At 40.5% G+C, this 144,179-nt stretch overlaps 4 protein-coding genes across 11 annotated transcripts; 1 reads left to right on the top strand and 3 right to left on the bottom strand.

Moving 5' to 3' along the window:
- The first annotated feature begins 9,716 nt into the window (after nt 1–9,716).
- On the top strand, nt 9,717–17,343 carry LOC127545315 (uncharacterized). 5 transcript variants are annotated; one of them, XR_007949635.1, is made up of 6 exons: nt 9,717–9,946; nt 11,681–11,940; nt 12,313–12,373; nt 12,849–12,991; nt 13,214–16,452; nt 16,549–17,343. XR_007949635.1 is itself a non-coding variant. In XM_051972503.1 (3 exons), exons 1-3 carry the CDS (start codon nt 11,682–11,684, stop codon nt 13,060–13,062), a joined length of 534 nt encoding a protein of 177 aa, XP_051828463.1. In that variant the 5' UTR covers nt 10,739–11,681; the 3' UTR covers nt 13,063–13,207. The 5 variants fall into 5 exon arrangements, 1 of the variants encoding a protein (XP_051828463.1); XR_007949634.1 differs by lacking the exon at nt 9,717–9,946 and adding an exon at nt 9,986–10,718; XR_007949636.1 differs by lacking the exon at nt 9,717–9,946 and adding an exon at nt 10,753–10,894.
- An 87-nt stretch (nt 17,344–17,430) lies between these two features.
- LOC127545321 (zinc finger protein 628-like) lies at nt 17,431–21,839 on the bottom strand. The gene is made up of 5 exons (XM_051972514.1): nt 19,169–21,839; nt 18,744–18,875; nt 18,468–18,622; nt 18,144–18,309; nt 17,431–17,665 (listed from the first exon to the last, which is right to left on the bottom strand). The coding sequence occupies exons 1-5, from the start codon at nt 19,224–19,226 to the stop codon at nt 17,460–17,462; spliced, it is 717 nt and encodes a 238-aa protein (XP_051828474.1). The 5' UTR covers nt 19,227–21,839; the 3' UTR covers nt 17,431–17,459.
- Nucleotides 21,840–22,423: 584 nt separating this feature from the next.
- Nucleotides 22,424–88,643, bottom strand: EVI5L (ecotropic viral integration site 5 like). Of its 4 annotated transcripts, none has more exons than XM_051972498.1 (22): nt 88,528–88,643; nt 82,454–82,585; nt 80,508–80,760; nt 79,734–79,923; nt 63,446–63,670; nt 63,197–63,271; nt 62,332–62,457; nt 60,258–60,401; nt 59,836–59,925; nt 58,087–58,184; nt 57,911–57,971; nt 50,161–50,214; nt 48,677–48,709; nt 46,367–46,507; nt 33,785–33,913; nt 29,209–29,349; nt 27,780–27,935; nt 27,393–27,539; nt 27,116–27,211; nt 26,919–27,014; nt 25,921–26,002; nt 25,314–25,433 (listed from the first exon to the last, which is right to left on the bottom strand). In XM_051972498.1, the coding sequence occupies exons 3-22, from the start codon at nt 80,675–80,677 to the stop codon at nt 25,402–25,404; spliced, it is 2,286 nt and encodes a 761-aa protein (XP_051828458.1). In that variant the 5' UTR covers nt 80,678–80,760; nt 82,454–82,585; nt 88,528–88,643; the 3' UTR covers nt 25,314–25,401. The 4 variants fall into 4 exon arrangements, with proteins under 4 accessions (XP_051828455.1, XP_051828456.1, XP_051828458.1 ...); XM_051972497.1 differs by having other exon boundaries at nt 25,326–25,433; nt 25,921–26,021; XM_051972495.1 differs by lacking the exon at nt 25,921–26,002 and having other exon boundaries at nt 22,424–25,433.
- Nucleotides 88,644–100,381: 11,738 nt separating this feature from the next.
- CLEC4G (C-type lectin domain family 4 member G) lies at nt 100,382–106,321 on the bottom strand. The gene is made up of 9 exons (XM_051972506.1): nt 105,756–106,321; nt 105,327–105,434; nt 104,958–105,011; nt 104,779–104,841; nt 104,543–104,647; nt 104,137–104,226; nt 103,527–103,675; nt 103,026–103,141; nt 100,382–100,591 (listed from the first exon to the last, which is right to left on the bottom strand). The coding sequence occupies exons 1-9, from the start codon at nt 105,895–105,897 to the stop codon at nt 100,453–100,455; spliced, it is 966 nt and encodes a 321-aa protein (XP_051828466.1). The 5' UTR covers nt 105,898–106,321; the 3' UTR covers nt 100,382–100,452.
- Nucleotides 106,322–144,179: the final 37,858 nt, after the last annotated feature.

Raw genomic sequence — 144,179 nt, forward strand, 5'->3', positions numbered from 1 at the left:
CACTGGAAAAGGTGGGGGAAGGGTTCAAAGGGAAGCTCTCCAGGGATTGGAACCTGAACAAAGACTTTAGCTGGAGCTCTCCTGTCTTGCAACTATCTTTTCTTTACCTTGTTCTGCTAAAACTCTATCTGTCTGTCTGTCTGTCTATCTATCTATCTATTTATCTATATATTTAGCTGGTAGAACTGAAAGCTAACAAAGAGCTCATCTAGGGGAAGTCAGTTTAGGTAGGTGAATTGAGTATATGTCAACCTTTAGGGTCCTTACCTCCCCTGGGGCACCCTGACTTACAAGTTAGTTTCTCTCTTCTTCTAGATTCTTGCACTTTATCATTTCTGCCTCTTTCCTTCCTCTCTTCCCCCCATTAAAAAATAAAGCAGGGTTAGCTAGGTGGCACAGTGGAAAGAGCACCAGCTCTGAAGTAAGGACCTGAGTTCAAATTTGGTCTCAGATACTTAACACTTCTCACCTGTGTGACCTTGGGCAAGTCACTTAACCCCAATTGCCCCAACAGCAACAAAAATAAATAAATAAAAAGAATAAGAAAATGGGAGACACTCTAAGTCCATGTTAATTTGAGACACTCCCCTATTCTCATCTGATGTTGCCACCCCTCTAGTGCAAGCCCTCATCTCCTCGAGCCTTGGTTATTGCAATAGCCTATTCAGGGGTCTGCCCGCTTCAAGTTTCTCCCATTCCGATCTGTTTTCCATTCAGCCACTAATGTGGTTTTCCCAAAACTTAGGTTTAATTATGTCCCTTCCTTACTCAATAAACCCTAGTGGCTTCCTATTACCTCTAGAAGCAAAGACAAATTGTTTGGCATTCAAATCCCTTCGTGATCTGCCTCCTCCTACCCTTCTAGGTTTTTTATATCTTAGTTCCACAACACATTCACTTTGATCCACTGATACTGGCATCCTGGCTACTCCACAAACAAGACACTCCATTTCTAGGCTCCAACTACTGACTTCATGGCTTTCTTTATGTTCTAATTTAAATCCTTTCCTTTATTGAAAGTCTTTTCTTCTTAACTTTTCTTTTTAATCTTTTCCTCTTAATTCCAGTGCTTTTTCTCTGTTAATTATTAATATTAATATATTATCCTGTATATAACTTACTTTATATATGTTTTCATGTTTTCTCTCCCAATATATATAAGCTCCAAGTACAATCTTTTGCCTTTCTTTGTATCTCCAGCACTTAACACATTGCTTGCACATATTAGACACTTAATTATTGCTTATTTTTAAAAACATGTTTATTATGTATCCAAGTTTTTAATCGTTTTTTTTTAATTTTTGAGTTCTAAATTCTCTTCCTTTTTTCCTTTCTTCCTCATTGAGAAAGCAAGCAATTTGGTATAGATTATACAAAGGCAGTGATGCAAAACATATTTCATATTAGTCATATTGTGGGAAAAAACAGACTAAATCCTCTCCCTCAAACAAGAAAGATAAACATTTTTTGAAGTATGATTTAATCTGCATTGAGATACCATCATTCTTTCTCTGAAAGTAGCTAGGATTTTTCATCGTGAATCATTTGGAATTATCTTAGGTCATTGCTTTATTGAGAATAGCTAAGTCATTTATTATTGATTATTGTACACTTTTGCTGTTACTGTGTACAGTGTGCTCCTGGTTCTGCTCATTTCACTTTGCATTAGTTCTGTTCTCTTCATTTCTTAGAGTATAATAATATTCCATGATAATCTCCAAGCAAAGAGAAATAGTTTTATTTCCTCTTATTATTCTTGCTTATTCTAATCCCTTCCATCTTTTTTCCTCTTGTTGATATAGCTAACACTTCCACTACAATATCGAATAATAATGGTGATAATGAGCATCTTTGCTTTTCCATGCTTTTCTTGAGAAGACATCTAGCTTATCTTCACTACATCAGATAATACTACTTATCATTTTAAGGAAAGCTACATTAGTTTTATGCTTTCTAGTGTTTTTTAATAGAAATGAGTGTTATATTTTATGAAAAGCTTTTTCTGCATCTATTAAGATAATCATATGGTTTTTGTTGTTTTTCTTGTTAACATCACCAATTTTCCTAATATTGCACGAGTCCTGCATACTTGATATAAATCTCACCTGGTCATAATGTAGCTTTTTGATGTATTGCCATAATCTCCTTGATAACGTTTTATTTTAAATCTGTGCAGCAATATTCATTAGGGAAATTGGTCTATAGTTCTCTTTCTCTGTTTTTGCTATTCCTAATTTGGTTATCAGCATCATGTTTGTGTCATAAAAGGAATTTGGTGGGATTCTTTCTTTGCATATTTTGTTGGCTTCTAATGCTATTTTTTCTTTTTGCTTATTTCTCTACCATATGAATCATATTTATGCTCAGTGTTAAAAGAGGATCCCAGAATTATTTAATCAAACACCTACCTAGCACAGTGGATAAAGTCAATACTCTATCCTGAGTTAGTTGAGTCAGGAAAACCTGAGTAGAAGTCCCACTTCAGATACTTATTAGGTGGGCAAGTCACTTAACATTTCTGTGCCTCCATTTCTTCAACTATAAGATGGGGATTGTTCCCCTCTTCATAGGTTGTTAAAAAGATCAAATGAGATAATATCTGTTAGAGCACTTAACCACAATGCCAACAAATAGATCCCTACTCCCCGCTCCTAGCCCCAGGGAGAAGTTCTCTCTATAACATCCTCTTTACATGGTGACCCAGCTCCACATGAAGACCTACAGGTTTGGAGGCTTCTGAGATATCCTGTTCTATTTCAGAAGAGTTAGAAGTTTGAGTTAATCTTATCTTTATAGTATATTTAAAAATCTGTGATAAAGAGAAACTGAGGCACAAAGTTCAGAGCATGATCAATTTATTAGCAAGGCTAACAATTGCTAATGAGAGGATCCAAGGCTCTTTGGGAACCAAAGATACATCAGATGTAATCAGAGCCACTCTTTTATACAGTTGAAAAGGTAGTTGTATTCAAAATAGTATAGTAATACAAGAAAAACTAAGACTGTGAATGGTCTGACACAACAATAAAGACTATCTATGTTTGGCTTGATCAGAGAGGGGTTTCCATAACCCTTCCATAAACATCCTTTGGAAAGTCTTATAGTGGGCAAACATCTTATAACCAGTTTGACTCATCTTTCCTAGTGGTCAGGAAATTCATAGATTTAAGTTAAGGGAGTTCAAATTCTCTTGAAGGGGTCAATCAGCACATAGTGGATTGATTATTAGTGCATAATAAATACAGTAAGCCTTACTAAAATAATAAAAAAATAAAGTGGGGTATCAATTTTCTATTTCTCATTTGCATTTCCACATCAACCACTCTAATGCAGGCCTCATTTCCTCTCCCCTGGTCTTTTGGAGGCAATAAGCCTCTCTACCTATGGGTGCTCCTTCTTCAGTTCTTCCTGCCCAGGCTGCAGAGTTCTCTTTTCAAAGCCCACTTTCCTTACTCTTTACCAGATAGAATCCTTATATGAATAGGGGAGGAATTCATGATCAAACGAAGGATAGAAAGGATCATAGGAACTGAAAGGGACAATAATTATAACATAAAATTTGAAAACTTTTTTGCACAACAAAATCAATGCATCTGAAATTAAAAGGATAAGCAGGTAACTGGAAAAACATTTGCAGTACTCTGATGAAGGCTTCATTTAAAAAATATTTATTTTTAATTTATGAAATAAAACAAGCATTTCCATAACATGGTAGAATAAAAAAAAGGATGATTGTGCATGAAATTGCAAATCTATTATGCACAATCAAATAGATAATAAAATTGCCATATAACTTTCTTTTTTTTTTCTTCACTCTCATTGCCATGGTTATCATCACACATACATACACACACACACACACACACACACACACACATACACATATATGTATGTGCACATGCTCATGTCAATGTAAAATAATTCCATATATTCTTTTCTTCTCTAGATGCAGATAGAATCTTCCTTCCAACTCTTTTTTAAAAAGCTAATTTGGATATATATAATAGTCAAAATGATTTAGTCTTTCAAAACTGTTCTTAAAAATAAATTGCTATTACTGTAGACAGTGTTCTCTTGGTTCTGCTCATTTGGCTCTTCATTATTTCATGCAAGTTTATTCATGGTTTTCTAAAATCAATGAATTCATCATTTCTTATAACACATTAGTATTCTATCACGATCATATCACACAGTTTGTTCAGCTATTTCCCAATTGTCAGTCATCCCTGAAATTTTCAGTACTTTGTTATCACAAAGAGAGCTGCTATATTTTTAAACATATAGGTTCTTTTCTTTTCTTAAATCATATTTGGAAATATACCTATTAGTGATATTTTTGTCAAATACATGTAAATAAAAATTTGTAATGTTCATTAAAAATTTTTTTGAGTTCCAAAATTTTTCCCTTTCCCTTCCTCACCCTCCCAGAAGAAAAGCAGTTTGAAAAAGATTATACATGTGTAGTCTTGCAAAAACATTTTCACATTAGAAAGGTCTTGTTTTCAATGTATATGTGTATACACATACATATGCGCCCATATGGAACTAATTCAAAGTTGTAAGAATAAAACTCAAGTCCGCAAGGTGCTTATTAAGCAACTATTAAATGCCAGGCACTGTGCCAAGTGCTAGAGACAAAAAAAATACCCCCCCAAAAGCCTCTGCTTTTAAGGAATTCACATGAGGGATATAATGAAATGATTGAAGAACAACAACAAAAAACTATGTACAAAGAAAATATATGCAGGACAAATTGGAGATAATCACATTAAATGAGAATCAAGAAATGTTTTTGGTAGAAGATGGGATTTTAGCTGACGCTTGAAGGAAGTCATATAGTCCAAGAATTGAAAGAGAAAGAGAGCATCCAGGCAAGGGGGATAGCCAGTGTTAATGCTTAGAGTACAAAGATCAACTGCCTTGCTCTAGGGACAAGTGTAGCTGGATTATAGTGTACGTGATAAAAAGTAAGGTTTAAGAAGATTGTAAAAGTAGAAAGATGTAAAGGTCTCCATGTTATGAAGACTTTGAACGCTAAAATTTCATATTTGATTCTTGAGGTGACAGGGGGTCACCAGCATATACTGAATAGAGACATAATGTGTCCAGACTTGTGTTTTAGGAAGATTCTGGGTTGTTGGAGGGTGGAGAGTGGTGTCCTTGATATTAGCAAGAAAATTAGGAAGAGGGGAGGGGGAGGTCATGCAAAGAAAGATATTAGGTTCTGTTTTTAAAATATTTAGTTTTTGAAGTCTATGGAAGATTCAATTCAAGATGCCCAATAGGCTTTTGGAGACGAGAAGTTGGACATCAGGAGAGAGGTTAGAGTTAGAGCTCCAAGAAGATCTGGAAATCATCAGGATAGAGATGACAGTCAAATCCATGGAAACTGATGAGAGTGCTAAGTGAACTAGTGAGAGGAAAGAAAATAGTCTAGGACAAGGATCTGCAATACATCGATAGTTAATGGACATGACCTAGATGAAGATCCCAGCAAAAGAGCCTGAGAAAGGTCAGTCAGTCAGCAAATAGAAAATAGCCAATCTAAGCAAGTTATGTTCTAGAGTCATGAAAACTGGAAAATATATTGGAATTTATGGAAATAAGAACACAAGCCAAACTATTTTAAATAAGGATGGGATTAAATTATTCCTTTGTCTAAAAGTCCTGGAAAGCACCAGAGGAGGAAAAGCCCAGTATGGCAAAAATGATTAAATATCTCAGGATGAGATAGCAGAGCTCAAATGTTGAGCATCCTATGACTGAATCAGCTCCACCACTATTTCATTCGTGTGTACCTGGTGAGCTAATGTGTCTAGAATGCCACCCAGTGGCTTATACACAAATACACTTTGAGTAGCTACCTTCAGCAACTAGATCAAAGAATTAAATATATAGAGTTGGAAGGGACCTCAGAGTTCTACCAGTCTAATTCTCACCCTTCATTTTTCAGATGAAGAAACTAAACCTCAGAGATGCAATTTGGCCATTATCACTCAGGTTGTAAATGGGAAAGTTAAAATTTGAATCCGGGTCTTCTTGCTGCAAAGTCATTATGTTTTCCCTTACTCTACCATGCTAGCACTCTGAAATCTGGTCTTCTCTATGCCAAAAGGAAACAAGGAATTTCAGTAATTAGGCTGGAAAGGTAGGTGGGATCCAAGTAATGGCATCTTAAGTGCTAAACTGAAGACTTTTTGTTTTATTCTACAGGCAATTGGCAGCCATTGAAAACTTTTGAGCAGGGAGTGAGTTAATCAGATATATTTAGGAACATAAATTTGTTTGATTTATGGAAGCTGTATTAGAAAAGGAAAGGGTGGAAACGGAGACTCGAGAGAATCCAATTGAGTGGTATTTAGAATCTGAACTAGAATAGAAATTGTATAAGTGGAGAAGAGAGGATGGAGATTAGAGATACTGTGCAGCTGAGAAGACTTGATAGTTGATTGGAAGTGGAAGAATGATAAAGGAGTCAAGGATGAATGGGTGACCAGAAAATCATTGCTATTTTCTTTTTAAATTTTTTTATTTAATTTTTAAATATTCATTTTTACAATTTTGAGTTCCCAGTTCTCTCCCTTCTTCCAATCCCTTTCCCATTCAATGAGAAGGCAAACAGTATGATATTATCCATATCATTTTTCAAATATGTATTATAATCTCCCAACTCTGAAGAGAAGTTTCCGGTACTCTATCATTAAAATCTTGTTCCCATTTTTCAAAGTCCATCTTCAATTGCATTTCCTCCATGAAGCCTTCTTTTATGATCCCAGGTATAAGTGAGCACCTTCTTCTGTAAATTCCCATTGTTTTCTGTTTACCACACTTTGTTAGGTGTGCCCTATAAGACAGTTCCAGAATTGCGCTCTGCTTCATGATTCAGATGTGTTAGGAAATGTGATTTCTGATTGCCTTAGAGATCTCAAAGACTAACTCTGCAGAAGGCAGACATTAAGAATGAGTCAGAGACAGATCAGGAGAGGTAAGGCAAACACTTTTCAAATTAAGGACTGGCAATTATTCTTGGAGGCAGATATGTGGGGGGAAAGTCAGCCTCTCACTCCCAAAATCTGCACTTTCAACCCTAGAACCTGCTGAGTGCACTTCCTTGAGTCAGATCAGTCTCTTCTTCATTCATTGAGCTGAGGTGTTCTATCTTGCTTCCAGCTGGTATTCCTTTTCCATCATGCATTCGTCAGTTTATTCAAATATGAATAACTTCACTGACTTTTGCTTAATGTTTTGCTTAGACAAATGGGTGTATTCAAGCTACTATTCATGATGATATTTTACATAACCAGAATTTAGTAGGGATGAGGGAGATAGGCTTGCTAAATTAAATTATTACCTTCCTTTTTTTTGAAGTGCAAAATGGATAATTTTTATTACAGTGAATTTATTTTATAAAGCTTTTTATTTTCAAAATACATGCATAGTTTTCAACATTCACCCTTGTAAAACCTTGTGTTCCAAAATTTTTTCTCCCTCTCTTCCCTCCATTCCCTTCCTTAGACAACAAGCAATCCAATATATGTTAGACATGTGCAATTCTTCTATACCTATTACAATTATCTTGTTGCATAAAAAAATCAGATCAAAAAGGAAAAAAAAAGAGAAGGAAAACAAAATGCAAGCAAACAACAACAACAAAAAAGTGAAAATATTATGTTCTGGTCCACACTCAGTTCCCACAGTCCTCTCTGTATGCAAATAGCTCTCTCCATCACAAGATCATTGGAACTAGCCTGAATCACCTCGCTGTTAAAAAGAGCCACATCTATTAGAACAGATCATTGTGTAATATTGCTGTTGCTATGTACAACATTCTCCTGGTTCTTCTTTTTTTATTATATAATAATTTCATTTGTTCCCCCCCAAAATAAAACAATTCATAGCAGCCTATTAAGGAGTGAGTTGTTTTTTTCTTAACCGTACCAATACTGAATTTGATCATTCCATACTATCTTTTTTTTAAAAAAAAAAAACTTTTTATTGATAGAACCCATGCCAGGGTAATTTTTTACATTATCCCTTGCACTCACTTCTGTTCCGATTTTTCCCCTCCCTCCCTCTACCCCCTCCCCCAGATGGCAAGCAGTCCTATATATGTTAAATATGTCGCAGCATATCCTAGATACAATATATGTGTGCAGAACCTAACAGTTCTCTTGTTGCACAGGGAGAATTGGATTCAGAAGGTAGAAATAACCCGGGAAGAAAAACAAAAATGCAAGCAGTTTATATTCATTTCCCAGTGTTCTTTCTTTGGGTGTAGCTGCTTCTGTCCATCATTGATCAGTTGGAACTGAGTCAGGTCTCTTTGTCAAAGAAATCCACTTCCATCAGAATAGATCCTTATACAGTATCGTTGTTGAGGTATATAATGATCTCTTTGTTCTGCTCATTTCACTTAGCACGTTCTCCTGGTTCTACTCACTTCACTTAGCATCAGTTCTCTCCAAGCCGCTCTGAAATCATCATGCTGATCATTTCTTATAGAAAATAATATTCAATAACATTCATTTTTAATAACTTATTCAGCCTTTCTCTAACTGGTGGGCATCCACTCAGTTTCCAGTTCCTTGCCACTACAAAAAGGGCTGCTACAAACATTTTTGCACATAGGGTCCCTTTCCCTCCTTTATGGTCTCTTTGGGATAAAGACTTAGTAGAGATATTGCTGAATCAAAAAAAAAAAAAAAAAAGCAGAGTTTGATAGCCCTTTAGACACAGTTCTAAATTGCTCTCCAGCCTGTTTGAATCAGTTCACAACTCTATCAGCAATGTATTAGTGTCCCAGTTTTCCCACATCCCCTCCAACATTCATTCTTACCTTTTCCTGTCATCTTAGCCAATCCAAGAGATGTGTAGTGGTACCTAAGATTTGTCTTAATTTGCATTTCTCTGATCAATAGTGATTTAGCGCATTTTTTCACATGGCTAGAAATGGCTTTAATTTCTTCATCTGAAAATTGTTTATATCCTTCGGCCATTTATCAATTGGAGAATGGCTTGAATTCTTATAAATATGAGTCAATTCTCTATAGATTTCAGAAATGAGGCCTTTATTAGAACCCTTAGATGTATTCCCTTTCTTTTAAGAGCAATTAAGGAAAATGTCCTTTATTTTGAACGTTGTACTCCTAGACTTACATATATATGATGTGTGATATGTCCTTATAATTCTTGCTCAATCCTCTTCTTGAAGATGAACAAGAGAAGAAACAAGAGCCCAGTTTTGTTCATTTTATTCCTAACAAAGGTGAAAATATAGTGTCTTTTGTAGGTCAGTCCCCTGATCAGATGTCTTTTATGTATGACTTTTATACATCGGATAACATACATTCACAAATCTTGCATTCATATTTCTCTTATGGCCCTTTTTTATATAGTTCTGAAAGAACTAAGTTTATAGAGACATTTCGAATTAGAAGGGATTTTAGAGAGCCTTAGTCCTTCTATTTTGAAGATGTGGAAACTGAGAGCTGAAGTGTCTTGCCAGTTCACAGAGTTAAATTGTAACATGCGCAAATTCAACACGCTTTCAACTCCACGGTGGTCTCCCTCTCTCAATCTCCCCTTCTCTTTTACAAAAAATCATGTCTTCTCCCTCCCTCTCTATTCGCTCCCTCTTCCTCCCCCCCCTACCCCTCTCCCCATGTCCCTTCCTCTCTTAGGGGCAGGGCCCTCCTTTGTCTTTTTAGAAGGTGGAGTCTTGGTGAGGAAGGCCCTGGATCTTAGGTCCCTCAAGGAGTCTGGGCAGGACTAAACATCTCATTACCCAGCTCCGGGTGGAGATACAGATTCGAGAGTCCAAATGTGGAGGGATACTCAGCATGAGGATTGGTCTGCCCACAGGAAAATAGACCAATGGAATACTAGTTCCACCCCCAACCTGTCCAGAGCCCAGCCTGTCAGTTTCTTAGAGCACTGGAGAGGCCAGGTAGGTTGAAGTGAGGGGAAGGGGTAGCATGGGGCTGGGGGGATAGGAGGACTTGGGTGGGGTGGGGTGATAGTATATAGGATTGATTAGGGCGGGAGGGGGGTGAAATCGAAGGTGAGGAGGCCATTTGAGGGGCACCGGAAATCCTCCTTCCTCCCACTCCCCATATGCTCCTTCTGGACTCCTGGAGGCAGTTGTCATGGAAACAGCCCCTTAAAAAAAGATCCCCCAGAGATTCATCCCCCCTCCCCCGTCTTTGCTTTTGCTTCTCTTCTCCTGTCCCTTTCTCTCCTCTTTCATCCCGTCTCCCTTCTGCCTGTCTCTCTGGTACTCTGCGTTTTCTCCCCGTTTGTCTGCCTCTCAGCTCTAGCTTATCTTATTCTTTCTTCCGAATTCCTCTCGCCTTCACCATTCATCCCTCTTTCCTTCTGTCACCTCCTCTCTCTTCCATCTTTAATTATTTTTATCCCCCCACCATTTTCCTTTGGCTTGTCTCTACGCCCCCTTCTCCATCTCTTCCTCAGTCTCCTCCGCGTTAACCCGGGGCTACTGGCCCTACCCACTCCTGCGTCGTCCCCTCGCTAGCGGGCCAAGGCTGGGGCAGGGGGCGGGGTGGGGCGGGGCTCTCCTGTGGTCTCCTCGCCCCCAGCCCCCTCCCCTTCCTTGATCTCCTCCCTCTTCTCCCTAATCCCCTCGGTTCGTCGTCCAGGCCCTACTGCCGGGTCAGGCCCTCCCACGGGGACCCAGGTGTTCCAGCTGCTCCAGGCTGAAGGTGACTGAGAGATGGGCTTGGGGGGGGGGGGGGCGCCGAGCGAGCGAAGCAGGTGGAGAGGGAGGGGTTGAGAGGCGGGGACTTCGGCGGTCGCGCTGGGCTCTTTGTCTCCATTAACTCCTTCATGGCAGCCCCCCTTCATCCCTTCCTTCAGCCAGCAGGTGTCTGGAATCAAGGTGTGTGTTTGGGGTGTGTGTGGAAGGACAATAGACAGATACTTCCCTTGTCCCCCTCCCCCCCCCTCACACCCAGACTCAGTCGTCATCACTGGAGCTGAAGACAGGACCAAGGCTGCTCCCCCTTCCCTAAACTCTCCATCTGTTTGAATTTCCAGGAGTTCCTGATCTCTTGCCCCTTCCTCAGGCCTAGCTGGAAACTCGGTTTCCGTAATCTTCTCAGGGGTTGGATGTGTGGAGGCTGAACACTGAGACAGAAATAGCATTTGTACTGGGGAGGGAAAGCCTTTTCTATCCCTCACATACTAATTGAGGAGGGGGAGGAGGAATAGGGATCTCTAGTTTGTGAGTGGGATTGGAGAAGGATGTGACTGGGTCTCTGGAAACACTGGGTGGCTGGGGACAGGGTGCCTGGATCCTGGGTGGTGTGGCCAGGATTCTCCTGGCACTTCAGGGGGTTGGTAGGCAAGATGGTGCTAATCTCTCTCTAAGCTGTGGGGGGGAGTGGAGGGGGAGGGGTCCCATCTGCCATCTAATTCCCTCAGAACCTGCTGGGTGTCAAGAGGCTGGTTGCTATAGGACACACACAGGAGAGCTGGGAAACGCCTACAGTGTCCCCAGCTGGTGGGGGAGGCAGGTATCTTAAGAGAATACAAAAGAAGTGTGAGGATCGTGGGGGGCTGAAAATGAGGAACTGGACAGTTGGGTGCTGGAAAAGGCAAGTGGGAGGAGGTGCTGGTAGGTCTGCAAGGCAGGCTGGGATGTGTCATTCTCTATCTGTTGCAGGATGAATACTGGAGCTAAAGCTAAAACTGGGGGAAGGGCCCCCCCAGCTGCCCGCCTGCCCAGCTCCACAGTGCCAGGGTCTCTCGGGACTCCTAAAAGATCAGGGGCAGTGCCGCCACGAGTCGCTGCTGAACCCAGAGCTGTGGTGAAGAGGCCTTCCGGGGAGCCCACGGGACGAGTGGCGCCTGTCCCCAAAGTGGCCACAGCCCTATCTGGGCCCCCAAGAACCAGCAAGACAGGCCACAGTGTTTCTAGCACAGGTACAGGGGCCCCAGATCTTGTTTCTTGGTTCCCAGCCCCAAGGCCCACGACCTTAAACCTGCCCCTTGCTTCTTTTGCTCCTTCTCTCTGACATTGACCTTGAACTCTACTCTCAGCTCCTGCTTCTACTCGATAGTCCCTCCCTCTTCTGTTCCTTCATTTTTCTTCTCTAAATGTCAGAGATAGTAAAGGGAGAGGAATTTGGGGCAACAGATTGGCTGGCTCAAGCTTCCTGAGGTGCCCTCCAAGGCCCCTGTCCTAGAGGATGGCCTCCCTGATTCACTTCCTGTCCCCCTCTAAAAGTATGTTTAAGGTGTTATGGGAGGACAGAGGAGATCAGGATTGAATTGACCTGAAGCTTCTCCCTGTAGTGCCCAGGCAGCCTTTGGTGAGGAAAGCAGAACCAGCTCCAGGTGCTGGCCAAGCTTCCAGGTATGACTTCCCCAAGAATGTCCCTCCTCAGGTGGGTATGACCCATTTCCAGATGGATCCTCTCTAGATATGACTGAGCACTAGACATAATACTTAGATGTGATCCTTTCTCTGGTGATTTCCCTCCATGACCTTTCCCCAGGTAAGACCAGCTGGCCCCTTCTTTGGTATTTCTTCTCTCTGGGCTGATCCCTTCTCCAGAGATGGCACCCACTCTCTTTATATGACCCCTCTTCCAAACCCGTCCCATTTTATATATGGACCCTTTCCCTTCCCCAGATATGCTGGGTCCCCAGGTCGGTCTCTTTCAGGCTCCTAGGCCCTTCCAGGTATAGCTCTTCTGAGGGGTGAGCATGTCACAGGAAACATTTATTTTACAACCTTAGATGCAAATGGATACAACACATCAGCTTGTGTTCAGGGAAGGGGGCTTGCCCTAGAAAACTATGACCTAGGCTTTCTTCTCTCGTCTAAGACCAGGGCCTGAGAGCTCCAGAGTGTCCACGCCAGCCAAGCAAGTCCGTTCTGCCCCGGTGGCATCTGGAGCTAAGTCTAAGACACCCCTAGCTTCCACCTCCACAGGACGGAACATTGTGGCCCCAGCAGAAGCCAGGAGAGGTAAGAGGATGGGGGATAGCAATGGTGTGGAGTCAGAGGATGGCGACCTGTCAGCAGTGAAGAGAACTTAGGGAAAGGATCTATGGGGAAAGGGCACCAGGGAAGGAGCCCTCCTCCTCCCCGCCCCCCCCAGCCCATTCTAATTTGCCACTAGGTGCAGGTAAAGGGCAGGAGAGGAAAGGCACTCTCCCGGAAGTCTTTACTCTCTCCCATTTCTTCCAGATACCATTCGACCAGCTCAGGGAACACAAAGCTCAAGGGCTGGGCTCCCTGGGTCACGGTTGGTTGGAACCTCAGAACCCGAGCCAGGCTCTCCGCGAACTCCCCTCAAATCCAGGGCCAAGCCCTCACCCCTGCCCAAAGCCACAGCCCCCAGAAGAACGCTCAGGAGCCCTGGGGACCCTGTCTCCAGCCCAGCCTCTGCAGCCAGGAGGAAGTCCAGTGAAGGTTCTTCCGGGCTTCCTTCTCGCCTCCCTGGACCCACTCGTCGCCTGGACAGCGCCTCTGCTGCCTCCTGGGCCCAGCCCTCTCTTCAGGCCCCGCCCCCGACCTGCCCAGTCCTCAGATCCAAGGGTCCTTCCTTTTCCTCCACATCCCCATCTAGGAGAAAAGACCAGCAGGCTTCACCCCTAGCCACACCCCCTATACAAGCTCCTCCCCTTTCATTGCCCACTCCCCCTCTACAAAACGATTCTCCGCCCACATCTCCCCAGCATGCCCCACCCTCCTCTTTAGTCACACCCACAAAACATGCCCCGCCCCCTCTAACCACATCTTCTAAACAAGCTCTTCCTTCTCTCTTGGACACATCCCCTCTACAAGTCAATTCCTCTCTGTCAATATCTCCCCAGGCGGTCCCACCCTCTCCCTTAGCGACACCCGCTAAACAAGCCCCTCCCTCTCCCTTGCCTATTCCCCCTCCTCAAGTCAATTCCTCTCTGTCCACATCTCCCCAGCAGATCTCCCCCTCTCCCATAGCCACATCCACTACACAAGCCCCTCCCTCTCCCTTAGCCACACCCACTAAACAAGCCCCTCCCTCTCCCTTGCCTATACCCCCTCCTCAAGTCAATTCCTCTCTGTCCACATCTCCCCAGCAGATCTCCCCCTCTCCCATAGCCATATCCACTACACAAGCCCCTCCCTCTCCCTAGCCACACCCACTAAACAAGCCCCTCCCTCTCCCTTGCCTATACCCCCTCCTCAAGTCAATTCCTCTCTGTCCACATCTCCCCAGCAGATCTCCCCCTCTCCCATAGCCATATCCACTACACAAGCCCCTCCCTCTCCCTTAGCCACACCCACTAAACAAGCCCCTCCCTCTCCCTTGCCTATACCCCCTCCTCAAGTCAATTCCTCTCTGTCCACATCTCCCCAGCAGATCTCCCCCTCTCCCATAGCCACATCCACTACACAAGCCCCTCCCTCTCCCTTAGCCACACCCACTAAACAAGCCCCTCCCTCTCCCTTGCCTATACCCCCTCCTCAAGTCAATTCCTCTCTGTCCACATCTCAGGAGGTCTCTCCCTCTTCTTTAGCCACACTCGTTAAAGAAGACCCTCCTCCCTTAGCCACACCCACTAAGCATGCTCCTCCCTCTCCCTTAGCCACACCTCCACAAATCAATTCTGTGTCCTCATCTTCCCAAAAGGCCCTACCCTCTCCCTTAGCCACATCCTCCATACAAGCTCCTCCACTTTCCTTGGCTACACCCTTTCTACAAACGAATTCTCTTTCCACATCTCTCCAGCAGGTCCCATCTTCTCCTTTAGCCACATCCACTAAACAAGCCCCTCCTTCTCCCTTAGCCACACCTGCACAAACCAATTCTCTTTCCACATCTCCAGAGCAAATTGCATCCTCTCCTTTAGCCACATCCACTCAAGCTCCACCCTCTCCCTTAGCCACACCCCCTAAACAATCTCCTCCCTCTCCCTTGTCCACACCCCCTCTACAAACTAATTCTCCGTTCACATCTCCTCAGCAGACCCCACCCTCTCCCTTAGCCACACCCTCTAAACAAGCTCCTCCCTCTCCCTTGTCTACACCCCCTCTACAAACCAATTTTCCGTTCACATCTCCTCAGCAGGCCCCACCCTCTCCCTTAGCCACACCCCCTAAACAAGCTCTTCCCTCTCCTTTGGCCACACCCCTTCTACAAGCGAATTCCGCTCTGTCTACATCTCCCCAGCAAGATTCACCCTTTCCTCTAGCCATCAGTTCTTCCTCAGCCACATCACTTCCTCAGGCTCCTCCCTCTCTGACCACAGCCCCTCAAAAGGCCCCACCTTCTCCTTCCTTAGCCACATGCTCCCTTCAGACCTCAACCTCTCCAGCTATACTTCCTCCACAGGCTGCCCCCTCTTCTCTGGCCACCTCTATCCAGGCTGCTCTCACTCCTACCAATTCCACTCTGCAGAACTCGCTCTCTCCTTTAGTCACACCCTCAGAGCAAAGAGCTGACTCTCTACTGGCCACGCCTCTTATTCAGGCTCCACCCTCTCCCTTGTCCCCACCCATTCCCCCTCGGGCCACACCTCAGGATCCATCCTTGTCATTAGCTACGCCTCCTCACCAGGTCCTTGCCCCTTCTCAAAAACTCTCCATTTTAGCCACACCTTCTCTACAAACCCCTCCCATTCCTTCAGATCCACCTTCTCACTTGTTCTCAACCTCTCCTCCCTTGGGTCCTCTTCAGTCCTCTCCTTTTCCTTTGGCCTCCCCCCCTCCTCAAGCTCCTCCCTTCTCTCCAGCCTCCCCCCCTCTGCAGGACCTTCCCTCTCCCATAGCCACACACTCTCAACAAGCTCCATCCTTTCACTTGGTTCCGCCCTCCCCGCCCTTGGCCATCCCACCTCTTCAGACCCCTCCCTTGCACCTGGCCACGCCTTCTCAGGTGCCATCTTGGGACACACGCCCTTTGCAGCCTCTCTCTGTTCCTCTGGTCTTGCCTCCCCCTCCCTCTCCTCTAACCACGCCTCCTCTTCAGACCCCTCCCTCTCCCCTGGCCACGCCCCTTGGACAGGCCCTTCCCTCTCCCCAACACATACTTTTGGTGCAAACTCCTCCCTCTCTCCTGCCCATACCTCTTGTGCCGCCCTCATCCTCTTCGCTGGTCACCGCCCCTCTGCCGGCCCAGCCCCACCTGCAGAATCCGCCTCCTGGGGAATTGTCCCTTCCCGAGTCTGTCCTGTCTTTGGGAGCCTTGGGTGGGGAGCTGTCCAGAAGCCCTTCCAGTACTCTGAGTGGCCCAGACCTTGCTGGACACAGCAGTAGCGCCACAAGTACGCCCGAGGAACTTCGAGCCTATGACAGCGGCCCTGAGATAGGGGCCCCAGCTTCGCCCCCACCCGATCCTGAGCTTGAACTTGCTGCCTGCCATCCTGCTGCCTGGAGCCGGCCAGGGGCCCCAACCAGGAGCCCCTGTACCACCACCCCTCGACTTACCCATGGGGTCCCAGGTAACCCCAACCAGGGGGCAGAAGGACAGGGGCTGGAGGAAGAGGGCAGCTCTTTGAAGAAGGGATAGGTCTCAATCTTGTTCTTCCCTCCCTTAGGTGAACCACTGCCCTGGTCTCCTTTGGCAGGGCCCCCTGATGGTCTATCCACAATCTATGAGGCAGAAGCTCCAGAAACAGCATTTGGACCCCCACACAGAGACGTACAAGATCAGGGGGAAGAGGAAGACCAGACAGTGGAGAAGATGCCTTCAGCCCCTCGAGGTCCCAAGCCAGCTAGAGTGGGTGAGCTGCAGCTGGGAGCATTGCAGGCCAGCGTAGTACAGCAGCTGCTGAGCCGGACGCTGCTGCTGGCTGCAGAGGGACCAGGGGGAGCCAGGCAGGGACCTGGGGGTGGCCGCCCAGCTCTAAGTGATGCCGAGCTGGGCCGGTGGGCAGAACTGCTCTCACCTCTGGATGAGTCCCGGGCGAGCATCACGTCTGTCACTAGCTTCTCCCCAGATGATGTTGCCTCGCCACAGGGAGACTGGACTGTAGTGGAGGTGGAGACTTTCCACTGAGATGCCCTTGTCCCATCCATCCAAAGGACCATTGTGCCCTCTGAACTGAAGGCCCCAGCCTGATACCTGCCTCTTGCCTGTTTTCCCACCCGCAGTTCTGTAGCAGGGGGAATTAGGCAAAGGGATAGTCGTGATGATGTTCTAGCTTCCTAACATCCTTCCATCTGAGTCCTGGAAGGTCTTGGCCTGACCAGCTTCTTGATTCCCATGTATTGTATGTATGTATGTTGTAGATTGCCATTGCTGGTTTGCTCCTGTGACCTCTAGCTTCTGTGGGTGGCGTGCCTGTGTGTTTTCTAAGGCCTTTTTAGTTTGTAATAAAGATGAGACAGTGGGGTTGTAGTTGCTGTTTTAGGGGATTGGGCAGTCCAAAACTTTTGGATCTGGGGACTGCCTCCAAGTCCTGCAATTTCTTCTGCTGATTTTGGTGAACAGGTGGAGAACAAGGCTTTAGGGACAGTTTTCTCCCTTCTCCCTGGGGCTCAGGACCCCCAGGGAAGTGCCCGGTGGCTCTTTGGGGCAGGATTCCTGCAGGGGTGGGCACTTTGGCCTCCCAGGCAACGGCCGGCTCACCCCATGCTGCCGACAGTGAGTGAGCAGGTTGGAGCTCTGGCTGAAGGATTTTCCACATACTCCACAGTGATGGGGCTTTTCTCCTGTGGAAAGGTAGCCCCGAGCTTGGTGTAAATGGGGGAGCTGGGCAAGGATCATATGGAGGGGCATGGGGTTGAGGAAGGGGGACTATAGAGGCATGGTGGTGAAAACCAGTTGTCAAAACTGGGGAGTTATGGACGTATATTAATGGGGAATCTAGTGGGGAGATGTAGAATTCAGATGGCTAGTCGGTAGGGAAAATGAAGACAATGGAGAGTAATGAAGGGGCTGGAGGAGCCATGAGGATGAATAGGAGGCCTGGCCGAAATATCTCTGGGGAGAGATGAGACTGACAATGAGCTGGGCTCCCTTCCAACTTCCCTCCTGGAGGGGAAGGGCTATTGCCGGGTAGGAGGGGATGGGGGCGGGCAGACCTCCTGCCGTTTTCCCCAGACCCCTCGGTGGCGGGTCCTGCAGCCGGGCTGCTCACTCCCAGCCCCTCCCCCCAGCCCTTTTCCTCCTCCTCTTCCCGGGCCGCACCGGTGTGGGTGAACGTGTGCTTCTTCATGTCGGATTTCTGGTGGAAGCGCTTGGTGCAGAAGGGGCAGGGATGGGGCCGCGTGCCCGAATGGATAAGCAGGTGTGTGGACAGAGTGGAGGAGCGCCGGAAGCTCTTCCCGCACACGCCGCAGGGGAACAGTCTCTCCTGGGGGCAGGACGGGAGCCGTGGAAGGAGGGACCAGGCTGGGCTTCCTCCATACCGTCCCATCCCACCCTAGAGGCAGAACATGGGGCTGGGGCAGCAGCCAAGTAGCTTCTGGCCCTTCGCCCCACCCCCACCCCCCCTAAGTCCTCCTGGGTTACCTTGAATTGATGAGGGTGCTGTGCTGTGGGTGGTGGCAGCGGTAGCTGTGGCTGCAGGTTTGGGGCAGTAACTGCTGTCGGGGGCGGGGGCTGGGGCTGAGGCTGGGGCTGGGGGCAGTGGCCATCCCAGGAGAGGCCAGCTGGCCCCTGGAGCCCTGGGGTTAGGTCAAATGAATCCAATCACTATGAGGTTCCTAGAAGGTGACCCCTCACAAACTGAGGCCTGAGCCCATAGGCCTCCAACTTCCACTTCCCCTAGCCCAGGAGAGCTCTTACCAAAGAGGTCAGCCTCTGCCTGCGCAGAGGACCCCAGAGAGGAGCCGGCTTCAGGGTTGGGGGACAGGGGCCTCTCAGCCCATGGGCCTCCAAGCCTCCCCACAGAGAGGGCTGGGTTCCCTGGAGTAAAGCCTATACAAAAAGAACTCATTCTTTGAGAACTGTGAGAAAACCAGATATTCTATTCCCTGACTCTGCTGATGTAAGGTGTCCTGGTTCCTGTCACCCCCACCCCAACCCTTGCCCCAAACACATCCAAGATTCTTAAATTTAATTTGAATTGGCCATTTCTCCTGTTCTCACTTTCTCAGCTCCATGGCCTTTCCCTCTCTCCACAACTTGGGCACCCTAGTACCCAGATCTTCCATGAGAGCCCTGCAGAATTCTGGAGCTGGGGATCTTCAGAAAGGACAGGCCATACTTACCAATCACCTTTTTTCTTCCAGAGGTTCTTCTGCTTCTTACTAGGAAGGATCGAGGCATCTCAGGGCTACCTCACCGGAGGTGGGAGGTAGAAGAAAGCAGACTAAGATCGATACCTCAACCCCCTTGAGTCCTCCCACTCTGGAGGTTTTAGTTTAGATCAGCCTGGATTCTTCGGTAGCTATCATTCAGATGTGCCTTGGAGGATGGGAACTAATGAAAGTGGAGCAACAGGGTGCCTAGGGTCATTCCATCTTCTTCCTCCTCCCCAACCCCAACATACTGGCTCCAGCTTACTCTGAGGTTCTAAAAGGAAAGTGGCTATCTTGGGGACCTGCCCCTCCCCATATTCCTCACACACACAACTACTACCACCATTGAACACACTAATTGAGCTCCTGCAAACTGATTTCCTTCCCAGAAGGAATGGCGATCCAGGTATCTCCCTCATCAGAACTGAGCAGGAGCCAAGGCAGCCCCTCTTCTCCCTGCTCCTGCCATACCATCCTCTGTTCTTGGGCCTCAGGGAATATGGGTTAACCCTAAGCCCCCACAAAAAGAAAGGACAGATACTCAACCCAAAGGTCCTGGTCACCTCATCTACACCCATGCATGTCCCCCCTTACCTGCCACACTTTATAGCTAATCTTACCTCCACATCAAAGCCTAGCTTCTAGCCTCATCTCCACAAAGTCTGTCCTGACCATTCCAACCCAGCCACAGGCTCAGACCTTCCTTTTCTCTACACTCTTTGGAATCTGCTATAAGAATCCCAGAACCTCAGAGCTAGCAGAGATGTCAGAGGCCAACTAGTCCAACCCGTACATGAGCACAAACTTATTCTACAACTTCCCTTACAAGCCGTCATCCAATCTCTAACAAGAGGCAGCCCATTCCTCTTTCAGAGCGTTCTTTGCAGCTTTCACTCCAGTTCTGCCCTCTAACGGCAAATTCTGACATCTTCAGTGTTTGTCACCACCACCATGGTCATTTCCCTTTGTGGTTTCTGTAGTCCCATTTCACCCACCAATTAATTCTCTGTGTAGATTAATAGATTTGTGCACAGCCTTCTTAATATACAAACTGCAGCACCACCACCCCCATGTTCTTTTTGGACAAGATATGCTTATCCATGGATGACCAGCTCCCTAAGTTTCGATGATACCTATGAGGTTGTGCTTGTTGCTAAAATCTGTTGCCGTCTCTTGCTAAGAGATAATTTTGACCTCATTCTCAATCTTTTTTCCTTTTAGAAAGCATTATATGGCATAGTGGGGAGGAGGGAAACTCGATTTAGAGCCTAGAGAACCTATGCTTTTTCTGCTTCCGTGTGACTGAGCAAGTCACTTTACTTCTTAGGGCCCTAATGTTTTCATCAGTTGAATGAGGGCATTGAGATGGTTTCTAGTATTGCTTCCAAATTTAAAAGCCTATTACAAACTCCATATATCTTTTTATGGTTTGTATACAGGCATTTCTTCTCACATTTCCTCTCACATTTGTTTAAAAACTTTGTTGCTCAGGTTACTGAGCCCCTCATCACAGCTGTATCCCCAGTCCTGTGAGATGCCCTAATCACAAGTCCATACTAAGTCTTGGAAGGCTTCCAGTACAGTCTTCTGTGGAGGACTTGAGGAAAGACATGGATAAGAATTATACAAGATGGTGAGGAGGGTTCTCATCAGATCCACTGACATAGACTTATGTCATAGACTCAGTGTGGGACTGGGAAAGACCCAGATTTGAAGTCTTGACTCGAGATTACCTATGAACTTTGCCAAGTCATTTCACCTGAGCCTTAATTTCCTATCTAGAAAGTGGGGATAACATCAATACTTTCTATTTCACAAGATTGGTTGGGAGATTCAATGATAATGTGTGTATATACACACACATATGTAATATTTTGTATATTTTTAACATTCTACAAGAATATTGCTATTTCTTTTCAGAAGTCTGAACCTACTAACAGATGAATTACCCATGCCCCTAAATCTTGTTTCCTGTCCAGGACATCAGATTTATTAGGGACACTTAACTTTCAGCTTTCATCTGAAGGGTTCATTCATTCCTATACAAATTAGAGGTGGATTCTTACTCCCTTACCTCTTATCTGGCCTATTGCTCCAGTCTTCTAAAATAGTCTCTTTCCTATCTCTCCCCTCGGTATTTCATCTACTGGATCCCTCTCCCTAAAGTCTAGCTCTTGCCATATCACTCACCTTTAAAGCCTGCAGTATCTCGCTATCCCCAGAGGAAAAATATGAGGTCCTCTGTGATGTTCCACATTTGCCTTTCTAGCCTTATCTCACATTGCTCTTCATGACTCTAGTCACATCCATCACTCTACTTCCACCCCATCACCCAAGATAGCATAAGATTCTTACCTGCTGCCTTTGGTTTTGCAATTTCCTTCCCACCTCTCCAATTAAAATTCCACTCCTCTTCCCAAACTACTTGGTCTTACCTCTTCCTGGAATTTCCCCTGTCCATTCTACCCTTGGTGGGCTCAACTCTACAAACTTCCTCTGCTTATTTTTCCACGTGTCTTCTCCACTCAGTTAAATTGTCTGGAAGCTACTTCAGGAGAGAAAGGGAGCCTTATACTCCCCTCTTCTCCCGAGACATCATGTTTAGTGACTGATGATGACACCTACTCACATACACCCTCCTTACCCCACCCACACATCCTCCTTCACACCCACCCACACAGAGCACTAACATAGACATCTCCCTATCGCACACATCCCTCCAAAACCATCATCACTGATCTACCTCAGCCTCCAAAGGATCTGGTTTCACAAACCCTCTGTTCATTCTTGCCAATCTCATCCCTTCCCAGTCCTTTTAAACCAGAATTTAAAGCTACAATGAAAGCTCCATATAGTAATCCAGCAACGGGATTAGGATGAAGTGAAGAAAAGCTTTTCTTAGTTTGGATGCCAATCCTTCCACATTGTGTCCAATTCTCAGGATGTTTTTTCTTTTTCTAAAAACTCCTCCCTCCACAGCCATATTCTGCCTGAAAGAGAATTCCCTAGTATTTCAGGGAAATGAAAGCAACCCTCAGTTTCTCTTGCTCCCTTCATGCTATCTGTTGTTAAATCAAAGACTGAGGAAGGGAAAGAACCCCAAGCTTCTTGTTTTAAGCCATGAAGCTCAGACCTTTCTGGTCAGTCTTTATCTCACTTTGCTTAGGTTAGTCTCTTCCAACAAACTCCACCAACCTCCCCCACTCCCAACATCCTGCCCACCAATTCTAAGACCGTGTAAATATGCTTTATTATTTGTCTTTCCAACCTTGTGTGGAGACACATGGGTTTGTACAGGCAGTGTGAGGATGGTGGTGGGCAGAGGGGGAGGTGGAGGCCATACACTTACACCTGACAAGACACTTCAGAGCAGGCCAGATACCTGCAGAGTACCAATCACCCTCAACTACTTCTGGTCTCAGCACAGGGGACAGAGCCAGAGGGAAGGGATGTTGTGTATGTGTGAGAGAAAAGGGGTGGAGTCAAGAGAGTGGGAAACCTGCCCCACAGGGGCTTTCCTATGAATTAAGTATAGATCAGACTATTTGCTTCTGATATCAGCTAAGGGGCAGGGGCAATAGGGTCAGGATCAGGAGATAGCTTTGGGAGCACCAATGTGGTGGGCTGCCCTGGAGCCATAAGCTCTCAGTGATTGGGGGAGGACCAGAGTAACAAGGTGTGAGGAGAGAGTTGGGGCAAATCCTCCTGTAAGGACAAAGAGTAACACTTAGGGTATAGTATGTGTTTGAGGGGAGCATGCCCCCAGAGCAGCTTAAGTAGACACTTCATGGATTTTGGCACCTAAGTTCCCAAACTCAGCAAGCAGAGCCCAAAGGGGAGGAATCGGGATGAAATGGAAGACCAGAAGTCTTATTCTTCAATGAATATGGCACTTCATCCTCCCATGGCCACAGGCACGAATTCTACAAGCAGGTTCCTAGGGCAGGGCCTACCAAGGAAACATTGCCACTCCTCTTTGCCCAAATTCTTTCCCCTCCTAGGTGGCTTCTGCGAAGTTGGTGAACCCTCTTGGAGTGAATATGGGGGATCTAGAGGGGCACAGATGTATGCTGAATACTGATACTGCACTCCAGGGAGAGACAAACAGGATAAGACACTCGAGTGAAAATCCTCCCTCCCCCTCAGCCTTTCCGTCTGGGGTCTGGTCACCATCTGGCTGTGAGGAAGCCCGGCAGCACCTTTAATGTTGGCAAAGAAAAGAAACACCAGGAAAATCTTAGAAAGCAAAGTGCTAAGTGTAGGGGAAGACTGCTCCGTGGGGGGAATGAGCAGGCTCTGGATGGTGAGGGAGCTCCAGGGTCTGGGACTAGGATGGTCCGAAGGTGCTCTTCGCTACCTCTAGCAGTGGCTAAAGCAGTTCCTCTCTCAGCTTGGGAGCCACATGAGGATTCCTCCTTTCCACCCGTGGCCCAAAGAAACTCTCCTCAGCCCTCCGGACACAGCAGCTTACTTATCTGGGACTGGTGACAGGTGGGTGGGCGAGATGCTGATTAGCAGATGCTTCTAAACATTTCCTTAGATATTTGCTCCCCAGACTGGGATGACTTTGGTTTTAGCAGAAAAAGGGCCTGTTCCTCCAGGGGCACTGACCCAGGTACTGGCTTGGCTGATGGCAAGAAGGGAGTGGTGGAGAAACAATATGGTCAGAAAATGGAATTGGCACAGGGAGGAAGAGGCAGCTGCTAATGGAAGGCGCAGCGTCCAAACTGACAAGGGACCTGCCCTAACCTGGTCTCCTATTCCAAGGCCAATCTCCCCCCCCCCTCATTCCCTTCCCCCCTCCCCCTCACCTCAGGAGCTACAAGGGAATGGTCTGGGAAGGAAGGAGCTAGGAGTGGAGAGCTTGGACATGCCAGGGCCAAGGAGCTCCAGAGGGAAGATACCACAAAAGGCCTGGCAAACAGAGGAAGTTGGGGGGCTTGTACATTCTGTATCTTCAAGGATGTGAGCCAGCCTCTTGTGTCAGCCTGACAGGAGGAGGAGGCCATAGCTCAGGGGCAGCTGGTGGTCTTTTACATCACAGAAAAGAGAATCCTGTTCTTGCTTTGACACTAGGCCATGGCCCTGGGAGTCCTATGGCCATGACCCATCTGCCAAGACCTGGTCTCTCTTTTTTTTTTTTTCTCAGGAGGCAATCTTTTGCTCTTGATTCTTTTGTCAGGTTTGCTAATGGCTGAATCTCACCCTCTCCCCAATTCCCCCCACCAACCCCCAAACATGGAGGTGCAGAACTGGCAGGCGGGGACTTGGTTAATCTGAAGCACCTCTCCAAGGATGGGGTGGGAGAGGAAAGTCTATGTGTCCTTAGCTCTCAAGTCCCTGGAGAAGACAGACTAGTCCTGGGAATGGAGGCGGAGAAGAGAGCAGTTGCCACAGAGGCCAGTCCTGATCATTGGTCCTCTACGCCCCTCCTTGCCCCAGTGCCTGTGCTGCTCTCTTGGGAGGGAACGGCAGTGCTTTCTGGTCCTGGGCAGTCGGGGATGGGGGAGGAGAACAAAACAACCCTTTTGTAGATAAATAAATAACACTGGGAACAATCAGAAACTCAGAGACCACCGAAGTGTTCCAAGGCGGAGGGGAGCTTGTGACTCCCAGAGTCTCCCAGTCCCTGCCTTAGAAAGCCCCTGAAAGGAAGGAGGATGGTGGGAGATGGGAAGGGAGCCACAGAATGGAGCTGAGTTTAAATACAGTGAATCACAGGTGCCCCTGGAAGAGGGCAGTGTAGACAACACTCAAGGTAGATGTTCTGATGCACTCTGTGGAGGGGCAGGCACACCCGGATGTGCCCCACTCCCTCTCGTCCTGGTAGGGAGGGGACAGCCCCTCCAGGAAGAACGCTGAATGGAGGTTGGGAAGAGCCTGCCCTCCTACCCCCCAAACATGAGAGGTCTGGGCCCCAGATGGGGCGGGCCAAGGAGACAGTCATTCCTCAGTTACCCAGGTTCTGGCCATAGGAAGGGGCCAGCTCATCAGCTTCGCTGTCCGTGCTGCCCTCACTGTCCTTGGCGGGGCGGTCTAGTCGGCGGAAGAACCGGGCATCTCGGGGGGAGAGAGGATACAGGGCGTCCTGCAGAGCTGCCCCCACTCCCACCCCCACCCCCAGGAGCTCCTCATCGGAGGAGGGCAGAGAGTCCTCATCCAAATGACGAACCAAATGGAGGCTGTCGAATGCCAAGGGGTCCTCAAATGGGGGCGGGCCCTTCAGTAGCCGAACCTGGGAGATGGGGGAGAGGGAGATGAGATTGAGAAGGCGGTAGACAGGAGGGATCCAAACCCATATTAGCGGGGAAGATAAGCTGTGGCCAGGATGAGATGGGAGATAAAGGGGATGCTAAAGAGGACCAAGGGGGATGAGATGGAGGAAACAAAGGAGATGAACAAGGGATTGGGAAGGGAAACAGAAAAGGGAGTGAGCAAGACCTCCTGTGTGGCACAGGGCCACCAAGAGAGGAGAGATGGCTCTTGGGTGGAGAACACAGAGCAGGAGGAAGTAGTGGGCCACTGTGGGCCCCCCGCCCCCTCAGCAAGAAGGCTGTTACTGGATTTGAAGGGAAAACGAGGGGCCAGACTGGGGAAGGAGTAATGGGGATCAGGCAGAGGGCTGGTAAGGTTCCGAGGAAAAGGTCTTCCACCTTAGCCCAGCCCTGATTCACCCAGACACCAGAGCCTGAGGGGGGCGGCTCTGGGGGAGGGGCAGTTACCCTGGGCTCTGATACGGAGGGGTGGCCTGTGGGAGCCTACAAGTCCCAGCATGCAGTGCGTCGCCTCGGTCCAGCTGCCAGCCTGCCCAGGGTGAGAGACTCTGCTTGGATCAAGACAAGAGTTATGGGGCAGGGAGCTCCGGCCCTGATGTGGGGCCCATGAGAGGGCCTGAGACACCAAGCACAGCCGGGGAGCCCATACTTGGGAGTCCTGCTTCCTCGACTTCCCTCCTTTCTCCCTGTGGGCCTGGACCCTCTAACTCGGACAGCTGGCACCTCTCCCTGCTCTTTAGGCACTAATTTTGGCAGGACCAGGGGCTCTGTAGGAGGCCAGCTCGTAGAACAGGGATCTAGAGAGAGAACAGTTGGGAGATGTTTCCTTCTCTGTCTCGCTCTGCAGTTGTAGGCCCAATCCTGTGTCTGCTCTAAAGACAGTAGGAAACTCCTGAAACAACAGCAATAAATGATGGAAGATGACTCCTTTAAGCTTTCCAAAGAGCTTTCACCTCCATTATCTCAGGTGATCCTCATACTACTTCTGGACAGCAGGGATTTTTACTCCATTTTACAGATTAGGAAAACTAAGGTAAGAAAAGAGGAAGGGCATATATACCCGTGGTCATCAGCTGAGACCACAACTCCAGTCTCGTGCCTATTAGGCCATGGCTCCTGGGCTGGCTGTTCTCTATGTGAGTCCTGCCATGTGCCCCCAGGTAGCTAGAGCATGTGTCAGGAAGGCTCATCTCAGGGATGGTCTGATGTTCTCCGGTGGGCTACAATGGCACTCTGCTCCTTTCTTAGCACAGCACTGGGGAAATTTGCCAGGCAGTCCAGGGCCCTGGGAATCTCTTCTCTGGGCACACTAGCTCATGCCCTGGCATAAAGGTGGAAGGTCTGCCAGCGTGCCCAAAGAGGGAACGGATGATTTTCCTTCTTGGAATGCCAGCTGGCTGAGGAGCGACTAAAGAAGTCACAGCCTGGCCCAGCCTAGGACTCACCTCGGCCTTGAGTTCGTCAATCTGATCCTTGAGCTCACGGATGTACTGGGAGGAGTCGGAGTGGTTGAGCTGTCCCTGGATCATACCTTCTTCTCTCTGTAAGGCAAAAACATGCCCCCTCCCAGGTCACCGAGGAGAGGAACATGGGGACGAAGACTTGCCTCCCACCAAGCTCTCCTCGTGGGTGGCGACCTCACCTGAATCTCCAGCTCTGCGATCCGCTGCCTCATCTCTGCCACAGCAGCCATGCTGTCTGCCTCCCTGAGCCTTACTGCCATCACCTCCTCCTTGCTCTGGAGGGGCAAAAGCAGCAGGAAAGCACAGGGAGCTGACTCGGGGGAGGGAAAGAGGAAGGAAGAGAGGGAGAGGGGCGGGATGGGGGCCCGGCAGCCCGAGCTGGACAGCAAGCCCTGGAAGATGGGGAAAGGCTGCAGAGCACAGCTTGGAGGTGGGGGCTAGAGGGTGGGGGCCCACCTTACACTCAGCCTCAGCATGCTTGCGTTTGCTCTCACTCAGTTGGGTCTGCAGGCCTTTGTTCTGAGCCACCAGGTAATGGAGCTTTTCCTGCAGGCCCGCACTCTCTGCTTCTACACGGTTCAGCAAGTTTCGATGGATCTGGTCCTAGGGGGAGGGAAGTCACCAGCAAGTGACTAAGGGCTCAGGCAGTGCAGGGGGAGCTTAGAGCCAGACAACGAGGTGACCTCTGGCCTGTAACTGACAAGGTACGGGGCTGGCACAGCCCAGTGGGGTTCATGAGGTGAGGCAGACGGATGGCCTAAGCTTGGTAGTGGGGCAGAGGAGGGCGCAGGCCAGGGAAGACGGGGTCCTTGCCCATTCCTCATCGTGGGGAGGCCCTCTGACCTGTGTCTCCAGCTCCACCACTCGCTGCCGCAGCTCCCTCCCTTCAGCCAGAGCATGGGCCTCTCGCAGCCGGACGGTCATCAGTTCATCCTGTAGGTCACTAAGGGCCAGCTTCCGGGGAGACTCCTTCCATCTCCCTCCCCGGGAGAGGTGGGCCTATCCAGGAGCGAGGAAAGGGTTTTAGAGCCAGAAGAGACCTCCAAAGGGAAGATCAGCCTCCTGGAATCTCCAGTCATCTTTTTGAGTGTGAAATGGCTCTTAATCAGCATCTTTCAAATAAGACCAGAGTCCCATCTCAGAGTCTTCTCCCTGCCCTGGGACTGTGGTCCCAGGGAGATACAAACACTTGGGAAGGCATGATAGAGGGGGCTGAACCTGAAGGTCCTCCCTACAGGAGCTCTCAGCCCAAAGAGCTGACAAGAGAGTTAGTACAAAGCCCAGGGCACACTTTAAATAACTATATAAGTGTGAGTTATTTTGTCTGCTCCAGTCCTCAAGAATCTCATCAGTGAGGGGGCTTGCTCCTCCAGGTCACACTTTGCTACACAGCTTTATGATACTGAAGAGCTGAATTGCATCCAGAGGAGGCTGCTAAAAGGATGGCTGGCCTGGAGATGATGCCATTGTTGGATCAGTTGAAGGAATTGAGATGCTGACTTGGAGAAGAGAAGACATACAGGAGACACAATAGTGATCTGCAGTTATCTAAGGGGATGTCACCAGGGAAGAGGAATTAAATGTATTCTCCTTTATCCTAGAGGACGGATAGCAATGGAAGGAAGATGATGTAAGGAAAAACTTTCTAACAGAGTTGTCTACAAGTGAAAGGGTTGCTTGTCTTGTTACTCAGTTTTACTTTTTCATCCAGCAAACACTTAGTAAATGTCCACTATGGACAAGGTGCTGTCTGAGATTTTAGGAGTTTAAAGATAAAAACAAAATTATCCCTGCTCCCAAGAAGCAGGCATCCTGTGAGGGTGAATGGGCTTCCCATCCCAAGAATCCTTAGCTTGGAAGATGGCTGATTACTTGGAGGGGTTAGAGTTTCACAGTGTACAAGGGATTCCTGTTCATGCAAGGACTGGCAAGATGACCACTGCGGTTCTGTGGTTCAACAGACACACAATCTGCAGCCAGGTCTCCCCCCCAACTTTTTCTCTAACTAGTTAGATCCTTCAAGGGACTGCTCAGATGGCACAGTCTTCAAGAAGCCTTCATCCTCCAGAATAGCACTGGAAGAAGACTAATAGAGCATGCAAGCCTTGTTAGCCTCAAGAAAACCAAAGTTCAAGAGAGGAAATGGTTTTGCCCACAACACAAGGAAGTGACAGAGACAGCACTTGAAGTCTTGGTTTTAAACTGCCAGTCCAGGACTGTGCAGTGCATCAAAGAGTGAAAGGGAAAGCCCTCCAGGGAAGCCTGGATTCACCTGCCAGCTGTCTGTGAGCTCCTGAACCTGCAATTTCAGCTCCCGAAGGGAGGCCACAGCCTCACTCTCCCGAAGTTTTAGGCCTTTCAGTTCTTCCTGTAGCCGGGCCACATTGTTCTCATCAGGAAGTGAGTTGTTCCTCTAGGAAGAGCAGAAGAGGGAAGAGTGTGTGAAGGGAATCAAGCTTCTGTCCTCTTGCCCTCCCATTCCCTCCCTTTTGTTCTTCCATATCTTGCTCGGGGCCCTGGGGCCTGAAGAGAGCAGTAGGTGATTTTATCCAGCAGGATCTAGCAGTTCCCTTGTCCACACTACCAGACTTGGCCTCTCAAAGAGTTGTTTGACCTGTCTTCTTCACTGCCAGGACCATACCTTCCCTAATCCCAGCTAAAGCAAGAACCCATTGGTCCTTGTTTTCTAGAGGAAACAAATAGTATTCCTGACTTCCATTCTTCACTCTTATAGCTAGGCTGGTGAATGGAGCCCTAGGACCTCTAGACTTCTGGGAAAGTCTGGCTTCCTAGAGCAAAACTACTGAAGAACTAGGAGGAGATCCCCTTTGTGACTCAAAACTTCCACTTTCCAGGCTTTCAGACTCCAGTCCAAGTTACTGTGATGAAAGATTGAAAAATGAAGTCAGATACATGAAGGGAAGGAGACAGAAGGAGGCAGTGAGGGAGATATGATGTCATAAAGAGGGAGGTAGAAAAAGAAGACCACATCTCTCCTACCTTGTAACCTTGTAACTAGAAAGATGCTAGTCTGTGGGCTTATCCCACTGTTGGCAACCCTCTGGATCTGATACCTAACCCTTCCCCTCAGCCCCTCCCAAATACTTAGAAGATGCAGGGATCATAAACTCCTCTAGCTTCTAGAGAAGTCATATTGTCCCTCCAAGTATAAGAGTCTCTACACAACTTGGATCAATGAAACTCTTCCGAGCTCCCCTGAAAAGTAGGCTCTTCAATTAGGTGGAGCCACAACCAATATTATTTACACAGTGCTTTACAGTGTATAGATCTGACCATGTTTTCTCTATTCAGTCAGCTTCAGTGGCTCTATGCAGCACCTCTAGATTCAATCAAAAATTCAGTTTGTATTTACAACTCCTTCATAATCTGATCCCTTCCTACCTTTCTGGTCTTTTTATGCCCTACTTCCATCCATGTGCCCTATAAACTAGTCACACTGGGGCTTCATTTTTGCTCTTCAAGCAAGACACTCCCTCTATCTCCTCTAAACATTTTCTCCAGTTGGGCCCCACGCCTGAATTCTCTTCCTCCTCATCTCTGCTTGGTGACTTACTTGAAGTTCCAGCTACAATCCCATCCTCTACAAGAAACTTTCCCAATCCCCTTAATGCTATTACCTTCTCTCTTTTGATTATCTTCCAATTTATCCTGCCTGTATCTTCTATGTACAAAGTTGTTAGTGCATTGTTTCCCCACCATTAGACTGAGCTCCTTGAGGGCAACCTTTGCATTCTCAATTCTTAGGAGATGCTAAATAAGTGCCTGTTGACAAAGTGCTTTTCCTACAATAACTTCATGAGGCATTTCAGTGGTGGAAGCAAAAGGTTTAGGAAGGCCTCAACATGCCCAAGGTTATAAGCAAGTGATTGAATAAGACTTAGAAAGATCTCCTCACTTCAGTATCAAATCTCTTTCCATTACCCTAGACAGCAAGAGTTTCCTCCAGAAACAGGAAATTCTTATGTTCAACTTAAATCTTCTACTTTGCAAATTACAAATCAAATCCTTTTTTCCCTGTCCAGACCTTAATAACAGTGGGGAACAGCTAGTCTCTACCCTTTTGTCAGAAGCCATCTCTGGGTGCAGGGAACCCTAAAGCATTAATAAATTACTAAGTAATAAGTACTAAATAATAAATTACTTTTTATTGACTCTCAAATACTCTCTGACAAACTGGGGTCCCTCAATATGCCTCACATTCAGAAAGGCCTACATCTGGACACAGCACCTATCAGTCTGATTGAAACTGAGAATCATACATCAGATCACTGCACGAATGGCTGTGGGCAGGACTCCAAAAACACTATTTTTAGAGTCCTAAGAGAAGGGCCCCAGCTTTTGATAAGGGTGGGGAATAGGATAGGGGGAGGTAGGATATCTCTAAGCTTTTCCTTCCAAATGAACAGGGCACCTCTTAAGGGCTTTTTAGTCTCTACTAGGGTTGGAGATCAAAGGCAATGATCTAAGCAAACAGGGACTGATTTAACATAGAGGCTGTCTAAAGATGAACTGATCTCTGAAATCTCCATTTTGTAGAGTGGAGTCAATATGAAACTAGCTGGGGTAGGAGCCACAAATTCTGGCTCCTTACTTCTTTGCTGTCTGTGCTAAATAGGAAAACATCTCTAATGAGATGCTCTTAGAAGCTGGGGCTGGAGTACAGAATTTTTGAAGTTGGCCCTACTGTTGTAAATACTACTCAAACTAGGCAGAGCAGGGTCAACTTTTGTGACCCACATTGCCCTTTGCCTTCTTGAATGGCTGGCATATTCCAAACAGTGGTTACCATATTCTCTTGGATTACTGAAGGCAAACAAGACACTCTCAGAGGGTGTGTTCCCTGCAAAGTTCTTTTCTATCTGAATGGAAACCCTGAAATGAAAGCTGTGCCAAATCTGCTGCACAATTCTCAGGAAGTAAGTGTACAGAAAGAAAAGTAGTCTTAGAGCCCAATCTGGCCCATTATAAAAATGATAATGATCAAACTGACATTTATATAGCATTTTAAGGTATTTAGAGTACTTGGCACACATAGAGTCTCAATACTCTTGTGAGGAAAGTCTTAGAGGGATTATTATCCTTATTACACCTTTGAAGCAAGTAAGGTAACCTGCATAGTCATCTGGTGAGTGTCAGAGTGGTATCTGAACCCAGAACTGATGACAAGACCAGCACTTGCTTTGATCCATCACAGGGCAATTTCTAAGAGAGCTCTGTCTCCTTAGTTGGAAGCGAGTGCCTCTCTGACCTATCCCCACAGCAGGATTACTGTCCTGCAGTCAGAGGATGCCCAGGGACACCCCAGGTGTCTCTCCTCTCTCCATGTTGTGGACACAGAGAGTGACCGTAGTTCTGAGGCTGGCTTTGAGGTGGGACTCATAAGCACTGGCCTTATTTTGATGTTCCCGTGGACATACACATGTGATTTCTGTGTCCACAAGTTTCTGTGTATGTATGTATATAGGTAGTTGGGATAGGGGAGAAGAAGGGAAGGAAAATGTGTCACTCGCCTCTCTCCCAAGCCAAGCTAACTTCCCAGCAGTAATGCAGAACACTTTTAAAAACTCTTTTTGTACAACTATCTAGAGATGAGGCTTGTGTAGGAACCAGGACTTTACTTTTCCTTAGCTTTCTCTTTAAAATACTTTCAGTGATTTACAAGATCAGAGTGATAAAATCTTAAGCAGCAAAATTCTTTGATTCTGTGTGTAATAGGGCTGAGTTTGGATGGATAGATTATGTAGCTTTCTTTAAGTCCTTGCTAGAGTCTCTCCTTCTGCAAGAAGCTCTTTCTAATTCTTTTTAATCTTGATGGCTTCCTTCTGAGACCAGCCTAACTTATCCCGTATATATCTTGTTTGATCATAGTTGTTGGGATGCCATCTCCCCTAACTGACTAGGAATTTCCTGAGATCAGGGAATGTCTTGCTTTTTTTGAATCTCCAAAATTTAACATAGAGCCTAAAATATAGTAGGTGTTTCATAAGTGCTTGTTGAATGACTGATGACAAGTGCTTGGAGATCTTCAGATAACTTTGTGGAAGACAGTCCCAATGCCTTATAGACTGTTCCTGTGAGCTGGTAATATGGTTCTTTAACCACCATAAATCCTTTGGTCTCTAGGCCTGAAGGCAAAATTAGACATTTGGTTTCTGGGTCATGTGCCCCGATTCTTCCACTTTAGGACTGAAAATAAGATCCAGGTATCTAGCCTTTCTCTCTTGAGCCCCCACCTCAGAGTTGGAACTAGGACCTGGGCACCAGCCTTCCATCCAGAGCCCATCTCCCCAGTTCTGGGCATAGGATGGGGATTCAGACATCTGTTTTCTCTCATCTGTTCCAACTCCCTGCCTCAGGTCTGAGAAAAGGACCCAGCTATCTGACCTCTCCATCTTCATACCCGGAAGCTCTGACTCCTGGCCCTTTCCTTTATTCTCCCTCATTACTTGGGTAGTGGTTCTCAGGGCTCTCAAGTGGCCCCTCTTCTTGCACTTAGATGCAGGAAGGAAATGGTGGGGGAGAGGCACATGGAAATGTTGGTAGGAGAGCTCTGAGCTCATGTCTTTGAAGGTACCACAGACAACACCTTTACCAAGGTTTGCACAATGGGGACTGACCGCAGGGGAGAGGAAAGCCAGAATGATAAACAAGGTGGTGGTGATTGGGGAAGCACAATATAGGAATATCCAGAGGTTCACTCTGAAGCCACAGAAGCTTATTATTTGGGTAGGCGAGTTTCTATCTTATTCCATCCTATTCCATCTCCTCCCCAGACTGACATTTTTGTTTGCTAGTTCCAAGGCGCCCTTCTTCCTCAGAGGCCCCACCTTCTCCATGTCCAGGACTTTGTCCTGCATCTCTCGGAGGGCACTCAGGGTCTCTGTTTCACGCATTCGAGATTGCTCCAGTTCTGTCTCTAGATGGGTCACAAACTCTTCTGTTAGGCGAGGATTATCCTGCAGGAGACAAAGGACAAAGATATAAACCTGATGCAAGGTGCATTCCTAGAGGTGTGGGGAGGTGAGGGAGACAAAGAGTTCTGCTGTTCTCTGCCTTGGTCAGCCCATATCTGCAGTTCTAGGTTCAATTCTGGGTATCACTTTTTTTTTTAAGGTAACACAAGATTTAGTAACTTCTTCATTAAAGGATTGGAGCATTTGAAACATGATATTTCAGAGAGCAATGGAGCTAGGGTTACAGCCAAGAATCAACTACCCAGCAAAACTATAATCATTCATAGGAAAACTGGACTTTCAATGAAATAGAGGATTTTCTTTTTTTCTTTTTTTAATTGTGATTATAGCTTTTTATTGACAAAATATATGCATGGGTAATTTTTCAACATTGACCCTTGCAAACACTTCTGTTCCAACTTTTCCCCTCTTTCCCTCCACCCCCTCCCCTTGATGGCAGGCAGCCTGGTTATCACTTTTAAGGAGAGATACAAACAAATAAGAGTATGTAGAAAGACTGTTGGCCAAAATAATGAGGATATTGAATACTGGGCCATATGAAGAGCGGTTAAAAAAAACTGGGGATAGCCAGCCTGGAGGAGATAAGGTTTAGGAAAGGACATGAGAGCTGTCTTCAAATACATGAAGGGTGATCACAAGGAAGAACAGAATTTGTTCCTCTTGACCCCAAAAGGCAGGAGTAGGAGCAATAGGCAGAAGATGCAGACTGGGAACTTTTTGGCTTAAGAGAAAATTTCCTAATGCTTAAGGCTACCTTGAAGCTGCCTTGGGAGCTTTCTTTGAGTGAGCATCAAATGGAAGCTGATTTATTTCTTGTAAGGACTAGTGCTCAAGTACATATAGGCTGTTCCCTAAAGTCCCTTCCATGTCGGAGGTCTTCAGGATTCCAGTTTTCAATCACGTCTCCTTTCAAAGTCACTAGGCTGTCCCTAGAACCAGTTAGTCTGCCTTGAAACACAGTTTTGATCATGCAATGCTAGTAATAACTTTGCTTTTCTCTTTTTTTTCCCCACAAATGGTAGTTTTATTTAGAGGAAGAGATTACAGACAAAATGGTGGGATAAAACAGACACCAGGAATGGTAAATATGAAACAGAATTGGGAGAGCATAAAAAGGATTTTATGGAAAGGATAAGTTTCTTAGAGAAAGGAAACATCCCATGAGGTTGGGGCATGCCCTTAATTGGCAGGCTAAATCCTGAAAGGGATTTAGTACCCTAAAAGTGACTATAACTTTTCAACTCATGCTGCTACCTTCTGTAGTCAGTTTCATCATCGTCTTTTCCAGAGACTAAAAGGGGAAAATGAAGCATATGGTGGGACGTACAGAATTATCATCACCTGTTAACTATACTTAATTGATTAATCACTCAGTAGACATTTATTAATCATTTGTGTGCTTAGCAGGAACTGTGCTAAACATTGGAGGAATAAGAAGAGACAATTCAATTCTTGCTCTCAGGAAGCTTATAATCTAAACGGGGAGATGACTGTGTGTATATGCACATACACACACAGACATACAAATTTATATAAAACAAACTTATATAAGATAAATAGCAAATGATTAATAAGAGGGAAAAAACTGGAACTGAGAGATTACAGGAGGTTTCCTGTATAAGGTGGGATTTTACTTGGGACTTAAACCAATTAATGGGCAGTTATGAATAGAAGTGTCAAATATAACAACCCACAACTTGGGCATTATCTCTGAACTCCCAGCCATCAAACACTGTCATAAAAAAAGAGCACTGAGGCTTTGGGAGCAAGGATTCTTGGGTTCTCATTCTGGCTACACCCCAAACAGATTGTGATCTCGGTAAAATAATTACCACTCGGAGTTTCAGTCTCAACTGTAAAATAAGATGTTAGACTAAATGCTTTCTTCCAGTTCTAACAGTCTGGGTTTGCTGAAGTCTTACCCTGAGAAACAGGGCCTGGGGATGGGCAAGGCCTAAGAAAAGCATCTGGGGTGAATGCATCTGGTCTCTATTTGGATATCTTTGGTGGTTACACATGCCAAAAGGTCCTCATTCCAACGTTCAAAAGCCCTTCATCATTTGGTCCAACATACTTGTCTAGCCTCATTTCATACCACTTTCTTTCCTTTCCCAACCAAATGGAACAAGCCTTCATTTGCCATTGTTCTCCTTCCTTTTACACTCTGTGTTTTTGCTCCCACTATTTCCCATGCCTAGAATTCTCCCTCTTCTCCTCACATCTACGTTTTTCCTTCCTTCCTTCAAGGTTCAATTCAGATAATATTTTCTCTATGAAACCTTTCCTGATCTTCCAATTAAAAGTCATCTTTCTCTCTTTAAATTTTTCATTGCATTTTTCCTGGACTTCTCCTTTGCATTTCTCTCTCTCTCTCTTGTATCAGGGTGATTTTTATATTTGCCTCCTGGAAGAAAGGCTGTATACCATCTATCTTTGAATTCTGAGGGATGAGCACAACAATATAAGAAAATAAGAGCACCTGATCTGGTAAAATCTGTTTATGTCGAGCCCTGCATTCAGCATTTAGATATGTGCTTATTGGGGCATGGGCATCTCTTGTTCACCAGTTAGTCCATGACATGACAAAGAAAAAAGTGTACATAGCATTAAACATTTTAATCTACGGTGAGGCTCAGTTCCCCAAATTCAGAGAATAGTTCTTCAACAACAGTGAATAAAGGGAGTGAACAGAGGACGGAAGTTAAGACTGTTAAGGTTTGTGGCCCTAGCTAAGCACTCTATATCCAACCAAGTATGAGATCTACTTAAATAAACAACTGTTTTCTAAATATGGTCTTGGGATCAAAAGTGACCTGTAAGGATCCAGGTGAGGCCTTGTGATATCATAGTTATTCTCAACATTTCCTTCTCTCCTCTCCTCCCCCTACTTCAACTCTTTTATCCAGATTCTTGATTCCTGAAGTCCCAAATAGAATGGTCTGGAGGAGAAATCTATCACATGAGATAGAGGTCCTCTATGGAAAATATGAGGGGAAATACCACATATTTGTGATATTTGTGGTATTGTGGTATCTGTGGAGGGATTAGCAAGCTGTATTTGTGAAAAGAATACCCACACTAAGTTGACTACACATCTTTTAAAGTATTTTATTAGGAAAAGGAAAGTGGTATAGAGGACAGAGCTCTGGGTCTGGAGTCATAAAGATATGAATTCAAACTTAACCTCAGGCATTTATTAGCCATGAGACCCAGGGGCAAGTCATCTAATGCCACTGCCTCAGTTTCCTTAATAAAAGCACTTACCTCTCAGGGTTGTTGAAGATCTTATGAGATCATATTTGTCAACTTTAAAGTGCTATAGAAAATGCTGGCTATTATTATAATTATTGCTATTGGTACAATTATTATTAAAACTGGGAAAGAAGCTGGGTTTTGAGTCACTACTATCTTGGCTTAGATTTAAAAAATAAAACTTTTCACTAAACAAGAAAAGTTAAATCCTTTACCTTTCAAGAAAAGAGAGAAATTGTGCTTTCTAGAGAAACATGGATAATGGTGGAAAATGAAGTCTCTTTTGACATAGAGATGAGGCTTTGCTCTCAGTGAGTATGTAGTAAGTCAGTACTCTGGAAAAAGAAGAATGATTTTTCAAGGATATAACCAGGAAAAACACTCAAAGTAAGTTTCCAATAGGACGGGAAATAGAGCAGAAACATTTCTCAGCAGAGAAACTGAAATGTTAAAAGAGTTTCTATATGTCAGAATTATGACCCAGTTTTTTGTGATCTTAATCATTACAAAATTCAAACTCTGAACAATGAGAAATGATTCCATCTCTTAGGCTTTTTTTCATGTTGACAACTATTATAAAAGGAAATTCAATATGTGAAAAGTATCTGAATGACAAATCAACAGACAGAAAAAGCCATTGATTAAAAATTCCTTTAAAAAGGAATGTTTTACGTTTATGGTTTTACTTTTAAGTGTTAAGGAAGCCTCTTTGAGGCAGGGGAAGAAAGACCAGCCAGTAAATGCAGCTCCTGTTCACTGGTCAAAAAGTTTCTCCAAGCACTGGCAGGTGCTGGAATTTGGAATCTGGAATCAAAGGACTCCTGATGGTCCAATGAAATGAGAGTTGAAGATAAGGAGATGATTAGAGGATGATTAGAGGATGAAGGGGAAGATAATCAAGTATTTATTCGTTTTCCCTGCCCTCTTCCATTTTCCTAGGCAAGACTACCCCTCAGGGAGAATAAAAATATATTTAACTATTCATACCAATGCTTCAGATGAAGTGAAATCTGGAAAAGACTTTAGCTTAAAAAGGCCAAGATCCTCCACTGCATCCAGGGCCACTCTAGTCATCTTGATTTATATCTGGCCACTAGATCCTGATAGCTCCAGAGGAAAGTGTAAGGTAACTCTGTGCAAATTCCTTCCTCAAATCCAACTCATTTGCAAGTCATGACATCACCTTCCCGAATAATGGTCCTCTTTAAGAACAAGGACAAACCATAACACTATCAATATTTGTATATTTGGAGGAGGAAATGGCAAATCACACCAGTTACCAAGAAAACTCCAAATGGGATCATGATGAGTTAGACACTATCAGACACTACTGAAGAATAACAATTACAAAAAACCTATAAATCTGGACCATTTCATTGTCCAGAGTAGACAGGCCTAGGTGGTATATCACATTAGAGGTTTCTGAGAAAATGGGATAGCATGAGGGTACCAGGCAACTTTTGGAAGACTAGGGCACTGAAAGGGGATGGGGGACAAAGTCTAAAGGCAGAATAAACCTAAGTGGTAATGAAGACAACCTAACAACACACTTTTATTTATGAGGGACAACCTGATAAAGCAGATAAAAAATTCTCCATCCACAACTTAATAACTATGAGACTACAGGCAAATCAGAAATCAGCTTGATTTTCTCTTATATAAAAGGAGGAATAACAATACCTACTATAGGGTGCAGCGAGAATCAAATGATCACACACACACACACACACACACACACACACACACACACACACACATTTTCTCTCTCTCTCTCCCTTTCTCTCATTCTCCTCCCTTTCTCTCTTTCTCCTACTATCCCTATCCTCTTTATCTTTTTTCTGTTTCTCCTTTTTGAAATTTCCCTCAGTTATTAGTTCCAATGATCTCCCTTTAAAATCTAATTTAATCTTTTTCCTCACATCTTCTGCTGCCTTAAATGATCTTAGAGGTCCATCTAGTGTCCCCCATTTCCCCAATTGTACTGATGAAGAATTTGAGACCCAAATAGATTCAAGTGAATTGTCTTGAGCCCTTTGTGTTTCCCATCTCCTACCAATCTCTATTTCCTGGCCGAATCATCCTTGTTCCTTTAGCCTTTACTTACAAACATTCTTTTTTAGATGTTTTGTCTGGCCAGTGTACAGAGCAGCCCTCAGGCCTTTCCTGCTTATACTGGACCCTGATTCATGCTAAGTACTATAGAATGGAAGACAACAGGGTGCTCCTTACCTGCTAAATTTTTACTGCAGGGGGAAAAAAAAAAGCTAACAGATTTCTCCAACAGGGTGTCCTGTTAGCTCCAGAGTGAAGGCAGACATAACCACAAAATGGAGTGGGGGCAGGGTGGGGTGGGGATGGAGCAGCCGTTGCACTGCTGCTTCTGCAGCTGTTGACAGTTGATCAGATAAGAAATAAGTCTGAGGCTGGGGACCAGGACAGATGCTTCCCTGTGCCTATGGGGGACTCCAAGAAAGTTCCCTGAACTGAACAGGTTATAGTGGTGATGACTACTTTTCTTCCTAGGAGGCAGAGGCCCTGGACTCACCACAGATATCCTGTTTAAAAGACCCTACTTTTAATCTCAGTGGCTACTAAGGACAGAGGAGCCAAGAACACAAAGATTGGACTCATAACTTTAGTTAGCCTGGCCTAGTTGACCTAGATGATCTCTGACACACCTTTCAACTCGGATTCTAAAATTCTAGCCCTCTATGATTATGCATCTCCCAGAACCCTAATTTTGTCCACCTCTCTGACCTAGCTGCCTCCATTTAAATCTCTTCACAACTCTGCCTCTTCCTATCTTAATAGTCTTATCTTTTACTCCTTTCCATGCATTCCCGAAACAGCCACAAAGACCTTCTTATACTCCTTAACATGACGGTATCTCCCAACTCCAAGCCTTCTCCTGGAACATTCTACACCATCCTCTCTACCTCAGGGCTTCCCTGGCTTCTTTTAAAACTCACTTCAAATGTTACTTTCTGCTGAAGGCCTTGGCTGATCCTCCCACCCTACCCCCTCCCTTCTACAAGTAATTTCCCTCTGAGATTACCTTTTGTCTATTCTGTATGTACTGAGTGCATACATGGTTGTTTAATTTTGTCTGTCCCATTAGAATGCAAGTTCCTTGCATTTTGGCCTTTCTTTGTATCTCCAGTGCTTAACATATTATCTGGCACATAGTAATTGCTTAATAAATGTTTGATGACTGATTATTATCCATGCCTATTCCTCAAGGATCTTGCATCTGGGGAGGACCATATATTTCTGTTCTGTCTCGAGCCTTTGCATATAGTGGCAAAGCATGCAGATCCATGCTCAGGTCTCACTTTATCCAAAGGCATGGCCATGAAGAGTCCTAAAATGATGTTCCTGGCCTGATGGGGAGAAAAGCTGGAACTGACTTTGTCTCCAACCAGGAGAATATTTCATTTGCTCTTGCTCATAAAGAACCAAAGAATGGGTCATTCTCTTTCCTAAGGCCAAAGATCCTGGGGTGCAAACCCTGGGGAAATGCATCTTCTCTCTAGTGAAAGCCATCAGTATCCTACCAGGCAAGCTCAGCTCTTCTCTATGCTCCCTAGGAGAAGGTCATACTCAAATCACATCAAATCAAATAGCAAATGAAATAACATGTAAGGCACTTGAGAAACCTTAAAGTGCTATTATCAGCTATCATTAACTATTATTAACTATTATTATGTAGCTGCTCCTTAGGAAAGGGGACTTAGAAACTAAAGTTTCAGTCCCTTCTCTTTTTCTGTCTTTCTTCATCTCTGTCTCTGTCACTCTCACATCCACATCCACACATACAGACCCACACAGACACAGACACACATACACATAGAGTGGGGTCCTCAATATTTAGATGAGCTGGGGTGGATCTCTTATATCTCCGATGGTGGAACTCGTCTATATTTGCTAATCTTTTGTATATCTTCTCCATGTGCTCCAATAAATTCTCTACCAGGGATTCACCTAACAACTTGGGGGAGGAAGCGTCCTCTTTTGAATCTCTTGCCATTTCATGGATAATAGTCATTATAGGATGATTTCAAACTGGAAGGGACTTCAGAAATTATATAGTCCAACCTCTCCATTTGAGATTAGGAAAGGAAGGTCCTGCTCTATTTAAGGAAGTTGCTCGAGGTCACATAAGCATTAAGTGGAAGAGCTGAGACTTCTGAATTCAAACTCAGTACTCTTTCCACCGTATCACTGTTGCCATATGCCTCGTCTCTTCCTTTTCTAGTCACACATCTCTCGGCTGTAATCTATTAGCCTGTTTTGCCTATGCAAAACATTATTAGTACATCATTAGTAATATTTTAGCCTACTTATCTCCACTATGTACCATTTTATTGCCATTGGGTGATCCTCAACTTCAATTCTTTGGAGACCATGGAGTACCATGATTCACAGCCCTATAGTAGCAGCAGAGTGAATAAAAACATTACAACGATGGGCTTTTGTTTCAGGGAGAAGCTTTGAACCATTATAAACACTGTATATTTTTCCAAAGGCATTCCAGATTGCTCCCCTCCTGTCGTCCAAATCTGGACCATTTATGGTTCGTCCACAGAATTTGTCCAAGACAAACGTATCGATGGGCAAGTTCTATGGATTGTTCTCATAGCTTTATATCACAGCCTGAACCATGGGCAAACTTCACCTACTTGAGTTTTTCCTGTATAGATATGGATCGAGCTGAACACTCAAGTGACTGTGGCTGTCACTGAGGAGGCTCCTAAATATTTGGGGATTTAATGAAATTAAAACAGTGTCATCTGCAACAAGAACATCTGGAGATTCTAATCAAATATAATGAACTGCTTTTCCAAATGAACTCTGTGCTGGCTTTTGATAATGATTTCAAACACATTGGTGATTATGTTGCCTTATTTCATCTATCATTTGACATTAATCATCAGAAGTTTGAACAGAGTTATATACCCCCTTACATCTTTTAAGGAAGCTTGAATTAATTTGACATGCATGGGAGTTACATTGTTGGAGTGGAACCTTTGAGGTAGCATTTTGTTGTACCAAATCAAACACTACATTTTTTCAATTGTCAATTCTTGGTCATTTTCACTGTGTGTGTATGTGGGCACATTTGCTCAGTGACCACTTAGTTATAAAGATGAAGCCTAGAAAATATCATTGGTGAAAGTCAAACTGCTCCCTTCTCAACTCTTCAAGAATTCTCTCAATGCTTTTGTAGATTTTTCTCCTATAGTTTTGTAGAACTGGTAACACAAGTAGAGTTAACCACTATTTTCTCAGATGCCTTTTTTTGAGATAATATTCAATATTCTTTCCAATATTCTTATATCTGTCCTTTTAGATAACTTGGGGATCAGGCTCTCAACACCTTCCAAACTGTGTTACCTTCTGCAGATATCCTTTGTACACAACTCCAGTCTAGCTGTTCTTTCTGCCTTTGTTTCTGGTGTCATTTCTGTTTCCTATGTAGTAATTCAAGTAATTTAGAGACTGAGATATAAGTAGGTCAAGTATAGTTTTACTACCATTAAAAAAGACTTAATGATAAAAATCTTAACAGATTTTCCCCCATTTTCCCATTCATTTTCTTCTTTTAAATTTCATTTAAATGTTTTCAGTATGATTGATTTCATTCAACTTTTTACCAAGCTTTCTGAAAACATGCCTTTCTTTTCACAGCATCTTCTTGTTTTGTGAAACAATATTACTCAATTATTTCATCATCTTCCTCTGTATGAATTTAAGAATGAGGTTAGATTTTTAATCAGCCATTGTTCTGAGGCATAACCTTTCTTTGTTTGGCAAAAATATTAAGGTTTGCTGGCGGAAGAAGCTTCTGGGAGGGAATTTGAGGGAACCTTTTGCTACTCTTACTACTGTAGTAACTGATTTATATCAGTTAAACTTCTTAAGGAAATAGTGACAGCCAGTGTTGATGTCTGTTCTTTAATTTACTTTTCATTTTTCCACATCAACAGCCCATTTAACAAAGTCAGATTAGACTTGGCTCAATTATGTAATTTCTTCTTTTTTTTTTTTTTTTTATTTCTTCTAACATGATGCTGATTTTGACCTGCTCGCTAACAAATTAATGGTCTGGCTGTACACACAGCTGACATGGAAATGGCTCCCACTTGTTTTTTTCTGTCTGTTAAAATATAAACAATCTCATTTTTGTGTTATCTGACACTTAGTGTATTCAGTATTTCCTGGCTCTCTTCTCAAAGAATATATTTGTGACATATTATATGACTTCTGAATTATAATCCTTTGGCTGCTTTCATTTCTCACTTTCAAACATGCTTTCCAACACTTCCCTCTCCCCCTCCCCCATCTTCTCCATGTTCACCTTAACACTAAAATTACAAAGTATTAAAATACATAAAAATTAATTGAAGGGAAGCTCTTTTTTTTCTATTTGATCAATATCTTTACGATACACAAACTATAATTATTTTATTATCTTCTTGCAAATGTTTATCTTGAATATAACATAGAGGATCAAATATCTCATGAAACGATGTTGCTTATTAGTTTCGTATGCACAATAACTAACCATAAGGCCTATGGAGAGCCTATGAGCAATCTTTCCATTTAACTGCCACTTTCTTTGTCTTCTGGATTCATTTTTGGCAAAAAAGTTAAAATTGAATTGATTCAGTTCCTCCAGTAAAAAACCACTTAACTAATGTTATTATGTGTGATTTTTGGCATCTTCTCTCCTTTATACCACTCTGCCACTGAAGAAATAGAAGGAGGCCACTTGGAACTAAGGGACATTTTAAATTTTTTGTTTCATGGATTGTCGTGGCAAAAGGATTCATTATCGAGTGGCTAATCTGATGATAATAAACCTCTCTGAACTTAGCCAGGTTGGTCCTTGGAAATTAGACAGTTGGTATTGAATGGCTTTCCAGGGTGAGTAGAACTTGTCAGGCTGAATTTATGAACGAAAAATCATTTTTAAAGCACTTTATCTGTCCAAAGCACTGTACTAATACAGGAGATAATAAACAGAAAAAGCTCATTTTCATTCATATTCTAATGGGGAAAAAAGACATATTCTTTGCAGTTCCAGCTGCAAGTAAAATGGAAAGGACCCATGGTTCTTAGGGTGATGAGAAAGCAGATAAAATCATCTAATTTTGGTGTAGAACCATTTGACAATGCCAAAAACTTTGGGGGTAAACCTTCTCCTGACATGCAGAGGTTGTGAGTGTTGAGGGGAGAGCAGGGGCACATTTGCAGAAGCAGTGATCAGGTCACATCTGTTTCCCAAATGATGACTGAGGGGTTGGGATGGGAAGAAGCAGGATCAGAAGTCTGGGGTCCCTTGTCCTTGGTTACTGCTTTCTTTTCTCAGGGATGGCTGTAGAGCTGGCCTAGAAGTATAGATGGTAGCCTGGAAGGCATGGCTATTCCTAAGGCTCTTGGGTTCAGGGTCCTGGGCTCTCTTCACTGGAGTCTGAGGTTCAACATGCTTGGAACATGCTGCCCCTTCTCTTCCCAGGGTGCCTCCTTGGGGCAGTAGTTGTCAGTAGCTGATGGGGATGGCTAGCCCCTGCTCCACAGAAATCACTTCCCCAGTAACCTTGGTAACATAGGGTTACCTCCATGCTGCTATAGGATTTGGGGGATTAATAAGATACTTCTTGTGTGTGTTTAGCTCACTGTGAAAAAAAATTCTCCATCATATAGCCGCTTGGATACAAAAGCGTTTCCAAGAATTCATAAGGGGATGATCATACTTTGCCCGGTGTAGACTTAGGAAGGTTTCCTTGAGTTGGGGGGGAGGGGGAGAAAATCTAGTCAATTGTTGGCCATCTGTATGTGTGTGGGATGATAGCTTAGACTAGAGTTCCATGGCCTGCTAGCCCAGGTACAGGTTCCTTGCTAATAAGCTTATTGATAGCTAGCTAGCAAAGGCTAGCATTTATATCGTGCTTTACAAATATTGTCATTTGCTCTTTTACTACAGCTTTAGGAGGCAGGTGCTACAACAATCCCCATTTTATAGGTGAGGAAGCTGAAGCAGACAAAGGTTAAAGGACTTGTCAGAGGTCACATAGCCAGGAAGGGTCTGAGATGGGACTTGAACTGAGGTTTTCCTGATGCCAGGCTCAACACAATCCACTGAATCACACAACTTGGGATGCTCATATGAGAATGACGCCTGAAGAGCATCCAAGAGCACCTGTGCTCCATTGGAACTTGCTTTAGGGTAAGAGCACAGCTCTCAGGGGTGTCCAGGTGACTCTAAGACAAGTGTCCTTAGCTAAGTCAGTGTCTGTCCCCACTCTCCTCCCAGCTGCCCCAGCCCCCAATTCTTTTCACAAGGCTCAGGCTGAACCTCTCATCTCAGAGAAGCAGAAATAGAGCCTGAGGATAGAGGAATGACTTGTCCAATCAATGTGAGCATTTTGTTTTGTGAGGTTTGAGAAGGACTCTCTTAGAACAGTTCCATGAGGGATGGAGTCAGCTCTTGTGAGCCTTATTTGACTGATGAGCAAACTGAGGCTGACAGAGGTACAGAGACTTATTTGGTCCCATAGATAATAAGAGGCTGCAGGTTTATGATGCTTTACAGTTTGCAGGTGTTTGTATGAGTATGCTGTCATCATCCCATTCTGTGGATGAGGAAACTGAGACTGAGTTTGGCTCAGTGAATAGCTGAGTTAGGATTTGAATCTGATCCTTCCTGACACTACATCTCATTTTTGCATGCTTGTTTCCACGTTGTCTCCTTCGTTAAGTCTAGGAACTCCTTAAAAGTAGGAATCGTCTTATGCCCATTTTATTCCTTTGGTATTCCCAGCCCTTAGCTCAATGCTTGGCCCACAGTTGGTACTTAATATAAATGCTGTTGTCTGACTGCCTGACCAAGCCCCTCCCTCCATGCACCTAATAACTGGCAGATTGGGGATTTGAGCTCAAGCTGTCTGACACCAAATTCAATATTTTGTCTCCTTGCTAGGATTCCTAACTCTGGATGACTTGTCTCAGAGCTTTCTTCCTGGATTTCTCTCCCTTTGGTGTATTAGGCTCAGCCTAAATCTGTCACCTGTTCACGTTTGCAGGGCATAAACACCTTTGGGAGGGCCAGCTTGCCAGGCTAAGTACCAGCATCCCCTTGGCCCCTTTTCCTTCCTGCTTGATATGGCACTCAGGGCTTACCTGCTGCTCCTGGAGCTGCCGGATGGTGCTCTGAGCCTTTTGGAGGTTCTCAGTGGCTGAGCTGCACTGCTGCTTCACCACAGCTAACTCCCTTTTGATGACATAGTTCTCCTCGGCCTCTTGGGCTCTGGTGACCTGCCCCTAAAGGAGAAAGGAAGACCAGTTATAGGGGGATTCTTCATGCTTCTGCCTCCCAGGCTCTGCCCCCCCCCCAACTCTTGGTCCCCACCCCATGCCACACAAAGATGGAGTCTGGGTTCCAAGGGGACACGTGAGACAAAAGGCGTGCTGGACATGGCAGAGTGGTTAGGCTTCATGGTCAGGTGCTAGAAGATGGTGAAGGAGAAAAAAAAGAGAAGGAGAAAAGGTAGTGATTAAAAGCTTTGTGAGAAAGGAAAAAGTGAAGCATCAAACTGTCAGGAGTAGGAAAGAAGATGAGCCAAGTTTGCCAGGAACCCAGGATCCTAATAGCCTAACCTGACACTAAGGGTACTTCTATTGTTCCTACCAACTCCAGGTCCTCTCAGGGACCTCAATGTACACAGGGCTAAAAAATAAAGCAGCGCTTGGTAGCCTAAATGCTCTACTGACAGATGCTCCATGGGACAGCAAATCTGTCCTGCTCCTATTTAACTCTGTAACAGGAAGAATGCTGTTTTCCTGAGTCTTTGGGGGAATACAGGGAACTAAAGAGTCATTAAAGCAGCAGCAAAGCATTGCTGGTGTGTGGCAAGGCTTCTCATAGGGGTGCTACAAGAATCACATGAAATAATGGATAAGAAAGCACTTAAGCCACAGAATGTAAAAGTTGGAAGGGACTTAATGATAGTTTAGTTCACTTTTCTCATTTTATAGATGATAAAACATGGATGGCATAGACTGGGTGACTATGTTCATAAAGGTTAACCAGAGTAGATGTTTTCCAGATTTACACAGCAGACCATGATTTTTATCTTTTCTTTTTTTTTTTAAAAGGCCACAACAAGTCAATATAAAGACTAGTGAGGCATGGAGAGATTGTAATCTGCATCATTATGGGGCTGAAATCACAGTTTTAGAAGTAGTAAGGAGGCACTTAAGTGTTTGCTAAATCCATCAAGACAACTAAGGCCTCAAGACATTTCAGGGACATAAACCCAAGAGCTCAGTGACTTGCCCAAAATCACAAAGCAATTTAGTGAGCTGATATTGGCACCGAGGTCTGAAGCAAGATCCAAAGCTCTTTTCATTATCCTGTGCAAAGATTCTAAAGGGGTCATAAAATGAAGATACAATCCTAGTTTTTAAGGAAATTAAAATCTAACAACAAATGAAGATACAGAAAAACTGGTCTAGAAGTTCCCTGCCCCAGTCTGGATCATCATTTCTTCTCTTATGTCTTGTAAGCAAATAAATTAATGTTTTAAGGGTTTAGAAATAGGGATGGGGACAGCAGGTGAAGGAGCAGCTAGCAAACCAGATCCATATATTTTATTGAATCCCTAGCTCTTGGGCAATTTACCTTATATGATAAAATTTATCCAAGACAACCTATTGAAGGAAATAAAAGCATACTTCAAGAATGTTTTCTTGAAGACATTCTTTCATTGAATGGATGGGAAATTAAACTAGCTAATTTTCAAAGGTCTGTTTTAAAGATTCCACTTTTCCATAAATCCACACTGCTGCCATCCCCATAAAAAACAAAAACAAATGTGGACTTTTCCCACCTAAGCTCAGTGTAGAAAGTTTCTGGAAAAGATGGTTCAGTGAAACAGGTAGGTGAGTTAGATTAGAAGCCAAGCGCTGGCATAAGATGCATTTCATATTTGTGATGGAAGGACAAAGAGAAGACTGAAAAAACAGAATGGTGGTTCAGATGTACACACACACACACACACACACACACACACACACACACACACACAAACACACACTCTTATCCTTCAGAGAAATCTTTCTTCTCTATCTCTCCCCTCTTTCCTATCCCATATACACTTCAATAAGGGAAAACTATCCTCTCTCCCTAGATACACATACTCACAATCACTGCAGGAAAACTCTGAAAAAAGCATCATCGTGCATCCAATAATTCCACAAATGGCTACTTGTTTAGAGGTAGAGAGAAACTTATTACATGCACTGTGTGAAACCCACTTCTTCCCCCTATCCTTTATACAGGAACATTTCCCACCTCTTCCCCAAAGAGCTGCCCACATACACACAAGTTCAAGAAACAACTGCAACCACTGGAGAGGTAGGCATTGGCAGAAAAAGCATGGAGTGCAGATGGAAATCAGAGATGGGTAGGAAGAAAAAAAAATACTGTACCTGGATTAACCTATCAGCCAGAGCAGCACTCTCCTACCGAAACCCAGGGAGGAGATCCCGAAAAGGGGAAGAGGTAGAGCAGAAGGGATGGGATGTGGGGAAGGGGAGAGAAGAAAAACATGACAATAACCGGCAGTTACTAGCACAGTAGACTAGAGCTACAAGCAAGGTAGAAAGAACAGGCTGAGGGCCAGAGGCCATAGGCAGGAATCCAGAAGACAGCCAAGGCTAATACTGCTTCAGTCCCACAAAAATATACATGGGCTAATGATTGGGGAAAGGGAGAAGTAGTATCTGGAGCATCTGATGAAGTAGAAATAGTAGGGTATATTGCTTCCGGCCCAATCCCACCCCCTTCTTTTCCAGCATTATCATCTGTTCACAAATCAGTTTAAGAGGTTCTCTAAACAGAGTTGCTATAGTAACAGAGGGAATTTTTTATTCTCTACATCAGTTTTTTACTTTTTAAAAATATATTTGAGAGTTTTACTTTTTTTTTTGTTCTCATGTATATATTAAAAAAAATCCTCACACATCATGACATATTTCTAGGCTACATAACAAAGAAAACAGAATTTTAATGAAGTTGTTTGTCCCTAGCAAAATGACCAAAGAGGAAAAAGGTTTTCAGTTATGTCCAGAGCAAGCCTGGGATGCAGGCTGAGAGAGGGGAAAGAAGATCATAGGCCTATATCTCGCTTCCACCATAGAGCCTCTCTTCCACCTTCCCTTTTAATGCCATCAAAACTGGAATTTGTCCCTCTGCTAGTAGCACCAAAGGGTCAGTGGTACAGTTTAAATAAGCATTTATTGGATTGTCAAAGTTAACATTGCTGGGCATATTGTCACCTAGTATGTGGCAATACAATTAAAACCAGCTATATCCCAAATTTAATTAAGATAGATTAAGTTTTAGCATCATTCAGGGAAACATTATTTCTCTCTCTGTGTGTGTATATATATATGTATATATATATATTTATCTATCTATATTTATCTTTTTAGAACTTGTCTATATATATAGATTATGGCATTTACAATAACAGTTACGGCATAAGCAACCCATAGAGTTAATTACAATGCCACTCAAGCATCAGTGAAATTATATCACAGTCTCATTTTATATCCCATTACAAATCACAGCATCACTGACAGTGAAAGATAGTAGGAACGCTGTCACAAACCAACATGAAGTGCTGCCCACAGGACATGGTTACTCAGACCCTAGGCCTTGGTCTTGCAGGATGAATGACAATATTCAGTTCAGGTTAATAATTGTCCACTCCACCACAAAGGTGGTCTCTGCAATGCAATAATAAAAGGAAATGGGATTCTCCAGGAATGGAACTGGCAATCAGCCTCCAGACAGTTCAGAATGGGGGGGGGGGGTCCAGGTAAGTTAGGATGCCCAGGTGAAGCATTCGGGGACTGGGGTCCCTCTGGAAAAGAGAATGCTCCTAGAAGCAGATAGGGATGCCCCTCACCTTCTCTAGTGTTTCAATCCGCTGCTTCAGGAGCCGGTTCTCTGTCCGTAGCCTCTATACACCAAGAGAGGAATAAAAGAGAACATGTTAGAGTGGATCCCTTCTCTCAATCTACCTTAATTTCCCTGTGGTTAATTTCAGTCATCATCTAATCTTCTTGTCCTGAATTCTGCATCTCCTTTTAAGTGCCTGACCTTAGATTTCATCCAAAGATAATACTGGTCTAGTCCAGGATTTCTCAACCTTTCTGTGTGTCCTGGACCCCTTTAGCAGCCTGATTGGAGAAGCCTTTGGACTGCTCCTCAGAATGTTTTTAAATGAACAAAATTAAATATATAAGCTTATAAAGGAAACTAATTATATGGAAATACATTTATTAAAAGTTTTGGTTCCCCCCCCCCCCACTTCTAAATAGGCTCTTGGACTTCAGATAAAGAAATCCTATATAACTTTAAAATATATAATTAAATATAATTATTATAAATAAATATAGTTAAAATGGCTAAGATTTTTTTTTTCTGAAAAAAACTTTCATTCAGGTTTAGTTTAGTTCAGAGATCAGTCAAAAGAACACTCTTCATCTTTGTTATTCATATAAGCTGTCACCTGATACTTAAACTGTATGCCCTCCTCTTCCTTCAAGGCTCCTATGTCACCTGCTCTATGACACTGTTGCTGATTTCCTCAGTTCTCAGTCTCTCTCACTCCTCATTTTTCCTTGTGTATTTATCTGATACATGTTATAGTCTTCCAGAAGAATGTAAGAGCAGTTACTTTTAGGCAAATGACTCTATCCACTCCCTTGGATCTCCAGGGATTACAATTAGTAATTGTAGACTGAATTTTTATTTTTACACTAAAAGTCACAAAACTGACCCTTTCCTCGCTCTTTCTGGGATAGATGTCAAGTAGTTAATTGTACAATTAGGAGAATTTTAGAACTAAAAGGACTCTAAAGCCCCTTAGCTCAAAACTAGACCTCTTGACTCATCCTATTGCATTCTGCATTATACCAATCTAGAGCCTTGAATCACAGATCCTTGTTCGTAGGTGTTCTAGTCCCACTAGTGTCCTTTCCATCCCCATTGGGAGGAGCCTAATGGAATAGAAAGAGCACCTTCTTCTTGAACTATCTGCCAACCACAAACTTTTCTTTTTTTAAAGTCACAAAAAAATTTGTTTATGCCAAAGTTGACAGACTTGTCTTCAAAGGAAATCTAACAAATTAGAAATAGTTTGGGAGGGCTATATATATTGAAAATTTGGGGACTTAGCTAGTAGGCTAACAATCTACAAGTACAACACTTCTGTGGTCTACTCAGAGTCTCATCATTTCAGAGGCACACGAAGAACTTAGAAAAAGAGTCAGACCAACCTCAAGGATAAAAAAGGATGGGATATAAGACAAAAGAACTGAATTATTATCAATTCACAACCTTGTATCCTAATAGAAAGCTACATTGGCATTGATAAACCCAAACTAGGAATAATAAAATGTCATTTCTACTTGGTATGAAAATATATACCCACATCTACATATTAGTAAATATACTTTCCCATTCTCACTTTGCTCACTGAGATAAATATGTATTTACTATATAGATAGGGGTGGCAGGACTTAACTTGAAAAGGGTTGCAGATAGGATTAAAAGACTATCATCTATAATCCCCAAACAGTGTCCTCCCTCAGTAGGTTTATAATCCAGCGCAAGTCCTACTTGTGGACCTTTATCACAACAAGAGAGCTTCAAAGGAGAAAGGAAGTCACAAGTTGGGAAGGTAAGAGAGGGAAAGGAGTCTGATCCTTCCTTTGCACTTAAGAGATAAAAGCAAAAGGGTATAATGGTAGACAGTAGATCTGGGATCAGTAATCCTGGCTTAATCTTTTACTGGCCAGGTGATTTTGAGCAAGTGACTTTTACTTCCATTCCTCAGTTTTCTCATCTGTAAAAGGGAGAATAATAAATATATCTATCAGTTTGTTACACTTCTGAAGCACTTTCATACATACATGCTCTCATTTGAGCCTCAAGTATGCTTAAATTAGGTAAGGCAGGCCTCATCTCCATTTTACAGATGAGGAAAACTAAGGCTCATCTACAATAAATGATTTGATCAAAGATGTGACTATTGAATACAAGGACACACACTATGTAAATCAGTTTTTTGTATTCCTAGTTCAGAGATTTTTCTTTTTAACTACCTATACTCCAAGGATTTTTATGTGGGCTAGAAAAGATAACATATATAATAGTGATTTTTAAAAGAATTTAAAAAGTACTTTATAAATTCAAGTTATTACTATTGGTGATGGAATTGGAGTAGCTTTGTAATATATAAATGAATGTGTGTAAAGATTCTTACAAGGTACTAAGACAGTGGAATTGATAGAGACAATAATTATCTAATTTAGCATGGTACTTAACAGTTCTCTCGTTCACTAATATGAATATATACATTACACAAAATGATGCATATATTTTCTTCCTTTTGGTAGAGAGGGACCATAAATGCAGAATGACATTTATGGACAGATTCAGTTACTATGTTAGTCAGTTCTGTTGTAAGAAGTTGATGTTTGTGGCTCTTGTTACCAGAGAGAACTGTGTGAAAGGAGACAGAGAAAAGAGGGTTAAATGATTTGTTCAGGGACACAAAGCTAATGTGTGAGGCCAGATTTGCACTCAGGAAAATAAGTTTTACTGACTTCAGATTTGGCACCTGCTCCACTTCCACTCTTCCAATATCCTTTGCTTCAATTCAATTATGAATTATCAGGAGAAAGTGGAGAAGCTAACAGCTCAAACCAAGAACAATCAGAAAATTCTTAACGTGATACCATCATTTAACATTCTATTGACAATTCTGTACAGTTTTGGATCCATACCTGAAGTCTATAAGATTATTAACAATTGTTAGTTAATTGTTGTTAGCCATCTACAAGAACTTTTCATTCTTAAAACCTATAAAAGTAAAAACTATCTTATCTTCCTTTTTATCCTCCTTACATCCTGTTCCTCTTATTTCTACTTTTCTCCTGCTATCTGTCTACTAGTTATCTTCCATCCCCCAACCATGGGTCAGATGAATCCCTTGTAGAGAATTCAGATAATCAATCAAATGATGATGATCAAAAATGGGTCCATGACCTAGGCATAAAGAACGAGGTTATAAATAAATTAGAGGAACATAGGATAGTTTATCTCTCAGACTTGTGGAGGAGAAAGAAATTTGTGACCAAAGATGAACTAGAGACCATTACCAATCACAAAATAGAAAATTTTGATTATATCAAATTAAAAAGCCTTTGTACAAACAGAAAGAATGCAAACAAGATTAGTAGGGAAGTAACAAACTGGGAAAACATCTTTACAATTAAAGGTTCTGATAAAGGCCTCATTTCCAAAATATATAGAGAACTGACTCAAATTTATAAAAAATCAAGCCATTCTCCAATTGATAAATGGTCAAAGGATATGAACAGACAATTTTCAGATGAAGAAATTGAAACTATTACCACTCACATGAAAGAGTGTTCCAAATCACTATTGATCAGAGAAATGCAAATTAAGACAACTCTGAGATATCACTACACACCTGTCAGATTGGCTAAGATGACAGGAAAAAATAATGATGAATGTTGGAGGGGATGCAGGAAAACGGGGACACTGATGCATTGTTGGTGGAGTTGTGAACGAATCCAGCCATTCTGGAGAGCGATCTGGAATTATGCCCAAAAAGTTATCAAACTGTGCATACCCTTTGATCCAGCAGTGTTTCTATTGGGCTTATACCCCAAAGAGATACTAAAAAAGGGAAAGGGACCTGTATGTGCCAAAATGTTTGTGGCAGCCCTGTTTGTAGTGGCTAGAAACTGGAAAATGAATGGATGCCCATCAATTGGAGAATGGCTGGGTAAATTGTGGTATATGAATGTTATGGAATATTATTGCTCTGTAAGGAATGACCAGCAGGATGAATACAGAGAGGCTTGGAGAGACCTACATGGACTGATGCTAAGTGAGATGAGCAGAACCAGGAGATCATTATACACTTCGACAACGATATTGTATGAGGATGTATTCTGATGGAAGTGGATTTCTCTGACAAAGAGACTTAACTGAGTTTCATTGGAGAAATGATGGACAGAAACAGCTACACCCAAAGAAGGAATACCGGGAAATGAATGTGAACTATTTGCATTTTTGATTTTCTTCCCGAGTTATTTTTACCTTCTGAATCCAATTCTCCCTGTGCAACAAGAGAACTGTTTGGTTCTGCAAATATGTATTGTATCTAGGATATACTGCAACATGTTTAGCATATATAGGACTGCTTGCCATCCTGGGGGGGGGGGGGAGGAGGAGGGAGGGGAAAAAACGAAACATAAGTGATTGCAAGGGATAATGTCGTGTAGAAATTATCCTGGCATGGATTCTGTCAATGCGAAGTTATTATTAAATAAAATAAAATTTATTAAAAAAAAAAAAATGATGATGATCATTTAGAGGTATCTAGGAGGCCACAGTGGACAAAAAGCTGGGCCTAATGTCAAAATAGATCTGATTTCAAATCTGCCTCAAGGAATTATTGCTAAGTCTTAGCTAGTCACTTTATCTCTGCTGACTGTTTCTTCAACTCTAAAAGGGAGCGATAATAGTACTTCTGGGCTCATTATGAGAACCAGATTATAAAATAGTCCTTTCCTTCTCTAAAATATAATGTTCTCTGTGAGTTTCAATTCAATGTAATCACCCCAAATGCAGCCAGGAGTTAAAGTCAAAATCCTTTATTGCCTCCTTCCTTGGGCCCGGTTAGCTTTCTTAGAGGCCTATCTCTCTCCTTGGTTCCAAGAGCTCCTGCCACTAATCCTCTGCTTCTACCAGCTTCAGCTTCCAGCCAGCACAAAGATGGAAGATGGAATGAATCTGTCTTCGCTTCCGCGAGTGGGCTTTTGTTCTAGTGGGTTTGTCCTTATATATGCTCTCTTAAAGGTGTGAATCTTGTGGAACTCTACTAAGTACTAAGTACATTAGTGAACCAGAGAACTGTTAAGTACCATGCTAAATTAGATAATTATTGTCTCTATCAATTCCACTGCCTTAGTACCTTGTAAGAATCTTAACATCTCCCACTTTCTTTTGAAATGTGTAAATAAATCAATGTATAAACCTCGAGAATATATATATATATATATATATATATATATAGTATACATTTATGTGTGTAAATGTCTATGTATATGCATATACACATATGTGTCTATCTACCTATTATAGCTGGTAAAAATCACGCACACCTTCCTTGGCAGCTACAAAGCTAGGATTTAAATCTGTAGTGTCTAAAGGGACATCTACTTAGAAAGTAGGTTCTAAGACCTGTCTCTACTTTGCTAGAAAAAAAGTGGTTTGAGGAGAGAAAGTGAGAGGGCCTTAAATGTCTGCAACTGATGAAGGGTATTGTTGAGAAGTTGTTTTACAAACAGCTGACTAAGTGAGTAAACCAGAGAAGTTTTGCTTCCATTACAAACATTTTCTCAGGTGAAAACTTGGTTTTGATTCTCAGTCTTAAAAATCATTCCTTTTTCATTATTTCGTTATATGCCTTCATAATTTTTGATCCCTGTGTACCTTTTCATAGATGGAAGACACTGTAAGAACATCTCCATTGTGTTTTCTTAGCCTCGGCTTTTGCTCCAGGCAGAGGAAAGGGCTTGTTTTGAAAGCTACAACTGGGCAGTTGGTCAAATATGACTTAGCAAAACATCATGTAAAAAAGATTATTATATGAAGAAAAAACAATTAACAATTATATAATACTTTAGAGTTTACAAAGTGCTCTCATAAAATCCTTCCAAGAAATTGGTCAAGGAAGTTGTAAAGTAGCCTCCATTTTATAGATGTGAAATCTAAGGCTCAGGGAGATAACTCTGTGACCATTCTCCTTTCCCTAATGCTTACTCCTTCCCAAATGTGAAGGATGGTGTGAATGAGGGCTGAGTTGTATCATTTTGAAAAGGCTCAAACAATCCATCTACCTGTCGTAAAGCAGAGTTTATTCCACCATTCCAAATAATACAGAGTCCTACTATGATCTCAGAAGATTTCAAAGCCTCCCTTCGTCACCAATTCTTGCTAGTGGTTAAAATGACCTTTCTGCTTCAGTTTAGACCTATGTCCTGTTCACAAAATCCCAGAGGTGAAAGAGACCTCAAAGGTCATTTCACCTATTCTCTTAACCTAACATTATTGAAATACAGTATACTTCAGTCATGTTGGATTTTTCATGACCTCATGTGGGAGTTTTTTTTTTTTTTTTTTCTTTTTCTTTCTGTCATCTTTTTGTTTTCTGGACAGAGATGCTGGAGTGGTTTGCCATTTCCTTCTAAAGCTCATTTAATAGATGAGGAAACTGAGGCAGGCAGGGCTAAGTGACCTGCCCAGGGTCCCACAGCTTAGAAGGGTCTGAGGTCAGCTTTGAATCTGGTCTTCCTGACCGCAGGGCTCTACCCTTAGCCCAGAAGGAAACTCCTTCCTCCAGGTCACCAGGCCCATCTTTGGCCCCTTTTTGTATCTCCTGCACTGTGTTGGCACATGGGCTCTTAATAGAGAATAAAGAAATGAAAGGAGAAGCCGCAGCACAGAGATCTGGGTTCAGCCCTGTTCTGGCCATTTACAAGCAGAGAAGCCTTAGGCAGTCACTGCTTTTCCCAGACTCCTTGAATCCCAGCTGGGTGGGCTCCTTGCCCATCTCAAGGCCAGCCAAGCCAGCCGAGCTGTTTCTCCCTGGGGTCCTCAGTTTCCCCTTTTCCCAACAGGGAGGCCACCTCATGACCTCCTACTTGAGGTGTGGTAAGAGGCTCAAGAAGAGAACACTGAGAGACATCCTGCGAGAGCCCTACAGTGCAGCCTCCTGCTCTGACTGGCCCACTAGTGGAAGCCCCAGGGAGCAGGGCGTTGTGACCAGCGGCTCTGACCCAGATTTGGAGGACACTGGCATGTCTCTGTGGCAAAGCCTCTGGGTTAGCAGTCTCTCCTCCAGGGCCAGCGGGTTTCCTGATCTAAGCCCAGCCTGTCTCTTGGTGACTTTCTTCCACCAATCCTTGGCTTGCACTCTGGAGCCAAGCAGAACCCATCCAAAACCATCTTGCATGTGAAAGCTCTTCAGCAACATGAAAATAACTGCCCCATTTCCCTCCTGACCTCTACACTCATTCTGTCCCTTCAGATGACTTTGGCAGGGGCTACACTCTAGGCTATTCCTTGGCATTAGCTGGACCTCCCTCTGGAGAGACTCCTTGCAATGGGGGCCGGCGTCTCCCCTGCTCGGGATTCGTGCTTTATCTCCCTTTCCCTGCCTTCGCCGATCTCCCCTCCCTATAGAAGAGGCCTGCTAGGGCTCTGCTTAAGCCCCACTGGGCTCCAGAGACTTCTGACCCTGAAGTATGCTGGCGGTTCTCATCTGGGTGCGACTGCTAAGCCATGGTCTACGCAAGATACTGACACATCACCAAGAGGAAGGATGGCGAGCGAGCTCAGGTAGTGCCAGAAATATTTCTAACTCTGGGCACTCTTTTCTCTCCTCCAAAGGTGTGTTAATCACATGACTGTGCTTGATCCCCAGAACAACGAAGAATCAATGCAGTGGGGGGGGGGGGGGGGAAGGGGAGGGAGGGAAAGGGAGGAACACACTGCTAGAAAAGGCTCTAATTTGGGGTGAAAAGAAATAATCCTAGGGGTTAAGAACTTACTTTGATCTCTATTTGCTCTTCCATCTCTTTGTTTTTGATGGCAGCATATTCCTTCTCCAACCTATAATGAAGGGCAACTCTAGTTCAGTTCTAGTCAAGTGGCACCTCATTTCTTTCTGAGAAGCTCCTGGCCCACCCCAACTGTTCCCCAAGGATTGAGAGTCCCACACACTGACCTTTTCATCTTCTTGGGATTGTACTTGACCTGGTAGGCCTTGAGAATCAGCTTGTCAGGACAGCTATCAAACTGATGGGGTATCACCTTTTGGAAGTACTGTGGAGACACACCCAGTCACAGCTACCCCTCCCACCATGGAACCCTTCAGGATCCCTTTTGAGTCACCAGTCACCCCACAATTCCTATCAATGCCTCCTGTTTCCCTAGAGCAAGGGGTCTGCAATTTCAGCCTTTGGGCAGCTAAGAATAGCTTTTACATTTTTTTAAACACAATAAAATTTTATTATAAACAAAAAAGTCATTCTTTACTTGCTGGGACCACACAAAAACAAGTCACTACTCTAGAGGATTAATGGCAGATAGCATCCTAATACTCCCCCTTTCCAGTTCCCCACATCTAAGGTGATCACTCTATCTAGTATTACCTGGATCAGGGCTCTGATTTAAGACACAATACAGATGAATCTTTCCTTCAAGAGATCAAGATCCATAAAGAACCCAAACAAATGATTGTCTAAGTTTGACAGGGAAAACAAATATAGGAGAAAGAATAAGGCTAGTCAGATTATTCAAGCTTTCTCTCAAGCTTTCTTCAAATCCTAGGCCAAAATGTCCAAAATTTCATTAGGAGGACAAAGCAAAAGGTATGTGGGGAGGTGGGGGGGTGGGGGGGAGGAGGATGTAGGTGGATTGAGGAAAAAGGTTTTCACAGAGACAAAAAGAAAGGCAAGAAGATAAGGCAAAAGGCTGGAGGTACCAAAGGATGGTATTGGACATTTGGAATATACTATAGGCGCTCAAATGTCTAATTCAATTGAAGTGAAATTAAGTGAAGTAGAAATTTGAGATAGCACAGCCTTTGAAAAAAGCCTTGAAGCAAAGAGGGAGGAACCTCATTTTAAAGAGGGCTAGAATAAGGTGGGATTTGAGAAGGGGAAGCTTCCTCCCTCAGAGTCATCTAGTCAACTTTGAGAAGTTAGGGCACTGAAACCAAGAATCTTGGGGCCCCATGCAGCCCCCAACAAAGGGGTTAAATGTTAGAAATAGCCCAGCACAGCTTAGGGTAGGCTGGCAACAGGAGGTGTTGGGGGAGGGGATTCAAGGAGATTGGCTCCTGCTTTTCCACCACAAGCTGGCCTCTCTGGAGGAATACAACGGATCCCCCTGTGTCTGTGGACACAACTGCTGCCTTTGTGTATTCTTCCCTGAAACACCAGCTGGGAAACATTGTGGGGGAAGGGGGAATGAGAGGTGGAAAATCACCCTCTTCCCCCAATAAAACTGTCCCAGGATTGTTTATTCTCTTCCTCCTGGATCTGACCTATTGGCTAGGCCATCCCAGACAGAAACCATGCCCAATACCATGTCTATTTGATTATTCTAATTTATCGTAAAGCACATTCTGCAGCATGTGGCTTAAGGGAACCCAAGCTGGAGGCAGAAGACAGAACAATGTGTTCAACCCTCCTTTTCTATGCCCTCTGCATTCCCTTCTTGCCTTGTATGCCAAGAATGGTCTGACTAGCAAATTCACTTTCTCTTGCTCCTCCTTCAGATCCTTGTTCCTACCTCTGTCAAGAAGGCCTCTGAAGCCTTCAGATTCCTAGTTATATAAAAAAAGGGGGGGAAGTGGGAAGCTTATGGATGATCCCAAGCCAGGTTCCTGCCTCATTTTAATAAATTTCTTAGGTATAAAATGTGTATCTCATCTACAGAAGGCTCATAATCTTTCCCTCCTCCCACTCACTTGTGACATGCCCTCCATGTCCAACTGCATCAGCTCCATCTGGTTCACCTGAAGCAGGGCCAGACCCACCCGGAACACAATTTCCAGTCCCTGCAATGGGAAAAAGTTGCCTGTTTTTACAATGAAGACAAGAGATGAAGGATCCACCTATTTCTCACCTCTCAATCCTAAATCTCTGCTATATTTGAAATGTCAACTAGGTGGAAGCAAGAAGGGGGTGGGGAAAAAGATGGTTCTAAGTTGGAAGAAGACAAGAAAAAGGAGTCAAAGATGGCAAAGTATATCAAAGTTAAAGAAACCCAAGGCAAAAAGAGAAAATCGTGAATTAGTTAGCAAAGAAATTAAGCAAACCGGGCTGTTATTTTAGGGCCTACTAACACTGATCTCCCTCTCACCCACTCCCACTGAACCTTAGCCCTCACCTCGTACATAAAGATGTCGAAGACTCGGGTGGCAATTGGCAAAGGAAAGGTTGTGAGGAAGAGTGTGAGGAACCAGGATGAGGCATACATGGAAGTATGGAAGCTCTGAGATCGAAAGTGAATGTTCAAGTCTGGAAGCTGCTCCTGCCAGAAAATAAAGAAGACACAGTGTTTCCCCAAGACAGAACTCTAATACAACCTACCCTGGCTCCAAATAGAGCTCAACCATTAGCTTTGGTGAAAATGTGTTTTAGCTATCTTCCCCACAGAGGAAAGCTCATGTTCTAGTTAGTATCCAATTTCCTTAGGCTTCTCCATCAGTTCTTATTCTTTCTACCTAAAATCCTTTGGGAATCTCAATTTCATGTACCTTTTCCTGATGTTTTATGTTTAAATTTCCCCTTGTCTTCCCACGATCTTTGCTCCCTTCCCTTTACATGATATATGTGGGTCCTGTTGTCCCATCCCTTCCCTTAATCGTAGATTTTCAGGAAATTAGATGCTAAAGAAGGAAAACTAAGGCATGGAGTAAGGCATGTAGAAATTGTATGGGTCCTCCAGGGTAGTTATGATGGAGCTGGAAATAGAATCAGTTGAGTGCTCCAATCATCTGTCCCTTCTGTCCTCCCCACTTGCCTCCTTTTCCCTTTCTCCCCTCTCCCCCCAGCCACCTTTGCAGAAGGTGGCTTCTTCCAGAACTCAAAGCTTTCTGACTCTTGGATTAACACCAGATTATACATTCAGCTTAGAACTTCTTAGCTAACTGACCTAAAAATCATGACATTCCTGAGAAAGAATAAAGTAATTTTTTATCAAGAGAAGAAAATGGAAATCAACTTCAAAGGTCAGATATAACTGGACCATCAGAAATCTCAGGCTCTGGGGTGTTCAGATACCTGGAACAACAGAATCTTTCTATTTTCTCAGGAGCAGCTCTAACGCTAGTCCTTGGAAGGGTAAGAGTAAGAGAGATTATGCTAAGGCCTTCCCTTCTCTTTGTCACTTTATTCTTCTCAGTTCTATGGAATCTAATAGGCCCCTCCACCTGCATCTGGTTTCCTGAATGAGCCAACTTACACAGCTCTGTCTAACAGCCATAAGCAGTGTGGGGGCTGCTATTTATAAATAAAGACGTCTGCCAGCTTGCCTTTAATAAGCAGAGGCGGGTAGACATTTTTCCCTGTTACACATAGAAATAGAATGGAAGCAGGGAATGAGGACCATCTGAGGTCTGGGCCAGTATCTCCCTCTCTCTCTTTCACTGGTTTTTTGTTTCTTTCTCTCTCCTCACATTTTTTAACCTTGTTTTCTAAAGATACACAATAAAGAAACATCACTAGACATTTCCTCAATCAACTTCCCTTTCAAAAAGACTTTGGAAATCAGGGTTGGGCAAAGTTAGAATCCCTCCTAAAAGAGCAAGAAGAAAAAGATCAAAGCAATAGAGAGGGGTATACTTCTTAGTAAGGGACCGCCTCAAAGTAACTTACTTCAGAAAAGCTGTTTTTTACAGTATATTGCCAAGAAAAGGAGATAATATTAAGGATGTAGAAAAAACTGGTTCTGAACACCAAACCTTATCATAGGTTTAGGATAACATTTCTCAGTAAAAGAAATGAATTTTTGCCATCAAAGGGGCTGAAGCATTGTTTTTCTTGCAACTTGACAGAAAGAGGAATAGAGGAGGAAAAGGGAGACAGAACAGAGAAAGTGTAGTTAAGTCATAAGTAAGGTTTCTTTTTATGATGAAGCCAGGCCACACAATCTGACATGGATAAGTTAGAATTTCAAGTACTTCTTCTTCATACTAAATTCTGTTGTCTTAAAGAACTTCCAGAAACAAGGACAGGAAGTCCTAAGAGCCAGGAAAGCAGAGGAAGCTTCAGTTCCTCCTGGATTTTCATCAGCCTGACTCTCAGATCTGGCTCTTCTTCATGGGATACCAAGGTAGATTGTTCTTGAGTTGGTGAAGGATTCAACTAAAAGAGCTCGAGATAACCATCCAAACATCAGAATCAGGGATTTGACCTTTAGCAAAAAGATAAATCACCTCAGCTTATACCCCAGACCTTACCTGTAGCATGTACTCAAATTGGTATATACAGAGCCCCAGCTCAGCCATGCTGGGCTTAAAAAGTTCCCGTAGACGATATTCCTGCATCAATCGCACAAATACACAGAACGCCTCCTCCTCAGGCATCTGGGATAAAAAGGAGAAAGACACTGTTCAACAGGTTCCAGAAAAGATTATAGGTCTCTCATGGATAAGGACAATGTTCTATACTTCTCATAATTTGCATAGGGGAAGAGTTCTACTTGATATCCACTGACTAATCAGGATAGGTACTGAGTAACCAAAAGGGAGACATGGAACTATGACTTCCTATGTTCTTCCTTCCAAATTCCAGAGTATTTATTTTTTCCACCTTTTTCGTTCCCTGTCCTACTGCTAGCCCATCTTTCTCACCTAGAAGAGTTTCCTATGGCCCAATGGTGCTGATGCTTCCTTCAGATCCTTCCCTCAACACAGCCTCCAAAATGCCCATCCTAAGTTACCTTCAAGCCCCTGGAAGAGGATGAAGAAAGAATGATGGCTATTGGGTATTCCTGCCCTCTGTCCTTCCCCTAGATTGCACAAGTAAGAACATTCTCACACAGGGACCAGCTCAGTGCCACATTGTGTCCCAACCCACTACTGATGTGCAGCCTGTGTTTCCATCAAAGAATGTAGCCATGGTCAACTAGGGAAGCTCTGTGGGCCCACCACACCATCAGGGCTACAAGCCTTGGTGTAACACAAAGCACCCACCACTGATCCCAGGGAAGCCAAACACCTGACTTAGAAGGACCCCAGAAGTGCCCAGGGTGAGAGCCCTCAACAAGGCTCAGAGGGGAGAGCAGAGCCACCGATGCTGGGGGCGTAGGGCCAGGCCACTCACCTGCATCAGGAGCAGGCCGACGATGAAGGCGCTGCCCTGACAGTAGCCCACCTCTCGGTCGACTAGGGAGTAAGCCTAGGAGAGAAGAGCAGAATGGTAACTCGCACTGGCCAGGTGCTCAGTGAAGGGCAGAGGTCAGCCTGGGCTCAAGAAAATCAGTACAGAAGGGAGCGAGGGACCCCGCGAGGCCTCTGGAGATTTCTGGGAAGAAAGGGTGCCCAAGGAGACAGGACAGTCAATGCCCTTTACCTTCATGACGTTGAAGAGGACTTCCTGGCCTAGACTGTCCTGCCCCTTGAAGAACTCATGCTCAGGGTAGGTCCGGGCGATGTCCCGGCGGATCAGTTTCTCACAAGGAGACGACATTTTGAGTAGTTCAGAGTACTGGTTCTTCACTGGCATGTCGGTGGCACTGCAGAGAAGCTGCCACACAATGGCACGGAAGTGGTGAGGGATGCCTTTCCGGATCAGCTCCTGGGGAGCAGAGGACCCAAGGTGATGGGACAGGCCGCCAAGGGACCTCTTTCGGGTTAGCAGGGAAAAGGCACTTCAGGCTCAGAAGCTCAGGTTGGAAACAGTGGGGTATGGAGGGGAAAAACCTCAAATAGGCAAAAAGTCATTCTGGGTGAGGGTCCCCGCTAACTTTTCCCTGCTCCACTTAACACCGCAGATCGCAATGCCGGATTTTTTTCTTCTGGACTGCACAGCAACCTCATCACGGTGGGGGGCTTTTGTAAGGCCCTTCTTCCATTCCTACAAGGCAGCACTTTCTCCACAGTGCCTATCACAAAGCAGATCCTTAATCAGGAGGGACTGAGTGTCCTGGGATACTGAAAGGGCAGTTGCCTTGCCCAGGGTCAAAAAGCCAGCATATGGCAGAGGTGCAATGTGACTCCAGGTATCCCTGAATCTGAGGCTCATTCTCTGTTCACTAAGCCAGGCTGTTTCTCCTAAAACAAGGCTTTTTGCATGTGTGACTTCCCCATCCACAGAGTAGATTCTAAATTCTCATATTCCTCAATCAAAGCCTCTCATGATCTGACCCTAGCCTATCATTCTAGTGTTGTCTCTCACTAGAATCACAGAGTTTCAGCACCAGAAGGGCCCTCATAGGTCATCTAGCAAACCCTTATTCACGGATGAAGCCACTGTACAAGGTCATCCAACTTCTGCTCATATTACCTCCAGTGGGAAGGTGGGGCAACTCTAGTTGATGGAAAATTCTCACATTAAGCTAAAATATATATATATATATATATATTTTTTTTTTTTTGCCTTCTCCCCCACTGATCTTAAATTTGCTCACTAAACAAGTTTTCTCCTTCTTTCAGGAGAGTTCTTCAAATATATAAATACCTTTGTCAATACCTCTCCATCAAATAGTCTCTTCTAAAAGCTAGGTTCTTCGCTAGATCCTTACATAAATACAATTTTAAGCATTCTCACCTTTCTGGCTACTTTCCTTGACTTGAAAAGCTGTCACGTGGAAGAGGGATTAGGCTTGTTCTGCTTGGTCCAAGAGGACAGAACTAGGAACAATGGGTGGAAGTTACTAAATTACTGTCAAGAAAACCTTCCTAATGATCTTGGCTTTCCAGAAGTGGAATGGGCTGCCTCAGTAGCTAGTAGACTCCCCTTCAAACAGAGGCAAGTAGCCCACCTGTCTATTTTGGAAACTCTTTTGGGTATGAGTTGTATTAGATGGCCACTAGGGTCCCTCCTAACTTGGAAATTCTGATTCTAATGTTTTAGACACCATGTTTTCAGCCACTTAAATTGTGGTATTCAAAACTAAAAACAATAATTTAGAAGTGAATTATCATTTCCTTTGTTTTAGATCTTGTATTTCTATTAAGTAGCTTCAGATTGCATTAGTCTTTTGTACCTTATGCCACACTGCTGAATTTTAGATACTGAACTTGCAGTTAACTAAAAACACCCAAGTCTTTTTCACATGAAATATTCACAAATCTTGTACATGAACAGTTGATTTTGAAAAAAATACAGCACCTAAGTATAGGACTTAATTATTTCTAATGAATTTTATTTTCTTATTTGACTCACAGAATTATGATCAGGCAAGACTTTTCTGATCCACATTCTGTCAGCCCAGATATTAGGCTTTTCTTTCCTTCTTCATGTCATATGCAAATCTGGTAAGCATGCTATCTATGATTTCAACTAAGCTGCTGATAAAAATATAGACCAGAACAAGGCAGAGGGCAGAGCCTTGTGGCATACTATTAATGATATCTCGCTCCAGATTGATGTTGAATGAATATTTTTTAGCTATATAGGAGTAGTCCATGATTTCTGATTCATCCTTCCTGATTTCTCTGCAGTTGTATATACTGTTGACCATCTTTGACTTTTGGATGGATCTTCAGGATAATACTTTCTCCTGATTCTCTATTTGCCTCAGCAGTCCTTTACAATCTCTTTTTGCTAGGGATACCCCAAGGCTTTGTCCTGGGACCTCTCCTACTTTCTGTACTTTCTCAACAACCTTTTCAGCTCTTAAGAGTTTAATTATCAGTTCCATGCAGATAACTCAGATCTATATATTCAGAATAGTCCCAGTTATTTTTCTGAACTCTTACAACACAAACTGCTGATTGAACATTTCAAACTGAATACTACAGAAATACCTTTCTCCCTTTAAAAATGTTTTAAATTTTTATTTTGAACTTAACAAATCCCAAACAAAATGAGTATTTCCATAAACATAATCATGTAAACATATAATAAAAATACATAAATATAATAAAATTTATATATAATAAAATATATAAATATAATATAAATAAATATAATAAAGAGTACTCCAGGAGACTGCAGATCTCCATGATGTATAGCTTGTTTTTCTTTTAAGTATATAATTCTGTAGCTTTCAAAGCTGCCCTGTCTATGCTTACTTCTGGGTTTCCCTCTGTTCTCTGAATTAAAAAACAAAACAAAACAAAACAAACAAAAACACCATGCTTCAGTGGGTTTCTTTCTTTTTTTTTTTCCTAACCCTTCCCCTTTTTCCCTTATCCTCCCATGTTTACCTCCTACTGATAAAGAAAAATCATCGTAACAAATATGCACAGTCAGCAAAACAAATTCCTATGCTGGCTAACATCAAGATACTTATTTTATTCTGCAGCTTGAGTTCATCTTCTCTTTATCTCAGAGATGGATGACATAATTCATCCTCAGTCCTCTAGAATTATAATTCATAGCTATTTCAAACTCAACAGAACCAAAATAGAAGTAGTTGCTATTCCCACAAACTTTGTCTTCTATTGAATATCTATCATTTTTTCAGTCTCCCAGACTTACAACCGTGGCATATATCTTCAATCATCATTTTCTGTCATTTCTAATATCCAAGGAGTTGCCAAATCTTATCATTTCTGCTTTAACAGCATCTTTTAAATCCGACTCCTCTCTACTCACAATTACCTCTATGATTCAGGCCATCATTATTCTTCACGTGAATTGTTGTATGGGCCTCCTCACTCTTCCTACCTCATGGCTCTGCATTCCAATTTGTCCTCCACACAACTGACAAAATGATTTTCCTTAAATGTAGATACTATATTAAACTTAAACTCAAACTCCAGTGGCTCCTAATACAAAATTAAATATAAGTTCTTTTGAATTTTAAATCCTTTTACAAGTTGGCTCCAACTGTTCATTCTGGGATTATTATGTATTATTACTATTTCTCCTCCTATTTCTATGGTATAATCAAATTGGTCTTCTCTCTCCCTTCAAACATGGCATTCCATTTTCTATCTTTCTTCATGCCTTTGCACCCCCAAAGCCAGGAATGCAATTCTATCTTCCTGATCCCTCATAAAACTGAAGCCAATTTTAATTCCCTCAATTGCTAGTAGCCTCCCTCCCTAACTACTGTGTATTTATTTTGTATTTTTTCTCCATTATTTATATACATACATATTATCTCCTGTAATAGAATATTATTTCTTTGGAAGGATCATTTCTTTTTTTTTGCCTTTGTATTGTTGGTACCTAGCACAGTCCTTGGAACACAGTACATACTTAATAAATTCCTGTTAGTTAATTTGTCACTCTAATAATACTCTCAAAAAGTAGTAAGGTTACTCTGTTATGATTTATTCTTAGTTTTTGGTTCTTAGTACTTAGAGCTTAATGGTCATGAAACTGCTACTAAGACTCTTCTTCTCATCAGAATTGACTCAAAGAGGGAGTGACATACATATTCATATGGGTATAAATATCTATCTTATCTTGCAGCCAAGTAGGGAGGAAAAGGAATAAGAAAAGGGGAAAGGGTGACATAAGGGAGGGCATATTGGGGGAGGAGATGGTCACAAGCAAAATGCTTTTGAAGAGGGACAGGATGAAAGAAGAGAGAACAAAATAAATAAGGAGATACAGTTAGCAAAAGTAATTGTGAAAAGAATTTTGAAGGAAGTTTCTCTGATGAAGGCCTCATTTCTCAAAAATATCGGGAACTAAGTCAGATTTATTAAAAAAAAAAAAAAAAAACAAGCTCTGTTTCCCAACAGATAAATGATCAAAAGATATTAATAGTTTTCAGAACTAATCAAACTACTTAATCATATGAAAAAATGTTCTTATAACCTACTGATTGGAGAAAAGCAAATTAAGTCATTCTGAGGTACTACCTCATACTTATTAGATTGGTTAATGGGCCAGAGGAGGAAAATGACAAACGTTGGAGAGAATGTGGACGAAAATGGGACATTAATGTATTTTTGTTGGAATTGTGAACTGAGGCAGCCATTCTGTAAAGCAGTTTGAAACTATACCCTTTGACCTAAAAATACCACCACTAGATGGCATCCCAAAAGAGATTAAAAAAAAAAAAAAAAAAAAAAAAGACATGTGCATAAAAATATTTATAGCAGCTCTTTTCTCAGGGATACCCCATCATTTGGGGAATGGCTTGATAAATTGTGTGATTATGATGCAATACTATTATTCCATGGGAAATGATTAGCAGGATGCTCTCAGAAAAATTTGAAAAGTCCTCATGAGCTCATGCAGAATAAAGTTTACTGTACAGAAAATAATAGCAATGTTGTGGAATGATCACCTACAAATGATTTTGCTATTCTTAGTAATATAGTGATCCAAGACTACTCTAAAGGACTTATAATGAAAAGTGCTATCCATACCCAGAGAGAGAAATGATTCTATCTGAGTACAGATTGTGCATACTTTTTATTTTTACTTTAATTTTCTTGAGGTTTTTTTTTTTTTTTACTTTTATAGAAATGTTTTGCATAACTTCACATGTGCCTTCTGGGAAAGAAGGAAGGAAGAGAATCTGGAACTCAAAGTTTTAAAAACAAATGTTAAAAATTGTTTCACATGTAACTGGAAAAAATAAAATAGCAATTAAAAAAAAACTTTCACTAAATAACATCATGGAATTTGTCTGGTCTTGATGTTATGTTGATTCTTTTAGTTTGTGAAATCCTCTTCTCCTTTAACCTTGAAAATGGTATGGTGATGTCTTTTTTTTTTTTTTTAAATTTTACTCAACTCTAAACCTAACTTTAACTCTAACCCTAACCCAACTAAATTGCCAAATATTCAAACTCTACCGCAGAGAATGTGATTCCATTGGGCTGGCCACATTGTTTGAATGCTATATGTATTCTTGTCAAAAAGACTATTTCCTGGAGAACTCACATGGGATAAGCGCTCATAAGTGGTCAGAAAAAGTGATATAAGGACACTTTCAAATTTAAGATTTAGATTGATTGTACATCATGGGAGATGCTGGCCTTGGACAACCTATCATGATATGCCCTCATCAAAGAAAATGTTGTGCTTTATGAGCAAAGCAGAATTGAATTAGCTCAGAAGAAATACAAGATGTGCAAAGTTAAAAAAAATTTTTTTTTTTTTTACAGATGAGCAAAGTTAGAGAATCCACTCCAAATGTTCATACTTGTGTCCATTCTAAGCCCATATTGGTCTGATCAGCCATAGTCAGATCCATAGTTGCATATTTTGCCCTTCTTAAAGAGCAAAGGACAACAACCAACCAAAATAACTAAATTAAAAAAAACAAAAAACAAATGGGTAACATTTACCCATCTCTAGTCTTACAAGACTCTTCTCTTCCATTTTCCCTAAGTCCAGTTTCTTAGAGATCACAATACATAATTGATTCCTTTCTTTTTTAAACACTTGAAATAATTCTTCTTGATCTAGAGGCTTGGCCTTGTTTATAAAATCACAGATTCTCAGAACTGGAAGGGACCTCAATGGTCATCCAGCCTCACAGGAATCTGAATAAGTGCCCCCTCTGAAACATCCCCAAGCGGTCAGTCTCTGTTTGAAAACCTCCAAAGAGAATAAAACTGTTTCTTTTGAGTTTATCAGCTATTTCTCTTGTGTACAGGTAATAAATGAATTAAAAGTGATTTGTGGGGGTTAAAACCAGCAGAGAGGAGAAATCCACAATTTTCTAAAGTAGTCCATTCCTCATGTTGAATCTAAATCTGCCCTTGAGCAGCTCCTTCCTAATCCTCCAAGGAAAACAAGTCTAATTTCTTTTCCACATGACAGTTCCTCAAATACTTAAGAACCACTATCTGTGCCCTTCCCTGGCCCTACATCTGTTCCTATGCCTAGTTTCCAATCCCCTCCCCCCAGAATCCTGCTCTTGTGATTTCTAGCATTAGAATCTCTACTTGCTATCTCATGAACTTCTTACTGATCTTCCCTTGCCCTCCCCCCCCCTCCAATTCCTTTATGACCATGTTAATCTTAATCTTCTCAATCAGATGCTGATTCCTTTATAATGAAGGAGGGAATTTTAAAAATGTTAAGTAGTTTCACTTTTTTCTTATCATCCATTTATACTGTACCATCCTTTCTAAGCAGTAGGCCTACCCTTTCTCTGAGGAAAGTTTTTTTTTTTTTTAAAGGCTTATCTTATTTCAGCTTTCCTGACATAATTCTGCCATGCTTCTATGTTCTTTTGTTCCATGCCCTTTATTCCATCTTCTTCAGCACTCCAGTGTACTCCAGTGCTCTTTCCTTCCTCTCCTCCCCAACTTTCATACCTGACACCTTTTCTTCTTCAGGTTAACCATCCCCTATCAAGTTATTACAAGGATATTCCCCTTTGAATCTGAGAGAGCTATCTGGGAAGCTATATCAAACTATTTCCACCCTCATTCTCTTTAAATGACCCCTTTTCTTTCTTATTGGAAATATTAATAATCATATTCTCAGAATTTCATTCTATTCTATTCACTCTAGAATTACCTTCCCTTTTAAGAATCTCTGGTCTCCACAACATAGCTATTTTCTCCCTGATTTCTCCCTGATCTTTTTGAAATTTGCTCTCCCTTTTGAAATCTCTCTCTCTGGTCTAGTCAGACTAGAACAATGTTCTAGTACTTCTGCTTTGTGAGCAGTTTCTTCCTGGTCGTCAAAAATCAGGTTCAGAGTATAGTACTTTTTCCCTTGCCTATTGAGAAAAAAAAACTCTTAATAAGATAAATTTACCAGATGCTCTGCTTTTAGAATAATGAATCTTCTATAGAATTACAGAATTAGAAAAGGCCTTCAGAGGTCACCTAGTCCAACACTTTTCTGAATAAAAATCTTCTAACAACTTGCTGGACAAGTATTCAACCTTTGCTTTAAATCCTCATTACCTTATGAACAACCTTACTTGGTTTTTTTTTTTTTTTAAATTAAAGCTTTTTATTTTTAAAACATATACATAGATAATTTTCAGCATTCACCCTTGTAAAACCTTATGTTCTAAATTTTTTTCCCTCCCTTCTCCCCACTCCATTCCCTAGAAGGCTAGTAATCTAATATTGCTACTTGTTAGGAAGTTTTTCCTTGAATCAAATTTAAGTCTCTCTGCTACTTCTCCCCATTATTTTTAGATCCTTCTCTTTTGGGGCTGAACAGAACAAGCCAATTTACCTTCTGCAGCCTTTTGAATACTTCAAAATTGTAACCATGTCACCCTCTAAGCTATGTATCCCCAGCCCTCTCAATTGATTCTCATGTGACACAATGAGGTCTTTTACCATCCTATTTGCTTTCCTCTGGATACTCTCCAGCTTATCATGCCCTTCTTCACATGTGGTATCCAGAAGTTAACACAACACTTTACTGTAGTCCAGCCAAGGCCAACTACAGTGCAATGATGACCTCCCACACTTTGGCTTTCTTAATAAAGCCTTGTTTAGCATTAGATTTGGGATTTTTTGGTGTGTTATTGGTTGACATAATTCTTCACTCACACTGAATTTGTAATTCACTAAAGATCCCACATCTTTTTCAGATGATCTACTTTTTCATCTTGTATGTATGAAGTTGATTTTTTTTTTCAACTCTGGTGTAAGACTTTACACTCTGGCCTAATATTCTAGCTTATCAGATGTTTTGGGATCCTGACTGCTATACAATATTAGTTATCCCTCATAGAGTTCTGTTTTCTGGAAATTGGATATGCATATTAAATATGGTTTTATCCAAGTTAATGATAAGAATGTTATTTGGCACTCGGCCAAGCACAGATCCCTGTAAAATTCACTGGGACCTCCTCTCAAGTTGACATTAAACTACTAGTAACTATTTCCTGGGTCTGGCCCAAGTCAAATTCACTAATTATCTACATCATTTCATCTTCACTTGAATATAACATGACAAATTTTATCAAATGTTTTGCTAAAATCAAAACAAAGAAAATATACATAATAGCACTTTTTGTGCTAGCAAAAATGTGGAAAATTGAATGCTCATCAATTAGGGAATGAATGACTGAATGGATTGTGATATATGACAGCAATGAAAAGCTGTCATGCTATAAGAATTATGAATATGAAGAATTCAATGAAACAAAGGAATATTTGTATGAATTGATGCAGAGTGAAGTAAACCAATAAAGAGATCAATGCACACCATAATATAACAATGTAAATTAAAACAACATTAAAAGGCTGCCAGATTAATTAGATACTGATTAATTGCAATAACTGATATTGGCCTCAGAGAAAAGATGATGAAACATATCCCTCTTCTCTGGAATGATGACCATTACATATATTATAAATAAAAATTATATGTCAACTGATTTTGCTTAACAGTTTTCCTTTGTTTTGGGGGGAGGTTCAATGTGATATCGTCATATCAATCTATGTATATATGTATGTATCTATGTATATATCTATGTAATTATGTATACATATGCTTTACAAATATAAATTGTACATGTACACATGTATAAAACTATATATCCATGTATACACATACAATGTATATGCAGTATATATATATAATGTAAAATATACTATTTATAAATATATCCGACTTATAGAGATTAATTGGGTTATTTTCAGAAATCCAGTTTTGACTCTTTGGGCCTCAGTTTTCTCAAGTACAATGAAGGGGTCAGATTAGATAACAATCAAGGTCATCCTAATTTTAAATCTATGATTCTATGATCCTATGACCTATAATTGATAAAATCATGGTTGTTCTTTGTGATCACTATATTCTCTTTCTAAATGTTCACTAATATTCCTTTAATATTATATTTTATAATCTTGTCAGGACTCAAAAGTCAAGCTCAGTGGCCTCTAAGGCAAGTTCCCTGGCAATTGAAGCAATATCTTCTTTTTGAAAACTGGGAAAATTGCCCTTCTCTAATTCATTCGAATTCTCCCCATTCTTTTAAAGATCATAGATATTTGCTCAACAATCATATCTACCAGTTCTTTGAGTATTCAGGTATGTACTTCATCTGAGTCTGAGGACTAATGAATTAAACTCAAAAGTTAGTTTGTAGTATAATCTCTTCCCTCCCTAATTTTCTTTCTCTCTCTCCCTCTCCATCCCTCCCTCTCTCTCTTTGTCTCCCTGTCTTTCTCTCTCTCTCTCTCTCTGTCACCCTCTCTCTATCTCTCTGTCCCTGTCTCTCTCTCTGTCTCTCTGTCTCCCTGTCTCTCTTCCTCCCTCTCTCTCTACAAATATATATGTATACATATATATGAGTATGTATAATATATATTATAGTATAGTCTAAAAAGCATTTATTAAGCACCACTGTACACATTAAATACCCTACTATATACAAAGTAATGTGTTAACTCCTAGGAATAGGAAAACAAAACAAAAAAGCTCTTACCCTCAAGAAGCTTATATCCTACTGAAGTTTGAAGGAAGCCAAAGGATTCAAAGATGTGGATTCTAAGATTGTAAACAAGGATTGTTCTAAGCAGGGGCTAACCATCTATAAAAGCATAGTGATAGAAGATGGAATGACATATTTAAGGAACAACTTTCATTGTTTCATAGGCCAGTTTCATTGAAATATCAAGTTATTATCAAGGAATAATTGGGAATATTCTAGGAAAGGTAAACTCGTATTAGCTTGAAAAGGGTTGAAAATATCAGCCAGGGCATTTTTTATTTTAAGAGGCAGCAGGAAACCACTGAAGATTCTTGAGCAGAAAAGTAGTATTGTCAGATAGTACTCTATGAAGAATATTTGGGCAACTGTGTGAATGGATCACAGAAGGAAAAAACTGAAAGCCAAGAGTCAAATGAGTCTGAATAAGAGGCCTGCACTGGGGTGAAGGCTGTTTTGAGTACTGAGAAAGGGACATGGAAAAGTTATGTTGGGAAGGCAGAACTGGCAATATTTGGACAATTAAATGAATTGGGAGTGGGGAAGTGAAAAACAGTGAGGAATGAAGGATGATGGACCTTTTACAAAAGGAGTTTAGTGGAAAGGTGGGTTTAAGACTTCCAGTTGGGAAATATTAACTAGGTAGCTGGTGATATGGAATGTTCAGGAAAACCAATAAGAGTTAGACTACAATCTAGGATAACTTAAGTCACAGAACCTGATGAAAGCACAAGAAGTTGTAAAGAGAAATGAAAGAGGGCCCAGGATAGAGCCCTGAAATATCCAGGGTTGGACACTGAGACAGGGACAATAATCCAGCAAAGCAGAGTGAGAAGGAGGAAAACCAGGAGTAAAGAGTGTCACAAAAACTTAGGAGGGAGAAAGAATCTAAGAGGAGAGGAAAGTCTTACATTCTGGTAGACAATGTTAGAGAGGTCAAGAAGGATGGGGACTTTTAAAAAAAAAGGACATTAGTTTCTGTGATGAAGAGATTGTTATAATCTTGGAAATAACAGTTTTAGGTATGAGATAAAGTTGGAAGGAACTTTGCAAGAAATTGAGAAATAAGTGAGAGAAGAGAAAATTGAATCACCAAGTGTGAAGCAGACTATCACTATGTAAAGAGTTGGGTTCAAGTCCCCACTGACATGACAGCTGTGTGATTCTGGCCAGACTGTTTAACCAAGCCCTCTCAGGGCTCTGGACACCTTCTTTAAGGCTAGAAGTTACTGAGAGGGCATCAATCTACATTGGTAGATGGCGTTTTCTCACCTGAGTTTTGCTTATATCAATGAAATTGGATCACATGCCCCTTTTGCTCACCCCTTGAAATGGAATTGGACAATAGAAGGATTAAGAGATGTGGGGTTAATGACTTGAGAAGATAGAGGAGTCACATAATGGCTTTGGAAAGGGGAGACATGAGAATATTTGTCAGCAGTAGGGAGGGGGGAAAGATTGAAGATTATGAAACAAAGGAAATTGATTATCACTTATTTCTCCTACCTTTTCTCTTCATCCAACAGCTCTCTACTATGTTTCTAAAGCTCTGACAGTTCTAAGCCCCAGAATCTCAGAGCTGAAGGGGATCTCATAGGACAAGTTAGTCCAAATCATACCTATAGAAAAATCCTGTGTATAATATCCTTGCCAAAAAGTCATTGAGCTTTGGCTCAAGGAGCTCCCAGATTTCTAAGGCAGCCCATTCTTCATTCTCCATGTACAGTGCCATACTAGAAGATGTTTCCCTTGATCTGAACACATGTTCTTCCACTGCTACATTCTAGTTATCTTTAGTTCAGTTATTTTTCAGTCATGTCAGACTCTTCATGATTTTGGGGATTTTCTTGGCAAAGGTATTGGAGTAGCTTGCCATTTCTTTCTTCAGTTTAACAGATAAAGGGAATTGAGGTAAACAGAGTTAAATTTAGACTTGCTCCCAACCACACAGGATTTGAACTCAAGTTTGCCTGACTCTAGACCTGGTGCTCTAACCACTATTTCATCTAGTTGCCCTAGTTATGTATCTATTAAAATGTAAAGAGTAGCCACATTCCGTTTATCACAGAATTTTTTCCAGTGCCTACCTAGTACAGTTAAACAGAATAGGCACTTGAGTTTGTAGTGAATAAATGAAAGTCTCTCCCAAGCCACTAAGTCTTGAGAATTCTTATGAAGTCATATTTATATATTTGTGTTTAAATTTCAAGTTCACCTTCTGTATTATCCATATCCTATAGATATGCAAATATCTGAAGTTGTAAGCACTATCTGATTATCTCTTAAGAATAAATAAGATTCCTACATTCTTATTTACAGGTATTCTTTGTAGTGCTTAGCTTTCAATGATTCCTATTAATTCTTCCCTTTCTGCCTCTAATTAATTTAATGTCCTCTTGATCAGCTTACCAAGCATGTTCTTCCCAGTTTTCATAACATGACCTCCATCTTCAGGCAAGCATCCATCATTCTGATATTGTGAGTCATGAAGCAGATAAGCAAATCTTATTTTTTGATTCTATCTACATAAACAGCTGTTCACTTTCAGTATCTTCCTTTCCAAAAAGCTCTATCATTTGATTGAAAGTAGTGGTTAAAATCTTACTAATGATCCCTCAAAACCTTTATTTTACTGCTCAGGGTTTCCCAATCCCTACAGATGTTTCGTGGCAGCATAATTCATCCTCACACAAATCATTATGGGAATTTGCTAATAAATTCAATGAGTTTCACAAAAATTTTAAGTCTGAATACATATACACTTCTCTTAAATACCTATGTTTGGAGTGCATGATCACTTTCCTGACTACCAAACAAGGTTATAACACATCTTCTCCTTCTGTGCCCAGTAAATTCTTTCCTCACACATCCTGGAACCCATAAGATTTTAACTTAGAACTTCCTGACTCCACTATTAGAGCTCTATCTACTTAGCCACCTAGCTGACTTGACTTACCATGTTTCTCCCCAGACCTTTTCTGAACTTCCCTATTTCTATCTAGGGCACTAAGCTAAGTTGACAAGTTAACCATCCTTCAAGTCACCTGAGTTTGCAAGCTCAATATTGTTTTTGTTGGAGTGTATAAATGCAGCTGGCTGATTAGGCACTTATAGATTCCCTTGCCTTATTCTTACAGGGTCAGATAAAAGACAAATTCCTTTCATTTGCCTTCACAGCCTTACAGTAGTTTGCCTGTTTGAATACATTCTTCCTCTACATAAACTAGGAAACTATGTAGTAAAATTCTGGCTTATTTGCTATTCCCAGAAAACAAAATTCCATTTCCTTCCTCCAAGCCTTTATGTAAATTTCTCCATACTAGCAATGCTCTCCCTCTCAATTGTACCTCTTTAAATCCTTAATTTCCTTTAAGGTTCAGCTCACATGTCACCTACTCAAAGCGCTTCCCAATCTCCCCAATTACTAATCTCTCTCCTCCTGACCAATCTTGCTTTGTATGTACTTATCTGTGTACGTCTCATATTCCCCAAGTAGAATGAGAACACTTTTTTTTTTTTTTAACTTCATATCCCTAGTGTCTAGGCCATCATGTCCAAATTCTTTATTTTACAAAGGAACAAAATGGGGCAGAAATAAGTGAAATGATTTGCTCGGATCCCACTGCTAGTTATATATCTGAGTCCTCTCTCTGGTTAGATACACATCTGAGACAGGACTCAAAACTTGCTTTTCTGACTTCAGTTCTAGTGTATGACACTCCCGATGCTTTTTGTTGTTGTTGTTATTTTAAATATATCAATATTTAACAAGCTATGTACGTATCTAACAATGCTGTATTATATTGAATGGTTACACAAGGTTTGGGAAAACATTGACTTTTTCTTAAGATAGCAAAATGACAAGGGTCTACTGCAACAATTTAAAGTATATTAGCATCTTTTTAAAAACTAGGAAACTATTCTACTGCTCTTTACAGCTTTATTTTCAGTTATAAAAAAAATTCCCTTTACATTATCTCATATGCTAGACTTTGGAGATCCCAATCCCACTAGTCAGATAAATCATCTCACAAATGGCCCATCAATAGAACCATGATCTTTAGATTAGGAAATGTAACTATTTTAGATGATAAAGAATGGCCAAGCAAAATGACTTAGATGGCTAGGATTGGTAGAATTACATAGAGACAAATGCTCTTGAGTAAGTAACAGCAGAAAAACCTGACTGAACAGTCTATAAAACATTTGGTGGGAGTAGGGAAGGAGTGGGAAGGAGAGGACGTAAATGAACCAAACCCATTATTAATAGGAGTTAAGGGTGATGAGGTCAAGCCTATGTCATTAACTTGTAAAATTACAATGCAAGGAAAGGAGAAAAACAGGTAATTTATAACTAGTAAGTTAGTTCTAGATTTTCCTTGGTATAGGTCACATTCTACTAAGAATTTGGATTGCAAAAACACGTTGAGTGACTTTCCTAATCACTTGCTATTACACTCTATGTAGCACTTGATACTGAGTTCTTGGCATCAAAATACAGGGAACAAAATTTTGGTCTAGAGGCAAAATGTTTTTTTTTTTTTTTTTTTTTTGCCAGCTACCAAAACTCTAGTGATCCAATGAAACCCAGTGTCTCTTCTGTTATTTCTTAAGTTTCAGATAAGGAGACTTAAGGGAGTCCATGAACTTGTCCCCTTAATATTTCAGTAACTATATTTTGATGTAACTGATTTCCTTCATTGTTTTATGCATCTAAAAACAATGTTTTGATAATAATGCATTATACCAACATAAATATTAACAAGCCTAAGATCCAATTAATATATTCTTTATGATGCAAGGCTCCTGTTACCCTACCAGAACCTTCCAGTGAAACAAACTGACTTTGTCATTCTCCTATGAACACAGTAGGTACATTTTGACTGTTTTTGTTCACAGTGTCTGACTTTCACCTTGAATGTCCTTCTTCATTTCTTAATATAAGTTCTACACAATCTTCCAGATTCAAATGTAACTTTTTCTTCTAATGCCCTAGCCAAGAGAAATCTCTCCCTCTGAACCCCATGACAGTGCAGACTGCTCACTTGGCACTTAAAAGCTATTTTCTTTCTTTTCCTTGTCCTGTGATCTCATCAGTGTAGGGAACTCTTGGTGAAGAAATCCCTCCCAATGCATACTAGAACCTAATTATAGACCTAAGACAATTGTCTGGGGGCAAGGAGAACTTAAATGCCTTGCCCAGGGTCCCATGGCTAATACGAATTATAGGCAGGCCTTGAACTCAGATCAACATTGCCTCTCCATAGCCTCATTAGGAAGTTATATTTAATTCAAAAGTAATAGAAAGCCATTGCAATATACTGAATAGTAAGGTAAGGAATGAGCAGTGCTTTAGGAAAACTATACAGAGAATGGATTATCTAATTAGAAAGCTAATGAGGCTATGAGAGACAGCGTGGGGTAGGGGTCATGGAGCTCTAAAGGGAAGAGCACTATTGACTGGGAAAGGCTTTATAGACTTCCTGCCTCAAGTCTCTCTACTCCAATCCATCCTCTGCATATCTGCCAAAGAAATTTTCCTAAAGCATGTTATTCCTCACATCACTACTCAATGTACCACAATGGCTTCCTACTACTTCTGTATCCTTTGTTTAATTCTTTTATAACCTTGTCTCTTGCTATCTTTTAATACATTATTACTACCCTACAAAAATGCTATGATTCAGTCATAAATAGCTTATTTGCTATTCTTCACAAAACACTCCATCTCTTGTTAAAGTTCCTTTGCACTGGCTATCCCTATGTTAGAATGATTCACCTCATCACCTCTGACTCTTAGATCATCCCTGGCTTCCTTTAAGACACAGATCCTGCAGAAAGTATTTTAAAATCCTCTCAGATGCTAATTCCTTCTCCTCTAAGATTATTTTCTATTTACTCTGAATTTATCCTGTATGTTCTGATTTACATAGAATTTAAAGTCTTTGAAGGCAGGGACTATTTTTGCTTACTTTTTCTGGATGCTGAATGTTTAGCACTGTGCCTGGAACAAAGCAGGTGCTTTAATAAATACTTGTTTATTGCTATTTTAATTATTAATTTATCTTTATGGTATATATTCTACCTTCTTAACAATGGAAATTCTATAGGAATTATGTCTCACTTATTTCTCAGAGTGCTTAGTAGAGTTTCCTGCAAATAATAGCCAGCAGTGTTTACTGGTGCCAACAATTGTCATGAAGAAAAGTACAGTTATAACCAGTGCAGTAAATGGACATCCTTCTTTATCCCTTCCCCCCCTGCCCTCCCCCCGCCCTCCCCCCCCCCCCCCCCCCCAATCTGATGGACTCTGCCCTGCCACTGTAGATTTGGAGGAAATGCTCATGTTGCTTCCCAGGACCCTACCTTGAGCAGCTTTTCTTTTTTGCGTCGCCACTCCTCCCATTCATTAACAATTCGGCCCCAGAGAATCCAAGTGTCCTCTTCCAGGTGGCTAAGATTGGAAGAGGCCGAGGAGCTGGAGACCAAGGAAGAGCCGCTGTTTCGCCGAGAACCATTCATGGAACGCATCGACTTGGAGTCAGCCTCCAGAAGCCTGGATGGGAAGGAGGGCAAAAACAGACACAATCATCAATGCAGACCTGGCTGATTCCTCTCTCTGTCCCAGACACTGCCTACCACATTCCTGGCAGTGGGCCTTAGGCCACAATAGGAGTGTTTTGGTCTCTACCCTTTGCCTGGGTAGGCCCCTATATGTAGCTCAATGACAATGGAGTTTTAGGGGCCCTGTTCAACAGATGGGGAGTAAGAACTGGTGCGAGAAGCAGTAACTACTGCAATAGCAGGATTTCTGGACCCTTAACAACAGGCCAATTCAACCCCAAATCACCTAGTTCTGTCTAATTCCCAGTTCTAATGCTCATATTCATATTTCTACACAATTTTCCCTCATTTTAGGATTTTCTGCCTCCTCACTTCAATTTTTGAATTATTCCTTTCTTCAGATGTCTCCCTTGAATAATTAGTTTTTAAAGACCAAGAAATTACCAGAGGTCTCTGTGTAATTTCTAATATAACATTATGTACAATTTGACTCTTTAAAATACTTCAAGGCTGGTAAAAATGACAGCCCTCTTTCCAGGCCTTCCTTAGGAAGCAAATGTCCTTTTCTTCACTCACCGATTCTGTTCCTCTAGTTTAGCTAATAACTCCAGTTCATCTGGGCTGAGGTTCTCAGAATCTGAGGTGGGGGAACAGGCAGGGCCTGAAAGGGCCTCATGGGAAGAGGAGTCAGGGCTGAGGGCTGGGCTCGCCATGCCGGGAAGGCTCAGGATCTCAGGGATGTTCATCAGAAATGGTTAGGGATGGAGGAAATTGAAGGGGAAAAGAAAAGGTTCACCAGAGGCCCAAATGAGGGAGGTTATAACTCCATCTATGGCATGAGAGAAACACAAGTTAGTTATACAAAATACTGACCACACAGTGCATTTAATAAATATTTGATATTCTCCCCTGCCTTTTTCCATTTGGTCTACACCAAAAAGAGTTTACCAATGACTTTTTTTAAGCCTCACACAATTAACATTATTTTTCTTTATTTATTGACCAATTAACCAATTCTATCAAGTCCACCCCACCTGCTTTGCCTTCTAGCCAAATCTACAAAATTAGCCAGCATCCTTCTGATTTTCAGAACTTGATTCCTTTACATGTTCTATCACTGAAGGAGGATAGATTAGAATGGATCCTTAGAGAATAAGGAAGGTACCCATATGACACACAGGGTCATAAATTCTAAGTGAACAATAGGCAACAAAACTTGATTTTTAAATATTCAAATTGTATTCAAGTATTAAATACAATTCAGCAGCATCCAAGAAACAGATATTTCCTAAGCCTTAACAATACCCCACAGTATTCTATACCAACAGTACTCTATAGTATTTAGCCAGAATCCCACAATACACAACGGTACTCCAGAATGCTGAAAGAATTCAGGCACAGTGCCTAAAGAATATGGGCTGTTAATGCTATGGATGTTACTGTTTCTGCATTCCTTCCTGATCACCCCTGTCCCTCTCACAATCCTCTCCCACCATCCTGCCCTCCAAACTGAGCATCTGATAGTTCTCATCTCATTTACTAAAGTGTGCTATTGGCACTGACAGAAGCAATTACCACTCACGATTAATTATGTGGCTGTTTGTTAATGGGCCAAAAAGTCAGTTTTTCCTAGCAGGGAGCCCAGGATTGATCAAAGCACTGGCAATTTGTCCTCTTGGTTATATGGGCCAAAGTCAGAAGGCTTCTGATCTCATTCCCCCACCCTACCTCCATATCCAATGGAATTCTTGGGTCCCTGCCTTGGTACTCCTGATGAGCATCAAGGCTCTCACCTACTTAGTACCTCAGGAGCCCCATCTAACTACCTTTGAAGATGCTGCCTTTTCACCTCTTGCTGGGAAGTATAGATAGAATGGTCAAAATAAACTTTTTACCACATATAACACATATATAGCACAATGGACCAAGAGTCAAGACATGGGGAGGAGGGGCTCAGCATGTCTGGTGCTGTTCAGGTAAACAAGATCTGTCTCTTTTTAATAGAGAGGCCTAGGGATCAAAGCATTAGAGTATATAGCCAGATCTCACAAATCAGATACAATTCTGGAAAATGAATTGATATAATTGCTCCTGCTTAGCCACATTCACCATGACTGAGCAGATGGTACACTTGTCCATATACCAGAAAGGGAATTGCTGAGAGCTATGGAGATAGGTATAAAAGCCTAGACTCCTGACTTCTTCATGCTTTTGCCCTTTTCTGTGGCAAGAAAAGGAATTGGTCACATTAGATGTATAAAACATGCTGAAGCCTCACCAATTCCCATTCACCTTAAAAGAAACTCAAGAAACTTCCTTTTATTCTCCCTATTGTCTCCAGATGCCATTAACAATCTGTGGAACAGTTCCCTTATCAATTTTTACACAAAGTAAATTATCTCTGGAAATGCCCCTCATCCACACCCTCCTTCCAGCCGACAGTCCCATGCAACCGGGTCAACTTCCTATTCTATCTACATCTTTGCCAGTTTACTGAACCTCCCATCTCAGAAACCACTTACCGATGAGTCCAAGGGAGGTGTTTTGACTCAGTGAAGATGACTTCAGCCTAACTGGGGGTTAATCATTCTTAAGATTCTGACAACGCAGTCCACTCAAGCGCTTCCTGAGAGAGTCAAAGTCTGCAGCTGGGGCTGGAAGGAATTGAATTGTGAACAGAAAATGCTGAGTCTAAAGGATTCACCCAAGAATTTGGGGGGAAGGGAGGAAAGAAGAGAGGGCAAAATTAGTGCACAAGGGAGATTTCCAAACTAACTGGAATTATGGGATAACAGTAATTACTGCCTAAATTTGTCTGAGAAGCTCAAAGCATACAACAGTCTACATGTGGCTGGTAGAGAAAGAACTAGGACTCTTCTGCTCTTTTTATTCCCTTTTAAACAAGGAGGGCCATTGAGAATGAAAAGGTGGAATGAATAGGGAAAGAAGAATTGTTTCAAATACTCTTAATATCAATTCTAGGCAGAAAACCTAGGAGTGCTGATTCCTTATTTCTCTCTCCCACTCCATTACATCAAATAAGGTGAGGGGATAGCCTGGACTTGGGTTTCCAAAACAAAACTAAAATAGGAAATTATTGGAGATCAGCCAGGTATTTCTCACATGAATGAGCAGTTTCTGCAGGGAGTCAAAGTTATTAAGCAACATCAATTTGAGATTTGCAAATTTAAGGAGAAGATGTTCATTAGACTAGCATGAAATTTACTTCTCATCACTTCCCATAAAGTCCTTGCTACTTCTGACCCCTTAGCAATCTTTTATTCTGCTTGAGCACAATGCTTAGGCGTTGGAGAAATTTACATCCTAGCCCCATCCTGAAATGATATTGAAATATTCTCACTCAGAAATAGTTTAGGATAGAATTTGGGTTGCTGGTTCTTTGGCTAGATATTCAATAAAAGATTTCATCCTTCTTCAAAATGAAACCTCCTTTTCAGAAATATAACCATTGTTTTCCAGATCTTTGTATACTAACATAGCAAGGAGAGTTCTCCCTACCAAGGAGCAAGGAATCAAAATTTTCCAGCCTTTAGAAACATTTAAGTTCACATTCTCCAGCTTCTCCATCCTCCACTTGAATTCCCTGCCTCTCTCCCTATCCTACACCATGTTCCTGATCTCCCACTTATATCTATATAACAGGTATTTAGCTCCTTAAAACCACAGATTCCTTCCTGGTTCAAAAACTTCAAAAGCAACCACGTTCTCTACTTTGTCTAATATAGCTATTGGCTATAGAGCATCAGTCATTTTCTGGATTAAATTGGCTTAAATCTAGAAAGAATAGTTTAATAATCCCAATAAAATGTGAAGCTTTTTTCCCCGCTTTGGACACTGCTTTTCCTAGGAAACAAAACCAAAAGTTTTCCAGTCCTCAGGACAGCAAAATTGGAGGCTCTCCTCACACTTAAATATAGTCATTTCAGAATTCACTTACTGGTCAACAGGAATACTATAATAGTATAACAATGGAAACCTTCCATTCGATTAACATAACCTATTTCTATCAACTTAATTGTGCTGCTGTTACCATGCTTTATCTATTCAACTCCTATCCCTCTCACACTTTTTGGGAAAGGTATAAAAATTTCCTTTGGACTTCTGGGGCAAAGCCCAGGCTCTGTTTCTATAGCTTTTGACTTCTCTCATCCTCAGAGAATAGAAAGTTTATAAATCACATAATCTGAGCCTTCATTTCACAGATGGGGAAATATATCCAGAGAGAACATAATGATTAAAGTAATTTTTGATGTTTGGTACAACTCTGGTAGGCAGGTACTTGAGGGATAATAATCCCCATTTTACAAATAATCAAATTCACTTCAGGGAAATGAAGTGACTTGCTGGTATGCCAAACAAACAGCTATTGTCAGAGGTAGAAGATTCCCCCTGACTTCAAATCTAGTATAATTCTGAACATATCACAGCATCTCTTGGGAAAGAATTTGTCCAAGGTTACAAAGCAAGAAAGTGACAGAGCTGGCACTTAAATCTATTTGAGTTGGCACTGAAAATTGCTCTTTCTCATCTTAGTCAGGGCTCTCAATGTCCAGTGGATGTTCTTTGTTTGATGATAGATGCTAGGTCACAGTAAGCTATTATTTTATTTATTATAACTATTAGTAATAATAGTAATAACAGAACCAACATATCTAAGGTCCTGGTGCTTAAAGAGGACTGTCATTACTAGAGTATTCCATCTGACCTGGAAAGTAGATTTCAATCTACATCTTGTAGGTTTTCAGTTTTTGTGACCAGTTCGCTGTTGGCTAGATTAATTAATTCTCTGTCACTTCAGTTTCTTTCTGAGCATGAGAGAAAGAATGAACTTTTTAAGCCATGACAGAAGCAGGGTGATGATGCAATGGTATCTAGCGAGGGTTCTTGGGTCCCTAAAAGTCCAGAACCAAGAAGCAGAAAGAACGGATGATATTCCCTTTCATTTTTATGGTTTGGTTAGAAGTGGAATTAAAAGAGAAGTTTTCCTTAGAATCTATAAAAGTCTTGATGGAAGAACAATGAAGGAGACAAATCAACTTATCTCTTGAGAATTCTCAAAGGAAAGAGACACAGATTGGTCCAAATGACACATTCTGATCATTGGACCTTTCTGCTTTCTGACTTGAGGTATGGCTCTTAGGATTCAATCTACACATCAAAACAGAATCTCTCATATATCATGAGAGTCTAATAAAAAAGCAAAGGCAATGTGATGTTCCAGAGTAAGTATAAGATTTAGAATTTAGAAGACCTGGTTTCAAACCCTGCTTTGCTTAGACTTGGAGTCTCAGTTTCCTAATCTGTAAAAAAAAAAATAAGTGGAATTTCTCCCAGCTCTAAACCCTATGATCCTATGACACATTTTTGCCTCAGGAAAACCCAAAGTGGTTCTATTCACAAAGTAAACATCCTTTCCCCACCCCCCTTCTATGGACCACTTTTTAAATTTGGTGTCATCTTGAAGATGATGCAGAATACTTGCACTTTATTGAGGGAATTTCAAAGCCTGTTTCCAGGAGATAATCTTTCTCAGTGATTCAGAGAAAGATTATCTCAGTGATACATTCATGTTCTTAACTCATAATAATCTTTGTGATATCCTGAGCTCCCAATGACTGGAGTTCTCTCCCAATTCTGCCTATGAAGTTCAAGTTTCAAGCACTCTTCTAAATTTCAAGAAAGCAAATGGAGATTCATTCTTTCTTAAGCACTTCACAGGCTCTTTCCCAAATTCAACTAGTTCTGGATTTCTTTGCATTTTCACAAAGGACAGACTGATCTAATACCTCAGTTACCTCTTATTCTCGCCAGTTCCATTTCAGGCCAGATTTCTGATCAGCCACAAAGGGTTAACTAAGGAGACCCCTCCTGTCCCATTTAAATATAGCAGCAACACAGGCTTCATAAGGTTCTTTTTAAGGTATCTAGCCGTACACCATGTGGGGTAAGTTCAGTGATGGAATTGAAATGGTCCTCCTTCCAAATGTCTACTGATTTCTTCTACACTGAACATAGGTAACCTAGAGAGATGAAGGGACAACACATTCTCACTTTTTTTTTTTTTTTAAACCTTTACTACCTGGTGTCCAAAATGGTTCAGAGGATCATATAGAATGTATTGGAAATGACCTTAAAATCACCGAGCCAAGTCTCTCATTTTATAGATGAGGAAAGTAAAACTTGGAAAAGTTAAAAATGGCTTTTGTATAGCTAGTTGGTAGCAGAGCTGAGATGATTTGAACTCAGGTCCTCGCATTACAAATTCACCTTTCTTTCTACTGCACCATGGGAAACACAGGGAAAAAGGAACCTTAAATATTTGTTAGATTGAACTGAAATTAGAGCAGAGCTCAACCCTGGAAATTATCAATAATTTTTTCTTCCATTTTTTTTGGTAGAGAAACTGAGTTAGTGAAAGGGGAAGAGTTTGCTTAGAAATGTACATAAAGTCATTAGCTTAGTCAACCAAAGGAGCCTCAGATTCCTTCCTCTGTTGGTGCTTTACAGCTGTTTCCATAAGGAAGAACATAAATCTGTTTCCTAGTCTGAAGGGTATGACCAAGACTCTAATAGTTTGTCATTTCATATCTGCCCCTGTCACCCTTCTCCATACTACCCCACCAGTTCTATATGGCTGAGTTGTCTCTATATATCAGCTTTCTATGCCAGCTGCTAACCCACATGGAATTCCTCCCAAACCGCCTCACAGCTATCCATCCACAGGAGCTCCTGCAAGCCCACAGGTCAACCCAACTGCTTTGGCACCGTCCTCTTGTCAGAAAGCAGAAACTGGGATAGAGGCAAGATGACAGATAATTAATGCCACCTGGAAAGATGGAAACAGATAGCTTCAGACAGAACAGTAAGCTTTCTTCTGCTAAATCTCAGTTCAGTTCAGAAGCAAGAGAAAAATGAAGTGACCTATTCACTAATTTTTTAGCCAAGCCTTTTTAGTACATTTTTCTTTCTAAAAAAATTCCTTAACAAAGAAATGCCTGCTCTTGGCAGACTCACCCAATCCCACTGTGCCCCAAATGCCACAATCTATTGAAGATATTTCATTCTGACAGAACAATCCAATTGAAGGTGAGAGACTAGATCTTTGCTATCAAGGTGCAGCCCCAATTAACAGCCATAGAAAGGGTGAGCAGACTCATGCCGTCTGAAGGTCGGCATCATCCGTTGGAGTCAGGATGCCACCCAACCAGTCTGGTCAGCCCTTAAGACTAGCAACTCATGTACCTCCTGCAGCTGAGCAGCCGGAGTGAGTGAGCTGCTTAGGTGATGCAAATCGGGAGGTAGGTATTGGAGGGGGAGTATGCTGATGCTCAGATTCTGAGGGAAGGGAGCTGGGATATGTATTGGACCCCTGGATAAAACTCTCTGCTACAACATTCCCAATAATTCACCCTTCTTGCCTGGTGAAATTGGTTTAACAAGTCCCCTCTGCTTCTTGCTGCTGGACCTTCTCCTTTTCCCAAGTTTTTCTCAATTCTCCCCCACCTGTCCGGGTCACAGTGTCCTGTCACACCCCCTTCCCCGTACTTGTCCTAGGGTCAGCCTGGAAAGTCACGGGTCTAACTCCGCCATGGCAGAGGACTTCAGGGAGACTTACAATTCTCTGGGGAGGACCTTGATATCATAGGATTTCAGGGAGCACCTAATAGAATGTCTCCCTTTAGAGAAGAGAAAGGTTGCCTTACTTGGCCAAGGACACACAGGTGGTTTAAGATGCAAAGCCTGCCCTCGAGTCCCGGCTTTCCCCAGCTAAATCTGGCGTTTCTGCCTCGTGCTGGAAGCTGGGGTGGGAGAAGTTCGGGGAGAAGGGAGAGCTCCCCGTGCTCTTTGGCAAGGGGAAGAAAGCATGTATGTGCCCAGCTGCCCAGGTCAGCCTCCCACAGCAGTTAGCCTCTGGGTTTCTCCCCAGCCCTCCGCCCCCCTTCTTCACCCCCCACCCCCCTGCAGGGGCCGGAAGCCGAGCCGGCTCACTGGGATGGATGTCAAGGTCCAGACTTCGGGATCTTGTGCCCCCAATCTTCGCGCTTGGGGAGGAGAAGCGGGAGGGTTTGGGGGCAACTTCCCAGAGCCTCCCCCTTCCCCTTCCGCATTTTGCAGGAGGGAGAAAGCGGGGTGGGGTGGGGATGGAAAGAGAAAAAATCCCTGGGTGGGGGAAGGAGGGGGGGTAGAGGACATGGGTTCGAATCCCAAATCTGTCCCTGACTCGCTACGTGACCTTGGACTAGCCCCTTCTTCTTTCTGGAACTCAGTTTCCCCACCTGTCAGACCAACACCACGGTCTGCGAGGCCCTAGATGGGATGGGGCCTGATGGAGGCGGAGGGCAGAAAGGCTGGAATGGAGAGCGTAGAGAAAGAGGGAGGGGTCCTGGCCCCTCAACCGGCCGGGCGGGAGAGGGGCTGGGCCGGGGGCCGGAGGCCGGGGGCCAGAGCCCGGTCGCAGGTGCATCGTCGGCGCGGAGCCGCGGCCCGGGGTGGGGATGCTTGCTCCGAGGAGGCTCCCTAAGGAGACGCCCGTCTGCCTGCCGGCTCCCGGGAACAGGGACAGCACGGGCCCTACCTGCGCCGCCGCTGCTGCCGCCGCCATGGTCTAGTCCTCCTTCTCCTCCTTCTCTTCTGCTGCCGCCGCCGCCGCCGCCGCCGCCGCCGCCGCCTTCTGTTCTCCGGCTCCGGCTCCGGCTCGGGCCGCCGCCCCCTTCCTCCCTCCCACCCGCCCCCCGACTCGTCCCGGCCCCCTCAGCCGCCCCCCGGGACCGCAGCCGCCGCCGGCACTGCCGCTGCCATTTCACCTCACTGACAGGAGCCTTTGCCCCGCCCTACGCCCCACCGATGACCCAATCCGAGAGCCCCAAGCTGCTCAACCCCGGCCCTACTGGCAAGACTGATTGGGATAAGAGCCAACCAGGGGATACTCCGTGTTTACGTAGAAAACATTACCGCCCCTTCAAAAAGAAGCGAATGAGAAGAAGGGAAATGGTAAAAGATAGGTATTTTTGCCTATGAAGATTTGGAGAGTAAATGAACGGCATCTAGAATAACCAATAGTGAGGAAAGAGCAGAGGAGAGGGTGTGTCCTCAAGGAGAGGCGGAGGCGCTGCGGAGGAGGCTCCGCCTGCGAGCTGTCTTTTAGTCCTGTGACTTGGGCACCTGAAATAGCCATCAATCTAGTCCAGCCTCGAACCCCACCAAGGAGTCTGATAGGTGCAACCAGCAAAAGACAGACAGCTAAATTAGCCAATGCAACGTCAAGAAGGAGGGGCGCTGTGACACCCAGTTGCCTGGGTCTCACAGAAAAGAAAACATTTGGATTTGGAACCGCGGCTCCTAGATTCAGTTCTTAATCTTTCTAGGTCCTGAATTCAAATCCTAATTCTCCTAGTTATCAGTTTACTGTGTACACCCGAGTAAACCATTTAGCTTCTTGGTTTTCAAATTCCTCTTGTGTAAAATGAGGAGCTGGATTACAGAAGTGGTTCAGCTCCAGTCACGTGGTCCTCTGGTCTCTGGCACATAGTAGGGGCTTTGTTCACTCGTGTCCGCCTCCGCGACCCTATACTTTGAGGTTTTCGTGGCAGAGTCGTTGGGATGGTTTGCCATTTCCTTCTCCAGCTCATTTTCCAAAAAGGGAAAATGCGGCAGAGTGAAGTGGTTTCTTGAGAGTCACACAACTAATAAGCACCGGAGGTCAGATTCGAACTCAGTAACATGCGCCATCCTGATTCCAAGCCTGGCGCTGTATCCGCTACACCCCCTCGTTGTCTGGAATCCCTGGTGGTGAGAGCAAGGACTAAGGGTCTCTCCAGAGCCAAGCAGAGTGCCATCATGTCATAGGCGCTTAATAGATGACTTTGCCTGCCCGCCCGACTGAGAGCTCCCTGGAAGTGGAGAAATCCTATACGCAGAAACGCCCGTGTCTTGTTTACCCCATCACGGTTCCACGAGAGGCTGTTGCTGCTCGAAACATTTGCACAGAAGTCACGAGTCAAAGTCAGGAAGACGAGTTGTTTTTGCTAGATCTGCAAAGTGAGGAAGGACGCGTCCTCTTTGAATAAGGACATTTCCTCCCTGGAAATGTCTTCTGCCAGAATAATCCAGTAATTCCAGTGACAGAAAGCCAGATGTCTGGCTTCTAGGATCCAGGACCCCAAAGAAGCAGCGTTGTGGTGTATTGGAAAGAGCAAAGGATTTAGTTAGAGCAGGAGGTCTTGGGTTCCAATCCTGCCTCTATCTTTCCCTCTATGTCAAGTCATTTTCACGGGCTTCAATTTTATCCTGTCTATAAAATAAGAATTCTGGACTAAGTCAGAGCTTCTTAACCCGCCTTGGGTCCGGATTCCCTTTCTGGCATACTGATCAAGCCCACAGACTCCTTCTCAGCAAAATTTCTTTCAATATGTAAAGTAAAATATAGAAGACGACAAAAGAAACCAGTTATTCTGAAAAGAAGTTCTAAAAATATTGTTGGGTTGTGGTTTTTTTTTTTTTTTTTAAGTTTATAGATTCCAGGTTAACCATCTTGAGGACTAAACTGAAAGTTCCTTCTGACTATGAATTCTATAATATTTTTGTTGTTTATTTGCCTTTTTATTCATTTGCCTCTTTTTTAACATTATGTGTTTTTTGGAAAATATTAATTTATGGATTCTGGGTTAAGGAGGAAATTAAAAATTCCTTCTGACTGTGAATTCTAGAATATTTTTACTTTTTATTTGTCTCTTTATTCATTTGCTTCTTCTTTTTTTTTTTTTTTTTTAACGTTCTGTGTTTATGTAAAAACATTAGTTTATGGGTGGTAGGTAAAGGAGTCACTCTTAGAAGGAACTTTTAGTTTAATCCTGGAGGACTATGGATTCTAGGTTAAGGATCTCAAGAACTAAAATAAAAGTTCCTTCTGACTGTGAATTCTATAATATTTTTATATTTTGTTTTTCTTTTTATTAATTTGCTTCTTTTTTAACATTCATTTTTATAAGATTTTGAGTTCGAAATTTTTCTCCCTCCCTCCTTTTCACCCTACCCAAAACTGCAAGCAATCTGATATAGATTATACAGGTGCAATCATGTAAAACATATTTCCACATGCCATGTTATGAAAGAAGAAACAGAACAAAAGGAGAAACCTCTGTGACATTTTTATCAGACCACTGCCCACATGATCTCTCCCCCTCTAAATACACTACATATTTTTCTAATTTTTAATTTTCATTCATTTATTCAACAGACATTTAAGCATCTAACTTGGGCAGAGCCCTGTGATGGGTGCTGAGCCAGACACAAAGTTTATAGAATAATCAGTCCTCGGGCACCAATTGATCCAAGAAGGGTAATAAGACATGAAAACTGATCACTTTAATTACAGGACAGCATTAGAGCCTTGGGTAAGAAATTGCAAAGAAGTTGCAAAATTAAGTAAGGAAAACCTTTGTATCCTCCAGAGAATCTGCCTCGACCTTTTATCTCTTCTCATTTTCCAAGGAAATGATTCACTAACAGAAAAAGCCTAGCAGAGCAAATTCTAAGATTCTGATATAGAAAAAGACTATCCTTTCTCTTCCCCCCATGATTTGGGACCACTTTTTTCAGTGACAAAACAGGAGCAAGCATGACAGACTAAAAAAAGCAGCATCTGCACCTTGGCATCCTTTTTACTCATTATTTTCTCTAGTTGTCTCTGCTGGAGAATGAGCTGGCAGGGGTGGTCTCAACAATGAGCTTAATCAGTTTGCCAGAGAAGCTGAGGGCCAACAAAGATATGTCCTTCAGAATTGACTTGAGTCCTGCTTCTTTACCAGCAAACTGGTGAATCAGAGAGTATTTCTTTGTTTTTCTCTTCTCTTTAGGAGATGGCAGGATGAACACCCTTCTGCCCATTTCTTTTCTTTTCTTTAAGAGCTGTGAGTAAGAAGACCTCAGGAGAGAATGATCACACCTGGGAAAATAGTTTATGCATGTTTGAAGTAGCAAGAAATTGATCCAGCCATTCTGTGCATACCTTTTATGCCAGTGATACCACTACTAGTTATATACTCCAAAGAGACCAGCTTAAGACAGAAAGGATCCATATGTACAAAGATATTTGTTGTAGCAAAGGATTGGAAACAGAGTGCTCATCAATTGACCAAATTATGGTATACAATACCTCATGTAGATTTCACTTTTGCAGCAGCTCTTGCTGGTTTTACCTTATCAATACCTTTTATTGATTTCACTTTTGCTGCATCTGTTATGGATTTCACCTTTGCAGCAGGATTTAATTCAAAAAAAATTTTAATGATGTGATCATTACATATTTAGTGTTTTAAATTATGAGTGCTAAGAAAATGACCCTAAGACTTAATAAACCCAAGGGTAAGCATTTAATTTTTTTTCTTTTTTCTTATCAAAATCAGAGCTAGGTATATATAGTCACAGTGAGGAGGAATGTGGATAAGCTAGCATCGACTAACCTAGTCAACAAGCTTGTATAGCTCCCAAAAGGAGTGAATGACAGCCTTATGGAAATGCAACCATTGGCAACAACATCATCATTATGCATGCTCCCATCATGAAGAACCCTGATGGAATCAAAGAAAAATTTTATGAGGACCTGGAAAGCCTTAACATCAATGTGCTAAATGAGGACAAGCTTGTAATTCTAGGTGACTTTAATACCAGAGTCGGTACAGACTATCAAACATGGCAGGGAATCCTTGGGAGGAAAGGAGTGGGAAACAGCAACAGACTTGTGCATCTGATGACCTTCTTATTATCACCAATCTGATCTTCTGTTTACCTAAACACAACATCATGAGGAAAGGAGACATACAGGATATAAAAGTAAGAAAGGTGATATGTGACATCTCCAAGTTAAACATTCACGTTCAACTAAAGCAAGCCCTATAACAAGACGACTACCAGAAGACTTATAGTTAACAGATTAGAGTGTTTTTCTGAGAGTGAACAATTTGTTGCTAACTTGGAGGGAAAGCTGAGCCAACATATGGTTGGAGCAGGAAAAAAAATGGGGAGCTTTCAGAGATTTAGTGTACAGTACTTCAGTGCTTTACTCATCTGAGCCAGAACACTCACAAGCATCAAGGTTGGTTGGATGATAATTACTGGCAAATTCAGAAACTGCTACACAAAAAAACCCCAGAGAACTCCACGGGATTTACTAGCAGCATAGTTCTTGCACGGCTAAAAAGACAATGTTCAGCTCCATTAAAAGTAAAGTACAAGGGGCATCTGGGTGGTACAGTAGATAGAGCATCAACCCTGAAGTCAGGAGAACCTGAGTTCAGATTTGAATCAGACACTTAACACTCCTGGCTGTGTGACTCTGGGCAAGTCACTTAACCCCAATCGCCTCAGGGAAAAAGAAAAAATAAAGTACAAATAAAGCTTAGAAAGGTTTAGGATTTGGAATTCAACAAGAAGACAAATAGAATTCAGTTTTAATCTGGTAGTAACAATACAAAGAGTTTTTATGATATTGTGAGGCTATTTATGCTATGATGCAACTCACTTACTCAGCATTGATGGTGTCACATTGATTAATGCTGAGAAATGTGAGATGCACAAATTTAGAGACATCTTTACTCCATATGTTCATGTGTAGTATTTGTGCCCAACCTGTGGTAAAATATCGGTGTTGTCAACTACAGTTGGACACATTGTGCCTTGATCCCCCTTAGTAATGTTATTTTGGTTCTCTTTGAGCATGAAGGACAGCAACCAACAGAAAAATTGAACCTTTGTTTTATCCTTTTAGCAAAAAGAAGCCACTGAAGACCTTTCATCAGGAGAGTGACATGATTATGCCTCAGGAATATTATTTTGAAAGTTATATGTAGGATCGATTGAGCAGAGGAAAGACAAAGGGCAAAAAATAAAATAAAATAAAAGTCAGAAGACTATTAAGTTAAATGTGAGTGTGAGGGAGAAGGGAAAATCAAAACTAGATCTAAGGTTTTGAGCCTGCCTGACGGAGAGCAACAACAAAAAGAAATAAGGAAAAGGAACATGTTTAATGGGGAAGATGTTAATTTCCTTTGGGGATATGTTGGTGGAACACAAAGGTGGAAATGTCTTATAACTGGTAGAAGATACAGGTCTGCAGCTCAAGGGGGAGATTAGGACTACAGTTATAGATCTGAAAGTCATTAGCCTGAAGGTGGTAATTGAAGCCAGAGATTAAATTAAATTAATAGTCAACAGGCATTTATTAAGGGCTAACTATGTGCCAGTTTTGGAGTGTGGGGGAAAGTATTGAGGATTGAGGGGAAACCTATTTTTCATTAGTAGCAGGAGGAGGGAAAATCTTCCAGGGGGATCTAGAAATAGCAGACTAGTAGAAGCAGAACCATGAGAGAGAGATATTACAGAAGTCAAAGTTTCAGGAAGATTTTCAGGATAAAGAAGTGGTCAAACCATGTCAGAGGCTGCAAAAATACTAAGGAAGGATAAAAACTGAGAAGAGATCATTGGATTGAGTAATTAAGCTTCAATTATTAACGTATCACTGGAGGTAACCTTGGAGGAAGCAGTTTCTGTTGGTGATGATTATAGAAATCAGATTGGAATAAGTTGAGGAGTGAATGAGTAGTGGACAAAGAGTATCAAGTTTCTCTAGAAGTTTGGCAAGGAAGGGGAGACACACTATAGGACAACAGAGTGAAGGAATGGCAGGGATAATGGAAGGATTTGACTTTAGGATGAGGACATCTGAAAATATTTATAGGCAGCAGAGAGGAAGCCAATAAAAAAGGGAGAAACTGAAGGTGAATGATTATGGCAGTATCCCTTGGAAAAAATGATAGGGGGGTGGTGGTGAAATTAAAGGGTTAGGTGGAGAGATTAGCTTACCTCATCCCCTGATACCAAAGGAAAAGGAGGTAGAAAGGTTCTGAGAGATGACAGGCTGACAAGGAAACAAAGTCTCCTGCTGAGAAAGGGGGCAGATAGTGATGGTAATGGAATTTGGCACTTGAGAAGAAAGGAGAAGTTTGGGGGCAGGTGAATAAAATCATTTCCATGCAGTGGTAAGGATCTATGAAGTCAGACAACATGATTTTGGAGTGTTCTGTCAGTGATTCCTGTCATATCCTCACAGTGATGGCTTGAAAAGTAGAACAGAGAAGGCAGATAGTGGAGGACACTCAGGATGAAGAATTACCAGAAAAGAAGAAACAGAAGGACGAGTGAAAATTTCGAGTTGAGGGTAGATAATAGTGCTAGTTGGCACTATGGGGTCAAGACATAAAAAGGAGAGAAAGGAGGCTAGAACAGGGCTAGTTCTTTAGGAACTAGAGGAAAGGGAAAGTGTAAGAGATTACAACTTGTAATGAGAACAAAGACAATGTTTCTTTAGGAGTTCATTTATAACTTATTCAATTTCTCTTTTCTAAGGCTTTTCTGAGCACTACTTTTCTGTGTGTGTGTGTGTGTGTGTGTGTGTGTGTATGTGTATGTGTGTGTGTGTGTGTGTGTGTTTTAATGGTATTTTATTTTTCCAAATACATTCAAAGTTAGTTTTCAACATTCACCTTCACAAAACCTTGTGTTCCAGATTTCTCTCCGTCTCCTTCACCCTCCCTCCTCCTTAAGACAGCAAGTAATCCAATATAGATCAAACATGTGAAATTCTTCTAAATATATTTCCACATTTATCATGCTGTGAAAGAAAAACCAGATCAAAAGAGAGGAAAATGGGAAAGAAAAAAACCAAGCAACAAACAACAATAAGTCAAAATGCTATGTTTTGATCCACATTCAATCTCCATAGTTTTCTCCCTGAATGTGGATGATACTTTCCATCACAAGTTTATTAGAATTGATTTGAATCATGGTATTGTTGAAAAGAGCCAAGTCCATCACAGTTGATCATCCCATAATCTTGTTGTTACTGTATACAGTGTTCTCTTGGTTCTGCTCATTTCATTTAGCAATAGTTCATGTAAGTCTTTCCAGGTTTTTCTGAAATCATCATTTCTTATAGAATAATAATATACCATTGTCATAACTTATTCAGCCATTCCAACTGATAGGCATCCACTCAATTTCCAGTTCCTTACCTGGGCATCTTTCTAAAGAAACAAACAAAAAAAGTCTTCTAATCCTCGGCATGGCAAAATAGGAAGCTTTCCTTTGACATAAACACAGTCATTTCAAAATTCAGTTATTGAATATTTGGTAGTTTAAATTATTTCTTATTCTGGGGAATGACATGTTAATACGGACATTTTACATTTGTATAAATAGTCATCCAATTCATCTAAGATATTGATTTTATTCACAAATAATTGAATAAAATGTTGTCTAATAATTTCCTTTATTCCTTCTTCCTTTGTTGTGACTTCCTTTTTTTTTTTTTTCATTTTTGATATTGGTAATTTGATCTTCTCTTCCTTAAATCAGACTAACCAATGATTTATCTATTTTATTAATTTAAAAAACTCATAATTTTATTGATCAATTCAGTGATTTTTATTTCAATTTTGTTGATTACTTTTCAAATTTGTTCTTATTTAAATTATTTCAGTTATGTCTGACACTTGAAGTTTTCTTGGCAAAAATACTGGAGTGGTTTGTTGTTTTCTTCACTGGCTCACTTTATAGAACTGAGGCAAACAGGTTGTGACTTACTCAATTCACACTAAAATTGTCTGAGGCTGTATTTGAATTCAGGTTCTTCTAACTCTAGGGCCAGAACTTTTACTTGTTGTACCACCAAGCTGCTCCATCCTTCAATTTTACATTATTAGGCAACATCTCACACCTCATACCAAGATAAAGTCAAGATGGATTTAGAATAAAAGGTGATGCTATAAGCAAATTAGGAGAGCAAGAGATAGTTAATTATCAGATCTTTGAAGAAGAGAGGAATTTATGAGCAAATAAGAACTAAAGAACATTATAAAATAGGAAATGGATAATTTTGATTACATTAAATTAAAAAAGGTTTTGCACAAACAAAACCAATGCAGCCAAGATTAGAAAGGAAGCAAAAAGTTGAGGGAAAATTTTTATAGCCAGTGTTTCTGATAAAGGCTTCATTTCTAAAATACATAAAGAACTGAGTCAAATTTATAAGAATACATCAATGGGGTGATTTAAGGCAATTCCAATAAACTTGTGATGGAAAGTGCCATTCAGATCCAGAGAGAAAACTATGGTGACTGAATGCTTATATTCAAGCATATTTTTTTCACCTATTTATTTTGTTTGTTTGTTTGTTTTTTTTATTTCTCATGGCTTTTTCCTTTTGTTCTCATTTTTCTTTCACAAGACTTATGTGAAAATATGTTTAATATGTTATACATATATAACCTATATCAGATTGCTTGTTGTCTTGGGGAGGTGGGAGATAAGGGAAAGAAAGAGAAAAATTTGGAACTCAAAATCTTATAAAAATTAATGTTGAAAATTGGCTAATTGGAAAAATAAAATACTGTTGGGGGAAACAAAACATTTTTCAATTTGGCTTTTAGTTGGAGTTTTTTTATTTCTTGGATTTTTTTCTAGTCTTTCTAGTTGCATAAATAAGTTACTGATATATATATATATATATATTTTTTTTTTTTTTTTGAGGAAACATTGCAGAGGTTCTCAAACTATGGCCCACGGGCCAGATGCAGCAGCTGAGGACGATTATTCCCCTCACCCAGGGCTATGAAGTTTCTTTATTTAAAGGCCCACAAAACAAAGTTTTTGTTTTTACTATAGTCCGGCCCTCCAACAGTCTGAGGGACAGTGAACTGGCCCCCTATTTTAAAAGTTTGAACACCCCTTAGAGAATATCATTTATCCTAAATATGCCTAGTTTGAATCCCAAAAGTTTTTGGTATCTTGTCTTATTATTGTCGTTTTCTTTGATAAAAGTATCAGTTTCCATGACTTAGTTTGAATTCTTTTTAAGTTTGAATCATTTCTTCAAAGACTCTTAATTGATTATAACTTATTTTATTGTGGTCAATAAGGGATTTGTTTAATATTACTATTTTTCTGCATGTCCTACTACATGGCAAATTTTTGTAAAGATGACAAATATACTTGAGAAACAATTCTACTTCTTTCACATTCAATAAACTACAAGCCTTACAATAATCAATCTTACAATAAGTGTCACAGCTAACATCTAAAATTCCATTCATGCCATTAACTTTTTGTTTTATTCTTGTTTTATCTTTTTGTTTGACTTGTCTATGTTTGAATAGATATACATTGAGACCCCCAATTATTATATAGTTTTTCTGTCCATTTCTCCCTGTTATTCAATTTTCCTTTAAGTATTTAGATATTTTGACATTAAGTTTATATATATTGTTATCATTCTACCTTCTGCAGTGTCTTTAATCATACTGTATTTTTTCTTTTTACCTTTTAATCGTGTGTGTGTGTGTGTGTGTGTGTGTGTGTGTATTACTGCTGCCTTATATGAAATTATGGTGGCTATTGATTATTGTTTTTGGCTCAGCTAAGACACCTTAAGTTCTATTTTAGCTTCTTATTTTAAAGCTATGTAAATCTTCATCTTTCATGTTTCTGAATGACGTCTGATTGAGTTCTGCTTTCTGATCCACTCCACAGAGGGCACTGGTTCTGGAGTCAATTAAACCTGGGTTCAAATTCTGACTCAGATATTTGCCATTTGATAGTAAGAAAGTCTTTACCCTCTATTTTGTCTCAGTTTTCCTAATTTGTAAAATGATATATTGGGACTTGATGGCTTCTAAGGTCATTTCCAGCTCTTAATGAATGATCCTGTGATTAAATGCTCTCATTCACATTCATAGTTATGATTGTTAATTTTTGATATTTCTCTCCATTCTATCCCCTTGTACTTTTTCTCTTTTTGCCTCATTCTCCCCTTCTTTACAAAGAAGATAGCAGCTGTGAAAAAGAGGTGTGGTAGATTATAGTGATATTGGTACGATCTATTTTTGATTCACTGCTTATTCTCTCTTTCCTCTCCCAGACCCTGATTCCTGGGTTTTATCATTTTTTCCCCTTTTTTCCTTCTCTTCATAATTGACTCTCCATAGTTGATTTTGGTTTGTTCATGATTTCTCCCTCTCAGATACAACACTTAATCTTACAATCCTGTCCTCTTTCTATCCCTACCAGCTTTTCTCTTGGATTTAATATTTTTTCTTTTTTGTTTACTTTATATTCTTATTAAAGTAAAATTTAAAAAAAAGTAATTTATTTGTAAACAATCAATTTGTTCAAAGGGATAATTAGACACCTGGAATGGTGTTTTCAATTGTTATACTTGATTCAATATTGAAAAAATGGTCTGTTTAACCAACTCAGGAGGACTGTGCAAATCATTGAGGTGTTTATGGATGCTCCTTTGGAACAGATCCCAAGTCTTTAAACCTTCACCAACAGTTTTTTTTTTTTTAGTTGTGACACAAAATGTTTTAGTGAGCATATATAAACCGGCTTCTTCACTTTCAAATTCTTTTCTTTGGCTCCTCTAATCAGGTTAGTACATGCTTTCTGAAGTGATTTAAGATTGTGGCTTATGAAGATAATTTTAACCTGGCAAATGATCACTTTAGGTGAAACAAATGTTTTGCTTTTGTTTAAGATTTTTAAAAAAGATGATCTTTGCAAACATTAAAGTGCTACATTAATAGTAATTTCTTGGATCACCATATTGCACTACTGATTCTTATTGACCTTGCATTTCACTAAAACCCCAAGCTTTTCTTCAGATGAAGCACTATCTAGTCATGTCTACTCCATCATAAGTCAGCTAGATGGTACAATGAATAGAGCCCTGAGCCTGGAGTCAGGAAGATCTGAGTTGAAATCTGGCTTTACTTGTTGCTTGTGTGACCTTGCTTAATTCACTTAATCTAATCCATTTAATTGATGTCTGTCTCAGTTTCTTCAATTTTAAAATGGGAATTATCACAGTAGCCATCTCCTAGCTTGTTGTGATGAGCAAATGAAATAATATTTGTAAAATGTCTAGCATATGGTAGGCATTTTGCAAATGCTAGCTGTCATGATCATGATCATCATCAAATTAATTTTTTTAAACCTGAGGTTATTCATCATTGTTAAATTTTATTTTACTAGATGTGGCCATTATTCCTACTTGTCAAATTTGAAAGGGGAGAAATGGAGAGGAAAAAGGAGAGGGAAAGAAAAGGGAGAGGGAGAGGGAGAGAGAAAGAAAGGGAGGGAGGGAAGGAGGGAGGAGGAGGAGAGGGAGAAAATACAGAGACAGAAAGAGAGAGAGAGAGAGAGAGAGAGAGAGAGAGAGAGAGACAGAAAGAGAAAGACAGAGAGAGACAGAGACAGAGAGACACACACAGAGAGATAGTTTGTCCTCCAGGGCAATTTAAGATGGAAAATAATCACTCCTCTCAGGAACTCCCTGGTTTGAAAAGAAGACAGGGTTCTTTAAACAATCCACTATATGAAGGGGAAAGAGAAAATCTTTTATTGTCCCTTCTCCATGCCAGACTAGGCTTAGGCAATAGGTTTCAGCTTAACACTGCTGCCTCTTCTCACAGATCCAGTTGTCATTGAGGTTGTTACAAGGGGCATCATTCCATCGACCCGTATAAAGTATCATGATGCAATTTTCATTCCTTCTCGAATCATTTGGCTCCCCTATATTCCAGTAGCTGTAGGGGTAGAAGTAGGAGGTCCCACAATGAAGGTAATAGAAGACATCATCTTCCAGACTTACACCAAGCCAAAAGCCTCTACTGTCCTGAAGTTCTAGTAAATAATACACCTGCTGGTGCTTCTAGATTTGGGGACCTTACACATTTAGGAGGGAATGATAGAATAGAAAGAGATGAGCAAAAATCCATCTGCCCTTATTGTCTCCAGTTCCCAAGGTATGTCTGGAATGCCCCCCTAAGAATTACAGTCTCTCCCTCTCCCGCTTTCTCTCTCTCCTTCTCTCCTTTTCCCTCTTTCTTCTGTCTGACTGTCTCTGTCTATCTATCTCCTTCTTTCTGTTTCTCTCCCTGTCTCTGTCTCTTTGTCTGTCTCTGTATCTTTTTCTCTCCCTGTGTATCTCTCTGTCTCTTTCTCTGTCTCTGTCTCTCTCTCTCTCTGTCTCTCTCTCTCTCTGTCTCTCTGTTTCTCTCTGTCTCTCTATCTCTGTGTCTCTGTCTCTCTCTTTGTCTCTGTGTCTCTCTCTGTCTTTCTCTCTCTGTCTGTCTCTCTCTATCTTCTCTCTCTCTGTCTCTGTCTGTCTCTCCTCTTTTTCCTCTCTCTGTCTCTGAATCTCTCTCTCTCCCCTTTTTCTTCTCTCTGTCTCTGTCTGTCTCTCTCTCCTTCTCTCCCTCCCTCTTTTCTTCCCTCCCCCCTCTCTATCTTTCTATCTCTCTTTGTCTCATTCTCTTTGACTCTCTGACTCTGTCTATCTTTTCTTAGAGAAGGGAACTCAAAGCACTGACGTGTTTCCAACCTATACAGTCGTTGTCTTTTCAATATCCTTAAAAAGAGTTGAACTGCAATCAGTGATCATATTTTATGATCATATTTTACACAATTGTTAACTGTTGAGTAGTGGGAATACTAATGGATGCAACTTCACAGATTCATTATTCGTATTAACTGAAATCTACCTGTTTCTTAGCCCTTCTACTCTGGAAAAGTTCCAGTATTAGGAAGTTTTTTTTAAACTAGAACATGCTTCCCTTTTGCCTTTAAGCCTAATTCTGCTCTTTGGGATCAAATAAAAATAAGTCCAACTTCTCTTCCATATGACAGCTCTCTGAATACTTGAATTTAGTTCTCTTGTCCCTCCCCTTGTCCCAGTTCTTATGCTTTCTAGTTTCTTCATCGTCACAAAATCACTGAATCTCAAAGTTGGACGAGACCTCAGAGACCATCTAGGAGAGCTATCATTAGGAATTCACTGCTTCTCTTTCTATACAAGCTCACAAACTGTCCCTTCAATAATGTAGGTTAGAATCTTGCCAGAAATCAAAGTCAAGTTCACCAGTCCATAATCTGCAGACTCCACCTTCTTTCCTTAAAAAAAATCAGGACAATTGCTCTTCCTCAGTCTTAAGGCAATTCTCCCACTCTTGATTATTATTTTTTTTTTCAGAGATCCCTAGAATGTAACCTGGAACAGATCTTAGAAGTAATCTGAGTTGACCAATTTTCCTTAATGATGATGAAAGAAAAGCCTGGGAAAAGAAGGGATTTTCACATAAGGGGTGAGGGGCAGAACCCAAATTCAAATTCTGATAGTTTTAACCCTAAATTCACATCTCATCCACAATACCAAGTCACTGCTAACAGCCAACATGCTGGCCATTCTTTTAGCACCTTGGAGAGGTCAACTGTTTAAGCCCTTTGACTTAAATAAACCATCATTCTAGTGTCCTTCCCAACTTTGCCATTCTGTGTTCTAAGGGCCCTCTTCCCTCCAACACTGTGCTATAAAGCCCCTCAAATACTGACATTCTATGTTCTCTAGGGGCCCTCTCAACTCTGACATTCTATGTTCTAAGGATCTCCTAGCTCTGACATCCTGTGTTCTAAGGTCATCCCAGCTTTATTGTTCTGTGCTCTACCTCTTTTAGCTCTAATATTCAACATTCTGTGTTCTCAAGTCTCAATGTCAGTGCTGACATACCATATGGTATGTTCTAAGGTCCATCTCAGCTCTTCTCTTCAATATTCTTAAGAGAGGGCTTAAACTTTTTCTACTTGCAACCCCTTTTTACCTGAAAAATTTTTACATGACCTAGGTGTGTATGTGTGAATATATATATATATGTGAATATATATATATATATATATATATATATATAAAGTATACAAACCAAACATTTACTGATAGTAGATCATAATTTCATGACCCCCACATTCAGTTACAAGACCCCATATAAGGATTCTGACCCACAGTTTAAGAAGCTCAGCTCCAAGGCATCTCAAGCTCTGATACTCTAATTTATATTTTAAATGTCCTCCAACTTGGATTTTTAAAATTCAATTTTAATGGAGTTTCAGACTCAGCACAATGATTTGCACTTGTGCATGAGCATGTGCTTTCAGAGTTTTGCTTTGTGTCATAAGGAAGATATTTACCTGAAAGTGAGTTTGCTACCATCAACCCACGTGTACCCATTAACCCTTCCTCTGGCACGAGTTGCTGTGAGTCCAATCCAGTAACCCAAGCCTCTGGTGTTCTGGGTCAAGAAGGTCTTAATAAGGAATAAGGAATATGGAATCATAATCCCTACTTTTCACAGGACACATATCTCCCCCATTCACACTGGTGGCTATTCTAGGAACTGGCACTCCCCATTGGATAAGGGACTGTGTGGGGCAGGAGACAGTCCTTCCCAACCTCCTCAAGTTAGGAGCTGGGAGGGCAGGTAGCATCCCTCTCCCTTCAAACTAAGGACATCCTGAGAGCAAGGGACATGTCTTACTTTCCCCCAGGACACAGATACCCCAAGGTTCCATGTCTCTCCCCCCCCCCCCCCCGCCGCCCCATCCATAGATTGCCCAGGTCCATGTTATTCCTCTCAAAGACTGGTCATGGGGGGAATCTCCCCAAGCACTTGTTACTTCCCAGGCTTCTACCTGTTCTTCAAGGTTGTTCACAATAACCAGGTGTGCCTGCTCCTGGGCACAATTCTGCTGTGACTCGTCCCAGTGAGCTTTTTTGGTGGAGAAAAAGTAGCAAGAACCCTCAAAGGCCAGCCAAGAATCAGGACATGGGGAGCAGGAGCCTGGGAATGGGGTTTAGAGTTTGCTGCAGGCCAGGACAGACCTCCTCTCTATGCTGGCTTAAGAAAAGGGTCTCTCTTCCTATGCTGTATCCTAGCACCTCCCCCCCCCCACCCAGGATAAATCAAGGAGGGATCCTGGACAATGACCCTTGAGCAACCGTGGGCCTTGCAGCTAAGTCAGGCTCTGTAAATCTAGTACCCTACCAGAACCCTGAACATGCTGAGAGATCAGTGCTCAGGATGGAGAGGTACCACCCATGGGGCAGCCACGGCAAGTGGGGGGCGATGGGGGATGCTGGATGGCAGCCCTGTCCTTGGATCCATGAGAAGCAACTATCTGAGTAGACAGCTAAGCCTAAGATCAGGTCACTCTGAGGACCTCTGGCTTCCATTTCCCCAGCTTCCCTCAGACCGAGCCACCTAATCCACAATCAAGCATCTCACTGACTGAATCAACTCACTGTTCCCTCTTCTCACAGCAGCCACAGCCCGGAACATTTCACTGCGAATGTCTTGTCGGTCCTTCCTAGCCTCTGCCAGGGCCTGAGTCACTGGGAGAATAGTAGGAAAAAAGGAGTGTGTCCAGCAGAATGAGTCAAGATATTTGGCAAACGGTTTCTGGGAGGGTTAATTGTGAGAGCAGCCAGTGAGATTGTTAGGAAGGGGCTGGGGGGGTTATTATGGGAATACTTGGCAGGATCAGTGTTGGATTGTCCGAGAGGCTTGGTATAGGGCCATACAGCAGGGGCAATACGGAAAGGTCCAGCAGGGATGGATAAGACCACGTCCAAAGTGTGGGGCGGCGCTCGGGGATAACCTTGGTTTTGAGAGGTGTCCAAGGCTTCTGTTTCTGTGAGGAGTACTTACTCTGGGTGCTGAGCTCATTGTGCTTGCTTTCAAGCTTGAGAAGTCGGTTATGGGAATCACCCACTTTATTCTCCCATTTCCCCAAGCTAGTCCACAGGGCAGAGCCTGGGAACAGGAGAAGGATATGAGGCCAGTGAGCCAGAGCTCCTCTCTCTCTATGTCCCCAGTTCTCTCTTTGCACCTCCCCAATCAATCCTTTTTAGCTTCCACCCTCAACCCTCTCTGTTCCTTCTCACCATTTTTTCTGGCAGCTGTTAAGTCCTTGTTTATCTGCCCCACATCCTTTGTCAACACAGAAGCTGGAAAGATTCCCCCATGGTTTCTTAGTCGTGCAGATTCATGGGATTGTACCCGACCCAATCATAGTTCCAGGGCCAATTGGACCAGGTTACCCCAAGAATCCTGCCCCACCTACCATTGGTTCTCACTTCCTCTTTTAGCTGATTCAGCTCCTGCGATGTCTTTGAGCCTGGGGACACATATGTATACAAATACACACAAAACATGCATTCACACATACACACATACAGGATCCCCACTTATTGTGGGGCTATATTATTGTGACTTATATAGGTCAGTGGGGGGCTGAGAAAAAAGAAGGGGAATGAAGACAATAATCAGGAGGAATGAGGGAAAGGGACCGGCAAAGGGGAGCAATTCTCTTAAAGTCTCTAGAATCCCATACTGAAGCTTGATTAAGTTGCTCTCCCTTCTCTTCCCCAACTCCTACCCCACACTCTGAAGCCCACCTGATGTCTAGCTTCCCTCCCTCCTTTCTCCTTACCCTTGACCAGTGACACAATGAGGAGAATCAACAACAGTAGAATCACAGCTAGCAGAAAGGAAACAGATTTCCAGGGCAGATCTTGGGGAAACAGTTTCTTCCACCAGCCTGAAGGAAACCAGGAGACGAAGGCCCTAAAGTTACCTTTACAGGAATACTAAGGCACAAGCCAGAGTCAATCAGAGCAGATCCAAGACCACCTGGATCCCATCTCTGGAGTAGGGAGAGAGACGTTGGAAAAGCCTTAGTCTTAGAGATAAGAGGATAGGATTTGATGGAAACCTTCATTTTTGTTCTTTTCCCTTTGAGGCCGTGGGCCTCTCCTGTGGGGCTTTTGGAGCTGGATAAAACAAAAGAAAAGGAGAGCACCTGTGACTCCTAACATCCTGTCCCCCAGTCCTATGTAGGAGAGGGCCCCTTGCTTGGTACCTGTGCCCCAGGAGATCCAAGCTAGCTGGGACTTGTCTAAAGCAGGATGGTCTTGGTCTTCTTCCCATTTTTGATAGCTTATGGAGTTCATAGTGAGGATGTAGACTGGGCCACCCAAAGAGGAGAAATGAGACTGTTTCATACAATCCTCACACGCGTCACATTTATTAGACCCTCCCTTCCCTTTCAGATTACCACCCAGATTCTGGATGTCAAGTCAGCAAGTAAAGAAACTCTGGTCACCTCCTCCTTCATTCTGCCCTTCCTTTTCCAGCCTGTCCCTTCTAAGAATGAACCAATAAGGACCATACCTTCCGAGATATAAGGCCCCTTGCTTTCTCCCTGACACACAATCTGAATAAGTCCATCCCTGAGATGTCTCCATCTCTGTCAGGACCTCCCTTTTCCCTTATTTCTATAAAGTCCTAACATCACAGACTTGGATCTGGAAGGGATCTTAGTGACCTTCCTCCACCTCCCCACTGCACAGATGAAAAAAGGTGCAGTTACTTATCCATGCAAGTTAGTCAGTGGCAAAACTGGGATTGGGACCCAGGTCTTTTGCCTTCCAATCCAGTGCTCAGGTATGGATTGATTTCCATTTGGCCTCTCTGTGGTCCTCTCCTGCTTGTGCTCTGCACGAAACCTCCTTCTGTGGAGGAAGTACTTCTGATATCCAGTTCCTTTTTAGCTAAGGAACTGGCTAAGATAATCTTGGCACAGTTTTCATATCCCTATCTTCTTCCTTCCCCTCTCTTACTAACAATCTACACAGGTCAAGAATCATAGACTTGGAGCTGGAAGGAACCTCAGTTTTCTTCCTTTTCTTTCTTTTGCTGTTTTGTAAACTGTGTATCTGGTGAGTTGCCAGTAGGACTATATATATAGTGAGCTAGATACAAGTTATATATGAGAGTCCCTTCTGGCTCTGCCATCCATTAACCAGGATGGTAAAAAGACTAGAAATCAAGTCACATGAGAATAAAAATTGAACTATATTTGTCCTGGGAAGTGAAAACTTTGAAAGGGACATGATTGCTGTCAATGTATTTTGAGGCTATCATAAGAAAGATTAAACTCGTTCTATATTTTTCCTAGAGAAGAAAATTAGGAACAGATGGGAGTGGGGATGAGTGAGTGGGGGAATGATACAGAGAGAGACTTAGGTTTCATACAATGTAAATCTTCCTATTAATCAATCAATATTGGTTAAGTGACTACTAGTCATTGTGAAGAGCTATTCCTAACAGTTGGAGCTCTGCAAGAGGGGAATGAAGATAGTGAGTTTCTCTCTCATGAGTGGTCTTTAAGCAGAGCCTGGCTGCCCATTTATCACCCATTATTGAAAGATTCTGCGTTAGTATTGGTCAGATTGCATGCTCTATGGTAACCCTTCTAAATCTGGAATTTGGTATAAGGCTTTTTGTCCCACTGGGACTCAAAATCCCCTAGGGTAGGAAAGACAAACCTTTCTGCTCCCCATCCTCTGATTTCCTAGATTTGGAGCTTTTAAATACTGCCTCAGACCTTCAATCATGTCAGTCACTCGACAAGAATTTATTAAGCACTTATTCTGTGCCAGACACTGTGCTAAATGGTGGGATACAAATATAGGCAAAAAGAAAGACAAAGACAAATCATTAAACCCTTCAGAGTCATCTGTAAGATGGGGATGATAATATTCCTCTTACCTGGACTCACAAAAAAAAAATAAAATTAAAAAAAGATGCTTCAGCTTGCATTCAGATACCTCAGAGCCTCAACTGGTTGTAGCTGGGATGTGAAGAGAGTAAATGGGCAGCAGGTGAGACTATACTAGCAGAGAAGGAAAAGTATCTCTTCTTCCCAGATCCAGATGTCATTGTGAAAACATGGAGGTGCCTACTCAGCACAAAAGGAGTGGAGAAAATTGATGAAAAAGCTTTGTTTCTGGTAAGTTTGCGAGTCACCATGGGGTAGTTAACTCCATTTTCTGGGAAGGCAAAGTCATGGATTTCACTGTTCCCAAACCAGGTAAGATGTGGGACATGCTTGATAAGCACTGAATTTACCTCACTGACTCCTGACCATTTCAAGAGAGAGCTGGGAAATTTCTTCTACCTGTGATGGGATTTCTCAGAAACCATTAAAAGAAATATTCTCCTGTGATATCATCCTGGATTTTAGCAGCCCACATGTAACATAAACATGAATATAGTGGGAAAGACTGGAGGAAATAGGACTGTGCATAACTATCAGACTTTGGACAGGACAGTTTAAGTGGACCAGTATACTATCCCAAGAGTTCAAGATCCCCTGATTGTATGCTAAGTAGCCAGTGGTTCTCAGTGTTGAATTTACACAGTGGATACTATAAAAAGTCCAATTGCTTAAGAAAACAAAGAGATCAGAGCCTTTATCTACCCAGTTGTATTGATCAGTTTTACTACAGGCTTCATGGCATCTAAGGAGAACTTGCCGCTTCATAGCCTCTGATAGAAAAAGTAGTTGAAGACATCCCATGGAAGTATTGATGTATCTGATAACCTCAATGTCTTTAGAAAAACTTTGAAGGAGCATGAAGAGAGGCAGATGAAAGTATTAGATTGGCTGGTGGAGGCTGCTCTGAAATTATTGGTTAACAAGTACCTGTTTAATGTGTGGGTCACATAGTAGAGCAGCCAAAAGTGAACAGCAAGTCAGAGAAGATAGAAGTTCTCCTCAACTGGCCATGGTTTTTCTTTTTTCTTTTTTTATTAAAGCTTTTAATTTTCAAAACGTACGCATGGATAATTTTTCAGCATTGATCCTTGCATAGCCTTGTATTCCAAATTTTCCCTTCCTTCCCCCCCCCTCCCCTAGATGGCAAGTAATCCAATATATATTACACATGTTAAAACATGTTAAATCTAATATATGTAAACATATTTGTACAATTATCTTGCTGCACAAGAAAGATCAGATCAAAAAGGAAAGAAAATGAGTAAGAAAATAAAATACAAATGAACAGCAAAAAAAGAGTGAGAATGTTATGTTGTGGTCCACGCTCAGTTCCCATGGTCCTTTCTCTGAGTGTAGATGCTCTCTTCATCACGAGAGCATTAAAATTAGCCTCAATCATCTCATTGTTGGAAAGAGCCACGTCCATCAGAATTGATCATTATATAGTCTTGTTGTTGCTGTGTATAATGATTTCCTGGTTCTGCTCACTTCTCTCAGCATCAGTTCATGTAAGTCTCTCCAGGTCTCTCTAAAATCGTCCTGCTGATTGTTTCTTACAGAGCAATAATATTCCAGAACATTCATATACATAACTTATTCAACCAATCTCCAACTGATGGCCATCCACTCAGTTTCCAGTTTCTTCTGACCATGGTTTTTCAAAGACTTGATGACAATTATTAAAAAATATAAAAATGCTAACCATTGGAGCAGTCTTGTAATGAGAAAAATATGGTCATAAGAACCACTTGCATTTTCTAATAGAGGATATACTAACAGTGAAATTAAACAAAATGGAATTCTTGACATGGGCCATCACTAAGAAGTTGAGACAATGGATGTACAGCTAAATTTCAAGTGGTAATCCATTAAAATATGTGTAATTCAACTGAGATCTAAAGATCCCTAATTACAACTCTTACTCTTATTGCTGAGCTGGCTCCCCAGAGTACGGCTACATCTCACTCTCAGGATTTCCCAAGGGACCAGGAGTATCTCTAATGCCATTGGCTTGATTCCCCCACCAGAAGAAGATTGTCTTCTCCCTAAGACAATCAGTTGAGAATCTTTCTAATCATCTGGTCTTAAAAAACCTTTTGAAAGAGATATTTTCTAAGGTGCAATAATAATAGTTGTTATAAAACATCTCCCCTGCCTGTGATACTCTACTGAACTGAGTCCAGAGGAAAGAGAACTCATGCTTAGAGAGCCCATATGACAAAGAGGTGACTCCCAACTGCTGGTTTTTGCAAAAAAACAAAAATTTCTCCCATTTGAAAGATGCAAAGAAATTTTCTGTAGGATGATATAGTTTCTTTGCTGGGTTCTTTTGTAGAGCCATGAATCCAAGTCTATCTTTTGGTCTTGATGTAGACATTGCCATCTTTCAGTTCATGTGACTGAAGAAAAACTGAAACAAGATCATTCAGATTCTTTGAAGTTCAAAAGTCAAGTATATAAATGGGGAAGAAATCTATTCAAAGCCAAAATCAATATCACCATTACCCTCCACTCATCCTGCCACCCCCCCACCCCCCACATAATGGTTGCACTTCAGGGATGTACTACAAAGTCAATTTGCTCCAATTTCTGAAATTCAATCCCTCCTCAACTTAAATAATAATTCAGCAAAGTTTCCTCAGCTTATCTGAACACGATTCTTGCTCAATGTTATTCCAGTTCAGAAGATCTTTTAACACTCAATCTAAGCTCTAATCATGATTGATTGATTGATTCCATCACAATCTCAATTAAATTATCATAGCTAAAATGAGACAGAATAGTCTTAGTTCCACACTTACATATAGTTTGACCAGCATCAAGTTGCCAGAGTAATGAAGCAGTAGTAACCAGCCGTGAATTCAATAAATAGTATCAGCCAAAGAAAATGAATGTGAGTGTAGATGCTCTGATCCAGAGGCTATGTGACATAGAAGGCCCAGATACCTCAAATGAATGCATGAATTTTTAAAATGTCAACTAGTTACAATGAAGTCCTTAATCTGATGAATCCATGGCAATGCCATGAGGAGTGAAGTCTATTTGTATACCTAGGGATCTTCAACATACCCAGATGGAAGTAAAACTTAGGGTTTGAGACTTCCATTAGACTTCATATCAGCAATGTATTCATACCTTGTTTCATTAAATTAATCCTCTCTTCTTCAATTATTTTTGAGTGACTAAAGACAGAGCAAATGTATGATGAAAGTCTTTTACATCAGATAAAATTCAAAAAACAAGGAAGCAAACCTAAAGAGCTCAAGTCCTATTTTCTAGAAAACATCTTACTGCTAAGACAATGAAAAAAGTTGGGATAGTGTAATAGTGCTGTACCACACTCTAACCAATTCAATTTATCATCATTCCATTCATGATCCCAGAAAGAAGATGGTACTATCCAAGGCATAATGTTCTATGATCATGAAGGCATTACATCATGATTTTTCACATAAAGCTCAAGATATAACCTTACAACTAGATTAAAAAAAATTTTTTTTACTGTTTTTTTTTTTTACAGTCCAAGATGACAGTAGATATTACTAAAATGTGTAAGATCTATGCTCGTTGTGTACAGAGGATAATATCACTATTTTGTGACCCAATTGTGTATACAATCTTTGAAACTTGTGTATACTAACTTTTTGTCTCTAAAACAGTGATTCTCATTTTGTGCCTTATAAAACCCCTCAAGATTTGCAAGGAAAATCTAAGCAATTCATGCTAAAAATACTTTAATGACACTTTCATCAGTAAATAATTGACTAGTTGTGTTACAAATATATTTCTCCTCTGTGACAATAAGTATGGGTATATTTGAAGCATTAGAAATTGTTTCTTCAATAATTTGAAATCATAAGGAACATGGACATAATTTTGGTATTTATAGAGTAATTGCATCAAATTCTGGCCACTTCTGATCAGCTCGTTTTCTTCTTCTTTGAGGAGATCATAGTGCAGTAAAGCAGAACTATATCCTGGGAAAAGGGCAGAGGGAAAGGAAGGGCTCAGCCCATGGATATTTTCTTCTTCCCCAGGAATATTTAATGGCATTTTATGGCACAAATACAGCTTTTTATGGATACTATTCCACATTTGCCCCAGAGAGAATTTAGGACAATGGGTTGATAGCTGAGATAGAGTGCCACCTAGTAGACAACTCAGATATTGTCCAGTGCTTCCTCACTGAATTGTTCATACAGTGACAGCCTGTCTTCATGTAGGCTTGAGCCATACGAACCGATCTAGACTGATTACACAGATACCATGTGATAAAAAATAATTCTTAAGCTCTTCAAAAATAGAACAGGTCTCAGAAGGCTCCTTTTCATTCGAGATCTTTAAGTAGATGGGTGACTACTTATGACATGGTGTAGGAGAATTGTATTCAGATGAGGTTTGGAATAAATGTTGACTAAGGTTTCTTTTTACTCTGAGATTCATTTATTCTGATATTCTAAATCTGGGGCAATAAATGTAGAAGTACCAGGGAGGTGAGGATGAGCAGGTGAGCACAGCCATCATACCCAGGGCTGCAAGCACGTGGCATGGAACCTGTATGTTGCATGTACCACAAGTGTGCTGGAATACATCAGAGTGAGTCCAAGGGGCTTGGAAAAGAGTCCATATTGAACATGTATGTGAGAGATGCAGAACTCCAATGAACGAGAAGGAACCAAGTCTTGGATACTGTTTGTTGTGTCATTTTCCAGTCATGTCCAAGTCTTTTTGACCCCATTTGGGCTTTTCTTGGCTAAGATATTGGAGTGCTTGGATCTTTCCTTCTCTAACTCATTTTATAAATGAGGAAACTGAGGCAAACAGGCTAAAATGACTTGTTCAGCATCACACAGCTAGTAAATGTCTGGGGCCAGATTGGAATTCACCAAGTTGAGCCTTCTGACTACAAGCTCAGGGTTTTATCCACTGTACCATCTAGCTGCTCCTCAGAAGCATGCCCAAATTATAACAAATTATAATTTTTAAATATAAAATCAGAGCCAAATCCTCAAGAAGATCCATGGAAATAAAGAGAGCATTATATAATAATAATAATAATAACAATGGGTTGGTCTTTATGGGAGAAAGAACAAGAACATGTAGGCTTGGATGATAAAAACAGAGGATTTATAGGTAAAAGACCCTTAGAAATTATCTAGTCCAATCTCTTTAATTTATATTAGTATACAAAGGCTTAGAAAGGGAAAATAACTTTCCCGGATAGGATTTAAACCCAAAAATCTCAACTCAATATGTGCTCAACAAACTCCTAGTATCTCTAGACTCCGATTACCTCTATTTGGCATTTCAAGTCCTTTACAAGCTGGCTTTAACTGACCTTTCCAGGCTTATTATAATTATTCCCTTTTACATACTTTCCAATCAAACTGACTTCATCGCTTGTTGCTGTGCCAAATTCCTGGATTGTTCTCCCTTCTTACCTCTACCCCACCAGAACCTTGGACTCCACATTGGGGCACCTTGAATGTGACAGGTTAATGTTTGTCTCATCTTGCCAGGGCCCAAGCCTCCAAGACACTGCCTGATGGTTTCCATACCATGGGATGCACAAATATCCCAGCCCATTTCTAGAACCTCTTTATGTGTTGTATCCCCCATTAAAATGTAAGTTTCCTGAGAGCAGGACATGTCTTGTTTGCTAGTATTTGCATTCCCATTGTCTAGCTCAGTACCTGAATAACTACTCTTCCTGTTCTCTCTGTCTCTGTCTCTCTCTGGGTATCTCTGTGTTTCTGTTTCTTTATCTCTCTGTTTCTTTTTTTTTTATCTATTTCTCTCTCTTTCTCTAAAAAGATTGTTACAAGATAAAATGAGTTAATATTTGGAATTCTCATAGCATAGTTCTTGACACATAGTGGGAACTATATTATTGCTATTATATTTTTACTATTATTATTATTGAGACCAAATCACTTTGTATAAACTTGTTTCACTTCCAAAAAACCCTTAAAATTATATGAATTCCAGGATACAAGCCGGAATAAACAAAATAATCTGTAACTAAAAGCAGTGCTTCCTATGTAGAAAAAAATAAAAGACAAAAATGCAACCAAAACTTTTTTTCCAGAATGAGAAGGCAAAATCCACTTCTGAAACGGAAACTGACCATAAGGGGAAAATTTGCTGGAGACTTTTTAAAGTCAAATACACTCACTTGTGAAGGGCTATTTTCTTTATTTCATCTTCATCTTTTAAGGATTTCTATAGCATAAGAAATCAAGAAGATAGATAGCCACAAGATTCACCATTTAAAAAAATTTGTCTGGGGGAAAAAATTCTCCCTCTAAAGTTTCTCATTGGAAAAAAAAAATTCTTAGCATACAAGCTTTAAACCAGGTGGTTTGTAGAAAACAATTTCTATTTAAACTCATTTCAGGCCAACAAAAGTATATTTTAAAAAAACAAATCCTAAAACAATGGGCCTTACAGAATTGAAGGCTGGAGCTTTTAGTGGCCATCCAAGGTAATGTGGGTAAAAAAGAGCTATATTCAACTAGCCCATTCAGAAAACAAGGGGCTGCTCTCCTGGCCAAAAACAAAGAGGGGAAAAGGGGGGAAATGTCCAAGCCTTTTTAGAAAAACTATATAACACCCCACAATTTATTGCAAAAATAAGTACCAGAAATTCTATCCATACAGATAGAGAGCTCCCACATGAAATAAGGCTTCTCAATGTGGTTTTCATGGAAGCCAGAAGAGATACATCTCTCGAGCCTCTTCCTTCCACTTTCCTTCCATTGAGATTTAAATTTCTATCTAGAGGGGAAATAGGACTTTGGGACCAGCCTGATCTCCTCAGAGACAGGAGGTACCAGGTTAGAATTTTATATATGTATGTATATATATTTCTTATAAAGGATATAATTTTTAGGCTCAAGCTAAAGTCTTGATCTCTATTCCTTCATGGAATATCCCAAGTTGTGCATCCAAGACTTGACTCTGTTCCCACCAAATATTGTATTCTTCAAATAAATCCATTTTTTCACATTGATAGCAAAACAAAACTGTAAGAATGTATAAATATGAGAATGTATACTAGAAATTCTCCCATTGAGAATGAACTTAGCTAAACCAAGAACATGATACTTAATAGTAGAACCCCTAGGCAATTTAATTTCAATTCTGCAGTGTCTATTTTTTTTTCTTGTGCTAAGAAATTCAGGAAATTTTGAGCATAAAAATCCAAGTTATCCCTCCCCTCAATGAACTATGTTAGTAAATGGTATTTAGCAATTGCTGTGGATGAAAAGTATTTCATTCTATAAGCACTCCAGTAATGATTCTCTCCAAAGTTAGCTTTCCAGGCTCTGGAGGCCAGACAAATAGAATTTTTCTGAACCCCTTCATAAATCACTTTTGCCTTTATAGGATCTATCAGGACGTTGGGTTGATCTGTTATCAAGAACATTCCAATAGATCATAAGCATATTATTTGGTAGGTGAATATAACCGTTCTATTCATACTTAAAATTGTACAAAGTGCTTTCCTTTCAACCAATGTGTAAAAGAGAAGATGATGGTAAGTTGTTTCAGTTATGAAAATTACAGTCCCCACAAGAGACAAACACAAATGACACATGGTTAAAGGAAATACCTGTACTATGTTATTTAATGAAACCTTGGCTAATAAATAGTGTTACTTAAGTAACACTAGGATTTGAATGAATCTTCACATCTGAACTGACCATTTTGAGGCACTAAGTTGGAATATTCTTTTCCTGTTTGTCATTGGCTATTAAAAAAAAAGACTAAATATTCTTTAGCAGAGACTTCAGTAATTATAATTCTTAAGTCTTTCAAAACTGTTCATCTTTACAATATTGAATTTACCATATACAGTAAAAATATTCTTCTGATTCTGATCATTTCACTCCATCATTTCATACAAGTCCCCGTAGATTTTTCTGAATCCATCCTTTTTTGTCATTTTTATGGAATAATATTACATATCATAATTTGTTCAACTATTTGACAGTCATCTCCTTTGTCTCCAATTCTTTACTGTAACAAAAAATACTGATGATTCATATACATATCTATATTTATATCTATCTAAACTTAGGGGTCTTTTCCTTTCTTTTATAGTCTTAGGTATTTTTTATATATGATTCTGATGGATGAAAAGTTTGCAGAGTTTAGTGACTTTTGGAACATGGTCTCAGTTTGCTCTACAAAATAGTAGGATAAAGGACCCAGCAAGGGGTGCAGTGCAGGCACTGAGAGCCTTTGATTTGTTGCTGCTACTTTGATATGGACCCTTTTTTGTTGCCAGGGTGAGGGATTGGAAGTTGTACTGTTTAGTAGACATTTGTGAGCCTGACCTGCAGCCAGGTCAGCTGAAGGTGAACTGTTGTGAGCCAAGAAACTAGTACAGACCTATGCCATTTTAGGTTAACAGCCCCATCTACCAGGGCTATTTTAAATCAAAACATTATGACTCAAATGATGAAGCATTTTGAGTTGAAATTAAGCATTTCAATCCCAGACCCCAGGTGGATTGGCTTGAAACCCATATGTGACTTCATTAAGCAAGAGAATATAAGAATTGCTCCATAGATTGGAATATGAGGCTTCTAAGACTTCCCTGAATCCACTTGAAGGCTGTTTTATTCTGGGGATTATTGAGAACATTTGCAGTAAATAATTATCTGATTCCTCAAGTTCTAAATGGTTGATCCATTGTAACAATTCCTTCCTAGGACAGCTGTTAAGACTACATTTGTACTGTGGAAAGAATTTAAATAGACTTTATCTTTTCCAATTTTTGTAAAAAATAGTTTATATAATATTGGAATTAATTGTACTTTGAATTTTGTAATTCACTTATAAATCCATCTGTTCCTGGGTTTTTTCCACCTTTGAGAGTTAATTTATGGCCTACCTAATTTATAGCGTGCTCAATTTATTTTTCTAAAATTGGTTTATTTAAATTATCTATTTCTTTCATTAATGAATCTTTATATTTTTATAAGTATGTAGCCATTTCCACTAAGATTTTATTTCTTTTATTTCATCTTCATCTTTTATGGATTTCCATTTTTTTTAAGAGAGGAAAATCAAATAACCTAGTACCATGAGTGATTATAGTTCTATACACAAGTCTACTGTGCAGCAGCAATTACTGCCATTCTCCTAACAGTAATGTTAAATATCTTCTTTGGAAGTGACCTTCAGTTCTTTAGGTTTTGCTTAACTAGGATCACTTCTTAGAGACCAGATCTCACATTTGTCCCTACTGTTATTGTTCAGTCATTTTTTCAGTTGAGTCCAACTCTTTGTGACCCTATTTGAATTTTCCTTGGCAAAGATACTAGAGTGATTTGCCATTTTCTTCTCTTGCTCATTTTACAGATGAAAATTGAGGCAAAAAAGGGTAAAGTGATTTGCCCAGGGTCACACAGTTAGTAAGTTTCTGAGCCCTTATTTGAACTTAGGAAAATAAGTCTTCCTGACTCTGAGCCTGGCATTCTACCCACTGCATCACTTACCTGCTTTTTTATCCAATAGATGCCCATTCATTCAATGGCAACTGAAGCAATGAGTATAGATTCAAAGAAATAGTAGAAATGTTATGTCATATACACTGAGAGCAGAAATGTTATTGTTCTAAAGGCAACCAAGCCTAAAAAACAGAATAACTCATTAATACCTGGAGCCTAACTCCAGTTGAGAGGGAATTTCTGATGCTCAGTACCATTTCAGTTTGATTATGGCTCAGGTCCTTGGTTATGACAGGTTAATTCACCTACTTCTTGGTGTACTAGAGCATCAGCATTCACATTAATCTTCCCTGACCAATAGTGTACACCGTACCTGTAGCTGAATTATTATCCACGGCAGGCAGCATCCAACTTGACATTGGGCAATAGTCAATAAACTAACCACCTATTTTGTGCCGGGGACTGTGAATTTAAATGAACAGGAATACAAATAAGGAAAAGAAAGAGTCCCTCCCCTAAAGGAGCTTATATTTTAATAGTAGAAGATCAGCTAGAAAGGAGTAGGAGAGAAAAAAGTACCCAAGGAAGAACATGGTGGTGAAGTATGGAAAGTAAGGATAGCCAGAAGGGGAATCTGGCCTGAAAGTATAGCCAAAATTGAGTCTTCTGGAAGGAACTCACTAATTGGAAAGGGGACCAGCATAGTGAAGGAATGAGAAGGTACTTTGAGAAGTTCCAGTATGAGAAAGCAGTTGAGTCATGTTAAGAAAGTCTCAGCTAAGACTACTTTCAGTTTCTGGTATTGCATTTCCTGGAAGTCTTTCTTTCTTCATAGAGTCCTGTTACTAATTCCTATGGGTACATATCTTTGGTGGATTCATAGGGTGGGTTCATTTCTTAAGTCCATTTCCTGTCCAAGATAGTTGTTGATAAGTCTTTCAAAGTTTGCTCACAGGAATCAGTCTAATAGTCTAAAAGGCTTGAGTTTGAACCTTTTCTCAGACACTTACTAGCCTTGTGATCTTGGCAAGTTCTCTCATCTGTGAAATGGGGATAATAATAGCGCCTCCCTTCCAAAGTTGTTATGAAGATCAAATTATACACACATGCACATACACGCACACACACACACACACACACACACACACACACACACACAAAATATATGCTTAGCACAATGCAACGCTTATTTCCTTCCCCCTTCCTCCCAAGTCAGTTCTTTTATTTTTCCTGAGTTAGTGCCCACTTAGTGATCCATCCTTGACAGAATCTCTGCCCAGATGGCTCTTGTCAAATGATAGCTTCTTCTATCTAATCCAACACTTTCATGAGTTTTTCCTCATACTCTTTGGTATTTTTTTCAATTTTAAACATCAAATTGACATGCTTTTCTTTTCATTACATTTATCACTTGCCAGGGACTCTCCCGTTCCCCCAACCCAATAGAATCCTCCATTAAACAAATAAGGGTCATCAAACAAAATAAATGAACAAAATGGCCAGGTCTACAAACATATACCTCGCTCTGCTGAGAGGTGGGAGGGTTGTATTTCCACAGTCAATAAGATCATCCAGGTATAGCACCACTTTTATGTAGTTCCATGTCTGCAGTCACCAATAAAAAGTGGCAGGTGCCAAGTGGGAAGGGGATATGGGAGAGGGGGAGAGATGATTTGAATCATATGCTTAAACTGGTAAGTATCCAACTGAGCAGATGAAAACTATCTTCTATCTTTTCTCCTATAAAGAATCCAATGGTGTCTGCTGTGTCGATTTAATTTACAGAACTTCTGGCTGCCTAGCAGACATTTGAATTCATGACACAGAAATTCAAATCTGAGATACTAGGATATATTCACATTAGTTCATTTGATCATTATACTGAGCCTGAGTCTGTGAAGGAAATGTCAGGATTATTGCTCTCATTTTACAGATGCCTTTGATCTGTTTAGAATATTTCTCCTTCTTCCCTAAGCATATACAATCCATCCATCAAATCCATTTCTTCCAAAAAGCCTGTCCTGACTAATTCAGGCCACAACTAATTTTGAATTCTATGTAATGCAGGATTATATAATTTCAGATTTAATGATATATCATTCTGTATTCTTTAATAATTGTTCCATGTGCTAGTCTCCTTTTTTGGCCCGATTGTCCTTTCATCCACAGAGTAGTGGGGTTAAATGTGGGCTCTAAAAGTTATCATTGGTTTTTTTTTTATTTGTTTCTTGATGGAATAAAGGAATGAAGAATACCATAGAAACATGCTCTTTCTAATGAACAGATCCAATGATGTTACTCCTACTCAAAACCTTCAATAGTTTCCTATCTCTTCAGCCTGGAGTTTCAAGACCTCTGTAACATTACTCTAATCTACTTGTAACTGGGGGCTCAACAGAAGTGCTTTTCCTCTTCTGCTAAGCCTACGTCTGATTCATCACTGAGAGTCTTGATACATCAAGGCAATGGAGTATCCCCTTATGACTAGTGAGCAGTCATTAATTTTGTTTTAATTGGTTCAAGAGACCATTAAAAAGTCAGTGCCTCTACCCTTCTTCTCTTCTCTTCCTTTGACCCTCAAGGTGGTATTACATAATTATTGAACTTCTCAGAGTCAAGGTCACCTTATTCTTTTACTTTGGTTACCATGAAAAGTTGGCAACCAGAGCCCATACCCTATCAAGGTAAATCTAATCCTAATTGTTTTTCAGATTTCAAATGAATGAGTAATCCATCCAAAGATGGATATGTTGGATTTTAGTAGTCATCTTATTAATTAAAGAGATCTAGAGATTCCAGGTCTATTGGTCAGAGCTGTCCAAAAACAGAGAGAGCAATCCTTAACTCTAGTCATCATTGGAAATGGCCTTTGGCTGGAGGATGAACTCAATCCTTGGACAAACCTGTCAAAAGATAGCTGCCATGAGAGGAAGAGAAGAATTGAGGTAAAATGTAGGATGCCTCTTCAGTCACTACTAAAATAATTTATGTCCTTGGAACTTGGCTGCTTTTGTTCTCTCTCCACCCCCACCCCCTATTTTTTATGTGCCCCCTCTCTTCCCCAGTAGTCCAAGAAGGATTAAGGAGTTGATTTCCTCTGCCATTGACACAAGCCCCCATTAGTATTCTACCTTCCTTTTTCAGGGGCTCAGTGACTAGCACCTCCAATTAATATCAAATTAGCTTTTTTCTTCTGGATTATTTACTTCAATGTGTATTCAAGAACAAAAGTTTTCCTCAACACCTGAGAAGGCTAATTCTCCCCCTATACTATCTCAGTCTTGGAGAGAAAAAGGAGTTTAGGTTCACAATTTAGCTCAGTTTCTAATAGCATTTGCCAAGTTCAATCCAAACCCCAGCTGGGCTGACTTACCTAAATTTCTGCTCTTCAGGTCATTGCTTTCATTATGTGCCTTTATTCCTTGACTCTTGAATCTCCATGACACAAGCTTCTAGGCTAGACTGGAAACTCCAATTCCTATAACAGGAATGGAAAAGAATGAATGAAACAGTCAAAACTCAGGTCTATTTTTTGGATCTACATAGGTAGGAAGGAAGTAGGTGGTCCTTAGAAGCTTCCCTTTTGAACTATATTTCGGCTATAAAGATGTATAAAGAATACAGATATACCTTGTTCTAGAAACTAGATGTGGAAAGGACATTGTACCTGAAAAAGGGGAAAGTGGGGGTACTACATTTCATGAAGAGGCATAGGAAACCTATTATATCTGAGAGAAAGAATGGAGAGGGATGAATATAGTGAGTATTTTACTGCGTTCAGAATTGGCTTTAAGAGAAAAAATTTAGACATATTCAATCTATGGTGAAACTTCTCCCACCTCATTGAAAAGTGAGAAGGGAAAAGTGAAAAGGGAAGGAATAAGCTAAGTGGAAGGGAATACGGGAACTGGGAGGGAAAGGGGTAAGATAGGGGGAGGAACTCTAAGGGGGGGGAATACTAAAAAAGGGAGGGCTGTGAGAAGCAAGTGGTGCTCACAAGCTTAATACTGGGAAGGGGGGGTAAGAGGGTAAGAAGGGAGAAAAGTACAAACCGGGGTTAACAAGATGGCAAGTAATACAGAATTGGTCATTTTAACCATAAATGTGAACGGGGTAAACTCCTCCACAAAGAGGAAGCGGTTAGCAGAATGGATTAAAAGCCAGAATCCTACAATATGTTGTTTACAGGAAACACACCTGAAGCGGGGAGATACATGCAGGTTAAAGGTAAAAGGTTGGAGCAAAATCTATTATGCTTCAGGTGAAGTCAAAAAAGCGGGGGTAGCCATCCTGATCTCAGATCAAGCTAAAGCAAAAATTGATCTAATCAAAAGAGATAAGGAAGGGCACTATATCTTGCTAAAGGGTAGAATGAATAATGAAGCAGTATCTATATTAAACATATATGTACCAAGTGGTGTAGCATCTAAATTCTTAAAAGAGAAATTAAGAGAGCTGCAAGAAGAAATAGACAGCAAAACTATAATAGTGGGAGATCTCAACCTTGCACTCTCAGAATTAGATAAATCAAACCACAAAATAAACAAGAAAGAAGTCAAAGAGATAAATAGAATACTAGAAAAATTAGATATCATAGATCTCTGGAGAAAATGTAATGGGGACAGAAAGGAATACACCTTCTTTTCAGCAGTTCATGGAACTTATACAAAAATTGACCATATATTAGGACATAAAAACCTCAAACTCAAATGCAGTAAGGCAGAAATAGTGAATGCATCCTTTTCAGACCACGATGCATTGAAAATTACATTCAACAAAAAACCAGGGGGAAGTAGACCAAAAAATAATTGGAAACTAAATAATCTCATACTAAAGAATGATTGGGTGAAACAGCAAATTATAGACATAATTAATAACTTCATCCAAGAAAACGATAATAATGAAACATCATACCAAAATGTATGGGATGCAGCCAAAGCGGTAATAAGGGGAAATCTCATATCTCTAGAGGCCTATTTGTATAAAATAGAGAAAGAGAAGGTCAATGAATTGGGCTTGCAACTAAAAATGCTAGAAAAGGAACAAATTAAAAACCCCCAGTCAAACACTAAACTTGAAATTCTAAAAATAAAAGGAGAGATCAATAAAATTGAAAGTAAAAAAACTATTGAATTAATTAATAAAACTAAGAGTTGGTTCTATGAAAAAACCAACAAAATAGACAAACCCTTAGTAAATCTATTTAAAAAAAGGAAAGAGGAAAATCAAATTGTTAGTCTTAAAAATGAAAAGGGAGAACTCGCCACTAACGAAGAGGAAATTAGAGTGATAATTAAGAGCTACTTTGTCCAACTTTACGCCAATAAATTCGACAACTTAAATGAAATAGAAGAATACCTCCAAAAATATAGCTTGCCTAAACTAACAGAGGAGGAAGTAAATATCCTAAACACTCCCATCTCAGAAAAAGAAATAGAACAAACTATCAATCAACTCCATAAGAAAAAATCCCCAGGACCAGATGGATTTACATCTGAATTCTATCAACATTTAAAGATCAATTAACTCCAATGCTAAATAAACTATTTGAAAAAGTAGGGATTGAAGGAGTCCTACCAAACTCCTTTTATGACACAGACATGGTACTGATACCTAAACCAGGTAGGCTGAAAACAGAGAAAGAAAATTATAGACCAATCTCCCTAATGAATATTGATGCTAAAATCTTAAATAAAATATTAGCAAAAAGACTACAGAAAATTATACCCAGGATAATACACTATGACCAAGTAGGATTTATACCAGGAATGCAGGGCTGGTTCAATATTAGGAAAACTATTAACATAATTGACTATATCAATAACCAACCAAACAAAAACCATATGATCATCTCAATAGATGCAGAAAAAGCATTTGATAAAATCTAACAGCCATTCCTAATAAAAACACTTGAGAGCATAGAATAAAAGGACTGTTCCTTAAAATAGTCAGGAGCATATATTTAAAACCTTCAGTAAGCATCATATGCAATGGGGAAAAACTGGAACCTTTCCCAGTAAGATCTGGAATGAAGCAAGGTTGCCCACTATCACCATTATTATTCAATATTGTATTAGAAACACTAGCCTCTGCAATAAGAGTCGAGAAAGAGATTAAAGGAATTAGAGTAGGCAATGAGGAAACCAAACTATCACTCTTTGCAGATGATATGATGGTATACCTAGAGAACCCCAGAGATTCTACTAAAAAGCTATTAGAAATAATTCATAATTTTAGCAAAGTAGCAGGATACAAAATAAATCCCCACAAATCCTCAGCATTTTTATACACCACCAACAAAATCCAGGAGCAAGAGATACAAAGAGAAATTCCATTCAAAATAACTGTTGATAGCATAAAATATTTGGGAATCTACCTACCAAAGGAAAGTCAGGAATTATATGAGCAAAATTACAAAAAAGTTTCCACACAAATAAAATCAGACTTAAATAATTGGAAAAATATTAAGTGCTCTTGGATAGGCCGAGCAAATATAATAAAGATGACAATACTTCCTAAACTAATCTATTTATTTAGTGCTATACCAATCAGACTTCCAAAAAAATATTTTAATGATTTAGAAAAAATAACAACAAAATTCATATGGAACAATAAAAAGTCGAGAATCTCAAGGGAATTAATGAAAAAAATCAAATGAAGGTGGTCTAGCTGTACCTGATCTAAAATTATATTATAAAGCAGCAGTCACCAAAACCATTTGGTATTAGCTAAGAAATAGATTAGTTGATCAGTGGAAAAGGTTAGGTTCACAAGACAGAGTAGTCAACTATAGCAATCTAGTGTTTGACAAACCCAAAGATTCTAACTTTTGGGATAAGATTTCATTATTTGATAAAAACTGGAAATTAGTATGGCAGAAATTAGGCAAGGACCCACACTTAACACCATATACCAAGATAAGATCAAAATGGGTCCATGACCTAGGCATAAAGAATGAGATTATAAATAAATTAGAGGAACATAGGATAGTTTATCTCTCAGACTTGTGGAGGAGAAAGAAATTTGTGACCAAAGATGAACTAGAGACCATTACTGATCACAGAATTGAAAATTTTGATTATATCAAATTAAAAAGCCTTTGTACAAACAGAACAAATGCAAACAAGATTAGTAGGGAAGCAACAAACTGGGAAAACATCTTTACAATTAAAGGTTCTGATAAAGGCCTCATTTCCAAAATATATAGAGAACTGACTCAAATTTATAAAAAATCAAGCCATTCTCCAATTGATAAATGGTCAAAGGATATGAACAGACAATTTTCAGAGGATGAAATTGAAACTATTACCACGCACGTGAAAGAGTGTTCCAAATCACTATTGATCAGAGAAATGCAAATTAAGACAACTCTGAGATATCACTACACACCTGTCAGATTGGCTAAGATGACAGGAAAAAATAATGATGAATGTTGGAGGGGATGCGGGAAAACGGGGACACTGATGCATTGTTGGTGGAGTTGTGAACGAATCCAACCATTCTGGAGAGCAATCTGGAATTATGCCCCAAAAGTTATCAAACTGTGCATACCCTTTGATCCAGCAGTGTTTCTATTGGACTTATATCCCAAAGAGGTGCTAAAGAAGGGAAAGGGACCTGTATATGCCAAAATGTTTGTAGCAGCCCTGTTTGTAGTGGCTAGAAACTGGAAAATGAATGGATGTCCATCAATTGGAGAATGGCTGGGTAAATTGTGGTATATGAATGTTATGGAATATTATTGCTCTGTAAGGAATGACCAGCAGGATGAATACAGAGAGGCTTGGAGAGACCTACATGGACTGATGCTAAGTGAGATGAGCAGAACCAGGAGATCATTATACACTTCGACAACGATATTGTATGAGGATGTATTCTGATGGAAGTGGATTTCTATGACAAAGAGACCTAACTGAGTTTCAATGGATAAATGATGGACAGAGACAGCTACACTCAGAGAAGGAACACTGGGAAACGAATGTGAACTATTTGCATTTTTTATTTTCTTCCCGAGTTATTTTTACCTTCTGAATCCAATTCTCCCTGTGCAACAGGAGAACTGTTTGGTTCTGCAAATATGTATTATATCTAGGATATACTGCAACATACTTAACATATATAGGACTGCTTGCCATCTTGGGAGGGGAAAAAACGAAACATAAGCGAGTGCAAGGGATAATGTTGTAAAAAATTACCCTGGCATGGATTCTGTCAATACAAAGTTATTATTAAATAAAATAAAATTTAAATTAAAAAAAAAGAAGCTTCCCTTTTATTGCATAATATGAATAAAAACCAAAAGCATTAAAAAAAGCAATTTCATAGATGCAAAGTAGCTAGTTATGATGTTACTAAGGAATCCATCTGCTCTGGACCTATGTTTTCAGACCAAACTGGATTCAATTCTAAAGAATCTAGTCACCTAGAAGGGAAGGGATGAAATCCAGCTATACAACTGAAGGAAAAAAGATGCTATTCTCAATAACAAGATTTGTTGTATAATTTTTCAGTCGTGTCTGACTCTTCATGATCCCATTTGGTTTAGGGGACCATTTGGGATTTTCTTGGCAAGGATACTGTAACAGTTTGCTATTTTCCTTTCCAGGTCACTTTATGGATGAGGAAACTGAGGTAAACAGGGTAAAGTGACTTGCCCAGGATCAAACGGATGGTAAGAGTCTGAGGCTTAGATTTGAACTCAGGAAAATTAATCTTCCCTACTCTAGGCCTGGCACTCTGGGCACTATGGCATAGATAGATGGAAATCCAATATAAATATATCCATGTGGATACATTGACACAGATACATACACATAATACATACATATATATAGTGTGTATGTATATATAGAGACAGACAGATAGACACAGACAGAAAGAGACATACATATACACATACAGAGAGAGAGAGAGAGAAAGAGAGAGAGAGAGAGAGAGAGAGAGAGAGAAAGACAGAGAGAGAGAGAGAGAGAGAGAGAGAGAGAGAGAGAAAGAGAGAGTGGTTGAAACTAGAGATATTCATTTTAGCTCCCTTTGAATCCCACACAATAGCCCAAACCATATGTGGATTCCTCTCTCTCTCTCTCTCTCTCTCTCTCTCTCTCTCTCTCTCTTTCTCTAGATAGATAGATACACAAATGCACACATATATGCACAAAGAAAGTTTAGCGGGAGCCCTAAAATGTGGGGGAGAATTAGAATATGTCTAATGAGGAAATGCCACCTGACCTAAACCTTGAAGAGAACTCTTGATAAGAAGAGGCAGAGAAGAAGGGAATTCCTGGAAAGGAGTTCAGCTTGTGCAATAGCATGGAGATAGGAGAGACAGAACATTTATGAATATGGGGCAACCAATTAGCTACTTTGGCTGGAATGTACACATACACATACACATACACACATACAGAGAGAGTGAGAGGAGAAATCAGGTGACATACATAAGCCCTGAAAAGTACACAGGAGACAGATTTTGAAGAACTTTGAATACCAAACAAATAAGTGTGATTGTAGCTGTACTTAAAAGATTATCCATAGATCCAGCCTGTGGAGGATGGTTTGGAGAGATGGAAAGACTGGAGTCACAGAGATCACATGAGCCATTGTTGTCCATCCCAAAGAGAGGTTCCAAAAGCTTGAGTTACATGGTCATGGCCATAGGAGTTTCCTTTGAAGGGAAGGGAACAAATTCATAAGATGCTGTGCAAGTAGAATTGCCAACATTAGTTGTGTGGTAAAGGAGAATAAGTTGATCACCTTTTAGATGCTCAATTTCACCCCTAGATGTCATTGACAGTGTCAGGGAAGAGGAGAATGAGAGAAAATCTCTTCCTCCTTCCATAACAGGTGAAGTTAGGAGTGAATTATTCTCTGATTGCTGAATTCTGCCTCTGTAGTTTCCAACTGTTAAATTAAACCTTTTAAAAATTACCTAGAGGTATGGTTCATAATTATCTATCCAAAATATCGCTTCTTTCTGAATCAGCATTTTTAATATCTAACAAAGAAATTACTTGATTTAAAAATCTTATTAATATATTAAAATCTCATAATTTGCAATTAGATCCTGTGACTACATTAGCCACATTGGGGAAGAATAAAAGCTCATACTCTTACATAATTAATCATCCATTACCTTTAAAATCTCTATTTTGTTAACATGTGATTCTGTGTAGAAGATTCTCATGTTTCACCTTTTAATTTCTTCTCTGATTTTACTTTGCCATTTTTTTTTTTGGTAATTTGAGTTCCCCTTTCTCTTTTTTATTAGCTTAAGTGAAGATTTTGATTTTGTCAGTCTATTTAAAAAACAAGCTTTTAGCTTTATTGATTATTCTGATAATCAATAAAATTTTCTTTTTGTGTTTGCTTTGATTTTTGCACATTTGCTCATTTTTTTAGATTCTAATTGTAAGTTCAGTTAATTGTGTCATTTTCTATTTTGTTAATGCATATTTTTCAGAGGCATAATTTTCTTCCTCTGTGGACTGCTTTAATTACTTTCTAGAAATTTTGTTGTCTAATAATTTTGCTGTTTCTAGGATCCTATGGTTTTTTCTTCTTTGACCTTATTTGGGAGCCATTACTAAGTCTCCATTTAAATTTGTATCTTTTGCTTATGTTCCTTGTACTAATTATAATTTTACTGCATTATGGCTATAAGGTTTATATTTGGCATTTCTAATTTTCTCCTTTTATTTATATTAATTCTCTGTGCCCTCACAGTCTATTTTGTACTTGCATTGTGCTGAACAATATGCATATTCTTTAATGTTCCCATTCAGAAGATAATATAAATTTTTCCAAATTTAATTAATCCAATTTTTTTCAGTTCTGTATTTTCCTTTTGATTTTTCTGTATGATATATTCTCAAAAATAGTCTCTTATTATTATTTAGTATAATAGTATAATATTGTCTTTTTGCAAGTTAGTTAACTTTACCTTTATGAATTTAGAGACTGTGACATTTGGTACTCATACATTTAGTAGTGATGTCATTATATTGACTATAGCTCTTTTAATAATAATGTAGTTTCCTCCTTTATCTCTCTTAACACTGATTTTTTTTTTAACAGCATGACTTTATCTTGCTTTTGTAAAACCCATTTTTGGGAAAATGAATAACATTCTCCCACTCTTTCCACTCGAACCATTCACATTTAAGATTAAATGGAGATTTAGCATTAATTAGCAGTTTACTTCCATTTATTTCTTTTTCTATTAATTTAATAGCATTAAATCAATACTCTGTCACTAAGATTAATTTTACTTATATTAATTGATACTTTATTTCCATTACCCTTACCCACTCCTATTTACCTATTTATCCTGAGTTAATTACAGACTACAATGTTTAATCACAGATGGTCCTGGATGCTACCCAGTTCTCAAATCCCTATTATAGTTGAATTTAAATTGTTCATTTTTCATAATTTTTTTATATACTTTTTTATTTACTTCACTTCTTCTTTGGTTTCACCATTCACCTAAGCTTGTGATTCAAAACTTTGACTTCTTTCCTAATTCTAATTCTCTTTTCACCAATCTCTCAATTTAACTAGCACTCATTTGTGGTATCCCTTTAAAGAAGTTTTCCTTTTCTCCCCTTCTTTTTTCCCTTCCCTTCTAATTTATTCTGAATTCTCTTCTCCAGTTCATGAATACACCTTACACTTTATTTATTCTCTAAGCATTATTCATGATAGTAGAATTTCTAGAGTGCTATATTCAAATGCTATCCTCTCTTATTTTTGTGTTGTTCCATTGATAGATCTTGCACAGTCCTTTTTTTCCCCTTTGATTCATTCTTAAAACTAATAGTTCATGAAAAAAGCTTGGTCAAATGGAAGTAGTGTAGTAGTCACCATGGGATTATTCATTAGTGGCACCTTTCTTTTCTCCTGAAGAAGCAAGTTTCCCCAACCTTGTTATACCTTTTGCTTGTCCTTCTCCTCCCTTGCTTTTACTTTATTATTCCACAGCCCCAATTCTTATTGAAAGACTAAAGATATAACTATCAATTCTCTGCTCCACTAGGCACTGTGCAGAAGTATATCTCCAGCTCCTATTTCCCACCCCCATTTGCTCAACTCTTTCCTCTGTCATCCCTCCAATAAAAGATATTGATTCACATATAGAAAATCATGGGATTTATTCCAAAATTAATTCAGCTCTTTCTCCTTTTTTTCTGATTCTTTAAGTTTCTCTTAATTGAATATTTATCTTTATTGATATACCTGTCATGTTTAGGCATTGAATAAGGCACTGGAAATAGAAAGACAAAAATAAAACATTCCCTGCCTTCAAGGAACTTATAATTCTGCCGAGAGAAATAATATATATATATAATATTAGAGTTTTTTTTCAGAATGAGAACATGAGTAATAAAGGGAGAAGATAAGTAAATATTTGTGAGGTGCCTACTATAAGACAGGCACAATTCTAGATACTAGGAATACAAAGACAAACATAAAATCATTCCTTCTCTCAAGGAGATTGCATACTATCCAACAACCTTAAAAGAAGGACTTTTTGCCAAAATGGCTACATCAGTAGGAGTCAAGCCTCCCAGCTCTTACATATCTACTCCAGCAAAATTCTGACATTTGTTTCAGACTTGATAATCATCAAGAAATCCTATGAGAAATAGCAGTAAGGGACTTCTTCCATGCCAGAATTATAAAAAAAAAAAAAAAAGTCAGCTAGATCCCATCCAGAAAAGACAGTACTGCTGCAAGATAGCCTCCCAGGGAGACTAGCAATGGTCAAAGACCTGCTGAGTCTACAAGGTTTTAAGAAAGTCCTTGAGAATGGCAACCAGAGATGTTGACCAGTATAGTATAACAGCATACAGACCAAGACTGTTCCAAGCAGTGGGACTCTGAAGTGATTAATGCTATAAGCTGAGATATAGAGGGCCTTGAATATCCAGGGGTCCAAACATCACACATCCATGGAGGATGAATGCTAGGCAATAAAAGTCAGCTCAAATATCAATGGAATGCAATGCATTGGGAAAGCAAAGCATGAGAGGAATCAGGTCCTGACACAGTCCCAGTTCAGAAACTAAAACAGGAGAAATAAGAGAATTTAAAAAAAAAAAACTGCAACCAGTATAAAATATTTCTTTCAAATTTAACTTCTTAGTGCCTATAAGCAGAGACCTCAAAGAAAAAAAAGATTTTCCCACAAGAACTACAGAAATATTGAGGTAAAATGAAGCAAGAGGGGAAAAATGAAATGGAAGCACCTGAAGAAATAACTGGAAGTAAAATAAATAGTTTAGAAGAGAAATTGGTAAACCCTCTCCAAGAAGAGGAGTCCTATAAAACCCGAATAGACTATGCAAAAATCAATACTCTATGAGATAGCAAGAAATATTAGCACAAAATCAAAGAACTAAAAAAAAGAAGAAAATGTGAGATATGATATATTTTTTAAAAACTGCTCCAGTAAATGGATTTTAGAGAGATTATGTGAGAATAATTAATTTCCCTGAAAACCATGATTTTTAAAAAAATGTTTGGAATCTATTTCAAGAAATCATAAGTTGCAACTGGACAATTCTGTTCAAAGCAGAGGGCAAAATATAGATTGTAATGATTACTTCCAGAAATGAACACCAAAAGGAAAAGTTCCAAGAATGTCATACATAATCCAGAGCTCATTCAGGGAAAAATGCTCTATTTAGAAAGAGTTATTCAAGTACTAAGATCTAATGTCAAGATCATTTAAGACCTGGGGCTTCTACTGAAAATGAGAGGAGATCTTAGAATACAAGATTCCAAAAATCAAATTATGAAGGCTTACTATTTAAAAAACCTTACCCTATAGATCTGTGTATATTCTTTTCCCCAGTTATATGTAAAATAACTTTTTTTGGTTATACATACACATTCTTTTTTTTTTTTACATTTTTCTTATGAATTGTGTGTTGAGAGAGAAAAATCAGAATGAAAAGAAAAACCACAAAAGAAAAAAAAAACAGAAGAAAAAGAAAAAAATGTACATAACATGTGTTGATTTACATTCAGTAATCATAGTTCTTTCTCTGGATAGGAATGGTGTTTTCCATCCAAACTTGATTGGGATTGCCTTAGATCACTGAAGCACTGAGAAAAATCAAGTCTCTCTTAGTTGATCATCACAAAATCCTACTGTTGTTGTATACAATGCATTCCTGGTTCTGATTGTTTAGCTCAGCATCAGTTCATGCAAATCTTTTCATATCTTTCTAAAATTAGCCTGTCCATCATTTTTTATACAGCAATGATATTCTATTACCACCATATAACAAAACTTATTCAGCTAGTCCCCAGTTGATGGGAAACTACTCATTTTCCAATTTTTTTTTATTTTGCTACCACAAAAAGAGCTGCTACAAACATTTTTGCACATGTAGGTCATTTTCCCTCTTTTAAGATTTCTTTGGGATACAGACTAAATCAAAAGGCATAGTTTTATAGCCCTTTGGGCATAATTCTAAATTGCCCTCCAGAATGGTTAGATCATTTCACAACTCTACCAACAATGCATTAGTGTCCCAGTTTCCTATATCCCCTCCAACATTTATCAATATTCCTGTCATCTTAGTCAATCTAAGAGATGTGAGGTGATACCTCAGAGTTGTTTTAATTTGCATTTCTCCAATCAATGGTAATTTGGAGCATTTTTCATATGACTATAAATGGCTTTGATTTCATCATCTGAAAAATTTTCTGTTCATATATTTTGATCATTTATCAATTGGGGAATGACTTGTATTCTTATAAATTTGACACAATCTGTGTATATTCTTGTGGGGAGAAATGGACCTTTAATGAAATAGAATCTTTTCAAATATTCCTGATGAAAAGACAAGAGCTGAGTAGCAATTTTGAAATACAAGTGCAAAATCCAGAGAAATCAATAAAGATAAATGTATGTGAGCTATTGGAAGGAGCTATGGGATAACCATTGTAATAAAGATATAAAAAGTATCACTTTAGTGTCTTCTAGGGGCATTGAAGGCATTAAATAATGAAAACAGAAGTCCTGAGGGTGGGATATGGGAATTGATTCTATTTGGATGGTTGAAAGAAGGGAAGCATAAGGAGAAATACACTAGCATACAAAGAAAGGAGTAGAACTTACTACTTCTCATAACTGGAGTGTATGAGAACAGAATACAAATGTGGGGGAAAGAATGGGAAAGAGGGCATCAGATGAACCTCAGTTTACCTGAAAAAGATAAGAAGTTGAATACACAATTCTAACTCAATAGGGAAACAAATAGAGATAGAGATAGATTGAGAGAAAAGATACATCTAAGCAGGAAACAGTCACAAGCAAAACAAACTTCTTGACTCTGAAATGAGGGTTCCAATGGGTAGAAAGGGGAGCAGCTAAATGCTACAATGAATAGAGTATTGGACCCTAAGTCAGGAGGATCTGAATTTAAATCTGGGTTCAGATACTAAACACTTACTAGTTGTGTGATCCTGGTCAAGTCACTTAATCCCAATTGTCTCATATTTTTAAAAAATGATAAAAAGAAAAGGAAATAACTAGAATCTAAAAGGGTTCCTTAGATTACCTCTTACATAATTGGGAAGAAGCTGGATAATATTGTAGTATGCAAATGTAATGAGGTATTATTGTGACAGAAATAGCAAGAGATAATTCAGAGAATCCTGAAATTGCAGAGTAAATTGAGCAGGAGCAGTAGAATAATTTATATAAAAGCAGTAGCATTATAAAGAAAAACAGCTTGGAATGATATAGGCACTCTGCTCAGAGCATTGGCCAGATGTTTCTTCAGAGGACCTATGATGAAACATGATCCCCACCTTCTGACAGAAAGGTGATGAGGTTCAGAGACATATGCTATTTGGACCTGACCACTGAGGGCATTTTCTTTGATTGATGATATTTATTTGCCTAGAGTTAATTTTTTTCTCTTGAAAGGTAAAAAGAAAGGCTAATGCCAGAAAAAAAGCCTATTGTAACATTTTTTTAACACACAGAAGAGAACAGAAAGAAATTTAGAAGGGAACATAGATAAGTAAAACAGTTTTGAAAGTAACATGTAGAATTTTGTGTATATATGTATGTGTTTACATATGCACATTATTTCTATCTGTATGCCCTTCTTTAAAAAACAATGTTGAGGAAGTATATTTAAAACCTTTTTCTAGTTCAACTGAAAATATTTTCTTCAGCCTAAATCTTTCCAGATTTCTTGCTTAAAGAAAGTAGGAAGAACAAAAACTAAGGCCAATCTTAGGGGAAAGGAAGAACAGAAAAAAACATTTACTATATAAATGTGCTAGGCACTGTGACTTTAAGTGATTTACAAGTATTATATCATTGAATCTTTATAACAATCCTGTAGGGGTAAGTTGTAATATTCTTCTCTAAAATGTAATGTTCTCTGGGAGCAGATTTCTTGTGGACTTCTGGGAGCAGCCTTCGTTTCAGTTCAGAGTGATCACCCTAAATGCAGCTAGGAGTTTAAGTCCAAATCCTTTATTGTCTCCTTCAAAGACTTGTCTCCTTCCTGGGGCCTGGTTAGCTTTCTTAGAAGCCTATCTCTCTCCTTGGTTCCAAGAGCTCTTCCTGCTAGTCCTTTGCCTCTTCCAGCTTCTGCCTCTAGCTCCCTTCGAATGTCTCCAGCCAGCACAAAGGTAGAAGAAGGAATGACTTCTGAATGTCCCGGACTGAATCCTGGTTGAGGCTCCTAGCTTCTATATGCTCTCTTAAAGGTGTGAATCTTGTAGGACTCTAATAAGTACTAAGTACATTAGTGAACTAGAGAACTGTTAAGTACCATGCTAAATTAGATAACTGACTTAGCACCTTGTAAGAATCCTAACCTCTCCCGCTTTCTTTCGATTTAGAACATAAATCTTTTTGATTTTAGAGGTGGTCATGACCTCCCTGATTTCTCAAGGAGGTGAGAACCCCCCCCCAAAAGAACCCATCCATGACTGCTCAAAAAAGGAGTGCAAACACCATAAAAAGAGGAGGTGGTCACACCCTCTCTGACGTCTCAAGAAGGGAGATGAAAACACCAAAGGAAATGGGAAATCAAATCAGATTAGCGGGTTTCTGAAGGGGCTCATTTGAAACAGGTATACATAAATCCATCAATATGGGAGGTATTACACATAATTACATAAATTACATAAACACATAACAATATAACATAGGCTAGTAATGATGTAACAAACAACATGAATCAACACGAGAATTTATACATGTCCATGAGTCCTAGAAATAGTCCAAAAGGAATCTATTGTCCATTAGTTCATGTGCCAGGAATCCAATAATTCCTGCAAGCTTTGAAGTCCTGCAATAGTCTCATCAACAATTTTTCATCTCAAGGAATACAGTGATTCCTGCTGGTTTTGTTCTTAGGTCTTCTCCTTTGTTTTCAGACTTTTCTCTTTTTCTGTCTCTCTCTGATGGACAAGGCGAATATGGCTCATTGACACCCATCTGATTCCTTCTCCATCTGTGGAGATACAAGCAAACCCTCTCTCCCAGGCAGTTAACATATCTGGTCCCTTCCATTCTCCACTTTCTGGGTTTCTCCACACCTGGTGATTATCTAAAGATAGTGGAGCTGCTTGCACTGGACATTGCCCTTCTGGTGGGTTATAAAACCTGTCTGCTGGAACCAGGAGATCATTATATACCTCAACAACGATACTGTTTGAGGATATAGTCTGATGGAAGTGAATCTCTTCGATAAAGAGAGCTAATTCAGTTTCAATTGATCAAGGATGGACAGAAGCAGCTACACTCAAAGAAAGAACACTGGGAAATGAATATAAACTGCTTGGATTTTTGTTTTTCTTCCTGGGTTATTTATATCTTCTGAATCCAATTCTCCCTGTGCAACAAGAGAACTGTTCGGTTCTGCACACATATATTGTATCTAGGATATATTGTATCTAGGATACCTATTTAACATGTAAAGGACTGCTTGCCATCTGGGGGAGGGGGTGGAGGGAGGGAGGGGAAAAATTAGAACAGAAGTGAGTGCAAGGGATAATGCTGTAAAAAATTACCCTGGCACAGGTTCTGTCAATAAAAAGTTATTTTAAATTTTTTTTTTTTTAAAACCTGTCTGCTGGAGCCAGTGCATCTTTATTGAAAATTAAAAAATTAATGGTATAGATAACTAAATTTAGAAGTTCTCTAGGGTTACCCATGGCTCCCCCTTTCTTTTGTTTTTGGAGGAGTCTCTTAATGTCTCTGTTTCTCCTTTCTACTATTGCCTGACCTTGAGGATTAAAAGGTATGCCAGTGGTGTGTAAAATCTTATACTGTGCAAGTATGCAAAATATTTAGAAGTATATGCAGGTCCATTATCTGTTTTTATTGCTTGTGGCACACCCATAATTGCAAATGCTTGTATAAGGAATTCAGTGACCACTCAGGCTGTCTCTTTTGCTGCTGGTATGGCAAAAGTGAATCCTGAAAAAGTGTCTACCACAACATGGATAAAAGACAGATGACCAAAAGATTTATAATGGGTCATATCCATTTGCCAAATTTCATTGGGTCTCAAACCACAAGGGTTCTTCCCTGTAGGGAGCATAGGAGTGTGGAAAGGGTACAGGCTTTTAGTATGCTCCTAGCTTCCTCTCTTGTTATCCCAAATTGTAAATGCAAAGCTCGAGCAGCCTGATGGTATTTAGAATGAGATTCCTGGGCTTCCTAAAATAAAGGCGTATTGGCCAACATAGTAAGAAGGCTATCTGACTTTGAATTTCCATCAAAAATAGGACCGAGAAGTCCACTATGTGAGTGGACATACAAGATATAAATCTTACTTGGATGCTTTCTCACCTGCTCTTGAAGTTCCTTAAAGAACTGATATATATTAGAAGCTGCAAATTTTATTTGGGCTATGGCAATTCTTTGTACCACATCTACTGAATAGGCTGAATCAGATATTATATTTATATCTCCTGGGCAATAAGTAAGAGCTAGCATGATTGCATATAATTCCTTCTGCTGAGTAGATGAAAAGGAGTTCTGACAACTCTCTTTATGGTTAAATCATGAGTGTATACAGCACAAATATTTTGTTTGGATGCATCTGTAAAGATAGTTGGTCCTTTAAGAGGAACCTTAGAAACCTTTTCTTCAAAAATCCATTGCCAATTATGTAATAGCCGGGTTATCTTTAATGGAGACTCATGTGCAAAATTTGGAGTCGTGGCCAATAAAATTTGACACTCTGGGATGGGTTTGAGGCATACATTAATTTATGCATTAGTATAAAATGTGTATATTTTGTCAGGTCTTATCCCAGATAATTGTATTACTTGCTTAATAGCCTTTAATAAAATTCTAGCCACAAGCACTGGGTAAGGAATAAGGCTTTGTTCTGGTTGTGCTGGGAGGTTCACCCACTCTATCACACTGTATCCTTGATGAAGGACTGCTGTGGGTGCCTCTTTTGTAGCAAAAACTGCTATTTCCAAGGGTTTTTGGGTAACTCTTTCAACCACATTGGATAAATCCAGTTCAACTTCTTTCAAAGCCTCTTGAGCTTCTTTTGTAAGCTGGCATGGTGAGTTTAAAGCAGTGTCTCCCCTTAAAATGTCATATAGAGGTTGCAATTGATTGGTAGTTAAGCCTAACATTGGACGCATCCATTGGATATCTCCTATTAATTTCTAGAAATCATTTAAGGTGTCCAACTTCTCTGTTCTTAAAGAAAGCTTTTGTACTGTAAGTGCCTTAGGATATATTTCATATCCTAAATATTGAAAAGGAGCATGCCTTTGAAATTTTTCTGTAGCTATATGCAATTTGTAGTTTCTTAAAGTTTCTATGGCCTTTTGTAGACATGTAGACAATTCTAACATTTGTTCCTCAGGTGCACATCCACATACTGTAACAATATTACTTTTGGAAATGCTTTTCTTACTGGAATAAGAGCAGCAGCAACATCCATTTGGCACATAGTAGGGACATTTTTCATTCCCTGTGGCAAAACTGTCCATTCATATCTTTTATAAGGCTCAGCTAGGCACTGAAAAGGCAAATCTTTTCATATCCTCCTTATCTAGAGGGATAGAATAGAAACAATCTGTAATGTCTATAACCCAAAGAGGCCATTCTTCAGGCAACTGAGTAGGAGATGAAAGTCCAGGCTGAAGAATTTCCATAGTTTCCATTTGTTCATTTACTCTTCTTAAATCAGTCAACATCCTCCATTTTCCAGATTTCTTTTTTACAACAAATACTGGGGAATTCCAAAGACTTAGAGAAGGTTGTAAGTGTCCTTGGTCAAATTGCTCTTGCACTATATCTACTAAGGCCTGAATTTTATCGCTTGTTAAGGGCCACTGTTCTACCCACACAGGTGTATCAGTTTTCCACTAAATAGGAACAGATGAGAATACAGGCAGGCCTTCAATAGCAGCCCTGCCTAAAAAGCGAAAGTACTTAATTATAATCCTATCTGCTGTAAAATGTCTCTTCCCCACAGATTGATGGGGATTTTTTCAACCACAAAAGGAATAGAAATTCCTGTTTCATTTTCAAATGTCCATCTCATAGGGGTAGTACTAACTCCTCCTACACCAGACATGTAGGTATCTGCCTTAATCTTTATCCAGTGACTGGGCCAGTTGGCACTTCTAATGACTGTACAATCTGCACCCATGTCTACCAATCCTTCTAATGTTATTCCATTTATATAAATAGTGAGCACAGGTCTGTCAGCTGTCACAGCTGCAGTCTAGAATATTTCTGGACTCTGCTGCTTGGAGTCAGAATCTGGGCAACTATCATCAGGTTGCCTATTAGGTGTATGTAACAGTAAACCTGATGCTACTACTTCACCTGGTTGATGTCACACGTTGTCTACCTGTGTTAGTGACTGGGATATTAGCTACACATTCTCCAGTTTCCCACATCAGTATATGGATGAACACTGTTTTGTAAGCACTCTCAGGAGGTGAAATGGTCAAGCCTACTCTGCCTGAAGGCAAGGGATCCATAGGCCAGATAGGAACAGATTTCACCTCTCCAGGGGATATCTCAGTAGTCCCTACTGCATACAATTCTATTTTCCCTAATTGCAATCCCTTTTCCCCCTCTGATTGCTTCTTGGCTGATAGATCATGTAATCTCTTTCTTCCATCTGATTGCCTTTTGGCTCATTAATCATGTAATCCCTTTCTACTCTCTGATTGACTTTTGGCTGATTGATCATGTTTTAATATTGAATTTCTAAAAAAATCTGTTCCTGCTGGTAAAATTGGAAATTAGTATGGCAGAAACTAGGCATTGACCCACATTTAACACCATACACCAAGATAAGGTCAAAATGGGTTCATGACCTAGGCATAAGGAATGAGATTATAAATAAATTGGAAGAGCATAGGATAGTTTACCTCTCAGACCTGTGGAAGAGGAAGGAATTTATGACCAAAGAAGAACTAGAGATCACTATTGACCACAAAATAGAAAATTTTGATTATATCAAATTGAAAAGTTTTTATATAAACAAAACAAATGCAGACAAGATTAGAAGGGAAACAATAAACTGGGAAAACATTTTTACAGTCAAAGGTTCTGATAAAAGCCTCATTTCCAAAATATATAGTGAATTGACTCTAATTTATAAGAAATCAAGTCATTCTCCAATTGATAAATGGCCAAAGGATATGAACAGACAATTCTCAGATGAAGAAATTGAAACTATTTATAGACATATGAAAATATGCTCCAAATCATTATTAATCAGAGAAATACAAATTAAGACAACTCTGAGATACCACTACACACCTGTCAGATTGGCTAGAATGACAGGGAAAGATAATGCGGAATGTTGTAGGGGATGTGGGAAAACAGGGACACTGATACATTGTTGGTGGAATTGTGAACACATCCAGCCATTCTGGAGAGCAATTTGGAACTATGCTCAAAAAATTATCAAACTGTGCATACCCTTTGATCCAGCAATGTTTCTATTGGGCTTATACCCCAAAGATATACTAAAGAAGGGAAAGGGACCTGTATGTGCCAAAATGTTTGTGGCAGCCCTGTTTGTAGTGGCTAGAAGTTGGAAGATGAATGGATGGCCATCAATTGGAGAATGGTTGAGTAAATTGTGGTATATGACCATTATGGAATATTATTGTTCTGTAAGAAATGACCAGCAGGATGAATACAGAGAGGATTGGCGAGACTTACATGAACTGATGCTAAGTGAAATGAGCAGAACTAGGAGATCATTATATACCTCGACAATGATACTGTTTGAGGATGTAGTCTGATGGAAGTGGATCTCTTCGATAAAGAGAGCTAATTCAGTTTCAGTTGATCAAGAATGGACAGAAGCAGCTACACCCAAAGAAAGAACACTAGGAAATGAATGTAAACTGTTTGCATTTTTGTTTTTCTTCCCGGGTTATTTTTACCTTCTGAATTCAATTCTTTTTGTGCAACAAGAGAACTGTTCGGTTCTGCACACATATATTGTATCTAGGATATACTAAAACATATTTAGCATGTATAAGACTGCCTGCCATCTAGGGGAGGGGGTAGAGGGAGGGAAGGGAAAAATTGGAACAGAAGTGAGTACAAGGGATAATGTTGTAAAAAATTACTCATGCATATGTACTGTCAATAAAAAGTTATAATTATTTTTAAAAAAGAGATTGGAGCCCTTTGTCACCCAAAAACAATTTTTTCTTTTACATTTAAAATTTAGATTTTGGTCTCAAGATGGAAACTCTTTTTTAATACTTGAGTGATTAAATTTATAAAGAGGCTATATTATTGATTTTACATGCCTTCCTTAGGTTACAGACAATAAAGAAAATAAAAGGGTAAAGACAAGTCAAGCTTCCTATCTCTAATACGTATTCCCTACAGAATCTCCCATTTCTTCCCAGAATTCCTGGTATCCTCCTCACCAAGATTCAGGATCTGAGATTGACTAGAAGTCATCCTCTCACCCTTAGGTAAGAAGTTAAATTGATTTGGCTCACTTGGTCCTGGAAAGAACTGAGTAGTGACTTGTTTTGGAATTCAACCCTAAGTGATATTTCAATATATTGTGATCTTGTTCAAGATTCTTATAACAGTTTCTTCACATTGTCTAGGGATAGAGAGTCATATTGGAAGGCAGTTTAGACATCTCTAGGCTAGATAAGTTTGAATCTAGAATAGTATTAAATTAAATATTTGTGGCAGACATGCCTACAATGCAAAGTATAATATTAATATATTTTTCTTTGGCAGTATGAAGTAGAGATTCCTAGCTTCATATAGAATCTATTTTTTGCATCCTGCTGTGTGTATGGAAATGTTCTTGATGGGGGTGGAATGGAAAGGAATATTTAAGTTTGGAATTAAAAAAAAAGAAAGAGAACATTTGAATAAGACAAATCTTGAACTAGAACACGTCTTTCTGACTTCAAAGACTGGGAACATAAAAATAATTTAGGGATCATAAGTTTCCTGGAAAGGAGAGAAACAGGCATTTATTAAGTGCTTACTATGTACCAGGCACTGTGGTTCAAATACCTCATTTGACTTTCACAATAACTTTCTAAAAATTATCTCTTTGACAACTGCTCCCTTATTGATTTTATCTACTTCTATAGGTCCAATAATTTCCCCATAATTGACTCCTAGGTGCATTAAGAATCATTTCCCTTAATAATAAACTGGGAAAACATTTTTACAGTCAAAGTTTCTGATAAAGGCCTCATTTCCAAAATATATAGAGAATTGACTCTAATTTGTAAGAAATCAAGCCATTCTCCAATTGATAAATGGTCAAAGGATATGAACAGACAATTCTCAGATGAAGAAATTGAAACTATTTATGGACATATGAAAATATGCTCTAAGTCATTATTAATCAGAGAAATGCAAATTAAGACTCTGAGATACTACTACACACCTGTCAGATTGGCTAGAATGACAGGGAAAGATAATGTGGAATGTTGGAGGGGATGTGGGAAAACATGGACACTGATACATTGTTGGTGGAATTGTGAACACATCCAGTCATTCTGGAGAGTGATTTGGAACTATGATAAGAAAGTTATCAAACTGTGCATACCTTTTGATCCAGCAGTGTTGCTACTGGGCTTATACCCCAAAGAGATACTAAAGAAGAGAAAGGGACCTGTATGTGCCAAAATGTTTGTGGCAGCCCTGTTTGTAGTGGCTAGAAGCTGGAAAATGAATGGATGCCCATCAGTTGGAGAATGGTTGGATAAATTGTGGTATATGAACGTTATGGAATATTATTGTTCTATAAGGAATGACCAGCAGGATGAATACAGAGAGGACTGGCGAGACTTACATGAACTGATGCTAAGTGAAATGAGCAGAACCAGGAGATCATTATATACCTCAACAACAATACTGTTTGAGGATGTATTCTGATGGAAGTGAATTTCTTTGACAAAGAAATCTAACTCAGTTTCAATTGATCAAGGATGGACAGAAGCAGCTACACCCAAAGAAAGAACACTGGGAAATGAATGTAAACTGTTTGCATTTTTGTTTTTCTTCCCAGGTTATTTTTACCTTCTAAATCCAATTCTCCCTGTGAAATGAGAAAACTGTTACGTTCTGCACACATATATTGTATTTAGGATATACTGTGACATATTTAACATGTATAGGACTGCTTGCCATCTGGGGGAGGGGGTGAACGGAGGCAGGGGAAAAGTCGGAACAGAAGTGAGTGCAAGGGATAATGTTGTAAAAAAAAATTACCCAGGCATGGGCTCTGTCAATAAAAAGTTATAAAAAAATAAAGAAAAAAAAGAATCATTTTCCTTGATTCTAGTTCTATTTCTCTAACTGCCCACTTGTCCCTTTCTCCCCATTTTTGTCTAAGTTCAGGCTAAAATAGCATAATCTAATTGTTCTCCTTGCTTATAGTCTCTTGATTTAAACAATCAACAAGCATTTATTAAGAACTTACTGATTATCCTTTATTTTCTTATAGTTTTGTTATGGTTTCATTTTGTTCATTTGCAATTTATTTGATTTTCTTTTTAATCTGTTTAGCTGAAGGTCTGTTAATTTTATTAATATTTTCAAAGAACCAGCTTTAATTCCTGTTTATTATTTCTATGGGAGTTTTTATTTCCTATTTGTCTAGATTCTCTGATTTTCAATATCTTTTTGGGAGTTATTTTAGGTCTACTTATTTGTTGGCCTTTAAATTTTAAAAAAGTACATATTCAGTGTATTAATTTCTCTTTCTATTTTGTCTATGTATTTTTGTAAGCACAGAATTTTTGTTCCTTCTAAAGACTGCTTCAGCAGAAAGTTTGGTATGTTGTTTCATATCATTTTCTTTTGCATAGTTATTAATTGTTTCTACAATATGTTCTTTGACCCACTCATCTTTAATTTTCCAATTGGATTGTATATCTTTTGGTTATGAACCCTCAAACAATGACATTTTTTTATTATGGTTTAGAAAGGATATATTTCTGTTTCACTACTAGATTGTTCTTCACTTCTGTGTATTTACATTCCTGATCTGTTATTCTTTTGTTTCTCTGGTGAAGGTTGTCATCACAGATTCTAGTTTTTCTATTCTACACATTATTTTTGCTGTGTAGGCCATAAACTTTGCTATCATCATTCTCATTTCTCTTTTGATCCACTCAGGATCAGCATGTTCTGGTTTCATATTCTTCTCATATTCTATATAGTCTTCTGTCTCATCAAGTATTGGCTCTTTTTCTTTGTTTTGCAATATTTTTCATAGATGCTTACACTCATTTACTAGATCCAGAGGCAATATTTCCTTCTGTTATGAATATTTTCTGTTCAAGGTCCTTGAGCTTTCTTCTTCCTAAGATTTTTTTTTTTTTGGTATTTGACTTTCTGACTTTCTCCCTTCTGATGATGGTGGCTTTTTTGAGAACTGGATCTCAAAATATCCCAGCATCCTCGAACATTGGGCAAGTCTAACTTGATGACTCAAGTGTGATTTTTGGCTGGATAGAATTGGTCTTAGGTAGATGATGAGTTCTTTCCCTCAGGCGTGGTAAAGTACTATCCACATTCATACACACATACACACACAGAGAGAGAAAGAAAGAAACAGAGACAGCAAAGACAAATACAGAGAGAGAGAGAGAAGAGAGAGAGAGAGAGAGAGAGAGAGAGAGAGAGAGAGAGAGAAGAAGAAGAAGAAGAAGAAGAAGAAGAAGAAGAGAGAAGAAGAAGAAGAAGAAGAAGAAGAAGAAGAAGAGGAGAGGAGGAGAGGAGAGGAGAGGAGAGGAGAGGAGAGAGGAGAGGAGAGGAGAAGAGAGGAGAGGAGAGGAGAGAGAGAGGAGAGAGAGAGATGGAGGGATGGAAGAAAGAAAGGAAGGGAAGGAGGGATGATGAAAAAGAAAAGGAGGAAGGGAGGAAAGGAGGGAAGGAGAGAGAAAACATGGAGAGGAAGGAAGAAAGAGAATGTCCTGTCCTGAACCCTCTGTTTTTCAGTTCCCTAACTTAATACCAGCAGTTTAGAGCTGCCACGCTGGAGCTATGGGATAGTCTAGTCGTGTTGGCTAACTTATTACTCTAGCAAACTTCTAAAATCTGCATTGGTCCTAAGAGGGAGAGGAAACCAGGGTATGTGGTTTGGTTTTATTCTAAGCTCATGGCCTATTAGTACAATTTTGTAGAAAGTAATGTTGATGTGCATACCCTTTGATCCAGCAGTGTTTCTACTGGGCTTATACCCCAAAGAGATACTAAAGAAGAGAAAGGGACCTGTATGTGCCAAAATGTTTGTGGCAGCCCTGTTTGTAGTGGCTAGAAACTGGAAAATGAAAGGATGCCCATCAATTGGAGAGTGGTTGAGGAAATTGTGGTATATGAACGTTATGGAATATTATTGTTCTGTAAGGAATGACCAGCAGGATGAATACAGAGAGGACTGGCGAGACTTACATGAACTGATGCTAAGTGAGATGAGCAGAACCAGGAGATCAGTATATACCTCGACAATGATACTGTTTGAGGATGTATTCTGATGGAAGTGGATCTCTTCAATAAAGAGAGCTAATTCAGTTTCAATTGATCAAGGATGGACAGAAGCAGCTACACCCAAAGAAAGAACACTAGGAAATGAATATAAACTGCTTGCATTTTTGTTTTTCTTTCCGGGTTATTTTTACCTTCTGAATCCAATTCTCCCTGTGCAACAAGAGAACTGTTCGGTTCTGCACACATATATTGTATCTAGGATATACTGTAACCTATTTAACATATATAGGA

This window comes from Antechinus flavipes, chromosome 1, assembly GCF_016432865.1.
Source record: "Antechinus flavipes isolate AdamAnt ecotype Samford, QLD, Australia chromosome 1, AdamAnt_v2, whole genome shotgun sequence".
In the NCBI taxonomy this organism is placed as follows: Eukaryota; Metazoa; Chordata; class Mammalia; order Dasyuromorphia; family Dasyuridae; genus Antechinus; species Antechinus flavipes.

Bases quoted from the DNA above. Each gene is read 5' to 3' on its own strand.
- LOC127545315 (XM_051972503.1), top strand. From the start codon at position 11,682: ATGAATACTGGAGCTAAAGCTAAAACTGGGGGAAGGGCCCCCCCAGCT. The intron at 11,941-12,312 runs GTACAGGGGCCC...TTCTCCCTGTAG, and splicing joins CCACAGTGTTTCTAGCACAG to TGCCCAGGCAGCCTTTGGTG. The intron at 12,374-12,848 runs GTATGACTTCCC...CTCTCGTCTAAG, and splicing joins GGTGCTGGCCAAGCTTCCAG to ACCAGGGCCTGAGAGCTCCA.
- LOC127545321 (XM_051972514.1), bottom strand. From the start codon at position 19,226: ATGCCTCGATCCTTCCTAGTAAGAAGCAGAAGAACCTCTGGAAGAAAA. The intron at 18,876-19,168 runs GTAAGTATGGCC...CTTTTTGTATAG, and splicing joins TGGAAGAAAAAAGGTGATTG to GCTTTACTCCAGGGAACCCA. The intron at 17,666-18,143 runs GTGCGGCCCGGG...ACCTTTCCACAG, and splicing joins GCACACGTTCACCCACACCG to GAGAAAAGCCCCATCACTGT.
- EVI5L (XM_051972495.1), bottom strand. From the start codon at position 80,677: ATGAACATCCCTGAGATCCTGAGCCTTCCCGGCATGGCGAGCCCAGCC. The intron at 63,671-79,733 runs GTAGGGTCCTGG...TCTGCTCCCCAG, and splicing joins AAAAAGAAAAGCTGCTCAAG to GAGCTGATCCGGAAAGGCAT. The intron at 58,185-59,835 runs GTGAGTGGGAGG...GTGTCTCCACAG, and splicing joins ACATGGAGGGCATGTCACAA to TACTTCCAAAAGGTGATACC.
- CLEC4G (XM_051972506.1), bottom strand. From the start codon at position 105,897: ATGAAACAGTCTCATTTCTCCTCTTTGGGTGGCCCAGTCTACATCCTC. The intron at 104,842-104,957 runs GTAGGTGGGGCA...GAATCTTTCCAG, and splicing joins AGAGGAAGTGAGAACCAATG to CTTCTGTGTTGACAAAGGAT. The intron at 104,648-104,778 runs GTGAGAAGGAAC...TCCTGTTCCCAG, and splicing joins AACAGCTGCCAGAAAAAATG to GCTCTGCCCTGTGGACTAGC.